The sequence below is a fragment of the Amblyomma maculatum genome, chromosome 5 (genome assembly GCF_055883805.1).
Source record: "Amblyomma maculatum isolate TAMU_Amacu chromosome 5, ASM5588380v1, whole genome shotgun sequence".
Classification (NCBI taxonomy): Eukaryota; Metazoa; Arthropoda; class Arachnida; order Ixodida; family Ixodidae; genus Amblyomma; species Amblyomma maculatum.
In genome coordinates, this window is record NC_139348.1 from 79,293,504 (window position 1) to 79,399,997 (window position 106,494).

A 106,494-nucleotide genomic window follows, 5' to 3' on the forward strand; every position below is an offset into this window, starting at 1 on the left:
CGCTACGCCACCGCTGCCCCCCAATACAAATAATACCACGTGACTAGCGCATTTGTGAGCCGCGATTGTGGTGCTCTCATTTATATATATATATATATATATATATATATATATATATATATATATATATATATATATATATATATACATATATATATATATATATATATGTATATATATATATATATATATATATATATATATATATATATATACATATATATATATATATATATATGTATATATATATATGTATATATATATATATATATATATATATATATATATATATATATATATATATATATATATATATATATATATATATATATATATATATATATATATATATATATATATGTATATATATATATATATATATATATATATATATATATATATATATATATATATATATATATATATATATATATATATATATATATATATATATATATATATATATGTGTGAGCCCAATGACAAGGGGGTTGCATCGCGGTTATGAGCAGAAGTGACTACATCGCGGAAGCCGAACGGCAAGTTGCAGATGGTTCCTTCTACCGCCTCCTAGAAAGCGATTTAAGAATAGTCTAAAACGGTTTTGGTTGAAACCTTATCCCATCTCAGCTTCTGTGAAAAATGGATAGCAGTACAGCAAAGTCAGTTATTCCACTTAGCCCTGTAACAGGCAGATTTTATTTATTGCCCCAAATTCAAAAACCCAACAATCCTGGACGACCCATTACTTCTAGTATAGGAGCCCTAACTAAAAGCATGTCACGCTACATTTACACTCTAATCAATAAGATTTCGGTCACAGACCAGTCCTACATAAACGACACAACTCATTTTCAAACGTCACCATCCCTCAAGGTGTCTTGCTCGTCACCCTAGACGTCTTGTCACTTTATAACAATATTCTCCACCCGATGGCACCGGGTCTTGTATATGCTTTTGGAGATGGAAGCATACGCATTAACAATAACGGTCCTACATTGGCTATGGTTACATTAATCCATGAACTTAACAACTTTGAATTTGATGACATACATTATGTCCAAACTATAGCGGAACATTGATGAGTACACGTAGTGGTCCCAACTATGCAAACATATTCATGGGCTTATTGGAAGACCAGTTTCTCTATTAGTACCCACCAAAACGTTTTTACTACGAAAGATTCATTGAAGACATCTTTCTTTTTTGGTAACAAGGTGAAGCAGAACTTCTATCATTCATCTCTAGTGTAATAACGCGCATGAGGCATTGGCCTTTTCTCACTCTTGTTCTCCAACCACTAATGCTTTTCTAGGCGTGACAATGTCAATAAGGAATGACAACTTCGCACGAATTTATCCCGGAAACCTAGTGCTAGGCCTCATTACTGGCGCTTCAACAGTAGCCATCTTAAACTCTGGAAGACTTGCATCCCATATTGAGAAGCCGTCCGTTTTAAACGAATATGTTCTGACGATCGCGATTTTGCATTTACCTGTGCCAACCTTAGTAACACCCTAATTGAACGCGAATACCCAGTACGCATAAAAAATGAGGCAGTAGAATGAGCGGCAATCTTGATCGCGAGCCTTTCCTCAAAGCAGAAAAAGAACCATCCGGCTAATCACAAATTAATCTTGTTCTAACGCACTCAGCATCGATACCCAACGTTGCAGTCGTTTGGAAGAAACATCATAATTTTCTCATGCAAACTGAGAGGCCAAATATAATCAAGAAGCCCCAGTGTTGTTTATCGCCTTAGCAAGAACCTCAGTGGCGTTTTAACTTCATCTACAACAAGCCCTATTGTAACAATGGGCTGCCATCTTTGCAACAAGTCATGGTGAAAACTTTTCGCACAAATGACTTCATCGGTGAAGGCTTTCAACATCGCAACAAACTTTACTGTGCAAATTCGGGGACACTACTCGTGCGATACTGACAACGTAAATTATATGCTTGAATGTTCCATCTGCAAAATGCAATACATTGGCCAAACTTAAACCGTCAGATACCGCTTTAATAATCATAAAGTTCATTGCAACACGCTGCCTAACCTTCCTATCTTTAAGACTGTAAACATTACCACGTACCGACTTGAAGAATGCATGTAACTTTTTAAATTAAGCCTTCAAAACATATCATGAACGCGAAGTTTGGGAATAGTTCCTAATAAACAAGTCCAACATGGCTTCTTGTGGTCTGAATGAAAATTATTGGCAAGCTAAGTTGCCTCTTGTCATAGTGTTTTGACTTGATAGTTACACCTGTGGCAGCTTCTTACGGGATATCATGTTTAATCGACACCGACTCCCTTTTGCAATGTTTGCCTCTTTGCTTGCTTTGTTACTATCACTGCCCACTGACTCTCACGGGATGCCATGCCTAATGTGCACTGATCTTCATATCTTTATGGCTACCATCATTTTTGCAGTTTGCCAGTTAGTCAAGCATATTGCTTCTCGCTGTAACAACGTCTGAACATTGCGTCTTACCCAACTCCTTGTGCAATCTACACTCGTACTGACAATTAAAGTCTTTTAATGCTTTTCTTTGTCTCCGTCGCAGTTGGCTCGAAACCTGCTTTTCGCGATGTCGCCATTAGGATGACCATTAAAATGTTTTCTTTTTTTTACCGTGCTGAATCATTCAGTGTGTGAATGGCGCCAGGATACTGCACGATTAAAGGCCGCGTGTACTCGTAATATTTTATATATTTTGTGCGATGTAAGTGACTAACATATTTTGACATATCTTTTTTCTTGTGCAACATTTTAAGATGCATGACTTGAGCGCATAATACCCAGAAATGTGGCGCAACAAACACCAACACATGCGAAGAGACAAAACACACGCGCACACCAATCCCTTTCGCAAACAGAAAGTAATGCATCTTGTCCGGCATGTCGGAGAAGCGATCCGAGCGATGAGCACATGTACTTGAGCGTAGGTAGGATGAAAACACATAAAAGGGCCCACAGTACAACAAAGGTATCTCAAAATAACAGCTTGCGGGGCTAGTTGGTGCTGCATAATACCCAGAAATGTGGCGCAACAAACACAAACACATGCGAAGAAACACATGTGTTTGTGTTTGTTGCGCCACATTTCTGGGTATTATGCAGCACCAACTAGCCCCCCAAGCTGTTATTTAGAGTTGAGCACAACACGTGTCGTTTTGTCTGTAATCTGTTCATCTTTCACCGAAAGTGCATCACGCGCGTTTAACCTTAGTTTGATATATTGATGTTGATTAGTGCATAGTGGCTTGTCACGTCTTCTTGAACTGTGCATGTATATAAGTAATGAGCGCCTACTGCTTCTTTCTGCATCCGTTGACAAAGGCCGGACCCCAGCCGGAACATCGAAATGAAGTAAACCATTTTTTATATCGTCTGTCATCTCCTTTACTTTGATGCCCTACCGGAATATTCTACCCCCTACCTATACATATATATATATATATATATATATATATATATATATATATATATATATATATATATATATATATATATATATATATATATACATTCTGGCTCTCAAAGCGAAATTTCTGTCGTAACCGTCAAATGTTTTGTGGTACTTGCAAGTGGCACTCTAACATTTTCTGTAATACATTTCTGTAGTCTCTAGTGCTGTAGTATATGTCTGTTGTATCTGCAGAAATTTCTGTGGTGAAAAGTTCAATGTAAAATACCGCGCACAAATCCTGTCTTGACAACAGAACATTTTCTGAACTATTTTTTTTCTCTAGAGACGGTAAACCTTGAGGCGAGGCAATGCTGAATATAAGCAACATGACAGACTGGACCTGAGCGCCCGTTTGTTCTCGAGGACAGAGTGAAAATTCTGAGCGCGGCTATTTCTTGCCGGTACGAGATCATTCGTCATCTATGTGAAGTGAACTATGCAGTCTTTCTGACGCCGTCGACACGCACGAACCGAAATTGTACATGTGCGGCTTAAGCCCTGCCACAAGCGCTAATGGGCGCTTCGTGTTTGCATTTTAGAGCGCAGCACTTTGGCGCCTGATCCTGTGTTGCGCGTCGTCGCCGCCATCGCCGTCGTCGTCGGCGTTCTCCCTCGTAACCAGCTCCGCAGCCAGGGCAGCGCGCGCTCCTCTCTCCCCTCCCCTCCCTCTTCCTCTGTGGCAGCGACTGCGCGTGTTCTCCAATAGCTGCGCGCGCTCCTGACGCTACCATTCACTGCGGAATGTACGCCCCCCCCCCCCCCCTCTTCCTGCGTGGCTGCGATGGCGTTCTCCGGTTGCCGAAGTGCCGTTATCGCTATCAGCCGATCACGGTGCCTGCATCCCAAGCCTAAACGCAGAAACACGTTTACTTGATTCGCTGGCGGCCTCAGCGGCATCAGTCAGTCGCTGCTATCTCTTCGGCTCGCAACGTTGCTATGGGCCCCCGCGCTGCATCCCGCAACCTCGCGATAACTTAATTGCTTTTTTAATTTTTCCGACCAAAAAATCTTCCTTGATGACAGCCAAGAACTTTTAGGGGAGTGTTTCTTGAAGGAATATATGTGAAAAATAAAACAAAATTGTCCGTAATTGTACATACATGCCTTGCTTGAAATCGTTACCTCAATCGTATCTAAAATGTGAAAGTGCTGAGGAACTGCGCTCAAATTTCGCTTTACGAAGTAACGCAATATTCGGCAAATTTTTAGTGTTTACTCCTTCGTTCTCCATACCTATTTTCCCCATTGTCCTTTGGCAGTACAGCCTCGGGTCAGTGCTTCATTGAGGGGAGTAACGGCACGAAACCACGTTTTGGCTTTCTGCCCGGGCTGATTATTATCGGGCGTGAACTTATCTTGACGCTATATATACGCTAGCCGAGCTTCTCAAACATCTGCTAACTTTCATGTCTTGTCGCGCGATGTCTTCTTTTCCATTATGGGCTGCGGCTGCTCTTTGGAAATGTCCGTACGAAAGAAAAAGTGTCTCCACCTTGAATCGAACCCTATTTTTCCTATCCCCAGCCGAGTGTGCAAACCACTATACTCCACGTAGGGCTCGCGGAAAACCGATCATCATTCTTCTTGTCTAGCGTGAGGCCGATAGTAGCGATGGCAATGACATTGCATTTAGTTGATAACAATTATATTAGCGGTAGTTATAGTAATGACGATGATAGTGAAGATGACAGTGGTGAGGTAGTTAGTGAAAATAATCGTATGAAATGGTTTTCACAATTCACTTCTAAGCAGACTTGTATGCACACTCCTATAATTTTTTTCAAGCTAAGGACACATGCTTGTTTGTTCGCTTTTTTCACCTAGAACGGAGTAATCCTCTGTTGGCAGATGAAACCTTTGTATCGTCGTTCAACACTGCTTTTATAAATTTAAGCAGCGCACGTGTCTCTCAAGGAATATTTCAACTAGTCCCATCTCAAACACTTCTTAATGTCCTTATCACGTCTTTCATTGTAGCGCCGAAATTTACCTCAAATGGTTACAGATATGCAACAAGGATTCTAAATTATTCTATGTTAATCCAGTTGCCTCATAGCGGGTTTACCTCGATGTTACCTAGACGGAGTTTAACTGAGCGTTACCGAGAGCACGTACATATGATAGTTCGACCACCAGTGAGCACTCTTACTGCTATTGCCACCGCATGCTTGCACACTTTTTTTTCGGGTGCACGCGAGGTTAATAATAACTTTCTTTATGTATTCTGCCTTTTAATGTCATGTTGAGTGCTGTAATGCCCTGGCGAAAGAGAGGGCAAGCGCCATCGCCTGCATTTAGGTTTCTATAGTGTTAATATTTATAGAGATGAGGAGGTAGCACAAACAATAGGCCCGATATGAGATAGTGTTAGCTGTTTATTGGCCTATGTTTACCGGTAATCAGCAACGCACTTCTAATATTAGACCGATAATTTTTCCTGCCTAAGGTGCTAACCAGAAAAGTGCCCGTTTGCCTACACTGCACCGGGGAAGAACAATTAGGAGAATAAAAAGGTGAAGAGAAAAGGAATGAGGACATATACAAGGAACCCAGCTCATGTTGTAGTTCGTCTCCCCTCTATCAAAACGTTTCTACCGCGGTAGGTATCTAACATCGGTCTTCAAGCTTAGTAGTCAAGCGCCCATATGCCATCCCCCATAAAGAGAGCGTCCTTCAGCGGTTCCTATTTTGAAAACGTGGGATGTAGGCAGGTAACGGGATGCGCCAGGCTGAACCACAGAGGTGAAAAGTTATGCTTTTCGTCAATATTGTTACGGGTGAAGAAGAAGAAGCGGACAATGGCATGGGCAGGCGCGCTCGCGCTAGGTCCGTCATCATTCATTAAACGTCATCTACCATCGCCATCGGTCATGTTCTGTCTCCTTTCATGATCGGCTTGCTGCCCCGTAACAATATTTACGTTGAACACGATGGCTGAACAAATGGCAGTGCCGTGTACAAGGCACAAACCACCAAGCACTTTTGCCAACTTAAGCTCCTTTCTCTGAATATAAGCCTTGTTGCGAGTGGCATGGGTTGTTATAAAGAATGGGTCCTTTTTCGGAAGGTTGTGCAGTAAGTTTATGAGAAATAAAGTTTTGGTGCCATCTAATTAATTTTAAGGGAACCGGGCTAAACCTAAACTATACGGTCGGGCAGTTATAGCATGCCTGCTTTAGCAGAGAAAACAAAATTGTGCTCATATTCTATTAATGTTGTATGTTTTTGCAGGCATTGGGAAAAGATCACCCGTGGTTTAACGCTTGGAAGCACTTTCTGTGTGAAATGGCCACTGGCTAGAAAAGGCGAGCAAAATGCAAGCGCTGTAATAATGCGCACGAAGTTTCCAATGCGATGCGCGTGACAAGGCACTTTTTTCACCCGGCATCAGGGAAAGTCACGGAAATATACGAAACCCAGGTATCATCATAAGTCATCAGCGAAGTCATCGGGTGATACAAGTGAGTTGGTATTTCACAGAGGCGAAGAACAGCACCCATTACCGAAAAAATCTAGGGGGCGGAGTCGCTTCACGATCACACCGCTCCAGAGCCGCTAAACCTGATGTAGGCTGCCTTAGATCAATCGTTTCGTTACCGACTGAGGGCAGCCTTTGCTCGGACTGGAGACACCGGGAAAGGGTCCAGATCTATGCTTTGTGCCTGACAATGTTGGAAGACGGGTAGACTAATGCTCGTGGCTTAGTCACGTATTAATTTGTTGTGGCTACGCTAAAACGATTATTTTATTGGCTAGTCGAAAATTTAGCTGGGGCTTAGCTTTGGTTAAGCCTGGTAGGTTACGAAAGCAATGCGGCAACCTGGCAAAGTTTTTCTTTCTCCTTGTCCATAATGCCTGTCTAACGAGGAGCAGCGCGCCTCTTTTATACAGTCACTCGGATGGATGGATGGAATATAGGAGCGTCCCCTTTGAAACGGGGTGGTAGCAGTAGCTATCATGTTCATTCCTCCACCTATATCCAAAGTGGAAGCGCAGCGCCTATAGCGGGAGAACTGCAGGACGGCGTGGCACAATCCGGGATCGCCCGATGGCTAGGCCTGATAGCCAATCTCTCGCTAGCTATGTTGCTGTCCAGGTGCGCAAATTGTCTGAGACTCTCGGAAGCGTTGAGGTAAGGGGGTAGGTAACTGTCAACACGTGGCGTTAATTCCGTACATCTTCAGCATACAAGCATCCCTTTGTTCTCTCACAAGTGTTTGTGCATGTCACATGCATTGGACAAGCAACCCATGGCCTAAACTTTCTTATGAATGATCTGATAAAGCTAAAGTTATAATTGATATTCGTGTTTTTAAGAAATCAATTACGCAGTTCTATGAATGTGTTTAATTCAAATGAATAATTGAACCATACGAATCAATATTTTGTCAGATGAGCCCTCCTACCTATGCAAGTTATCTGCTATTAAGACGAAAGCCTTTAATGACTCATGCTGTCGTAAACAAAATGTGTCCCGCTTTTGCGGCGGTTCTGATTGGCCGAGGCGGAATGACGCCATACAGGTCTCGACCAGTCACAGAGCATCACCACATTATTCGCGAATGCGTGCCTTATATAGCCATATGACAATCAATGATCAATTACTAATAAATGACTAAATATTCATTAGTCAATAATTAGTATATAAATAATGAATAGTCAAGTAAGGTAATAATTAAATAAATTTAAATGATTAGTGCCAGTTGAGTAGCGGAATGCGACACGGAGGCTTTCGCCTTTAAATATTTTAGTCTTAAAGTCCCTCGTAATTTTTATTTTAGAACGCAGAATTTAGGCGTGGCAGGATTTCTATGCCACGTCAAACTATCTGATCCTGGAAAACTTCGAAGCAAAGATCGGTACACTTATCGGAAGGTGAAATTATTCCCATCAATTTCTTCGCGGCAGGGAGTCTCAGTATTTCACATGCGCGTCACATATATAAATGATCACCGAAAAAGCTGGACTTGAATATGCGTCGAAAGAGCATCGAAGCTTGCTTACGTCAAATGACCTACGTCAAATGCTTAGGCGCAAAATGCCTGAAAGGGAGAACAGGTGCGGACATAACGAACACAGGCGCCACTGTCTTTTATCCATGTTGCGGCGAGAGCAAAAAAAAAAAATCGTCATCCCGGTGAGCTGTACGTGCTTGAACAGACTAGATATGACACAAATAGAATCTACTTGAGAAAGGGCATGCGTTAATGAACGCGTGAACAAATGACTTAAGATCACGCGTTAAGAGATGCGTTAAGGATACACAGGAGATGGGTGAAGTTTTTATTTTGCGCTTAGTTTACGACCATGGTCTGCCCTACATGGCACCGTCTGTTTAATATCAATATACTGAACTTACTTTTTTCTTCGAACACAGCTGGAGTAATCCAGATGACAGCAAATAGATCGCTTCTTTTGTGTTCTTTTAACGTAAGGTCCGTGCTGGAAAAGTTTAGTATCGGTGAGATTGCCCTTCGTACGAGGCTCAGCTATGAAGGAAAGCACGCAGCGATGTCCTTGGACATGGCGAAGTCGGCAGATGTTTCGAATCGTTTGGTCGCAGTATATTGCAGAGTACGGAAACTTGTGCACTGTTGTGGATTATAGCGAGCTCAGGTGAGCGATTGCCTATTGATGCGAATGACTCGTGGGAAACAAAGAGTCCCAGGGAAGGGTGGGGGGAGAGTAACGAAAAGAAACATCTCTATGGCGGGCCTGGTGCAGTGACCGCTTTAATGAAATCCACGAAGAAGAGCCTGCAGGATCACACACTTTTGCTTTGGCGCCGACAACTCCGGTGACCAACAATAGAATTTCGCTGACTTCAGAAAAAGCTAACAATGAGAATGCTTGCGTCAACGGCTGGGTCGTACTGAAGGCAATTTCTTTACCCCGTCATTATGGAATGGGAAAACAAACGGATTGATTCTACTTTGCGCAGTCGCCGATGTAAGATTCAGCTCGGTTCCAGTTAAAAGCTGACGCTGCTTTGCGTACTTACGAATCTTTTCTTTGACTGCTGGGGTTATTCTAGCGACGTAAGACAGGGCCTCGCATAAATGGCTCTTGTTTTTTTTTTTAATGCATTCGGAACTAATGACAGTGACATATTTTATAAGTGAAACGCTATCTCACGGGATTGTTCGAAGACGGGTGACCCCAGCGTAAATTTGCCGCTCGCAAATGAGTCCGGCTGCCCTGGACGCACTTTTAGGACCAGCTAGCTTGAGTAATCAGGCGCCATCTTAATTCGTAGCATTATTTGAGTCATGTGCGGCATATACAGAATGTGTGCACAGAGTGACTGTGTACCTCATATCGAGCATAACTGTACAAAATGTTATATAGCTTCATAGCGTGTGTCGTGTTCAGTTGCACTAAGCAAATTGTAAGCATTAAATATTTACCGTTGATTTGATAATTATAAATAAACTAATCTTTGCACTACAACATGAAGTTATTTCTTTTTGGTTCCCTTATGTTAATAGAATTGCACTGAACGCATTGTAAATTATAAATATTTAAAATAACTACTGCAATTGGTCTTATTAAATATCAACTTCGAGTTAGGTCACCAAGTAATGCATGGCTGCATAGCTAATGTCAATTATCATTGCATCAACTGTTTGCAGTCATTATAATTATTATGTATTTATTTATTATTTATTTATAAATAATTTATTTATTTATTTATTTATTTATTTATTTATTTATTTATTTATTTATTTATTTATTTATTTATTTATTTATTTATTTATTTATTTATTTATTTATTTATTTATTTATTTATTTATTTATTTATTTATTTATTTATTTATTTATTTATTTATTTATTTATTTATTTATTAACCTCGGCAGTCATACAGGCATTGCTAAATCAGGGTGTATACGAGCCATACATGAAAGTGCTGGAAGATATATATAGAGGGTGCGCAGCAACCATAATTCTGCATAAAGGAAATAACAATATTCCTATTAAGAAAGGTGTTAGGCAAGGAAACACGATCTGCCCAGTACTATTCCCAGCTTGCTTAGAAGTATTCAGACACTTGGAATAGGAACAGTAAGGGATAACAGTAGATGGAGAAAAACTCAGTAATCTGCGATTTGCTGATGACATTGCCTTGCTAAGCAACTCGAAGGATGAACTGCAAATAATGATTGATGACCTAGACAAGAAAATTAGAAAGGTAGACTTGAAAATCAATATGCAGAAGACTAAGGTAATGTTCAACAGCCTCGGGAAGGAACAGTAGTTTGCGTTAAATAGCGAAGCACTGCAAGCAAGTAGTAGGCTAATATATCTATTTAGGATAGGTAGTAGCCGCAGATCCGGACCGTGAAAGGGGAATAACAAGAATAAGATTGCGATGTAGCGCATTTGGCCAGCACTCCCAGGTTATGACTATCAGCTTACCGGTATCACTCAAGAGCAAAGTATACAACAGTTGCATCTTACCTGTACTCACCTATGGGACTGAGACGTGGAGGCTAACCAAGAGAGTTCTACTTAGGTTGAGGACTTCCCAGAGGGCTATGGAAAGGAAAATGGTGCGGATAACGTTAAGAGATAGGAAACGTGCAGTGTGGGTCAGAGAAATAACTCAAGTCAATGATATTCTAATGGAAATTAAGAAGAAATGGGCATGGGCAGGACATGTAGTGCGAAGAAAGGATAATCGATGGTCGCTTAGGGCAACAAAGTGAATTCCAAGTAAAAGAAAGCGTAGCAGGGGGCGGCAGAAATTTAGGTGGGCGGATGATATTAAGAAGTTCGCAGAGGTCAAGGGGATGCAGCTCACACAGGTCCGGGTTAATTGAACGAATATGGAAGAGGCCTTCGCCCTGCAGTGGGTATGTCAGGCTGAGGATGATGATGAATAATTATCATTGATTTATCACTAGTGAATCATTACTGAACTTTACGCTATAGCATCTTCATATACTATTACATTCCTAATATCGAGTGTTATTGCACTACACTCGTTAGCACTGCCTGCTGCGAAAATAACATTCACGTAGATAATTGCGACTGTGGGCGACTCTTCTACACATGGGGGCACACAGATAGACTCGAATTGGGCCTGCTAAACAAAGGAAGGTTTCTATCTCATATGTCGGCGCTGAACGGCGATGTCTGTGGCAGAGGTCAGGGTGGTTCAGGCTGCTAGCAGGATGAAGAGCCCAGAAGATGAGCACGCGAGGAAACGGCGTGGTTTCTGGTTGACGCGGGAGAGGGAAGGGGCATGTTGGATAGTGATGGGGGCGCCCCAGGAAAATGCACGTAGGATTCGAGTACACTTGGCGCAAGTCCCATATGATTGACAACTTCGAGTTGGAGTCATATTTCATTGGAAAGATCTCGAGAAGTAGAATAGAGAATTGAAAACTAAACATGCAACAAAAAAAGTAAATGGATCTAGCGCCCGTCTAACTCAACATAAAAACACGGGAAACATAAGCGAAGTACTATATATTTCTTACTCATTCACAGCAGCTAGGTCCTTACTTGCTAAGCGCCTTAGACTTTAGTGCCCCCTATAGGTTTTCATAGCGCTTGGCATGCATACTCTCATACAAATTATTTTCTTTTCTATGTCTATCTATGTCTGTAAAAAGGAAAAAGAAAGCTTGCGACAGGCCCAAAATTGGACCGTTTGCTTCAGCTTCACTACTAAGCTACTAAGCTGCACAGTGCGAAGTCTTCCCATGTCAGTGGTACCGTGATTCTAACTTCAGCATAAGTAATTTCATAAGATTCCGACAAAGCGCAAAAGTGAGCCTCAAGTGCGTTTCTGTGCAGTCGAGCACCTAATCGTTACAGTGTTTACCAGCACCACCCTTGTGCATAGTGGCAGGCGTAGTACGTCCTTTTTACCCCCAGTGTCCCATGGAATAAGTGACAAGCAGGAAGGGTGGCAGCTATCTGTAATCCTCTTATGCTGCATCTGACCACAAGACTGCAAGAGCATAGACGCTCGTAGGAAACTGAGGGCTTAGATACAATACAGAAGTGAAAAAGCTAAGTCAGTTACACCGAAAAACATATAGGAGATGGTCCCTTTACTTTTAACTTCTGGAGTTGACAAAATATAGTACTATAATGAAACTTCTCACGTCAACGGAATTGCAGTTTTTTACATATGCCGACGATCAGTGTCATATTTCTTTATAAATGATATTTGTCGATCAACCCTTTCACTTTGTGCAATAACCCAACGACTGGCCTGCAAAAAGGATCTGAACCCAACTTTATGCCCATGAATATACGAAACAAATAGCGGCCATAATGTGTCCTAAAAAATAATTGTCTTGCTTTTTGCTTGGATATTGTATTGAATTCTAGACACACTGGTATTGTTGGCCGGGTTAAATACCTGGGCGCAATTTTCTCATCCACTATATCTTGGGAAGCCCGTCTACCTGAAATGATAACATAGCTGACTCAAATGACGGAAAGTGTTGGTCTTATGAGATACGTTTCCATAAAAATCATTAAAGCTACTGCTTTATAATCCGCCCCTGTGCTCTTACTTTAGCTCTTGCCACTTAGTGTCTGGCATAACTACAGTTACCTGTCTTGAGAGCATATGCTTTCTGACAAAAAAAAAAAAAACATCCTGTCTCACGTACTCAATGCACATTGATGAGAATAATGCCGAAGCATATTCTTTCATAGAGTTGTCATGAAAATACTTGCGTAAATACCATGTGAGTGCTCGAATAAAGCTTGACGCGCGTAGAAATATGAGGTACAGTCTTCGTCAAAAGTGTAGAGCCCAGGGGACCTGCTTCTGAGCACTTCGTGCAGTTTGTAATGCATTTCCAGTGTTCCGAATTTTTTGGTGGTAAGAAGAGTTTTTGTCCTACTCTCTACAATCGAAAGCACCCGCACTAATGCAGATCAGCACCACTACATGGCATAAAAGCAGACCTCTTGGGCTCTACACCTTCGACAAAGGTTGTACCTAAGCAAGCTTGGTCAATCATACACTAGGGAAATAGTTTACAATACAATACATGTGGGGATTTGGACTGTACCTACATCTTCCTTGAATTTAGACAGGCAGCATTCGTAATATATTCTTTTATCAGCGTTAAACACACATCTCTATAATAATTTTTAACTATTGGACTCATCCAACAGTCAGCTGCTGATGTAAAAGCGGCTGGAGCGTCGTCAAGCTGCAGAGAAAGCAGCTTTTACTCTAGCCACCTCTGTTCGCTGATTTGTACCAAGTGGCGAAAATAAACTTGATTTTATTATTATTATTATTATAATTGCGTGCTTTGCATGGTATCAACAGCAACAAGTCTTATATATCCCTATATAATGGATGTTTGTGATGCTTTATTGTTTGCTTGCCTTTATAATTTTGCTCATAGCACTGAAGCGCACAAGCTTTAATTGATCATTATGTTCTTCTGTTCATCATTATATCTCATATTACAATGTGTAATTGTCTGCACCTACCATTGTTCTGCTTAGCCGCTACCAAACGAAAAGGGGCTGCGGAAACGCCAATTTCTATCTCAAAGCTTTTTTCTGCAGCTCTTCTGTCTGTACGTTTTCGCAAGGCAGAAAAGAGGTGTATTTGAACATTTTCTAACTAACATGTAGTTATGTAGAAAATAGAAGAAAAACAACACGTCACCAGTGGGTCCCGAGTCCACAATCTCCAAATTTCGCGTTCGGTGCTCTGAACAACTGAGCTACACAGGCGGCCGATCAGTTTTCAACTTTCCTCGGTATTTTGGTGCTTCTAAACTACTTGAAATTGAGTGGCCGAAAGTTCGAATACCACTAGATTCGTGTTGTTGTTTTTTTCTTTCACTTTGCATTTAATTGTATTTCAGCCAGACAAATTCCAGTACTCATTCAACACAACTGAAGAAATGAACATAATTCCTCTGCTTTTTTTGGCCTCGTTGTTTATTGGTACCATTCATTTGCTTAACCCGATACAAGGTAGAAGATGACTACACAGAACAAAAGAGCAGTGAACAGGGATTTAGGGAGAGCCTCAGTTCGTAACCCGGGCCAACGTTTCGACAAGAACGTTGGCGCGGCTTGCGAACCTATACTACCCCTCAACCCTAGTTCAGTGCTCTTTCAAACCCGATGCAAGACACATAAGAACTTATTACAACCTCGTAGTGGCAACGCCTACTATAGACACATCTGCTATAAATACGAAATTCTTCAATAAGTATTACCCTTCTGCTTTAATAAACAGATTTTTTACTGGAATATAGTGCACATAATTTTAACTTTGCTATTTCGCTTTTGCTTTCCTGTAGTCAATTTTTTTTCACTGTATCTTGTAAAACTGCTCTAATGTCAGCAGTCTAGCAGAACATAGCCTTAGCCTTTGGGTGAATGGCAGCATATGCAAATAGTATACACGCTACATTTCCATATTTTATTTGCTGAAAAAGCTGGTCATCACCAGAACTAATTCTTCCGCCTTCACCTGTCGCCCACGGGGCTCATGCTCTTTCCGCCTTTCGCCTTGTACTCTTGTAGGCCTTGTCGATGGAGACGGTCCTCCTGTATCACATGTTGCTCTGTTTTTTTTTTTGCGCTGTTGTAAGTAGCTGATTTTTTTTCGATTTTGCAATTGGTGGATAATGGAAGCCGGGAATGTCAGTATTTGCTACACCGTGCAAGTGTTTATGAGGCTCTAGTGAAATGTCGCCTGCCGCTACAGATATGTGATCTACCTGGGGCATTATTTCGAGCTCATGGGTTTGTCTTCTCTCTATTGCAGAAATGGTCTGCATGAAAAGACATTAATGAAACGTGAGTAGAAGCATTCAAAACACGAATGTATTTGGTCTTTACTAACAAAAACGTCATAGTAAAGGGTTGACTGACGGAATTATTGAACTGTTCAATATCAACCCATAAGCTACGCTTTCTTCAGGTCTCGCATATCTTGTGCATCAAAACTATATTTAGGCTGATAACAGCAAAGAAAGGTGTGTATGACGCAAATAGTGGTAAAGCTAACATGAGCTGCCGTCTGCCTTACCCACATCACTATCAAGCAGCTGGTGTCAGCTACGAACATGTTCTAACTTGACATTTCCCATGATTTTACAATCTTGCATTCATACATTTCTTACAGGATAAATTTATTGCATTTGTAGAGTTGTCATCCCAAATCATAGGTGAAATCGTTGCTAAGCCAGATATTAACAAAGGTTTGTTGCGGAATGGGACTTCAGAGTCAAACCAATGTCCCTGCGTTCAAATCACGAGGGGTAAAATATCTTCCTATATTTTACTTGAATAAATTAAGGTGCCCAATTTTTCATTTAGGGCCGTTTAGCTGTGTGGATTGGCATATCGTTTTATTTGTACAGATTTTAGATGTATAAAATTTGTATTTTTAGCTCGAGACTCGTATTATTGCATGCAAATGAATTTTGATTCTGCTGAAATGGTGGCCGGTGCTTCTTCCGCCAGAAAACAGCGATTATAAGCTTGCCAGGAACCTACCTAGCTTCCAGTGAAAAGTACAGGGCACATAACACTTTGTTTTCTGTGCTGTCTTGACCACCTCCCGCAAACAACCCGACTTGATCTCCATAGTCGGGGAAACAAATAAATATGCTCTATCCAATGCTCATTTTGACTACAGCGATCTAAGGAACAAAGCGCTTGCCGAGTTTGGACGCCTCAATGTTACGTCAGTGCATTTTTTTACCGTTCGAACAATTATCCACGGAAAAGCTATTGTTGGAGATACCCTGAATGATATGTCACAGTTTATTTGCTGCGGATGCTTTTTATGCAACGATGCAAACATCGTGGAGAGAAAAAGTCATGACGCAACTGGTGCTTAGAAACGCACCGCTAGCAGACGACGTTGGCGGCTCTACTTCCGGGTACACTTATCAGTTGCGCCACCAGTGGCGTGACCATCGTTTTTCTTGCCTTTTCGCCACACAAATCCTAACACTCTCTCCTCTGTACATATTCTTGTTTTGTGGTTAATCTGTTGAGCTGAATCAAGAGGTTGTGAATTAGGTATTGCCGCAGGCTCCGCAAAAGAATATGTAACAGAGTCCTACACTACAGTGTGAGCTGTTTTCAAATTTATTTCGACATGGGAAGATCCTCAAATATTCTAGGCTCTCTGCTTGGTTCAAAGACCAAGGGGCAGCACATGCCACTGTAAGAGGTGAGTATGAGCGCGTAGGCATTTTGTCCGATTGCTTTCGTATGTCGTAAAATGAATATTTTCTGTTGTGCGACGTGACGTCACCCAATATAAAGGCGACGATCACGCATTAACGACAGCGCACTGGAAGTTTCCTTGAAGCGCTAAGATACAGCTTTAATGAGATAATTATAGCAACAATCAACTACTAGGGATTTATTCGGAATTTCAGGAAGAGAATAATTGCTTAAAATACAACATGCTGAAGATGTGATGCTAATAACTTCGCTAATGGCATTGTCAGATACATCGTCTATGTGCTTTCGTCCAGTGTTTGTGGCATGAAGTTAAGTGGAGCGTGAGATGACCTGAAAAAAATTTTCCTAGAAAGAATTTTTTGGAATTTCCGACCTCACCCAGGTAGCACAGAATGTGGGGCCTCTGTAGGTCCGATGTAGGCAAGTGGGGCTGCGGCAACCCCCATAAAGCCTGCATCGGTCCCCGATGGGGCAAATGTGGACAAGCCCCATTTGGGCTTGCCCCTGTTCCTTCTGCATGGGTCCCATAGCAGCATTGCTCGGGCTAATGCAGAGCACGTTCCTGGATCCAGACCGCAAGGGTCCTTTGTCGCATATTTAAGGGCAATTCAACCTAAATGTGGGCTCTTTATGGGAAAGCCCTCATAGATTCGAAATGAGACCGCCCTCATAAAATCTTTGTGGGACCTACATCGGCCGTAGTCGGGACAAAAACTGACATGCCCACATGCTGCCCCAATTGGCCCCTTGTAGTTTACTTGAGGGCAGGTGAAATATGAATAAGAGCTCAATTTGGGCAAGCCCTCGTGAAGCCCAAATGAGACAGCCTTAGCTAAACCACTGTAGGTCTCACCTAGGCTTTAATGGGGCTGAAAGGCGGGCATGCCCGCAAGGTACAAATATTGTTCCCTTGTGGGAAATTCGAAGGCATGCACGTGCAATTGCAGGTGGGCTCTAGGTTCAAAAACAACGCCCACCCCAATTGGGGCTGCCCGCACAAAACTGCTTTATACCCCACATGGGCCGTAATGGGGCTGGAAGGCGGGCCGGCCCGCATGATATCAAAATCGGTTCCTTGTGGGGAATTTGGAGGCACGTGCAACAGCAAGTGGGCTTTAGGTTCAAAAACAACACCCAGCCCTATAGGGAACCCAAGCTCAAGTTTCGCCGCGCGATGGCAGCGCCGCATTCCTGGCATGGTGGCGAAATGTGAAACGATATGACGTCGCCGGAGCAGACGCTCCGCTAGCTTCCTGTGCACGTGCGGCGATCGAGTTGCGCCTGGCGGTTATTTGGCGATACAAAAACGCTTCCGCTGATGCGAAACGGAGGTAATAAGTAGCTTTGTGTCATGGGTAGCCACAATAGTAGGCGAAGCACCAAAAGACGAGGCTCACGTGTGGAACTTTGCAGATTTCATTAGAAGCGTTTCCACAAGACCTGGTTTCCAACCGCATGACAGCATTTTCAGAAGTCTCGTGTTCATTGTGGAAACAAAAAGGGCCAATTTTCCCCTTCTCCATAAACTCAGAAATGTTCGACAGTTGACAAACACGTCTTAGAGAGGCATCAAAAGAGCACAATGGTTTAACACCACTTATACGAAGTGAAGGGGGTGGAGGAATATCTTGCTCTTCGCTCCGCGCGTGTCTTGCTTTGCCGATTTTCTGTTCTCTCTGCCTGCTTTGCGAGTGCTCTGAAAGCAACCAAATCAACAGATATTCAGCATGCGACGTGCGCAATCGACAATGAGAGAGAGAGAGAGAGAGAGAGAAAGAGAGAGAGAGAAGGCAGAGAGGTTAACCAGGAAAGCTTCCGGTTTGCTACCCTGCACTGGGAAAGGGGAATGAGGAGTTTAAAGGAGAAAGATAGAAGAGAATGATAGGAAAGGTAAGGCGGCGAGGAGCACAGTCACAGTTTCTCAATCAAGTTCGTGTCTCTCATAAAACACATAACGGCAAAGCCTTCAAGTGCTTTGAAGGCTTTGCCGTTAGACGCCTTCTGTGGCCATGGGCCGAGGATTTTCTCCTCTGTAAAAGGACGGCTGTCAAGATGGTCCAGAGCCGAACGCAGAGCATATCTTTCGCTTGAAAAAGCAGGCCACTCGCAAAGGAGATGCTGTGTGGTCTCTTCGCAGCCGCATCTTTCACAGTTAGGGCTATCCGCCATTCTCATCACATAAGTGCATTTTTTGGTGAATGCAACACCAAGCCACATACGGCACATCAGTGTTGTTTCGCGCCGCCCTTTCTTAGGGGAAACACGAAGGCGCAGCCCAGGATCTAGTTCCCTGAGGCGTCGATTGGAAAATTCTCCTTTGTTCCAGGCTGAAAGCGGTAGCTCTGCCGCTAAGGAACGAAGTCGACAAGCTGCGTCAACTCTAGATATAGGAATGTTCACTGTAGTTCCGTCGTTGTGTGCAGAACGGGCAACTTGGTATGCCTGGTGGTTTCCCTCAATACCGCAATGTCCAGGTAGCCACTGGAAAAAGATATCATGACCATTTGATGTAGCGTCGTGGTATAGCACGCGGATCTCTGCAGTTAGTTGTTCATGTGATCCACGACGTAGCGCAGCTTGAACGCCTTGCAGCGCTGCTTTCGAGTCCGTAAAAATGGACCAGACACCTGGAAGTTCCTGGCCGATGTATTCAATAGCTGCACGTAAGGCAGCCAGTTCCGCACCAGTTGAAGAGGTGGGGTACGTCGTCTTGATTCTCAGCACGATGGACCTCGACGGTATCACTACGGACCCCGCGGAGCTTGTTGAAGCAACTGAGCCATCGGTGTAGACGTGGTCACGATTATTGTGCATAGAATACAGGTGATCCAACGTCATTTGCTTCAAGGCAGGCAATGGTACACCCGTTTTTCTTTTTTACGCCCGGAATAGATAGGTAAACTTTCGGTTCATGTAGGCTCCATATGGGTAAACTCGGTCTTGAAGCTGGAGTGAACTATGAAGGAATATAGGTGCGATGAGCTGCTATGGTTTTGGCAAATAGTTTCCAGGTGGTGACGGGAAACCCGGGTGAGGTGTCGTATATGTGTCCTCATGGCTTCAACAGCAATATATGTAGCTATGGGATGCTCGCGGGAGAGAAGAACCGTTGCTGCCGTTGAGGTGCATTTTGGCAGTCCAAGGCAGATGCGGAGAGCTTGAGCTTGCACGCTTTGGAGGATCTCGATGTTCGTCTTCCTAATATTATTGAATATTGGAAAGCTGTACCGCATGTAACCCAAAAAACGTGAACGGTATAGTTGCAGCATAGAGTGCACTGACGCGCCCCAGGACTTGCCTCCTAGAAAGGAGAGAACATGGGCAATTGCCATCAGTCTTTTCTTCATACCACTGATATGTTGACTCCACGAGAGGTTCCTATCAATGACGATTCCAAAGAAGCGATGACTCTTTTCATAAGGAATAGCTTTGCCATTTATGTATACTGCGTATTGTGACATTGATTTTCGTGTGAAGGCCACCACAGAACACTTCTCTGTTGAGATAGCAAGACCCTGTACACGAAGATATGACGTCACAATCGATGCAGCTTTTTGTAGTCTTGCACGAACTTGGGGTCCAGTCATGCTTGAGACCCAAATGCAAATATCATCCGCATATATGGAGATCTGAGCTGACTGAGGCAGCAGGTCGACTAGACCGATGAGCACAAGATTGAATAGAGTGGGGCTCAGCACCCCACCCTGCGGAACTCCGCGAGAGGTTCTATGTGAGGATATTCGTCCGTCCTCTGTCTGGAGGAACAGTGACCTATCTGACAAATAACTGCGTATCCAGCTATAAGTTCGTCCTCCGATATCAGCAGTTTCTAAAAACAATGTCTAAAAACAATGCCGCAGTCAATCTTTTCAGATTCCTTTGGACATTGACTGACATAACCAGGTCTACGACATTATCTATAGAGGAGCGGCCGCGTCGAAACCCAGACCTGAAATCTGGATATTTTTCGTGTCGTTCCAAGTGCCACTCAATGCGTGTTAATAGCATCCTTTCCATTACTTTGCCGACGCAGCTGGAGAGCGCAATGGGGCGGTAGGAATTAATATTGAGCGGTGATTTTCCGGGTTTTAGAAGTGGAATGATACGACTTGTCTTCCATTCACTAGGAACTTTGCCGTCGCTCCATGACCTGTTGTACGTCTGCAAAAGAGCCTGTCGAGCCTCTTGGCCTAGATTGGCAAGCGCAGAGTCAGTCACACCATCTGGCCCTGGCGAAGATGACCTTTTACAACAAGCGAGAGCAGCGTCAAGTTCTTCCAGTGTGAACAGTAGATCCATCCGTGAATCCCTCGATGGCGGAACATCACTACACTGCTGTGGCGCGAGTGTGTTTGAAGATCCTGTTATTCCTGCGCAGAATTATTCGGCTACGTGGACCTCACTGCATCTCTGGTGCAGCGCGATTGATTTGAAAGGGTGTCTTTGTTGAGGTGATGTACGAAGGCCGCGAATGACAGCCCAGATACGTGACAATGACTTCCGTGGGTCGAGAGTTTCCCAAAATGTCCTCCAGCGTTTCTTCTCCAGGGATTGAATTTTGCGCTGGATCTTTTTCTGTATGCGCCTTGCGTATGTGAGGTCTAGGCGAGACTTTGTGCGCCAGTATCTACGTTCCTCCCTGCGCCGAAGCAATCGTAGTCGCTTAGTTCAAAGTCCAAATCTGTGTAGTTTGCGACAGGGTTAAAGGTACAGGTTGCACTCTCCATAGCGTCCTTAATTTTTTGTTCGAGACTTGTGGACAAGTCTTGGGTGCAAGTATCTTCCATAATAGTTTTAAAAAGTGTTCAATCAATACGCCGCTGTGAGAGATGTCGATTGGCCGGTAATGTTGAGGTAGGTTGGGATATGGTCGCTGCCATGAGTTTCTATATCTGTAAACCACCGGACATGCTTTGTAAGGCAATGTGAAACGAAAGTCAAGTCCAAGAAGCTGCTGTAATTAACACCTCTAATATAGGTCGGCGTTCCATCGTTAAAGCAGAGTAGACTATTGTCAGAGGCGAAGGACACAAGCTTTCTGCCTTTAGAGTTCATCCGAACGCCTCCCCAAACGGGGTGGTTGGTGGCCAAAACATTTCTGGGGCTCCAAGTATCACGTTATCAGGGTGATGGATGTTGTGGGGGGCTGTGGTTGTTGGTGGGCAAGCCACAGTAGCGCTGGAGACCTACTCTTCAGAGGTGGTTACGTTCTTTGACAATCTTTTTCGATTTGAACGACGTCGTCGCACCTTAGCAGTGGCTTCCTTGTGTGTAGAATTGTCTCGAACCATCTGTCGGAGTACTGCCCGCTCAGCCTTTAGCCGAGGGCAGTCCTTCGAAGAAGCGTCGTGGGGGCCATGGCAGTTGGCGCACTTATAGGAAATCTCTTGGCAAGCGTCACCGCTGTGTGCCTCGGAGCATCTTGGGCACACAATGGAGTATTTGCAGACGCTGCTGACGTGACCGATCCTCAGGCATTTCCTGCATTGTAGCGGTTTTGGTACGAAGGGTCGGACTGGGTGTCGGAAGTGCCCGACCTTGACGTGTGATGGAATACAGTCACCCTGAAATATGAGTTTGATGCAGGGAGACTTTCCAAGGCGCTGAATTCGAATTATTGCAGTGCTGTTAGTCGTGGGCCTGATTAGCATGGGTAAATCAGCGTCACTGATTTCGACGTCTACGTTGCAGATTACGCCAGCCCTGGTCCCGCTCTCTTGCACATCAAGAGGACGGACGTTAATGCTGCCGAGTTTGTTGATTTTACCCAAACTGTCGAGTGCTCTTCGGTCCGTAACATCAATTGCAATGATGTTTTTGTTGGGGTTTATCCTCACGTCCTTAACTCGTCCTGGTACGCGGCTGTCAAGATATATTGATGTGACTTGCCTGTTAAGGAGGTTCAGGTTGTCCGTAGGTTGTTGTGGCACAAACAAGGCAGTATGCACCACTGCACGACGCTCCGTGATGACCGTTGCCGAGCATGACGATGACGACTCGGAGGACTGTCTTCGCAATTTGCGCTTGGCCTTCTTGCTGACAACTTGCACGAATCCGTCGTCATCGGCCGAGGATTCATCGCTTGTTGCCGAGAACTCATCACTTGCTGCCGAGGAGACATGTTTGTCCAGGCTGCTCGAGTCGCTCATCTGGTACACCCGCTTTCTCTGGGCGTTCGCTGATGTGGGCCCAGTGGTCTCCACATCCATCGCTGTGGCACAAAAGTGCGAAATCTGAATTTTTATGGCACAAATATCCGAAAAAAATGCAGAGCTGTGAAGCTAGCGTTCTGGTGCAGAACAACTTCTTCCTTTCAAGAATGTGCCCTACGACCAAGAAAATAGCTAGGAACGCGGCCTTTTTTTTTTTGTGGGGGGGGGGGGGGGGGGGACCTTCTTAGCTGAGCCGCTTTTACAGATTTCCGCAAAGTGGCCAACAAATGAACCGACATTATTATTATTATTCATAACAAAAATATGTTGGAAGTGCAATACAAGAGCGATCCTAGTTATGGCTCGATTGACACTACTCGCACGGAGCACCCTATTTGCGTCACAGGTTTCGTAAATGCAAACCAAATATAAATGAAGCACAACCATTTAGTAAGAACCGAAATAAAGCACGATTGTAGTACAACCTTGGATTTCACCTTCCTTCCGAGCCAGCGAGCCGGTTATGTCGCGTGCAGCGCGCGGAGCACGCATGTGCTTTTGAGACTGCTAGCGTTCGTGCCTTTGAAGAAATATCTCCTTCGGACTATAGCTTATTCTTCTACTGCAAGATTTGCTTTAGTAACGTAGTAATAATAAAGACAAAACCGTATATAGATCTCATGCTACAGGCCAAAACGATGATCAACAAGCGAGAAACTTTATTTCAGAGTACTGATAATATTTCCGCAGTTTTTAAACATATTATATACGACAATATAGTTACATAGCTGATTTACCTCGAGATAAACTTCCTACGTTTGCGCTAACGTGGAAAACACATTCAAAATCAGTATTTACTCATCGCCGTTTGTCGTCTGCTCTACAGTGCAGACGTGAATAAAAAAATTTCTCACCTATAATTACGTTTCCTCCATGGAAATACGCAGCAGGTTGTCCAATCATCAAGACGGAATGCAGGCGGCATGTCGCGATGCGCCTGCCGGGGCGCGTCAGGGCGCGTGCTCGTTCGAGAGAAAGCGCGCGGCGCACGTCGCGAAGGCAGCGAGCCGAGCCGGCGGCGTCCCATTGTGTGTTTTTCTGCCACAGATGGCGTTGCCTATCAGAAGCCGCAATCACTGTTCCTGAAGCTCTGGGGTTTAGAGATAACAGTGGCCGGGTGAATAAACCGGCGGTGGAAACTAGCAAAAAACGACTGGAAGATTGGTGGCTTAAAAGCAGAGAAGTGACATAATGTTAGTAATGTAGGAACAAAATTTAATAAACAGAATGATGGTTTAGTTAACCATTCTAAATCAATAATTAAGATATAGGGAGGAAAATGAGCATGATAGCTTCTGTTACCACCCCGTTTCAAAGGGGACGCTTCTATATTCCATCCATCCATCCATCGCAGCGCCGCCCAGCGATGCTTTGGGTGCCTATTGGGGCTCCCCACACAAAACCGCTGTAGGTCCCAGATCGGCTGTTATGGGCTAGAAGGCGTGCGTGGCGGCGGTGTGCGGGAGACAAGTTGGAAGAAAGTCTCCCGAGAGGAGAGGGCTCGACAGCCTCAATGGGGAAAGAGTTTCGCTGTGCTTTGTTGTAATTTGTATTGCTAGTGGGGCCCTGGGTCAGAGGCAAATGCCAACCCAGGGGGCTGTGCCCATCTAGCATATATCCTTATTGGACAGTTGATGTGTGGGGCTGTCCTCTGAAAATGACCGCCCCTATTTCTTTGTTTTGTGAAGGTGTAAAATGAGACGTGGTCCAAGAGAGTTCAGTCCAGTCTGAGCTGGGGCTCCATGCGTAGGTTTGTACGCGGCTGTTCTGCTTAAGCCGCGTTCAGACTACGTGCGCATTCGTCGTAAGTATCGTATTTTTCGCAGTGCGCATAGCGGCTAGAACTCCCGTTTACGTAGCTTGCGACCGCGCATGTTCACACTGGGCCGCTCGGTGAGACGCGTTCTTTACGACCGGCCAATCACCGCTCTCAACATGGCGCCGGTTAGCGAGCAGCTGATAGCGGAGGTCCGGGCTCTTCAAGCTCAAAATGAGTTATGTGAAAGAAAAGACTGGACACACAAATAAAATACGAAAAAGAACAATGGGTATATTAACAATTAACCACTCGATTATAAATATACTTCGTTTCGCACACAGTTTTCAAACATCCGCTCACCCTGTTGATGCACCGCTCACTCCTTCGCACATTTCTTCACGCGCCCGCTCTCATTGTAGACGTATCGCGCATTCCTGCTCGGTGTCCCGTAATCGCACTCTCTCGCACCAAAACAGGCGTACGGTCCGCCTGCATCCCTGCTTGCGATTTTACCAGTGCCCCGGAGCGATCTTGGAGACGGGCCGGGCGGTGACTCAAAGGCCATACTACTGACTCCAAACAATGAGCCGGGGCGCGCGGCAGACACGGAAACGTCCGCGGAACCTCGTCGCCCCTCAGAAAATGCTGTTTTCTTTTTCTCTTTTACGGTGAGCTTCTTTCAAACTTCGACGAGTCCGCACCAGCTCCGTTCTGCAGCCCGACCGCAACGTCGCCCCGCATCGGCCTTTCGCTGCAGGCCAACTCTTGTCAACGGAGTCGATGGGCTGCGAGAATGCACGGGGATGAACCGGGCATCCCCCGGCTCCATAACCTCACTTTTCTAAACTAGAGGGAACATTTGCTTGTTGAGAGCTTGTTCGCACATGAAAAAACGGATTGATAAACCACTTACTACTTTGACTCAGCGCACTGGCAATTTACAACCAGGCATCTTTTTGCACTTCTCTTTGTGCGATTTCAGCTACTCGTAGTAGCTGAAATCGGCCTCTGCCGAACCTTTTTAATGAGAGGCTGATAATTTCACAGCGAAGAAGATTCCGCACTGCACATGATCAAGCTGCGGACAGACACAATCACCGACACAGACACAATCACTGACACAACACCAATAACACTGGCGAGCCGAGGCACTGCAGCAGAGTAGGAGCGTTGGATGATGTCGCCTACTAGCTAGTTTGCGCTCGAAATCTGGGAAGACCGGAAACCCCGTGACCGGAAAGGGAAAACCGAAACGGCTGTGCGCATTGGTCGCGAGTAACAGACGTATCTGTGCTAGTCGTAAAAGTCGCGGGTCCTCCGACATTTACGCCCACGCTGGCTGCGAACGTTACGCATCTTACGCTTAATTCGACAGCAGTCTGAACAGATACATTACGTTTTTTGCGCTTACGCTTGCGATCCTTACGAACGATACGTGCGTAGCGCACGTAGTCTGAACGCGGCTTTATGCTCTAACTAGTTAGGTCGAAGAGTAAAGTAGCGCAGTGTTGTTGTTTTTTTTTTTGTAAATTCATTTCAACTTCCAGTTTTACTCCCTGTATATGTATATATATATATATATATATATATATATATATATATATATATATATATATATATATATATATATATATATATATATATATATGTCATGCTGTAAATATATGCTCTACCGTCATCACCTTCAAGTACGCCTCCTGGTCTTTCCCAAGCCGAACCACACAGCAGGAAGGGTTTAAAGAACCTTCCGAAGAGAAATGAACGACATAAATTCTACTGGCGCAGCTCGACAGGGTTCGGCACGTCTCACCTACAAGGTGAAGCATCGCACCGGCAACCACAGGCCATTCGACACGGAGCAGCGATGAACCGTCAAGGGATGACTCTAGCTCGGCTGTCACCGACGCTGTTCGAGCGGACGCATCATCCGGGCTCTTCGCGGCAGTAAGCAAAAGATCTGCGCCGGGTGAGTGGGATTTCTTGCGTTTTGTTGAAGTTGGCATGGTGGCGTATTGGTGATGCTTATGGTCGCGATGAGGGGAATGCTAGCCGCTTAAGAAAGCGAATCTAATCCTGATAGTGAATCCAGGTCGAATTTTCAACAGAGGCAGCAATCGCTAGAGGGCGGAGTAAAAATGGTTACTGATCACAGTGAGGTAGTGACTATGGAGGGTGATTACAGTGTGGAGACAAGGTTACAGGCTGGTGACCAGAGACCGACACTGTCGGACGCGACAGGAGCCGAGACAGACAGGATGGCTATTCGCCGTATGGAGTTACAAGTGGAAATGGAGCTTCGATTGCGTGAAATTGAATCCCGAGAGAGCGACAAGCCTTAAAGCAGATGATGCTTGGGCTGTCAGATGGTCGACTGTCACCGCTTGGGTCTGGACGAAGCGATCAGCGAGGTATAGGCCAAGATTCACTAACACAGTGTGCGAAAGTCCTTAAGGGCTACAATGCCATGTGATGCTGATGTGCCACTGTGGTTTGAGGAGGTGGAGAAGCTATTCGCTACATTCAGTGTGCCGTAAAGTAGCCTAGTGCATTTATTTATGCCAGCACTGACAGAGCGAGTCCGGTACTTGCTTCGTAACCTCGACGGAGCGGAATGTATGAGGTTGTAAAAGCAGCGGTTCTAAGTGAACTAAAGCTAACCCTGACTGAGTACCTTGAAAGATTTGAAAAAGCTGTGAAAATGAAGGAGGAGACATGGGCTCAGTTTGTATCGCGCGTGAAAACGTACATAGCATACTACATCCAGGCTAGAGAGGTGGACTCAAAAGAGGCGCTGACCAATCTAATGGTGTCCGATCGCATTAAGGCAGATCTCAGCACGGAGGGCATTGAATATGTGCGCCTTCGCGAAGGAGAGAGTTGGCTGAAGCCTAAAGAGCTGTCAAAGGCTCTACAAATCTTTGAGCAGGCAAAAGGTAAAGGCCGGGCTACAAAGCAGGGGACGCTGCCAGTACAGCAAGTGAGCCAAAAACCGATTTTTGCTGAAACGCGCACAGTAAAATGCAACCTATGGCATGGGCAGGGGCACATTGCTAGAAATTGTCCGCAAGCAACGGGAAATGAACCGCTCCAGAAACAAGAAAATGGGCTCAGGCAGAGGGTACAGAAGGTCGAGCTGGTCGATCAGACAGAAGTAAAAGAACCAGTGGCTAACCAAATTACGGGTTTAAGTGCTAGAGTTGAAGTGCCGATGCAAAGTTCGAAGGCAGCCTCATCAATACTTCAGTTTGTAGACTTGGTGTGCGGAGACGATCGCACAGAGGCAGTTCTTGATACGGGTAGTGAAATAACCGTAATACGAGAGAGCATACTACCACAGGAGCTGACGCAACCATCAGGGACAGTGAAGCTAATGTCGGCTTTCGGCAGCTCAATTCAGGCGAAGTTGGCGATGATTCCTGTCAAAATATCTAAGCCAAGAACTGTTGCAAATTATAAAATAGGCATAGTGTGTGCCCTCACTGATGAGCTGACCGATGGGGTGAACTGTTTGCTGTCGTTAGAGGACTAGCAACTGCTAAATGAGACCAGTGAGGCGGCGTGCACAAATACCCGTACTGAAGTCGGTGGTCCGCCGGTTGCAGAAGTTGCAAACGCAAAAAAATCAGAATTCTGAGACACTGGTATGCGAAGTAAGCGAGGCACTGAACGTCGACTATCCACGAGAAGAAGCTGATTCAAGTGAGAGAGAAGATGCAGTTTCGTTGTCTAGCCAGCTTGAAAGGTTTCGAACAGTGCAGGTCGGCAATGAGAGCTCGAGAAATGCATGTGAGAATCTGTCTCTGGGCATGCTAAAATAGCTGGCCCACTGACGGCGCTGACAAAGCGAGGAGTCTCCAACTTGATCCCGCGGTCGGATTATGCGCAGTGCGCATTAGAACAGCCGAAGGACTCGCTCTGCAGAACAGTGGCGTTGAGCACTCCGCAACCTCCCGAGCCATGCTGGCTGCTCACTGATGCATCAGCAACGGTTCCTGGGACTTGGTTGGCACAGGCGACGGAAAAGTGCGATGAGAGGCCTATAGCGTTCGCAAGTCATCATTTCGTCGCGGCTCAGGCGAGGTGGTCGACCAGAGAGAGCGAGGCGATCGCTATTATTTGCGCTCTAAAGAAACTCGATCACGGGCTCTTTGGCGCTGAGGCCAATGTCTTCTCTGACAACCGCCTGATGACGTGCACTCCACACGGGGCTAAATTAGATACGTGGACGCTGGCACTCCATCGTTGCAACATAACGGTGAAACCCAGAAAAGTCATCCGCAATGGAAATGCAGATGGGCTATCCATGGCTCCTCAGATTGATCTGAGACTCAGAACTAGCGATGCCACCATGCCAACCTAGACAAGCGTGAACGTTCCTACTCAGCCGACGCTGGGTGCGGTGGGCTGTGTATGTGATATATCAGACACTTGGATGAGAGTTCTCGCTGATGCTCAGCTGGTGTCGTCAGTGTTGTGTGCGCGCACTTGCAGCCGCGACGAACAATATGACTTCGTGTGTACGCCTGTGTACATGAATGTGGACCCCCTGAAAAGTGATATTGCTGACTGCTTAGCAGACCTGGACAGCAGCATGCACCAATGTTGTGTTTTGTGATTTGCTTACATCGGTGTATGTGTTTTTCTCTGAGTGTCGCGGTGACGTATTCGCAACTTTCACCTCCTATAGGGGGCGGCACTGGGTATTCAATATAGCTGTCGTTGAGGGGATACCGGCTGCCGGATAGTGTACCCGGCGAACGTGTCGCGTCGTTTTGCAGCCACCGCGGCGTTCTTAAAGGTTGCCATGTCTTTATTTAAAACACCGATGACAATGGGATGCATTATGTCCCACATCGGATGTGCAGAAACGCGTGTTCGATGTCTTGTTGAAGGAGAAGAAGTTTTAAACGCAGGGCATATTATTTGCGCCGGTGTGAAGGAATGTACAGCGTCGTCGTATACCGTGCAAGGATTATGCCTACAAACATCACACGTACGGCAAAGTCCGCACGAGCTGTGGTTCGAGTATGGAAGCGACGAATCTCTAAGGGTGGGTGCATGCGCTATTTACTAGCTGAATTTGTTGACCTTGTTTGTTATGTCGCGCCGTTGTTCACCAACGAGGGAATTCCCGTTGACTTGCCTCAACAAAGTAGGCCATTCTTCGCGTCTCCTGTTCAGGTGTAGAAATATCTTTTGGTCAGTGAGCCCAAATACGCCGTGCAAAAGAAGTGCGCCTGAGGTTGCGCAAGGTGTGGGAGCAGGCTAAGCTACGCCAACCTGAACGGCATCCGAACTCTTCCCTCGTGTTGCAAACAAAAACAGGCGCCGTTTATATGCGCTTGTAAAGAAATGCATTTGCTTGCGTGTGATCACTAAAGCGGGATTTGTCGTAAAGTACACGTCGAAAGTTCACTCATGCACGCATTCCAGAAAGCAGATTTTAATGCAGTGCGAGCATTGTTTTGTCTGCTCATCGTTTGATGAACCGTATCTGCAAAACGCCCCTTGGCGCAAGTGTTGCATCCATTACTAATTCGTCGTTTTAATATTGGGTCGCGGGCTTGCCGTCACTTTTGAATACTTTAATAGCGCGTATTGTGGAGATTAGCTATGCTGTTTACTCCGAATATGAAATATATGAATGTTGCTGGAAACATACTGGAGAGTAATGAATCATAACATGAAAATGCTTTTCCTGAAATCCAGTGAGTGAAATTTTTGGTGTTCCTTGCAGGGCCACTGCTCGTGAAAAGCAGGGAATTCTGCCTGTTGCAAGCACATGATTGCACTGTTGCTTTTTACACACAGGTAAGGATGCGTAGCGATGATTCCCGAGCAGAATGGGATCTTTTCACATAAATTTGCCTGTGTTGTTAATTTCCAACATTTTTGCCACAGTTTGGTGGGCTGTATCCTGTCTATGTGTGAATGTAGCAGTTCTCTTTTCTAACAAAATTACAGAGTTGCTGTTGCAAATGCTTTATTACTATGCAATACCATCTATTCACTGCTGCAGAACTGGCATCCAGAACTTGTACGTACTCACATCTACAGACTTGAAGCAAGCATGGGGGAGGCTGAAAGCAAAGAACATTTATCAGCCAAGAAAAGTTAAGGACTTGTGTCATGTGGTCTCAAAAGCAAGGATCCGGTTGGGGCCTCAAAAACTTGCTGACATCCGACAGCGGCTTATCGCTGCTGCTCCACGAAGCGCCCTAGCAAGGCATGTTGAGGGCCGCTGCCTTCAGAGTCGCAATGTTGAAGAAAGTGCTGCGGACATATGTGACACAAACACACGATGTGAGCCCAGTTTATTACTGCAACACATCCTTGCCAGCCAACATGCCCAGAAGTTTGAGGAACTTCAGTTCCACGAAATTGCATTCCAGGATTTTAACAAATGTACAATTTATAGAGCACTAAAGACAGACCTGTGTCCTCGCCTGTCAAAATTTTATGCAGACATGGTTGCTGTGAGTTCAGCACAGGCAATAAACATTTGTGACCAGACAGCTGGCCAGAACAGCACACAATGGCAAAGGGAACGAATGCTCCGGATAACTGGAAGCAAGGCACATACATTTTATAGGTTTGTGCCATCGCCATATCAGAGCTGGGAAGCCAAGGTCAGAAAAATGCTGACACAGAACTTTGCAGGCAACGACGCCACGAGATATGGGAAGGCTTGTGAAAAGCCAGCTATGGAGGAGTACATGTTGAGCACAGGCAATGCAATGACATCAATGGGCCTTGTTGTGAACCCTCTAGTTCCATGGCTCAGCTTCAGCCCAGACGGGATTGTATTTAAAAATCGAAAGCCAGCTATCTTGCTAGAGGTGAAAAGTCCTACTCTAGGCAAAACAGAAAAAAATTTCTGACCTTGTGAGGAAAAAGAAAGTGCCGTATATTTTACCTGAAGGTGAAGATTATGCCTTGAGGCCCACACATTGCTATTACACACAAGTTCAATTGGGACTATTTCTTCTGCATTTGGAAGAAGCCCACCTTATCGTCTACAGCAAGGTGGAGTCCTTGGTAATAACTGTAAGGAAATGTGTGCAGTTTATTGACGCATTAATTCCAAGACTGCAGTATGTATATTTTAAACATTATTTGCCACAGCTCGTAGAAATGCATTGAAAAATAAACACTGTAATCACTGTGTGGAAATATGTGCTGTTATCACTATATCACACTTCATCTTTAACAGAAAGACCATCAAACACATGCAACCATGCAGAAATTCACACCCATCAACCTGAGACAAAGAGGCACCTTTATACATTTTGTTTATTTGTCATCAGACCAACTTGGTCCAAGCAGGACCAAGTTGGCCAGTGCCTCAACACTTGTAGGTGGGCTGGCCCAGAAGATTGACGGCGCCCAGTATTGAACGTTGCAGGCTAACTGACTACCCATGTCATTTCCGACAATACCTTATGGCCAGGAATTCACCTAAGAGTGATGGGTTATGAATGGAGAGCCGACAATGCTTTTTCGAGATCCCCTCTTAAGTCTAGGGTTAACATACTATTTCGATTAGAACGGAGGGCAGCCTGTAATCGCTGTAGAAAACATAAATGAGAGTTTGAGGTGATTGAGGGAACGACTGGAGTTTGATGGTTATGGTACTGCAAGAATGGATGTAGTATCACACTTGCTACCCACACCTAAAGCTGAGGAAGACAGCTAGACATCAGGAATGCAGTCAAAACGGTACTATGACATCCACTTTGCATGCCAATGGACAGGCTCATGTGACTCGGCATTCAAAATATGTTTGAAGAACTTAACGAGGAGTGCAGAATGAACCAAATAATGAGGTTGCCTATGTCAAAACCTTCAAAGGCTCAAGATCACCATATCCTATCGAGTAGTTGGCAAGAGATAACGACCTGTAAGCACCAGCGTATCAAAAAAGGTCCACCCAGTCCTGTGTAAAGGATTGATGGAAAAAGAAAATGTATATTCAGTTGCTAGGATACAGTACACGTAGATGCTGAATTAAATAGCCACAATAAGGATGGCAATGCCCTAAGGCTCTTTCATTAAAAGCGAAGCAATCAGCGTACGGAACGCAATGGAAGTGGGAGAAATAGCCATAGGTAGCCCTTGACATCCATTGCAGCAAAACACAACAGTAATGTCTGTCTCTTAAACAGCAGTGCGGATCTTTTCGGAGGGTGAGTAAGGAAACCCTGCTGGAACACACAAAAGAGTGCACTGGTCCACCGGACCTCTGGGCGTGCAAACACTTCCAGTAATGAGGCAGCTGACTGTATGCAGCCATCATACTCTCCCGTGAACTCGTCGAGCCCACTAATACGCTATGGGGATACCACAGACTATTATAGGGTCAACAGAAGTTTTTCCATACCTAGTAAGAATATAAATAAGGAAGAACACATAATCAGCAAAGTATGAATTCTCACTCTGCCAAATCCAGTAGCTTGAACAAAAAGCATCACACAATGTATAATCTGGCCTACTCCTTAGGTGGGGAACCAAGCACAATGTTACACATGACATGACTTTGCCAAAGAAACTACTTTTGAAGAAACACTTGACACAACTAGGAATGTTGAGAGGGCACCCTACAAAGCAGGGACTGTCCAGACGCACCCGACGGGAAGGGGAAAAGCAGCTGTTTAGGCCATTGGGCTCGCGAACCGAGATATAAATTTTTTCATTCCAAATAAATGTTTTTCCCGCCTCTTACATGTGTGAGATAAGAAAGGGCATGAAGAATAAATTTTGAAAACTATTGAAAACTATCATAAAAACTTAACCTCTGCCTTTAAGGATATGACACAATATTTTTAAATGCTCCAGTGTAAGTCTCTGTTTGCAAATTCTTGTTCGCTTATATGCATTTTATATGCGCTATATGCACTGCGGTGTCTCTCATAGCCTGAGCTGCTTTGGAACGTTAAACTCCACAAACCAAATAGCTGGAACTGTTGACCTGTTACTCACACATACCACTGCCGTGAAACTCGTGTGAATCATAAAACTTGCCTTCTAAAATCTTTTGTCTGCAAGCACTGGTGCTGATAAATTAAAAATGCCAGCAATTATAATCATCGCCTCATCAATAACAGCTAGCATTTCCCAAGGTAATGGGCCCTTTAATATTCTGAACAGCTTCAACCGCTGAATTGCCCGCTCAACATGCACACTTGCTCGTGCAACTTGCAACGTTTTGGCTGCATCCTCTGGTGAAAACTGGGTCTGCTTCCGCAGAAATGGGGGTTGAATAACACCAATCCCCATGGTAGTACATGTGCTATCGATGTTAAATCCCTTGTCCACCATCACATCATCCTTAAAAGGCTCCAGTCTTCCTAATACATCTGAATCTTCCACGCATGCTTTATCAGAGGCACGACCTCCGAAGCAATCACTCAGAAATGTAATTAGTGCACCTGGCGATACACCAATTAAAGCTTTTACAGTGTGAGTACCTTTGTAGTTAGAGTATGTGAGAATGCGGCAAGATGCACAGTGGGATTTTTCTACCTCAACTTCTGTGCAGTCAAGCACTATCCTCACATCACTGTATGCTACAAAGCATCGAGGCTGATTCTGCTGCACTTCTGCCTTGCTTGGCCATGGAATGGCTGCTTCAAGGATAGCTGCCAAGGGGCGAATTGTGCCATAAATATACCTGTTTACAGTTGCCTCAGACACTGCAAATAATGTGGCTAAGCACCTAAATGACAGAAAAGTCTTCAGACGCATAAGCACCATCGTCACTCTTTCCAGTACGCTCCTTTCCGCTTTAAGCTCGTCAACCTCAGCCACACAATCAGCGATAGAGTTCGACAGCTTCAAATCCTCCACACCTGTGAAGGCTTTCACGCAAGTTTCAGTTTGGAACAAGTCAATAAGCGTTCTGCACGTGCTGGGGGCTGTTTCTGAGTTGACCTGAACAGCCTTATGAAGTGATGTCTGGTCGGACTGCAGGAGAGCCTCGATATTGTTATTCTCATCGTCAAATTCCGCCCTGTGCACACCAAGGAGAAGAGCCGCAGCAGTCCAGCTTCTGCTTGTCTCCTCTGTTGCCTCGTTGCCATCGTTTCTGTGTTCTGAGTCTTCCTGATAACAGACAGACAACGGGTAAATTAACTGCAGTGAAAGAGGCAATAGAAACTGCGTTTTTTCACATTGAATACAATACAAAAAATGAACACTGGAAAAGTTTCTGAGTCAACTATCTGGAAACGTGACAATTTCTCATGCAGAAGAGAATTAACTCTTAAAAATGCAGTTGGTCGTTAATCACAATTTGACTCTTGGCACTGAACAAGTTTACTTTATGTAACCACATATAAATTATACTATATCACACTTTCAAAACCTAACTACATGAAGCCCATTTATCACGCTTTCAAAACCTAACTACATGAAGCCCATTTCAAAATTAGACTATAGGCTTGCACTTACTGAATCGTTCTGTAGTGATGAGCAAGGAATAGCTGCTGAGGCATCCCATGGATTGGCAGTGTGAAATCCTGAACAGTGCATACAGAGGAAATGTTGCATTCATTAAACGTAATATCTACACCCGCAAATAACACTGGCTTTAAAGTTTGTTCGATTAACATTTTGTACAAAAATAAGGGACTGAGAAAAAAATGTTTCTCACTTTCCGAAAAATGAAAATGTACAAAACATGGACGCTTTTGGCAACAACACTTAACAAGATATTCCATGCGCTTAATGTGTAACAAGCATGATAGCACATGAGTGTTGAAACAACAGTTAAGATTTCACTTCATAACAATTTCTGATAATATGTAACCTGCAAGATGTACGAAAAAACAACCCACTTGCTACTCTTGCTGATGCTCGCCTGGATCTTTCAGCCGATGCTTGGTCTCTTGCTGGATCCTTGTTATCGAGGCTCCGCACAGGTAGACACTGAGACGGTACTGCTGTCTTCTTTAGTAGCCTTCGGGCTGGCCTCCAAATTTCTGGATCTTGACAATGGGAGGTCATATTTCAGTAACATTTCTACGTTGGCATTTCATAGCACACGTTTTTTTTTACAACCTTTGGAGACAAATAAATGTGGTTAATACAAATATCAGTGAAAGCTGGTAAAGAAAAAAGGAAATATTTTCTCAACACTAAATGTGACTAACAAAATCATAACTCAGCTGCAACGTGTCTGTGGGTTAAGCATTTTAGCCCTTTTATAACAGAACTTTTACTACAAAGCTGTGATTGAATGCTACGAGATCTCAGCTGTCCAAAAATGATGCAATGACCACATGAATGCTACCATCACAGGATGCATTTTGGGGTCAGCAAACACTATGATACTGCTATGCAAGCCAAAATTTGTGCCCTTAATTTTATGCTACATTAAATAATCATAGCCTTGAAAATTTCATTCATTATTAACAGTTTCTAGTCGTTGTGCTTGCAAAATAATATTTGCAACCAGAGATACAATGTGAATAGCTAAAAACATAAAATTAGCCTAATCAGTCGCACAGCCGTTGCCGATATCTAGTAATATTGCGTCTGTCAATCCCAAAGCACAATCGGCGAAAGCAGCACTGCGCGTATTTTGCTCGAAAATAGAAGCTAAGTCCGCGGATGCCCCCGAAAGCATCGCAGTAATACGGCACCCGGAACTTTTGATTTCATCTTTTTAATCCTTCTACAGTTAAGTACTGCTTCTCCCAGCTACGCAGCTCCGAGATTAGAGCGTCGAGCACAACTTAGCGGATTTCATCCCAGTCACGGTGGCCGCATTTTAATACAGGCGAAAGTAGTAGTCGATATATTTAGGCGCATGCTAAAACATTTTGGTGCAGTCAGAACTTATCTGGAGTGTCTACCAAGGTCTGATTGTGCCCTACATGGTTTTCGAACAGATTTTTTTAAAACCTGGTAATCAAAATGATTTCGACGTGCGAGTACTAACCGCGACTATGTTGCAACGCGTCCCTGCCTCACTTGTAAAACAGTACAAAACATGCACTTACCAGTTGTACCCCAGAAGAAATCCTCGGACACAAAGTGTGCGCTGCATACCTTCATCGCTTTTGTGACAGGCTTTCCGATGCGAAGTTTCACTGTCCATTCCTTTCTCGTGCGATCTTCGCGAGGAAAAGAATGGAGGCTTACCTCGCCTTTGACTGCACGGTGTGTGCACTGCGGCACACAGCACATTTTGTGGCTCTTATACTTTTTGCTCATAATGAACAAAATGGAAGTCAAAAGAATACTTGGGACACAAAACACCTGTCCGAGTTGAGAAGAACCACCGCAAAAAGCGATCGCGACAAATCAAAGCAAGAAAGACTAAACGATGTCGCTTGAAGCAAGCAGGGCCGGCAGACTGGGACGCGAGCGAGCAACGGGGTTATCCCCTCATGAAGGGTTACGACGGCTTCCGCATAGCGTCGCCACCGTCTGTGAAAGTTGCGAATAGACATTGGCGTCCCAGCAGGAATGACAATGCTGCCGTGAAGGTAGTGCGGCCCTTGTGAAGAGTTAGTATGAACAAGCTGATAGCAAGCTGGGTTATACTCTTAGAAGGGGCGTGTAGGGCCGCGCCCAAGGATAATCACTTGCAGGTGCGCGTCTCTGCACGGCGCCGTCACCCGACTGTCTGCTTCTGGTAGTGTAAAAGCCGTTCCCCTTCTACAAGCCTGCCGCGGGTGGGGGGGAGCCGACTGGACCGTCAGCGCCGGATTTGCGGGACCGTTTTAGCCCAAAGGTCATTCATGGGAACATGCGTAGCGGAACGTGCTGCCGGGTGCTCGCATGTATGGCACCCTTCGTACTGGCCGGTAGTGAGCACCCAAACGACCCTTCGGCCTTTTTTTTACAGGGCGATTTTGAGCAGTGCGAAAGGAAGTTTATCCTGTCTGCAGATGCGACAAACGAGCGCCCGAAGAAGCCTTCAGGAGTTGACTCGGGTATTGTGCTCAAAGCGGGCAAGCCAGAAGGTCCCCTTCAATCCGGCGCCAGGCCTGCAGAATGGCGGCTGGTTGCTCTTTCCCTTTCCATGTTGTTGCTCGTAGTCGTAAACAAGGGTGGCGCGGGGCAGTGCACTGTGGAAAGGATTCAGCCAGCACCGGCAGCGTAGATGAGGCGGCGGTGTGCGGGAGACAAGTAGGAAGAAAGTCTCCCGAGAGGAGACGGTTCGACATTCTCACTGGGAAAAGAGTTTCACTGTGCTTTGTTTGTTGTAATTTGTATTGTTAGTGGGGCCCTGGGTTAGAGGGTAAGGCCACCCCAGGGGGCTGTGCCCATCTAGCATATTTTCTTATTGAACAGTTGATGTGTGGGGCTGGCCTCTGAAAATGACCACCCCTATTTCTTTGTTTTGTGAAGGTGTAAAATGAAACGTGATCCAAGAGAGTTCAGTCCAGTCTCAGCTGGGGCTCCATGCGTAGGCATGTAACGCGGCTGTTCTGCTTAGGCTCTAACTAATTAGGTCGAAGAGTAAAGTAGCGCAGTGTTTTTTTTTGTAAATTCATTTCAACTTCCAGTTTTACTCTCTGTATATATATATGTCATGCTGTGAATATATGCTCTACCATCATCACCTTCAAGTACGCCTCCTGGTCTTCCGTACGCCGAACTACATAGCAGGAAGGGTTTAAAGAACCTTCCGAAGAGGAACGAACGACATAAATTGTACTGTAGGTTTGAAAACCAATATACAGAAGACTAAGGTAATGTTCAACAGCCTCGGGAGGAAACAGCAGTTTACAATAGATATCGAAGCACTGGAAGTAAGGCCTGCATAATGTCCTAAATATGTCCATTTAGGACATGTAGTAACAGCGGATCCGCACCATAAAAGAGAAATAGCTAGGAGAACGAGATTGGAATGGAGCGCATTTGGCCAAGTACTCGCACAGTATGACTAGTAGCTTGCCGGAATCGCTCAAGTGGAAAGTATACAACAGTTACATATTACCTGTAATTACCAATGTGACTTAAACGTGTAGGGTAATGAAAAGAGTTGTATATAAGTCGAGGGGAACAAAAATAGTAGGTGTAAGGAAAAGAGATAGGAACCGTGCAGAGTAAGATGAATAACTCGAGTTAATGACATCCTAGTGGAAATCAAGAAGAAATGAGCATAGGCAGTGCATGTAGTGCGAAGATAGGATAACCGATGGTCGCGTGTGCTAACAAATTGGATTCTGAGGGAAGGAAAGTGCAGAAGGACGCGGCAGAAAGGGTACGGAAGAGGTGTCCGTTTTCTTAAGTATAGGCGTCCAAGATATGTATTACCTACTCCCTCACTCTTTTGGTAAATACGAGACAGCACCACAACGCAACCCCGTTCTTATCTGTCGACAGTGGTAAATCTCTTGACAAGCTCGTTTCGAATGTGGTCCTAATCACCAATGAAGTTATATATGCCACTTGCCAAGTGCGGAAAATTCCTCGTGGGCTAAACAATACCTTGACACGAAGTGTCAAGAATGGCCAAGTATGGGTTGGGGGGGCTTCTAACGGGGCTCGGGCTCTGCTCTAGGAGCCAAACGCCTCGCCGCTGGCTCCGACCACATCCGTGACAGGGAAGAACGAAAAACCGAGGCGCAGCCAGAGGGGCAAGCTGCTCGTAAAGCGAAAGCATTACTTTGCTATTTTCACAGATTTTTGTCCCCAGACAGTGTCCGCAGACAGCGTCAGCAAAATTGTATACGCAGCAGTTGTGAGTAATTAAGAAGTGGGAGAGGTTAAGGATTGGGGTCAATTGATAGAGGGTGACGTAATGTTGTGTCCAAAAAAATAATTAAGCCATTATGTTTATTAGGTTAATAAATAAAGTCTTATTTTTATATTTAAATTAAAGATTTAAATATAAAAAAAGTCTAAAATGGTCTCAATAGCAAATGGCTTCGCGCCACATGTGAATGTATCAAATACCAAAATAGTTAATTAAATCAGTCAATTTACGTGACGTCAAAAATGTGACGTCACGCAACCTGAAGTCGAGCCAAAAAAGGCATAGGAAGGGATTGGAACGCAATTTGAAAGTACGAAAGAAGAAAGTAGTTAATCAAGGCGGTCTATTAAGGTGGCGTCAAGGATGTGACCTCACGCAACCGAAAGTAGAGCCGAAAAAGGGCATAGGAAGAGATTGGCACGCAATCTGAAAATACCGAATACTAAAATGGGTAAACAAGAAGCGAATTATGTGATGTCAATGATGTGACGTCATGAAATCGGAAGTAGAGCCGAAAAAGGGCAAAGGAAGAGTTTGGTGCGCACTTGTTGAGTATAAAAACACTAAAATGGGTAAACAAAGAAGTGAATTATTGTGACTTAGAGGATGTGACATCATGCAGCCGGAAGTAGACCCGAACAAGGGCATAGGAAGGGATTGGCGCGCAATTTGAATGTACCAAGGACAAAATGGGTAAACAAGAAAGGAACTAAGCAACTAGAAGCAACCAGAAGACACCAACAGCAGCACCCGTGCTTTCACCTTACTCCAATGCATATTCTGTAGTGCTTTTATTTTTGGGAGTGCCCATATCACATCCTCGGTCCGAGCAGCATCCGCGCACTCCGGCGTCGTCTCTCTTGATGCAGATGCTGTTCACCGACATGAGAGGGGATGAGGAAGGAGGTTTCACCCGGCGCGCTATGCCAGTTCACTTACCCCCGCCCTCTCCGCCACAGCTTCGAGGGAAGGAGCCTAGGAGGGGAAAGATGAGGGCTCCCCGTGAGAGAGAGGGGGCATCGCCACGTCGTGCGGGCGAGGAGAATGTTGGAGTTCCACAGGGTTATTACTGAATCTTGATTTGAAGATTTCTTTTGTAGCTTGGCGTGGTCTGAGAAGAGTTCGTCGTCCGGTTCCGCGCCTTCCATGGCTAACTCGGTATCATCATCATCATCCTCAGCCTGACTATACCAACTGCAGGGCGAAAGTCTCTCTCATATTCCTTCAATTAGCCCAGCCCTGTGCGAGCTGCATCCACTTGACCCCTGCGAGCTTCTTAATCTCATCCGCCCACCTAACTTTCTGCCGCCCCCTGCTACGCTTTCCTTCCCTTGGAATCCAGTTTTTTACCTTAAGCGACCATCGGTGATCCTCTCTTCGCACTACATGTCCTGCCCATGCCCATTTCTTCTTCTTAATTTCCACTAGAATGTCGGTAACCTGAGTTATTTCTCTCACCCACTCTGCACGCTTCCTATATCTTAATGTTACCCCTACCATTTTTCGCTCCATAGCCCTCTGGGTTGTGCTCAACTTAAGCAGAACTTTCTTAGTTAGCCTCCACGTTTCAGCCCCATAGGTGAGTACAGGTAAGATGCAACTGTTATACACTTTCCTCTTTAGCGATACCGGTAAGCTGCTAGTCATAATCTGTGAGTGCTTGCCAAATGCGCTCCATATCCCAATCTTATTCTTCTTGTTATTTCCTTTTCATGGTCCGGATCTGCGGTTACTACCTGTTCTAAGTAGACATATTCGCCCACTACTTCCAGTACTTCGCTAACTAATGTAAACTGGTGTTCCTTTCCGAGGCTGTTGAGCATTACCTTAGTCTTCTGCATATTGAGTTTCAAGCCTACCTTTCTACTTTTCCTGTCTAGGCCATCAATCATTATTTGCAGTTCATCCCCCGTGTTGCTTAGCAAGGCAGTGTCATCAGATTACTGAGGTATTCTCCATCTACCCTTATCCCTAAGTGCTCCCATTTCAAGTCTCTGAATACTTCCTCGAAACAAGCTGTGAATAGTACTGGGGAGAGCGTGTCTCCATGCGTAACACCTTTCTTTTGGGAATTTTTTTACTTTCTTTATGAAGAACTATGGTTGCTGTGCAGCCACTATATATATCTTCCAGCAACTCGGTATACTCATCGCATATTTCCAGAGCCGACAAGAAGTAGGCTATTTTCACGGCATGCAATTGCTGTAGGAAGCATGAACACTTTCACCAATTGCATCGGATGATGACAATCGAGCAGAGGGAAAGCATTCCCAAATATATGTTTGGGTTTACCTGCGCCAACAATTAACTAAGATTAGGGGTGGCGATAGCAGAAATAGCATGCACCGTAGACTAGCGGTGACTAATTATTTCTAGTGCGCTGGCAATAGTGCTTGCACTTAGCCAAGGAGTTGCTGCCTGTCCTCCAATTCGTGTGGCCAATAGCTTCTTGAACTGAAATAAAAAGGAAAACTTTTCATGCTCGGGTTAGTTTCAAAGTCAGGCCGAACTGCACAGACCAAATTCTCTGAACACTGTAGCTATTGCCGCATAACAAGGAGCCATAACTCGCCCAGCTCATAGCACCACTTTTTCAATTATTCAAAGAAAACGATCGTCTAATTCCAAAACACCCTGTCATATCAAGTAGTCTTTACCTCATGCCATTATAGCTATGATAAGTCCCCGCTATCGCAGTGATGCACCGTAATGCGCAGCGCTTTTTTTGTCGTATTGCTGTTTTTTCGATTGCGCTCTTTTGTCTCTGTGCTGTTTCTCCTAGTATGTTGTTTGACGCGTGCTGCTTGTTACGCATTCTGTTTGTAACCCTGCTGTTTCTCTCTGTGTTGTTTTGTACCTGCGCTGTATTATTTTTATGTGTTGTTTTGACGCATGTTGTTATTTCCCGCCATCTAAGCCTACTGCAGTGGGCAGCCGTCGAGAGAAAGAATCTGTACGTCTCTAGGTCGAACTTAGTTTAAAGCTAACAACGTAAGGAAGTCACCTGTTGCAACATTAAACCATTAAGGAGCAGCTTGCGCAGCTGAATATCATACTATACCCGGTTTAGCAAACTCTCTAGCACTGCGGAAGATAAGGGCAACCTGGACCAATCAAGATGCCGCGATCTACATTATCGTGTTTCTACGCGCTTATAGACCACAGTTGTTGGAATGTGGTCTGAACGTATACCGCTTTGTGCGCTTCCTGCTTGTTGGCCCACAGCCCGTTTCGTAGTGCCACAAGCAGAGCACAAATTAGTAGGTAGCAGTAGGTAGCTTCTCAACCAGTACGTTAGATGCCGCCGCTGAGTTTGAAGAAACAAATATCATAAAGTTGGTGGCAATACCACCGCTATTCCTGTTCGCCTTTCTTCTCATTTAGTGAAACTTGGTACGACTAAGTGCTAAAGTCTACATCAGATATGAAAGAGAAACATGCTAACATACCAAACAATTAGGACGAGAAAGAAGCGGCGTGAGTGTCAGTAATATATTAAACATGGAAAAGCCAAGACGACTTTGTACACCTTTAAACGATAGAAATGCGTCAATTAAAAATGATTAAAATGAAGGAGAAATCAGTGTTCTTGAAAAATCAATAATTTAATTAAAAATGTTGAAGTTTTGGCAGTCCATGCCTAGCCAGTCCGTTCATTTGGGCATAGTTAGTACCATGTAGTGCATTAGGAACTTACTGAAGCATTTTTGCGTACATTAGCATCTTTATCCAAAGTTTGGTACCGTTAAGTCATTTCTTTTCTTATAATATCCTGACTCCGACAAGGTAAACACTTTAATTTGACATGTACGCGGTAAAACTGTGTTCGTGATATGACTCGCGTAGATTTCTTCGTGACGACCTCTTAGAATAGCTTTCTATTTCTCGATCGTTATTCAGATAGCTTTTAAGGATTCCTTAGTAGAAAAAATTAAAACATGCTACCTTTGTGGCCAGAAAAAACATATACATGCTCGAGGGACAATGGTAACATTGATCATATTGCCCCGGCTACGCGAATAACGTTCATGTTTGTCTACTATAAACAAGTGGGGACCACCTGTATGTACTCCTCGCCAACAGATATAAGGTGGAGCTTGGCTGATGGCGAAAATGTCCGGCGAATTGGTTTAGAGAGCACGCGTCGAGGATGTGGAGGCAGCTGCTTTCGGTAGGCATACGCAATCTTTTTATTTCTCGTAGCAGTTGCGCTTGTTTCCATGACCTTTTAACCTTCATCTGCTGCAATGCTCGGCTCAGCAGACAGTTACGGACAAAACTTGCACTACACTTAACTGGCAAAGGTTTCTTAACTTCTCGCTAAACGACCTGCTAAAAACGATTCCTGGGCAATTTGTTTCTTAGCAACAGAGGGTGTCCAGCATATTTCGGACGCAAAAAGCATCTGGCTTCCTCAGCACTGCTGCATAATAAAGTCTTCTTTCAACTTTTATAACCAGCCTCCATTAAGAAGTTAGAGCAGAAGGTGTCTTCCTCTAAGCTGTGTACTGAGGCTCTAGACTTTCTTTGGGAATCTTTCCCCTCAAAAGGGCAGGAAGAAGTATGTTTTTGCCTTTAAGATGTTTGCAATAACGCCTTGCGAACCATCAGTACTCCTAAGAATGACCCTGTTCGTCAAAGAACGTTTGAAAAGGTTTTAGATATTTCAAAATAAATTAAAAACACGCCTTATTAAAAACACCAAGGTGGCCACTTAAGTTCTGATGCTCAGCCTTATTTTGCACTGAACTCAACGTTTATACTAAAGCAGACAGAAATATTTCATTATTTATGGATATATCATCCATATCTGCGTCCGATTGGTACTGTAAAATTTCTTTATCGAACAGCCCTAAAATTAATTGATTTGGTCGGAAGGGTAACAAACGTCGACCGATTAACTTTCGCGTTCATTTGTGCAGACCACTGTCGCTTTTGCGTGCCTCGATTTATTCAATTTAAAGTGGTTGACGAAACACACCTATCCACTCGTATCCGCAGGCAGGATAAGGAAGGCAGGTCTGCATGACGATCATATTACTGCCAGCTGTGCAGTTCTACTCGATTTTCGCTGTTCAACGACCAACGTATATCACCCATGGTAAGACAATGACCATGTGTATTGTTTTTTTAATGCAATCTCTTCATCGAACAAAGAATTCACTGTCGAAACGTTTATATTTGCGATCAGCGTTTCAATATCATACATACTTCGCAAATCACAGGTTCGTTCGTTGACACATCTGGACGACATGGACTCAGGGTTCTAGTCTTCATATTCAATTTTTCTCATCCTACTCTTCAGTGAAGACTCAGAGTGAGGACGTTTGGATTTGCTGTAAAAGCTTGCTTCACGCTCGCCAGCGAAGATTTGCCAGGTGCAGAGCGTGTTTTCGTGCCAACATTCCTCACAGAGCTTTCCGCAAAGTATTGGTGCATGTCTTGCGTCTTACGATCGTTGCTGGTGCTGCGGTCTGTGATCAAGTTCCTCATAAGCTTCATCTAGGTCTGCAAGTTGTGTCCTGAAAGTAATGAGACGTGGCGCTGAACGCGTATGAATGCGATGGGAAACCTGTTTAGGGTGATGGTGGGATCTTCTTCAGCTTCACAATGTGAGAACATTAGTTGGCTTTCCACAGAAGAACGATCGGACGGGCTTGAGCGTTCACTCATGTTTCTTAGCTGCGTCGAGGAAGCTCAAGCGAATGTCAGAACAGCGAAACGTAGTTAAGGTTTGCAACACTATGGGGAAGTCGCCTACTGTGAAACTCGTAATGATCAAATCAATGATGCAATGTGCTGAACATGAGTGTCCAAATGGAACACAGAGTGAGTTTGCAGATGGTCGTGAAGACGTCCAGCATAGCAATGGTCCAAGCGCCAATTGAAACGGCTACGGACATCGATAATGAACGCGTGCGTGGTTTAGTCTAAACTTATCTGCATTTAAGTGTCCTCATTATTGTAGAATCTCTACCTATTCTGCAATCATAAGGACGCTTAAAACGCCGTTCAGTTCTCTGTAATATACACATACACGATCGTTACCAGCGTCCGTAGCCATTGTCGACATGCGCTCAGAACTTTACTGGACTGGACGTTCACCGCGTATCGCTGTTCCTACATGCGCTCCAGTTTCGAGTTTCCTCAAAGTAGTTAAAAAACACCGGTGTGCGCATGCTCGTCCAATCGCTTCGCTAGTTCGAAGCAACCTGATCGAGAGCTGAAGGGTTCTCCACCAGGCCCTAAACGTGTTTCAGAATTGTGCTTAGACACGTAATGTCACGACTAGTCTCGTTACTTTCAGAGCAGACCCTGTAATTCTCTAGCTATGTGGCATGTTGATGCATAATAAGGCCATAGTGCGTCCATCATGCTCAGCACCATGCAAAACGTCCAGCTATCGCATGCAGCGAACGAAGGAGACATGAAAGTGCTCGTAACACATCAATAATTTTATTAAAAACGTTAGTTTTTAGCAGTCCATTTCTAGCCGGTGAGTTTATTTGGGCATAACTAGTACCATTTAACGGGAATACGAAATCACTGAATCATTTTTACATACATTATTCTCTCACTCCAAAGGTTCGTACCGTTAATTTTTTTTATTCTGGTAAAATCTTGACTGAGGCTAGGTAAACGTTTTAATTTGTCATGCACGTGTTAAAAACGCACTCGCAATACGTGTGGTTGATTTCTGTAACGTCACGCAGATTTCGTCAGTACAACCCCTTAGAATAGCTTCCTATCTCTCGATTGTTATTCATATAGCTTTGAAGGACTCCACAATGAAATACAATAAAACCGGGTGCCTTTGTGACCAGAAACGCATTTACACACTCGTTGGACAATGGTAGCATTGATCATATTGCCTCACCTACGCGAAACGTGTTCAAGCTTGTCGTCTACTAAAGAACCAGGGCATTCTGTATCTTTTTTCTCTGCGACACATATAAGTTGGAGCTTTACTGTGGCTGAAAATGTTCGCCTGCGAATTTGTTTAGAGAGCACTAGACGGGGAAGTGGAGACAGCTGCTTTCGGTGAAGTCATGGTAGGCATACGCATTTTTTTTTTCTTTTTCGTAGCACTTCCGCTTGTTTCTAGTCTTCTTGCGTTTAAGCTTCTGCTGCAATGTTCGGTTTAGCACACAGTCATGGACAAAATTGGTACTACACTCAACTGGCAATGTTAGCTTCACTTCTCGCTAAACGGTATTTTTATAACCATTCCTGAGCATTTTCGTTTTCTTTGAAACAAGGAGTTGCCAGCAGATTTCTGATGCGAAAAGCATCTGGCTTTCCCGACACTGCTTTATGTTGGTCTTTTTTCCATTGTTATATCCACCCTCCGTTAGGCACTTAAAGCCGATTGTGTCTCCCTCTAGGCTGTGTACTCAGTCTCTAGCATTCTCTTGGAAATCCTTTCCCTCAGAAGGGGCAGGAAGACATATGTTTTTACCTTTAGTATATTTGCAACAACGCCTTACGGAGCCACCAGTAGGCCCAAGAATCAATTCTGCTCGGCTACGAACGTTCGACAAGGTTTTAGGTATTCGAGAAGAAATTGAAGGCATGCCTTATTTAAATCACGGTGGGCTCTGAAAACTGTGGTGCTTAGCCTTACTAAGCACGGAACTCAAAGCTTATACAAAACAATATAGAAGCACGTCATTATATTTCCGTCTCACATGTATATACGCGACGCGACTGTTAGCCAAAATGTTTGTATTGAACACCATTAAAATCAATTACATAGATGGCAAGGGCAACCGGCGAAGACCGATTATCTTTCGCGTTCATCTGCCTATGCCAGTGTAGCTTTTGCGTGCCTCGATTTATTCTATTTAAAGTTGTGTGCGGAACTTACACCCTATCCATCGTTTTCGCAGGCAGGATAAGGGAACCAGGTCTCCATGGCGATCATATTACTGGCAGCCGCCGTCTTCATTACGGCACTTCAGGGCAGTGCAACTCAATATTTGCTGGTACACGATCAACATGTCACCGACGGTAAGACAATGACTGTATATTGTTGAATGATGCAATCACTTGAGTGAACAAAGCATTCCCCGTCGAAACGCTTATATTTACCATCGACGTTTCAATACCATAAGTACTTTGCAAAGCATAAATTTTTTCTTGAGACATCTAGACGACATAGACTCAGAGGCCCTGTGTTTATATTTTGTGTAGTCCTACATTTTCTTGAAGACTGTCAGTGCGTCCATGTTTGGACTTTCTGTGAAAGCATGCTTCACACTCGCCAGCGATACACCGTGAGGCGCACAGTCTGTTACCGTGCTAACATTTTTCGCAGAGCTTTCCGAAAAGTATTGGTTAATGTGGTCCGTCCTACGGTCGCCACTGGTGCTGCAGTCTATCATCGCATTCCTCCTACGCTTCATCTCCTTCTGCAGGGTGTGTCCTGAATCAAATGAGACGAGGCATTAAATGCGTGTGAATGCGGTTGGAAACTTGTTTAAGGTGATGATGGGATTCTCTTCAGTTTCAGATGCGAGGACATCAGTTGACTTCGCACAGAAAAAGCGATCGGATGGGCTTGAGCGTTCGCTCACGTTTCTTACCTGCGTCGAGGAAGCTGAAGCGAACGTCAGAGCAGCGAAACGTAGTGAACGATTGCAACAGAGTGGGGAAGTCGGGGAAGTCGCCCACTGAGACACTTGTCATGATGAAGGACATCATGCAGTCTTGTGACCATGACTGTTCATGTGAAACATACAGTTTACAGACGGTCGCGAAAACGTCCAACATAGCAATAATAATCCTGGCGCCCGTCGGTGACGGCTACGGAATCAATAATGAACGTGGGAATGTTTTGGTCACAACGCCTCTGCATTTAAGTGTCCTCAAGACTGTGAATCTCTAAATCATTTGATAACATACGTGCACTCAAAGCTTCATTAGGTTTTAGTAATATAAAAACACACAATCGTTATCAGTGTCTGTAGTCATTGCCGACCTGCGCCCGGGTCTTTACTGGACTGGACGTTATCACTGCAGTCTGTAAATTCTTTGTGCCTTTTTTTAAGAGTCGCATTCAGCGCTTTTAATCGTGCCCTTGATCATGAAGAAAGCCTCGTGGGTGCGTGGGCGTCTTTCACAGTTGTTTTCAAAATTTCAACGCGTATTGCTGTTCCTACATGCTGCGGTTTCCTAAACGCAGCTATGAAACACGTTTGAGCGCTGAAGCCCGTCCACTATCGATTTGCTTGTTCGAAGCCAGCTGATCGAGAGGCTGTACGGTTCCCCACCATCCCCTAAACCGGTTTCCGAAGTGCGCTCATAGGAACGCACGCCACGACTAGTCGCATTACTTCCAGGGCAGACCCTGTTATGCTTTATCTAAGTGGCGCTGTGAATGCGTAATAAAGCCATAGTGCATCCAGCGTGCTCTTTAGAGTACAACAAAACACGTCAAACTATCTCGTGTAGCGTACTTATTCCTTTTTAGCATCCAAGCAGAAACAACTCAGCCGGTGTTCTTATACACTAGGCTTGGGTTCCTCGATGTAACGCGTACCGTCATACGGCGGCATACTGGGTGAGCGCAGATACTGCGTGCTATATAGAGCACCGGCTTCTTGTTTAGCACGCGCTTGTGCTAGCAGACTCAGGTGTAAATCGTTTTAGAGCGTCGCTCTTTCGCGCCTGTTCCCGCTTTTCGCGTCGCCGTCGTGCCTCGTAACCAGCTCCAACCCCCTCTCAGCCCCCCGCTTCGTGCGTGGCGTCGACGGTGTTCTCCAGTTGCCGAAGCGAAGGCTCGCTAACAGCGGATCCCGGTGCGTGCATTCCAAGCCGAAACACAGACCCACGTTGTCTTGACTGGCTAGCGGCGTCAGCGGCATCAGTCAGTCGGTGAAATCTCTTCGCCGCGCGACGTTCCCGTGGGTCCACGTGCTGCCTTTCACAGCCTCCCTACAACTTAATCCACAAAGCTTCCTTCATGAGAGTCAAAAACTTTAGTGGAGTGTAGAGTGAAGTTGAATGTGCCTTAGCCAGCCTTGCTAAGAACAAAGCTAGCGGAATTGATGGCATTCTAGCTGAGTTCCTTCAAAACCTCAACCATGACGCTGTTAACATTCTGCATACATTATGTCAGAAGATTTGGACAACCCTGCAGTGGCCACAGGATTGGAGGAGGTCAGTTTACATCCCCATTCCAAAGAAAGGCAGTGCCAAAGATTGTTGCAACTACCGCACGATCGCGCTTATTTCGCATGCTAGCAAGGTGATGTTGAAAATCCTCCAAGGTAGGCTGCAGCAGTATGTGGATCGGGAGCTTCCGGACGTGCAAGCTGGGTTTCGCAAGGGCAGAGGAACTAGAGGCCAAATTGCTAACCTTCGCTGGATCATGGAAAAAGCAAGAGAGTTCCAGAAACCCACCTACTTCTGCTTTATTGATTATGCGAAAGCGTTTGACTGCGTAGATCACAGCAGATTGTGGCAAGCTCTCCAAGAGATGGGAGTTCCAATTCACCTCATCTGTCTCCTCAGGAACCTGTATGAAGGGCAAGAGGCCACAGTCAGAACTGGGCATGGTCTTACTGATTGGTTTCCGATCGAGAAAGGAGTGAGGCAAGGCTGCATACTGTCGCCCTGCCTATTTAACCTATATGCAGAGTGCATCATGAGGAAGGCCGGTCTGGACGAGTCTTCAGCTGGAGTGAAGATTGCTGGAAAACGTATCAACAACCTTAGGTATGCGGATGATACCACTTTAATTGCAAAAAGTGAAGTGGAACTCAAGAGACTTCTGATGCGCGTACAAGAAGAGAGTGAGAAGTTTGGGCTTAAACTGAACATTAAAAAGACAAAGATCATGGCGCCTTGCCCTATCAAGTCCTGGAGCATCAATGGACAAGAAGTGGAAGCTGTGACAGATTTTCTGTTCTTGGGCTCCAAGATTACCTCGGAAGGAGACTGCAGCCATGAAATTAGGAGACGCCTGCTTCTGGGAAAGAGAGCAATGGTTAGCCTTGACCGCCTAGTAAAAAGCAGAGACATTAGTCTGCCAACCAAGATCCGTATAACTCGTGCTATGGTCTTTCCAGTTGTGATGTATGGATGCGAGAGTTGGACTGTGAAAAAGGCTGACCGCCGAAGAAATGACGCGTTTGAATTGTGGTGCTGGCGAAGACTCTTGAGAGTTCCTTGGACTGCCAGAAGATCAAATCAGTCGATATTGTCGACCATAAACCCTGACTGCTCATTGGAGGGTCAAATTTTAAAGTTAAAGCTCAGCTACTTTGGTCATCTGATGAGAAGAGAGGAGTCGCTGGAGAAAGATTTGATGTTGGGAAAGGTTGAGGGTCGCCGGAGAAGGGGTAGGCAGCGAACGCGATGGTTAGATGGCATCCTCGAGGCACTGCAGATGAAGTTATGTGATGTTAGGAAGATAGTGAGAGACCGGAAAGCGTGGCGTGACATGGTCCATAGGGTCACGAAGAGTCGGACACGACTGAATGACTAAACTGAACTGAACTGAACTTCTTGAAGGAATATATGTGAAAAATAAAATAGTTTTCTGTAATTGTACGAGTACATACATGTCTTGCTCGAATTCTTTGTCTCAATCTATCGAAAAAGGCTCATCAGCTGTTCCACCTTTTTCGATCATGATGATGATGATCATGATCGAAAAAGGTGAAACAGCTAGTGAGCTGCGCTCAAATTTCGCATCAGGAAGTAATGTAATCGTCATCTTTTTGCATATATACTCGCAATCCTGGAAGCTTTTCCTCTCAAAAATAAATGTGAAAACAACTACTTTTTCTACCATGCGTAATTCTCAGAACAAAATGATCATATTACAGTTGGTAAGCACTTTTTCTTTCGCCGTCTTGAATGTTCAATACGGTTATTTTGACGACTGACTTTTTAAAAGCCTTGTAATTGTAAGGTAACGCTAAGGTCGGGCTTTGCGGATCAGGTTTTATTGGAGACCTGAAACCCTGTTCGCACACTGTAGCGAACCACACTTCGCGATGACGAATGGTATCTACAAGAGAGAGCAGGATGAAGACGAAGCAGTACGTTCATCCGTGTGATAGGTGAAGCGCCACGCAGTGTTCACACTATTTCGCCCACGCAGTTGAAGTGGCCAGCCTGGCCGTAATTAGTCCGCAGCATTACGCCGAATAAAAGGCTTCATGCGTGAAACGTGGACAATTTCCGTGCCACGGTAACGACTGTCCGGAGGAGGGTAAACAGGGGAGACGGGATGGTTGGCCGGGGAGGTTTTTGCAAGGGCTGAGTAAGTACCTATGTAACGATGCTAGAACTTGTCACAAAGGCCAGGAGTGTGTAATGGTGTCCAAAGTAGCACTTCGTCGCCGGGACGGAACGAAACATGGCGGTGGGTTGCATCATAGCGGCACTTGCGTTCTTCTTGGCTAGCTTCAGTGTTGAGGCGAGCAAGCCGGCGAGATCTGGCCACTCGGGAAATGAACTGGTCAGGAAGAGAGGATGAGCAAGTGGCTTGGTAGAAGGGAAGAGGCATCAAGAAGGGTAGCGGGAGAACGGTCGTAAACGAGGAAAAACGGGGTGTCGCCTGTGGTCCGTTATACAGTCGTATTGTAGGCGAAAGTAACAAAAGAAAGTATTTATTACGTCCCAGTTTCGGTGGTCCTGGTCGACGTACGTAGACAGCATGTCAGGACGAGTGCGGTGGAACCACTCAGTCAGCCCATTGGTCCGCGGGTGATAGCTGGAGGTCAATTTGTGATGGGTGGTTGAGGTCTCAAAAACTTCGGCTGCAATCGTCGACAGAAATGTCCGACCACGATCGCTGAGAGGCACTTGAGGGGCCCCATGACGCAGTACGAGCGATTCCAAAAAGACGGTCGCGACCTCATGTGCTGAGCCATTAGGCAGGGCAGCGGTCTCAGCGTAGCGTGTTAGGTGGTCGACGGCGGTGACGATCCAGCGATTACCTCGTGCGGACAATGGAAGTGGCCTAACGGGGACAAGGGTGACCCAACGGGTGCTTTCAGGGCAATACATATACCGCGAGAGCACGCTGTTATCAAGTTTGAACTTTTGGAGTTGCCTGCGCATCCTAGCGGTACGAGGGTGAGAAGCATCAGTAAGAAGGTCGATGAGGGAACGCCAGTAAGGATCTGCTCGCTGGTATGAAATAATGGCGTAGCGATCTGGAGCAGCGGCAGGAGGAGCACTGGCGACGTTTGGAGCTCTAGACGACATTGCGACGTCAATTTTGCACGCAGGAAGGCGCGAAGAAGCACTAGGTGGTGGTTCTGGAAGCGGGAAACAGGAAAAAGCATCGGCATCTCGATGTTTGCAACCCGATTTGTATGTGACATCGAAGGTGTATTCCTGCAAACTCAGAATCCAACGGTCCAGGCGTTCAGTCAATTTATTGAGAAGTGATAACCAATGCAGGGTGTGGTGATCGGTAATGATCGTGAAATGACGGCCGTAGAGGTAGGGGCAGAATTTCTGAACTGCCCAAACGACGGCGAGGCACTCTTGCTCAGTAATGGTGTAGTTGCGTTCCGCTGGTGTTACAGTTCGACTGGCAAGCGCAATTACCTTTTCCCGAGAAGTGGTCTCACCAAGATACTTCTTTGAGAAGTTTATATACATTCATTATTAATTTAAACAGCGCGAACACGAAGACAAAGAAGAAGATAAAATAAAGCCACAGGGGTTGTTTCACGTGATTGCTTCGTTTCCGTCATGTTTGTTTTTATCTGGGCCTTGGAGTAAAGGGCTTAGGCATAGTTGTAAGTCAGCACTTGTACGGTGGCGTTCTTTTATATTGTCCTTTGTCTTCGTGTTCGCGCTGTTTAAATTAATAATGAATCGAGAAGCGGTATCACGTTGCAGACGTACGGCGCCGATACCGAGGCTGCTGGCATCGGTGTGGAGATGGACGCAGCAGTGTCTTCGAAGTGAGCGAGAACAGGGTCCGAAGTGAGGGCAGTCTTCAGGGTTTGAAAAGCTTTTTCGCATTCTTCGGACCAATTTAAAGTAGTACGGTCGGTAAGAAGGTGGTGTAGTGGTGCAGCAGTGGTAACAAAATTGCGAATGAAACGGCGAAAGTATAAATATACGCCGAGGAAACTGCGTAAATCCTTAGTCCGCTGAGGGCATGCAAAGTTCAAAACTGCAGCAAGCTTGTCAGGGTCGGGGCGAATGCCATCGCGGTTGACGAGGTGGCCCAGGATCTTGATTTCTTCTTGGCGAAATTACACTTTTTTGTGTTAAGCTGGAGACGGGCGGATGCCAGGCACCTTAATACTTGACCAAGGCGGCATAAATGATCACAAAAAGTAGCAGAGAAAATACCTACGTCATCCAGGTAGCACAAGCATGTTTTCCACTTAAGTCCTCTAAGAACAGTGTCAATCATGCGCTCAAACGTAGCGGGGGCATTACAAAGTCCAAAAGGCATGACATTGAATTCGTAAAGCCCATCGGGAGCAGCGAATGCGGTTTTTTCTTTGTCGGCTTCGTGCATCAAAATCTGCCAGTAGCCGGAACGCAAATCCAAAGTGGAGAAATATTCGGCGCCCTGAAGGCAGTCGAGGGAGTTGTCAATTCGTGGCGTAGGGTGAACATCTTTGGAGTGACTTTGTTAAGTGCGCGGTAATCAACGCAAAAACGCACGGATCCCTCCTTTTTTTTTTACCAAGACGACCGGAGATGACCAGGAGCTAGCTGAGGGCCGAATAATGTCTCGTCGGACCATATCATTCACATTATCTTTTATGATTTTACGTTCTGATAAGGAAACACTAAGGGCGGCGGCTAACAATGGAAGTATCTTCTCTAATGATGCGGTGCTGTGCAGCAGAAGTTCAGCCCAAAGTCGGAGAAGTGACGTCAAAGGAGGCTTAGTGTTTTTGAAGTAATTCCTGCAAAGCTTGGCGGTGAGCCACAGGAAGGTCAGGATTGATGGTGCCAAAGAGAACACAGAGAGAGGCATTGGAAGAAGCCGCTGGTGAGGAAAAAGGGGCGTCAATGGTGCCGAGGGACACCGAATGATTGTCCAGAGCACAAGGAAAACATGTCCCTTTAGTCAGCACAATGGGCACTGGGGAAGGTTTAAAAGCAGCGAGAAGCGCTGTGCCGTGCTCAAACCGAACAAGACTTGCTGGTAACGCGATTCCACGGGTTAGATGGTGATCAGAGGCACGATCACCGTTATCAATGTCAGTAAAAGTAAGCGCGACAAGTTGTTCGCATCCAGGGGGCAACACTGAGTCAGTAGCGCCAATCAGGCGATGACCGGGCTCGGGAGGTTCAGAAGACGGATCGCTCTCGTTCATGTGAATGACCCTGTCACGACACGAAATGTTGGCTGATGCGGCAGACAAAAAATCTCAGCCTAAAATAACTGGATGAGTGCACGGCGACATCACGGCAAATTGTGCGTGGTGGTGAACTCCGTCCACAAAAACTCTCACAATACATTTAGCAGAAGGCCCAATGATTGCACCATTAGCTCCATGGAGTTCAGGTCCATCGTAAGGCGTTTTCACTTTTCGCAAGCGGGAGCAGAACTCAGTGTGTATTACAGAACAGCGGCGCCCGTGCCAAACAAATTCTCAATAGGTAAACCTTCAACTCAAACTAAAATCATATGGGAGAAACATTCTGGGGGATTTTTGGGATGGCGGAAGACTGCAGTTTCCCCCTAAAACTGCAGAGGTCAGTTTTCCGATAGGAAGGGAGTCGTCAGAGAAGCTTGGCGTAGCGGCGAGGTTGAGCGGCGAAAAGGCGAAGGAGAACGGCGTCTTGAAGGTCTGTAACCACCAGGCGGAGCCGAACTTTTTGGCGGGGGTGGTGAACGTCAGGGATATCAGGGAATGAATGGTGGTTAGAGCCGGAGAAGTGAGGAAAGTAGTCTGCTTCAAATGAGTCGTAGCTGCGGCGTTCATTTTGGAGCCTGCGACGCAAGAAACGGGAAATATGGTCTCGGTACCCGCAGTAATAACAAACAGGGCGGGCTGGGTGCCATGTGAGGTAGTATGTCGGTGCCGCAGCAGGTGGTGACAATGCAGCGACATGAGCAGTGATAGACGTCGGTGGCGTAGGCGCTCCAACTGCAGGCGTCAAGGACGTGACCTGGGTGTAATTTGGCACATGACAGGTGGTAGGAGCGACCGGCGTTGGGGGGAAGAAGTCATTGAGGCCAGCTCTCCTTTGGCAATGCTACGCGGGCCGGCACTTGAAGGATGTGGCTCAGATGCAGGGTGGCACAAATTACATTGAGCAGAGAGCTCTTCACGAATTAATCCGCGAATAAGCGCGCGGAGGTCAGAGTCGGTAGTGGAGCCAAAGAAAGTTGGATCAGGCTGCAGGCGTATTTACTGTAGTTCGTCGAGGCGTGGACAAGTCGATATGATGGCCTCGATGGTGGTAGGACGTTCTGCGCGGCCATTGCGTTAAAGGCGAGTGGCCCAATACCTTTAAGCACGTGCCGAACTCGGTCGGCCTCTGGCATGGTGTCATTTATGCTCCAGCAAAGTGCAAGAACGTCTTCTATATAAGAAGTATAGGTCTTATTGGACAACTGAAGTCTGACTTCTAACTCCTACTTGGCGAATCCCGTGCGAACAGTAGGAGCGCAGAAAATCTGGCGCAACTTTAGTTCAAAGGTTGCCCAGTCCGGTATCGTCGATTATTGGTTTAGGAAGCATGTTTTGTCCACATCCGTCAAATAAAAGGTCCCATTAATTAGTTTAAGAGAATCGTCGAATCGGTTGAAAGCACGGACCTGGTTGTAGCTGTCGAGCCAGTCATAAGCGTCGTCGCTGCGGAGACAAGCGAACATCTGCGGGTAGCGCTGACGGCTGCTTACAGTCCAAGTGGCAAGAGGAGCTCGGGTAGACTTGGAAGAACCCAGAACAGCGAAGTGGCCCTCTTGGGTCATCACGAAGGTGGTCGGGGTCAAACGGCGGCTAGAACGAAGCCCCAGGTAGATGCTGGTGACGAAGCAGCGGGTAAATCAAGGCGCGACTTCGCCACGTGTAAGGTAACGCGAAGGTCGGGCTTGGCGAATCAGATTTTATTGGAGACCTGAAGCCCTGGTCGCACACTGTAGCGAACCACAGTTCGCGATGACGATGGGTATCTACAAGAGCGAGCAGGATGAAGACGAAGCAGTACGTTCACCCGTGTGAAAGATGAAGCGCCACGCAGTTCTCACACTATTTATATACATGTTTTGTGTCTTCGCAAAATATTGCAGTAGCGAAAGGCCCACTTGCCAAATTCCAGCACGGCCGATTCACTTGGAGGTTTTTTTTGCAACCGAAATAATTGTTCACAAACTGCGTTTCACTTTCTACTCTGTCGCCAAACTGATGACCGCGAGGTGACATGCCATCTGTCACCCTTCATTTTATTATTTTCCGAAAAGGAGAGAGGGAATTGTCTTAATCTGCGTGAATCTGAAACCCCGGTGGTTGCAGCCAGCTTTCAAGATTGAGTGTAAAGGGAATGGTCGAAAGGGCGTAATGGCGCAGTCCTTTGAGAAATGCCCGGCGCGACATTCTCAACGTGTTCGTGGCGCGGCTGTAAACAAATAAGGTTAGATCCTGTCAACAGATTATTGTGTGACGCTGCGCGAATAATCCTAAAGTCGAGAGGTACACTAAATTTTCTCGAGTGAATAGAGTACAGAAGATGCAATTGTTCATATATTTAGCTTATAAGCCTTCATGAACGCTGAAAATTCATATATCATGCCTAAAAAACACAGAGCGCTACTCCCGATGCCAGGCAATGCGATGCGACCCGCGCGATATTCATGTTCAAAACGATTATTACACCTGCTTCAAGGTTTAAGAAAGTAGACCAAACTCTCTGTTGCGCACATGCTAGATTGGTGAAGCCAAGACACTCACAAAACTCGTGCTTACAACCAAATGGGCGAAGCGGCGTGAGATAGCGTCACTTGAAACGGAAATGGGTACCAACGTTGGACAAGTAAAAAATATATTGTAAAGCGTTTTAGTATTAACAGGTACTGACCGCTAGAAAGACGACACGCTCAAATACGCAAGAGCTTGTGTGTGTGCGTGTGTGTGTGTGTGTGTGTGTGTGTGTTCTATCTTTCTAGTGGTGTGTGTCTGCGCTAGACCTTTTACATAATCTATATGCACTTAATCGATATGCATAATCGATATGCACGATATGCAGGAACAGGGTGCGGCAAGAGGGCAGAAGCATCCTCCGTATGGTGTGCGACAACTTAGGGGGGCCAATAGACCGGTTTACATGGACCCGACAGTGGGAGTCAAGTTAAGGAGTTGAGTGGACTCGACCCCACCGAGTTTACATGAACCCGACCTGACGAGCGCAGAACCGGCTCTGGACGAGCGACTATTACGGCAGCACCTCGTGTCGAGACAAGGAACTAGCACAGGACTCATAAGATTCTGGTTTCTCCCCTGCGCATCTCCAGGTTTTTCCGCGCCGTTCTCCTCTCCCACTGTGCCACGACTCAATTTGACAGCGTTTACATGCTTCTTGAAGTGGGCTCAAGTCCAGTCAACTCCCCTCTCCCCCCCCCCCTGCGCCGGAGTTGACTCGACTCGACACCTCGACTTCTCGACCCAACCCGGCAGCGTTCACATGAACCCTGACACCGGTTTTTGACCCAATCACTCAACTCAACCCGCTCCTGTCGGGTACATGTAAATGCCGCTAATGCCGGAATAGCTGCTGTAAAGGGTGTGCTTTCAACTCGCAGCACGGAGGCATGCTGCCGGTAACGACACCGTGGTCACTGTGGATGACCTCAGGCGCCTCGGTCTTCCCAAGCTGAGCAAGTCCGTGCGGGACTATTACGAAAGCGGCGCCGACCAGGAGCAGACGCTGAGGGAGAACGTGGCGGCATTCAAGAGGTACGATAAGAGCATTTGGAGCCCTAGCCCTACTCAGGGCAAAGGCCCAGCACTGCTCCATGCTTCGGTTTGTCCTTCAGGTAACCTTAAGAGCAGCTTTGTAACACAGTAGCCCTAAGTTGCACTATGATGTTTCTCTCCGAATTTGACAATGACATGTATTGTCTAAAATCTTCCCAATTAGAAAAATGAACTAGATTAACCAAATAATTCATCAATCAGTCAATACTCAGCTCAGGCTTTATTGTCACCAAAGAAAGGGTACATTGTGAGAAGGGATGCATGGCGGGCTCCGACCACCCAGGCAACAGTGACACAAAGATCGTTGAGAATTTTTCCTTGTAAAATTCATATAACACTTTTATATACAAAATTCATTGTAGAAATATGACATGATTTTGGGGAACATACCCCCTATACATTACAAAATGGGCAAAAAATATTGCACGCTGATTCGCAATGAAATATACAACACCAATATAAGACAGGACAGGAACACCATGTTGTAATAATTGAGGCACGTCGTTTAGAGAAATATTTCTGAGAGTTCCTTTTTCCTTAGATCCATTACAAATATGTGGTATTTTATGAAGTCGTTTAATATTTCCCAAGGACTGTGCGAGCAATTTCTCGGCGTGCATAGTTAGCACACGGGAAAGGAATTTCCCGTGGTGGTTGACGGTGATTATCGTAAGCAAGTACCTGTTTCTCTATATTTGCGAGTGTGAGAACAGAATATAGCTATCTGTGTACCACTGTGGAGCAAATTCTTATGAGTTTGGACTTGTATATTTATCAGCTTTTAATATTTTAATTTAGCGAGAATGATTTTAGTATATTTATAAAACAGAGTGCTTTCAATTTCTCTGTTCTCTTTTGCAGCGAGATCAGACTATGATATTATTGTGAAATGGTCTCTCTCGATATCAGCGAGCAGTAGCTAGGCTAGGAGTGAAACAAAGCGTTACATAATGTTTTTTTGTGTATTTCATCTGGAAATTAATGGCAATTTTTTTGTGAGATTGCTACAGTTATAGCACTTTAGAATAAATGTGGTAAATATGCACGTCCAGGAACGTGTGTTCGGAGCGAAAAAGCGCCAACTATTTTCACACATTGCGCTTCATTAACTACATATGGAACAATGATAACGCTTATGTTGAATTTCAAATGATTTACTTGGTGCAAGACATAGCACGCATTTCGTTTTCGACTAATTTAATAGTATCTCATTATTCTGAAGCAAACTGAGTTTGCATGGGGTGAAATACTTCCCACATATCTTCCGGTATGAACATATTAGTGTCGTCAGCATAAATAACAAATCGGCAAAATTTATCAGTTAGTACTAGATCGTTAACGTAAAACAAAAAGGGGACAGGGCTCAAATTCCGTCTTGCGGTAACCCAGATTTTAAGAACGGTAATTGTGTTCCTTAATCTTAAAAAAATTGAAAGCGTGAGGAATATGATCGAATAAGTTACACAATGTTCTGCGCAAGCCATATCATTCTTGATTATCTGTTAATAGGGCGTGATTAACACGATAAAATGCCTTACTAATATCTACGTAGACTCTAAATTAACGGCAAAACAAAAAAAAAATGCCACTGCTAAGCAACACGGCTGGCAGCTGTATACGACTGGATAAAGTCCTAGGACACATGGAATATGTTCATTGTACCAAAACTCTGTGTGCTTCTCATTGCCACTGACAGCACACCAAGGTAAGCGTGAGGGAACGAAGGTTAAGAAGCCATCCCTGGCGCATTTATGCCGTTGCCATCCTCAGAAACTCCAGCCGGGAAACCTTCACGTGACTTACTGCTGTAATTTTTTGTTCACAACGCCGGTGACAGATTTCGTGGTGAACGGGGCATTTAGCGTTATCTCGTTAATGGCAACTGAGCTAAACGCTCCCGCCCAACTAGTCTGTCGGTAAAAGTTGCGATCGTTTAAAGCTATGAAATGAAAGGGCTTTGTTAGAGACTCCATGCTGACCACCAAACAAAACAGCGTGATGTAAATCTGGCAAATCTGGCATGGGCCAATAAATCAATGAAAACATAGCGCCAAAGTTATGTCACAAGTCGAAACAACACCATGTTTCGGGAATAAGTAAAACAAACTTGTATTTGTAAAAGGCTGTCGGAGCAAACCAGGATAGCACTGTAAGAAGAGGAGTATGTTGTCGTGTGGCCAGGAACATATAATTCCCCGTGGCTCAGACTTGCCTACAATGTTCTGCCGAAATTGCAGGGTTGCATAGCAATTTTCACAATAAATAATGTTTGCTGCTATGAGTGGTAAGGTGAGGTGATAGCGATCGAGCTGTTGCAACCACCATTCTTAAGTGTCTCTCCGATTCGCGCTAAGCGACCCTAGGAATAGATATACCTCTAAAAATGGATACGTAATAAAGTTCATTCTACTCATTTTCGCAGACTGTTCGCACCTTTGCCATGGAAAAGAATTTACAAAAGTATTTTTCTTCTCCGTTCGGGCAGGTTGCGGCTTCGCTACCGGGTCTTAAACACCGCACGACGCAGGGTTCTGGCGACAACGCTGCTCGGATATCCGGTATCCATGCCAGTCGGCATTGCACCGTCGGCCATGCAGAAGATGGCGCACTCAGATGGAGAAATTGGCACGGCCAGAGGTAAGATGCATCCGGCTTACTTCAAGAGCAAAATGAAATTAAACACTAAAATCTGCAACCAATGGCTGGTAGATTTTGCGCCTAATACTGTGGGGCAAACGCACGATCTGGAACACACCCTTTCATCAGGGAGGTATTCTAAACAAAAGTGGCACGCATTTCTTGATTAGGTCTGCTGTAATGCAAGCTAGCCATAAAAGTGCGAGAACTCGGCAAATAAATTTCGTTCGGAACTAGCTAAGAGCCATGTCGTTTTCTGCACCTTTACTGTACATGTTGCTGTTCGCGCAGTAGTTATTCGATGCTTGCTTTTAAGTCGACAACCTTACCCGGCAGTGCCTTCAGTCGCTCCTCTACTTTTTCGCGATACTCTTCCCGACGCTTTTCGTAATACTTACCACTTTATCGAAACAAAACTAGCGAAAAACAACTAAACTAAAGAAAATACAAAATAAGACATCCGATGAAAAACGTCTTGCCCTGTCTAAGGGATTCGGTACGTCGTGCAGCTTCGCAAGCATTTGGCACGGTGATGATCCTGAGCACGCTGTGCTCGCAATCCATCGAGAACGTCCGGAGAGGAGCACCGCATGCGCTGCTGTGGCTGCAGCTGTACGTCTTCAAGAACCGCTCGGTCACTATCGAATTGATCCGGCGGGCGGAACACGCTGGCTACGCGGCACTGGTGCTGACTGTGGACACGCCCACCTGGGGACAGAGAATAGTGGACGTCCGCAACGCATTCAACATACCCAAGGGAATTACGTGAGTAAAGAAAAACTACGAGATGTTTCTCTTTTTCTTTTCTGGGAGGCGAATACGTTGCAGCGTACAGAAATTCTCACTTTAGGTGGATGATTAATCGCAAGCCTAATTGTGTTATCCTAATGTATAATACACAACAAGAGAAGGCACAGGAACAAAGGAACCCATAAGGATTAAACCCCCGCTTTAGTCTTCATGTGTCCTTAATTTCAGAAAGCAAGCGATATATTCGTAAATCAACAAACGTGAAAGCCATTAATGCGGTGCAGGCGACGTGTTATCTGCTTCACGCTCCTTTTAAGCTACACCGCATGAACACGTGCCGGAACAAAGTAGGTTTAAACTGATAATGGAGCTCTCTTAGACGCCTGTCCGGCCATAACAGGGCTCATCGGCTCACCAACGCTCTTTGGCGTTGATGCAGCAATTTCTTTTTGTTTATTGTGATGAGCGACATCGCGCTTATGTTCTTCGCGCAAATTATAAAGTACTATTCTGAATTCGCCCTGTCAAATTTACGAGCCCGTCCTTCATAGATATAGCCTTTCAACGCGCACCAACACCTTCTATCAAAATGCACATGACTTCTTGCTGTTTGTTTGCAGTTGGCAGCAGAGCTAAAGTGGATGGTAGAGAAGTGAACTTCAGAAACACTATTGTTTACTGACTGAGAAGCTCCGAATATTTTTTGGTGTTAATTCTTGCGCAAGTTCAGCCGCCCAGAGACTTCCCATGAAATATGCAAAGCGTTGCTTGACCTGCTGCCAGTGCCTCCGAGCGATAGTCCTCGGTTGCAAAATAATTAGAAATGCTCTCGTTATGTTTATGGTGCCTGCCGGAAGCTGGTACGCAGATCACTTTGACTGCTCTTTCGGCTGTGCCCAATCGTCGCGTAGAAAGCATACTCGTTGCATAGACGTTTTTTGCTTGTTACGCGGCTTCGCATGGCCGGTCAACGCGTTGCAGCCTCTTACCCTGGATAGGCACATTACCCTGGGAACCCGAAATTGTGCGCTAAGCTGCCGTAGCTCACGCACGTCCCGGAAAATATTAGGCAAAATTTCATGCGACAAATTCATTAAGGCGAAACCTTCAGTGGCTCATGCTGTCGTGGAATAAATGTCCCGCATTCGCGGCGGCTCTAATTGGCCGAGGCGCGATGACGTAAAAGAGGTCGACCAATCAGAGAACCACAACAGTATGCACGAATGAGTGCCTTATATGGCCATATGCCAATCAATCAATTACCAAATAACTGAATAATTATTTAAGTAATTAATTGTTAGCGAATTATAAGGAATTACAAATTATGGGTAATGAAGTAATTCAGTAAATAAGCAATCGATCAATAAATAGCTATATAAAGTAAATTAGCAATTACCTGCTTAATGTCTAATTAATTACTTAATGATTAGTTCGAGTTGCGTAGCCGAATACGATACTCAGGCTTTTCGCCTTTCACTACTGTAGTCGCTAATGTCTCTCGTAATGTTTTTTTATCAACCACTTACCGGCTTGGCGCTGCCTTAGCTCGCTTTTGTCTTGCTGCTTATTTTTTATTCCTTGATTACGGCGCAATACTTACAGCCTAATATTGAATTGGAAGTGTAAACACTTGACCACATCTTTTATCTCGTCAGGATCCGCAGACTTCGCAAGAGACACGCGATATGCGTGAGCTGCAAAGCCTGACGCTCAATATTACGTTCCCAAACTAAACACTTCAACGCATGTTGTCTGTTACGCGTATGGCCCACCGGCCACAGCGTCAAGAAACAACCAACGCAGTCAGCGTCGCCCGGCGAATGACCGCACGTTTATTCTCGGCTTGCGAATATATAGAAAAGCATTGGAAAGAAAGAAAGGATAAAACGATAGGGGGAAAAGGCGCGATGCATGCGCCGGTAGCCAGGGCCGGTTATGAATGCCAGCCTTCGACGAGTAGAACTTGACTATCAGCATTCCTTCCCCTAGTAACCGTAACGTAGCACTGGTTTCCTTACACGGGTGGACCGACGCGACACGAGCTCTGGGGGTGTGTCATCTTCGTGAACTTCCGACTCTGGTGCGCTGTGACTTGGACCAGGTGACAACCCAGATGTTCCGGCTTCTGACGCAGCCGGTTCTTCTGTGTAGCGTTTGCGTACTTTGTCAACTTGTCGGCGAACCATCTGATGATCTTCACTCTCGACGGATCCTAGTCGTGCGCCTGCAGTGGACTTCACCTTTCCTGGTGTCCATTTATCACCAACACCATAGTTCCTAAAGAAAACGTTATCTCCCGGGGCGAAACCCCAGCTTTCATCCGTAGATCGTTCGTGCTGTGGGGGCTGTTTCCTGGGAGGAAAAGACATGTCAATTCTCGTGCGCAGCTGATACCCTATAAAAGTAGCTCTGAAGGAGACAATCCGGACTGCTTCGGAGCATTTCTGTACTTGCACAGTACCCTAGCGAGGGCGGTTGCTAGATTTACGCCAGACATCTTCTTTAGACCATCCTTAATTGTCCTGACTGCGCGTTCTGCAAGCCCATTGCTTTGAGGATGATATGGTATGCAATGATATGCAAATATGCACTATGCCGTTCCGTTCCATAAATCGAGCAAACTCGGAACTAGTAAAAGGTGTGCCATTGTCTGAAAGAACCGTACGAGACAGGCCGAACTGGCTGAATAAAATACCCACCGCTTCTACCGTGCTGCTCGACGTGGCTTGAGGCTGACGCTTTTTGTAGTAACGGTTCATTTCCGAGCCTTCGATGCGAGCGGGTGCTGGCCAACCCTCAATGACATACCTGCATACACTGGACAGCACGTAGTCTTTTGCAGTGAGCTCCTACAACTCCTTTTGGGAAACCGCCGGGTCGTCCCATTCGTTGATGGCCAGGATAAATTCGGAGGCTCCTTCAGGGTCGGCCTCCGTTTGCTTGCAAAATTTTGGAATCGCTCCACTTCTCAGATGTATCCGTGCCGGTGGACCTTTAATGAGTCCTGTAGGGGCGCGTGCTGCTGCAGTAGTGTCGAAACAGTTGGCGAGACCGTTTGGGGCCCCACGCTTTCCATTTCAGCTTGCGCCTTCACGTGTAGGACAGCTCGGCCTCTGTCCTTCAGCTTCTGTAATAAATCTGGGCCACAAAGAGTTTGACCTTTACAGTCCAACACGATCAGATTACACTGCACTGCCACAGCCTGATAAGAAACTGCCATACTGAGGACACCCAGTGCCGGCAATGGGCCAAGGTAACAAGATAACTTTATCGCTGCCTTCTCAAGAGGCGGCCAGCACTGACGATGGTTTTCAAAGATTGCTTTTGGAATCACGCAGACCGGCGAACCAGTATCAATATCCATATTTAAGTTCACGCCATTCCACGCGAAGTTCTGCTTAATGGGTGGCACAAGCGACGGCGCTGTACTCAAGGACCGAATCTGGGATGCGCTGGTATCGCTGTCTTTGTCGTCAAAGGTTTGAGCCTTTACTGTCAGTGTTTTGTTAACCCGGTCGTTTGACACATTTTTGCCAGATGGCCTTGTTGACCACACTGAAAGCACCGGCGCTTTTTAAAGCGGCAAGCTGTGGACTTGTGTCCGTAGTTTCCACAACATCGGCATTGTTTCTGTGCGCCAAGGGTCTGCTTCTTTATATTAGGCTCACTGCGTTGAACGATCCTATTTACTTTCCCTTCTTCGGGGTTGCCAGTCATGCATTAGGCGTCGACTTCCGCACTTTCTGCAGCTAACGCAAGAGCCTCTGCTTCTTGTAAAGTAAAGTCTTTCTTCGCCAGCAGCTGCTTTTGTACGTTCTTCGACCTGACGCCGCATACAATACGGTCTCTGATCATTATGTCCAACATTGATGAGAAATTGCAATTTTGCGCTCTTTGTGTTATGGCAATTATAATTCCTGCACTGACTCCTCCGCCTTCTGAGAACGGTTGAAGAACTTGAAACTCTCAGAGATTTCATGGGGCGCTGGGTCGTAGTAGCTGTTTAATGTATTTACTACGTCCTTATAGCTCAGGGAATTTGGCTTCAATGGTGAAACTTTTCCGCATAGCACTGCCACGGTCTTTGTGCCTAGGGATGCGATGAGCAACGCCCTTTTCTGTTTATCGTCACTGATGCGGTTGGCCTCAAATTAAGCTTCCACTTTGACCAGGCAATGTTGCCACTTATCTTTCTCATCGTCGAACTCCGGTAGCTTGTGGCTCATTGTTGGGGCCGGGCTTGTATCCTTCCCGCTGTCATTTGCTGGGTCCTCCTTCAGGTCCGTCCTCGTCGCCACTGTTACCCGTATGGCCCACCGGCCACAGCGTCAAGAAACAACCACCGCAGACAGCGTCGCCCGGCGTATGACCGCACGTTTATTCTCGGCTTGCGAATATATAGAAAAGAATTGGAAAGAAAGAAAGGATAAAACGAGATGGGGGAAAAGGCGCGACGCATGCGCTGTAGCCAGGGCCGGTTATCAATGCCAGCCTTCGACGAGTCGAACTTGACTATCAGCAGTATCTAACGCCGCCTCCGCGATCAAAACGCAAAGGAACGCCTATACGTAACGAGGACTCTGTCTAACGATGATGTGATCGAGTACAATCGAAGAAAGCAGCCGATGCGATCTGCACATCATTTATCGTGACTCGCCGTAAACGTATATCGAGAGCTTTATCAAACCCCCCCCCCCCCCCCATGACTTGTTTCACAGCACTGACGGCTGTCCAGGCCACGCTTATCGTCATTCGAATTATGTCTGTGAGCGGCTCTACTTCGGTTCACACAACACAGAGTATGCACACTACCAAAATCCCCCACTCAAGGTACTAAGCTGGCCTCCTTCCTTAATTAAAACGCATCGGAAACGGTCATGTTTTATAGACCGCAGGCATACGTAATTTATAGCGACAATGCGAAAAAATCAACCTATCTGTAATTTAAAAATAACGGGTAAAACACAAAATAAGGGGTTTAATTAAGCTTAGTTTGTCGCATTCTCTCCTTAATTTTACGTTGTCACTGCGCTTTAGCACGCATTCTCATTTTTTTTTTAACTCGAACGCGTTTTCTCCGATCTTTTTCTGATTACACAAGGTATGAACTGACTTATAGGTATCCGCTTCCTATTCTGCATTGCCTAGGAGGCATAGCACCAGAGTGTGGCCCAGTATGACGGACATGCCATCCGAGCTCACTTTTCACCCTCCAAAGTGTGGGCAATATTCTACCAACATGCAAGCAAAATAAACATATAACCTGATTGCCTAAAGCTAGAGATTCATCATGATCATCATCATCAGTCGGACTATGCCCAGTGAAGGTTGAAGGCCTCTACCATTTTCTTACAATTAACTAGGTCCTGTGCTAGCTGCATCCACTTGGCCCCGGCGAATTTCTTAATCGCCTGCACGCATCTAGGTTTCTGCTGCTCCCTGCTATGCTTACCTTCCTTTGGAATCCAATTGTCTGCTTTTAGAGACCATCGGTCATCCTCTCTTCAAACTACATGCCCTGCCCATGCACATTCCTTCTTAATTTCGACAAGAATATCTCTAACTTCAGTTATTTCTCTGATACACTCTGCACGCTTCCACTCTCTTAACGTTACACCTACCATTTTACTTTCCATGGCCCTGTACGCTGTCCTAACTTAATTAGAACCTTTTTCGTTAACCTCCATGCTTCATCCCCATAGGCCAGTACCGGTTGGAAGCAACTGTTATACACTTTCGTCTTGAGTGAAACCGGTATGCTGCTAGCCATAATGTTTGAGCGCCTTTAAAATGCGCTCCATCCCAATGTTATTCTCCTAGTTATTTCCCTTTCCTGATCCGGATCTGCGGTGACTGCCTGTTCTAAGTCAACATATTCGCCTATCACTTCCAAGGCTTCGCTACCTATACTAAACTGCGGTTCCTTTCCCAGGCTGTTGAGTATTGTCTTTGTCTTCTACATAATAATTTTAGACCTACCTTTCTGCTTTTCCTGTGTAGATCCTTTATCATTGGTTCCAGTTGGTTCCTTGAGTTACTTAACAAGGCTATGTCATCAGCGAATCGCAGATTACTAAGATATTCTTCCTTTACTCTGATGCCTAACTGCTCCCGTTCCGTGCCTTTGAATACACTCTCTAAGTAAGCTGTGAAGAGCACTGAGGAGATCGCGTCTCGTTGCCTAACACCTTCAAATTAGAATTTATCACACCAAAGTATTTGCCAAGGTAATTGCTAATAGGATCAGCACAACTTCAGACTTTATTCAACCAAAGGATTATGCAGGATGTCGGAAAGCGTGCTCTACCATCGATCATATCCATACTATAAAACAGATGATAGAAAAGTGCTCTGAATATAACCAGCCCCTATACAATACATATTATTTATAATATAATTCATTGACCACGAAAAAGCATGACTCGGTCGAAACTTAAGCGGTCACGTAGGCATTGCGAGATTAGGGTGTAGACGAGCCATATGAGGTACGTTAAGATATTTATAGTAGATGCACAGCAACAATAGTTCTGCATAAAGATAGCGAACTCAACAATGCGCTTGAAAAATAAATTAAAGTTATTAGAAATGATTTTTTTGTTCAAGAATAAAACGACGACATTTCTGAATGGATAGTTTCTGCATAGCATCGCCTTGCAGCGTACTCAAAAACAGGGTCTGAATGTGCTATCTGCGACTTTGCTAACCTGCGAAGCCACTCGTTCGATGGCAAGGGGGTCGGGTATATGTGAGCTGAATTTACCACCCCATCTCTCTTCTACATCATGCAAAAAAGCGAGCGCAGTTCGATAATGTGCACATGAAGCTGTGCAATAAGCTTACAGGAGAGTGCTTCGAAAATTTGGATATGGGGTTCGAGACTCATCATGAGAAAATATGCGCAAGCGAAAACTTCTCAGAAGTGACTGGTCAAGGTGACTACGTGCATTGCGGGTATCACACTGTGCGCAATATGTAATTAACTGTCATTGAAAACTGTTCCGTCATATTTCTCACCTCTTGTTTTGGTTTTAAAATATGGCTTTTTAAGGCTACGGCATAGTTCAACAGTAAACTTAAGCTAGCGCCTGGGCGGCGGTTGCTTAGCGGGGACGCCCCCTGCACTTCGTATGCCCTTTCTCTTTAGCATGGCCTCTGATAATGGACTTGGTTATGTTTGGCTGAGTTTAGTTTAACGTCGAAAACTGACTTATGCATTGATAGATGCCGTACTGGAGACGTCCTGAAATTTCAAACACTCGCAATTGCATAACGTGTGCTGGCATCCAACAGCGCACTGTGATATTGGTTTGCGCCTTAACTTAAAGGCCCACTGTCCACCTTCCGGTCGAAAATATTTTCTTCCCCGGTGACTCTGAGACATCGCCCCCAAAACGCAAGGCCGCAAAACGTTTTTGAAAAGAGTAACTAATAAGACAGTTAGAGCCACCACAATCACCTGATTCTTTCGTGCTTCTCTCTTTCCGTTCCCTCGCAAAGGTTTTTCACTCTCCTGCCGGAGGTCGTCTCGCCTCCGCAAGACAAATTCCCCTTCCTCCTCTGCGTTTGGCGGGAGTTAGGGCTTGGCACTCCGTGTTCGCGAAAAAAAAACAAACAAAAACGAGCGAGAGAGCGCGCGCCGTTGGATTCAGTCTGGCCGTGGCGAGGGAAAAGCGCGCAGCGAGTGGTAGACACCCATCCTTCTCCCGTCAGTCAGCGAGACGAACCAATGGACGTCGTTCCCGAAAAATACGTCATTGCTGCGGCTCGACGGGCCAGCGCAGGGAACGGAAAAGCTGGCTTCCCGAAGGAGAGCATGAGAGAGCTTTGATTTGTATTTTCGTTGCTTTGCGGCGCGCATGTCACTGTAGCATTTTGCACAGACTATCTCCGGTACCTGATCGAAACACTGAGCTCCTTCGCCTAAAAGGTCCTTCCCTGGACAGTGGCTCTTTAAAACGGAACGCCGCGGTGGATCCGAGATGGCACCGACACCAATGAGACCAGCTGTCCAGTCCACATACCATTGAGCCGCTGCAGCGGGGCTTTTCTGGAAACATGGTGTAGCAGACGCCACCTAGGGAAGGCCAAGTTCACTTTGTAACAAGTCTGGCTGAAAAGATAATTAATAAGAAGTAGGAGTAAATAAAACCGTGAAATACATAAAGGGTGCAAGTCGGCTTCTGGATAGCTGCCCCGATGAAGATGATGTCTTTGTTCACTTTGGAAAAAAAAAAAGGGGACGGACAAGTCGAACTTCACTTCTACCCATGATACTCTGTTTATGCCGGTAAAGTTCGTGTTTTGTGCTAAACCGCACTAGCGCGGGTAGGCATATATCGAGAAACCCTGGCTAATGTCCGATTGAGATGCCGGAGAGTGCCGCTTGGCAGAAATCCTGATATCATCTGCTGGTCGCCTGGCTGATCACTGCAAACGGTTCCCTAGCAAATCATAGAAACACGTCTTCGGGCATGCGTTTAGCCAGCGTGACTCCATGCCACAGTTCGCACCAATGTGTACGAATTTATATAATAGCACGTCAGAACACCACACTAATACATGGAGGCTATCTGGACACTTGACAGTTTGATGGTAGCCATTACCGCTATTCTAGATATTCTGAATTCGTTCCAAAACCCGTCAGTATCGAAGGACAAAAATCACTGAATTTCTGCATTTCAGCCATAATTGGCGCTGTGCTACAACGTTGAGCACTCCATGAGGATGGAGGACCAGTGTGAAATAGAAAAGTAGTCATCTGAACCAAATGGAGGACGAAGCAAAGCAACTTGGTTTTCTTTCGAGCGGCTATAAGCTCTTCATGTATATTTAGTATAAAGCACAAATAGAAAATCCCCAATGCAGAGACATAAAGCACGTCCCGAATTCCCAGGAGGTCATGGGACTATTTATTGCTACACTAGCTAAATCTGGCAGGCTTCAGAAGCCTTGAGCGCCTTAGCATACATACGCGTCATAAGTATACTCCTTGCTCTCCTCGTGCTATGTTGTACACCTTCATTCTTTTTCTCCCAGAAGGCTGTCAAATGGACGCACGGCTAGCCACCGAATCTGCATTTCCTCTCTCTTTCTCTGTCTCTCTATTACGCACACATAAGCCCATGCTCACGCGTTAGTTAAAGGTGCAATTCAGCACAGAAGCATTCCCAGTTATGCTGCCAAAGTAATACCAAACTCGAAGGTCTTCGCCATAGGTCGATTTACAAACAGGCGGCTATATTATAGCCCTCTTATTTATCAACATAGGCAGAGCTAAGGCGCACGCTAAGTTACAAGATATCGATCTCTTTTCTAAAGGCCTTCTTGTGCTAACAGTCATACTTCTTTCTCATATTTAGGATCGCAAATTTTCAGAACACACTTTACGACCACTTCGACATCACCCAAGGCTCCGGACTCACCAAGTACACGAACGACTTCTTCGATCAGTCGCTTACGTGGGAGGATGTAACTTGGCTTAAGCATATTACACGTCTTCCAATTGTTCTCAAGGGAATCATAACAGGTGAGCTGCAGAGTTCTCGCCTTGCATGACCTGCATGCAGCAGGAGCTCTAATATTCACACGAATTAAATTTCTGTGCCTAAGTGTATATTTCTGAAATTTGCCTCGTATGAGATCCATCAGTACGATGCCAATTTCATTCCGTTGTAGCACGTTAAAAAAGAAAGAACAAGTAATGCCGTTTCTGAAAGATTGCAGGGAGAGTAGCTGAGATGCACCCCGAGAACAACATTTGTAAAATATTATTCTAATGTTTTGTTACACATCCAACAAAGCTTTTGTAATTGAATACGACTATCTACAAAACACAGATATAAGAAACTAAAGCACGTGCCGCCAAGAATCCAAGAAAGCCGCCAAAACTGCAAAAAATATAACAAAATTAATTCAGCGCCAATACCAGAGAATAAAAAGTGCATAGCGTTACAGTGGTTGCTTTGAGAGAAGAAACAGCAGCTTTAATTATACAAACCTAAAGAGAGTCACTAACTCTGTCCTCTACACATTTGTAGTCTACGGCAGCATGGGGTATAGAACTGGTATGACTGATCTATTAACCTGAAATACCGAAAATCTAGAGCTTAATACAAAAAATGCTCAGGCAGTGTGTAAAGTACATCTATTATTGCATGAAATGCTGCATAAGCTAAAAGGTGTTGCGATGGATAACGAAACTGTATCTCTACACAAAACGTGCAAGAAGAAATAATTATGTTGAACCAAAATGTTGGACCACTACGTTTTAGCTAGAATTATGTCAGGTGACAATTTTTCAACGCCAGTAACTTTTTATTACCGGTACAAAAAGTTACGTAGGTGACATTGCTGTATTGTATACTGAGATTTATGTGCATTGGTTCTACCAATGCATACCCGCGGGCCAAAATAGTAATTTGTGATGTCGCAGTATCTTATTTGTACATGACTCCCAGTTGCATTCTGCTAAGCATAGATTTCAGAAAATGTATTTTTGTGACAGATACTTTTAGAAAAATTATATGAAAGAAATTATATTTATATTCACGCTTAAGCCCAAGCCAAATGACACTTTTAGAAATGTAAAAATAATAATAAAAAGGAAATTTTCGTTGTAATAACGCGCTTCTGCTTTCTTTAATAATCCTACCTGCGCTCGTAATTGTTCTTTTATTTTCAGTAATATTTATGAATGTGTCCTTAATGCGAGGAAATGTCTGATACATACTCTCTGTATGTTTTTCTGTGATATTATTCAACTTGCGAAGGGAGATCAATCATCGTGTTACAATGCGAAAATAACGAAGCGGCACTTTTCCTGTGATGGAATCATGGGTATGCAAAATGAAATAATACGTAGCGAAGTAACGCGCCCTGAAACACATCTTGAGATTTCTCGCATGCTCTGGCCGTGCGCAGCGGAAGACGCTCTGATTGCTGTAGCCCGTGGAGCAAACGCCATTCTTGTGTCCAACCACGGAGGCCGGCAGCTGGATGGATCACCGTCCACGGTAATAACATCTCTTGGTAGAACTTTTCTGATATCCTGTAGTCATGGCTCTAGTGCTGTCCAAATGACGCTTTCGGTTGAAATAGACGCCAGAAGATTCGAAAAGTAAAAATAAATAAATGTAGCAGCTTTTCTGAAATTCTTCATGTATCAGCCAATAAACAAACTTTAGATCCTGAATGTAAGAATACAAAATATTGTCTAATTGTCAGAATTTTATGGCTGTTTTTAAGCTTTGTGTATCTTAAAAGTTGCAGAGTAACACGGTACAACCCCAGATGATTTTCCTGTGCAGCACTTTCCCGGTGATGTATTTATTTTCGCAGATATCTTAGCCGCTAAACGACCTGTACAATTAGCGTGACTTAGACGGTTGTTTATTTGCTACAATAAAGAAAAAAACCCTATTTTATTGTTTTGCAGAATTTTGAGCTCGCAACCTTTATTATCTAAGAAACAGCATATTTAATATCTTATTTCACTGGGTAACTGATAATAAAACATGAAATGAAATAATTCGTAAAATAAAAATATATATATACATTTATTTAAGAAACAAACATTACAAATTTCATGAAACTGGAAGCCAAAATTTGAATGTTCCTTGACACACTTACATTGACGGCACGGTTGTTCGAGTAAAAGCTAGGAAAGCGAATACTAAGCAATGCAATGCAATCAAGGTCCTAAGTACTTTATATCAAGGAAATAAAAAAGAAGCGATCTCATTATTCGCTTAACAGGTCTTCCAGCTAATTGCTCAAGCCAACACAGAACAAAGTCGCCCTTCTCGACTTTCTCCCCAGCTGTCTCTCCTTACAATTATAATTTTCCGTGGCTGTCATTTAAACTCTTTGTTATGAGCACTTATGTTCTTCTGTGTAAATCTCTTTTATTCGGGGCGAAATTGGGCAAAAAAAGGACCCTTCAGAACTAGCAGGGCACTATAAAGGGCGAAAGTTTTCACTCTATGTGTGTTTCTTGCTTTTCCAGGCTGCAGCAGAGAGAAAGGGCTTAATGGGGAAGATTTCAGTTACGGCACCGAATATTGTTAATGTTCAGTACTCCTCCTATGCTCCCCCTCCCCCTTTTCTTTGTCGTGGCCACAGCCGAACTCGTGGTTAAATTTCTGTGGCTCTGCAGCCATCACTAGGCAGGAAAGGGAAGAAAACGGGCCTTGATCTGACGGCAACTAGAGGATCGAGGAGCAATTCCGCAGCAGTTCTGAGACGACGGTGACGAGGACGCCTAGCCCACACATTAAATCTACTCCTCTATCATCCTACCCATCACCCCAATACAATTTGTGCTTCCTAACACAACACTGCTGACGCCCAACATACAAACAAGTGAAAAACAAGCGCGCTTTGAATGTGCCTCTGTGATTCTCGGTGGGCAATTGTGCAGTGCAGTATTGCGTAGTAACCAAGACGCAGAACGAATTTCCCCTAGCAACAATGGAAATTTTCCCCCGACAACTCACTTTCCTGTCCACTCCCCTAACAGGGATAGATGACTGCGTAGAAACGTGGGTGAAATGAGGCACTGCAGGTTCAAAGACTACTTTTCTTTTTCTTTTTCTTGAAAATAACTGGCAGAATATTTATACTACTTCTGATTTACTGACCGAACTGCTTGCCACAATGACACAGGACAATCATTAGTGACTACCTTCTTTTCCTCCTGTCTAGACTCCCAGCTAAAGTCATAGGAAGTTGTCTGGGAGTATAGTAATAAGTATATTTTACTTTATGTGACCAAACCGTGTCTTGTCAGAATTAACTTCCACTCGTCATACTGGGCGCTGTATTGCCTGCGCATGCGTACTGAGCCGTAAATTCTTGTATTGTTAGATCCAAAATTACCTGTTTTCCGTAGTTATCCTACTTTGCACTCTTGTTTGGGATATTAAAGAAAATTCATGCAAAACAATAAGTTGGAACATTTCATTTTAAAGAACGTTCTCGGTGTTAGCCAGTCCGTCGCGTGGAACAACAATACCACAGATTCAGAAGGCGTGCCGGTAAACAAGACTAGCGCGGACTAACAAATAACTATTCCCTTCTTCATGGGTGCCAACGTGAGCCTTATCAGAGACCGTAAATGACAATATGCAAAAACAGTTATAATCCATTCACATCGTCACCTACAAAGCGTGCTTACAGTTCAGTGAAATACAAAAAATATATTCCGAAGGCAAAAATTCAAAGAGCAAAATGCGAGAAATTCCTGTTATATTTCGAGACTAAAAAACGCACGTTTATATTGTCGGCCTAAATATTATGTGACGTCATAACAAGCCTTGGTAGATTCAACTAGGTGTACCGAGCCTTAGCTTTTATTAAGATAGAATTTGGCAAATAATGCATAATTTTCAAGACAACTGCCACGTAGAAGGCATTCGAAGCACTAAGAGGAGAAGGTTCAAGAATTAGAAAATGAATTTTCGGTGAATATTATGAAATAGAGCATGACAGACACTCCAGAAGCGCTCTTTGAGTACCTGAGTACCACAGAGTTAGTAGACTGGCTTTTAATGAAGCTTTCTCAACTTGCTGCACCTAACGCAGACAACCGATAACGACTGGGGAAGCGAAGTCTATTTTTCTCTAAACATATTTTCAGGCTTTGTTCAAGCCATCCATAACGCTCAGTGACACAGACGCTGTTTTTCTCATAGCAGTGTGAGCTTATGGGCGAGTTGGCTTACAACTGAAAGAAAAACAGCATAGGAGACAAACACAAAAGCACAAAACCCAGGACGAGCGCTGACGCACGACTGAAAGTTCATTCAAAGACGAACATAATATATTTAAAAAAGTGACCACCCTATCAAGAATTGTACAAGCCAAAAACCCGTGTTTCTACGTAGGATGAAGGCGCGCAATCCCACTTTTATAGAAAAAACTGGATGGCTTACTAAGGCACAACTTTGTTTTCTCTTCATGTGGTTAGCCTCCATTATCTCACGTGTTAAGCGGGCCGGCCGCTTGCACAAAATATCCCAATAGTACAATGAAGGATAACATGGATTCGCAGTCACGGACTTGGTCAACGAGATTAAAGCGACATGCTCACCGCATGTGCAAGATCTTGTCATTCCAGTGGTGGCCTCAAAGTCGGTTTTCAAGGACCGCCTTCATGTTGCTTGTGAGCAATATAGAGGACTCACGGCCACCCACGTATGTTCCGGGACTGGTGAGCAACTTCAGAAAAATGTAAGAAATTCCTGTGGGCCACAGTGAAACCAGAACTATCAACAAGGAAGAGAACAGCACCGTGGCAAGGGACCCAAGCAGCACACCAGCATTGGTCCAACAATGGTTCATCACTGGAAAAGAATGGCATCAATATTGGACTGATATTGGCATTTGGGCATTTTACTACATTCTCCATTCTTGGCCCATCTTTCATTCCAAGATTGGTCCAGTGTTCAACCAAGCTGGAGCCACCAATGTAGGCACAATATTAGACTTTCCATTCATGCACCATGATTCTTGCCAATACTGTCCAGCATTATACCATCATTGTATTACCAATATTTGTTTAATACCAGCTATTCCATTGATGGCCCATTGTCAATGCCAGTATCATACCAATGGTTAGCCATTGCAGGTGCACTGGCTACTCCATTCATGCCGCATATTGTCGATACCAATATTAATCCAATGGTTTGAGTACACCGGCTACTCCATTCATGTGCCATTGATGATGTCAAGATTACACATTTTGTGGCACTGCCTGTGCAGGCCATAAAATGCAGCCTTTTTCATTCTAGCCATATTCGTGACAGCACATCGAACTTGCTGGGACAATGTTGGCCTTTCAAATAGGAGTGGCCATATAAATTCAAATTGTTGCTCATGAGCAACCAGTAGATATTCACAAAACAAGGGCATGGTTCACAAAAAGATAATATTTATTTCAATTGTTACTATAGACGGCAGTTGTTACTAGCCAGCGCTGAGGGCACACACAGCAGCAGTTATCGGGGCAGTGGCAGGGTTGGTCAGGGCAGGGCGGGCTCTCGGGAAGTGGAAGGGGCCAGGGAGCTGGAGGGCACACTCATAGGCATAGTGAGGAGGCTGACCCTGCAATTGCATTCACAGGTGGCATGCCTGGTTCGCCAGGGGAGGGATCAGCATAACACCTTTTTCTTCCACTCCCCCTGTCACAGGAACCAGGCAGCCACCTGCGAATAAATGCGTGTGCCTCCAAATCGTCGACCCCAACTTTTTCGCAAATGGCACCTGCACAAAAACAATGAGGAAACAAAATTTACAACACTATTACGAGGCATATAAAATCGCGCGCATTATTTTAGGAAGATGTAGAAAATTCCAGGATTCATGTACCGAAATTTATGGTCAATGAGAAACACTATACTGATGAGTTCCAGACTAGTTTCAGCTGCCTTAGGTTTATTAGGATGAAAGACGCACATACATTGCATAGCATGTGCCCTGTTGCATTTTGATCGCCTCCACAGCAATACGGCTGAGACAGCCAGTGTTTCATCCCACACTAGGAATTAGTGCTTGATTATCGGCTGTCTCCGCATATGACTGGCGCGCTAGTTTTTTGCCGCTCCTATGCTTTCTGCGATGTGCAAACAGTTTATACTAATAATCGTTACCAAGAGAATGTTCGTCGACCATTTTCATTTTTTTTAAATGGCTAGATATAATATACACAAGCGATCTAAGCCCACGACTGCTGCACTGGCCGCTGGTTAGCTGATATACGCTTTTGACTGGTTTTGTGGGTAGTTCACTTAAACGGGAGCTCACTTAAACGGGTAGCTCACAGGTGCATCATTTTTACACATATACTGCTTGTCCAAGCAAATTTGATCCAAGGGATAAAAAAAAAAACATTTCGGAGGCAGGCAAAGGAAACCAGATATATATTGCTGGAAGCTACCTTGAGCGCCACAGAAAAGGTTTTGTTTGGAATCCTTATTGACATTATTTACCTAAATTCCAGATTAATGCCTTACACAATAAATGGTGTTGCTACTTTGAAGAGTACCGGCACAATCCACGTTTGAATATTTGTGATAAAGAACCCTCACGTCTGCATTTTGAACGCCAGATACAATAGAAAACCACGAAAATACAGAAATCTGATTCCCGGACAATACAATTGAGGACTTGGCTTGGCTCGACAGCCCTGTGTAGCGTTAGAACTACAAGTTGCCTATGGTTTCTTCGTCCGCGCCAGCACATCGTCCAACAAGACTGTATTTGTATTTTACAGCTGAAAAATACTGTTAAACTCATTTATATCCTTACCGCTTTGTAGTCATTAGCCGCATTGCAAAGTTCGGCGCGCTCATTGTAACTCGAGCCTTCATGTATGCCAAAGGGCCGACGCGAAGCAACCATCGCCAGCATATCACCCTTACTCATGCATGGGGCTAGCAATCTTAGCGGCAGGTTGTTTTGTCCGCTCAAAATCATGTTGTGAGCAGCAGAGTTGAGGTGCGCGGATGGGCTGGTAACGGTTTCGGTATCTACATAACCCGGAATTTATCGACAGCTGGAAAAAAAGGTACACATGAGGTTTCTAACCACAAATATTGAAACAGGGGTTCCCGAACGTGCTCACCCACTCTGTAAGTCCTATTTATTGTCTAAAGTGAATATTTAGTACTTGAAGCGAATAACCTCACTTCCCCACGTACAAAATAAAAATTTTCTGCGCTGTCCTAAGTGGCTGCCAGCAATGCACCACCGGTTTCCATCGTCTGTTTCTAATGGTTTATTTATAACCCTTGGCTCAAGCTATGGGGCGCAGCAGGTGTAATGTAGCTTGAATAAAACCCGCAAGAGATCATATATATGGGTAAATTTGTAAGGTTTACAGATTTCACTTACAAATTCTACAGGAATCGCGTCACTGCGGCCTTTCTTTAAAATTGACACGTAATAGCGCTATATTCGTGGCTAAAATAAAGTAATCAACGGCATTAATTCAGCTTAGCAAATGCAGCTGTAACAGAAAGTGAGGGCTGGCTACACCTAAGGTGTGCCTAGCTTTCTAATTTTCTTAGATGGCACAACCGTTCGAAATATGGCATATTAAAAAAATGCCCTTGATATTGGCTTTCTCACAGCGTATTATGGGTGCCTTAGATAAGAAACATAATCGAGGTCCCATGGCCATCTTTCGTTTCCAATGAAATTCTTATATGTGGTGGGCAAGTATCTAGACACAAAAGAATTAACCTTAGTTTTTCAAGATACGCGTAGTTTCCTCGAAAAAAAACAATTGTATGGTATATCTCTAGAGGTAGAAAACGCTGTTTTTGCCATTTCAAAATGTTTCAAGTTTGGATACCATGATTTTGTCATCTGCTCTTTTTTACTCACTAAATATATGCAGGTTTTATATTTACAAACACTATTAGAAACCTATTTTGTTTTTGCAGTTGTGTTATTAAAAAATCGCAAACTTTTCTTCAGGAGTGATACGCTGCAAAAATATTCATTTTTAACCTTATGTACTGGCATATGATGCATTAGGTTGGTTGCACTAAATATGTTTTCACTTCCTGACGCATGTTTTTAATTCCAGGCAGTATCTGGAGCTCCAGACCACTAGGTGTGTTCTCCACAACGCATCAAAATTGCTCAGAATTCGAAAAGAGCAGTAAAGGGCAAATTTGCTGCAATTAAAAAAAGATCATCTTCGATTTTCATTCAAATCCCTCTCAAAAATCTTCAGTACCTCAAAAATATCACGGACTAAAAAGTGTTGCGTTATACTGTTTAAAAATATAACATTAAATATTAAACCAAGTGCTTGTGCTGATAATGGCCAAACTAAGCCTGCATTCTTGCAAGATCCAATAATATCTTGGCACAGAAACTATTTTTCTACATTATCTAGGTTCCATTCTTTATTTCTGAAAAAATTTGAAGCTCTAGATTTGTGTGTGTATCTGCATATTATTTTGAAATTGGACAAAAGTAAGAAAATGGTAAAATAAGGAAAACTGATTAGAATTGAAGAAACGGCCGCAACATCAATTTTTATCAAAATCTGTGGAAACAATGCAAAGTACTTTGTTAATTTGAGTCACTAAATATATTGAATTCTGCAAAATGTAATATTAGAAATATAAAAATGCTTGTTTTTGTTCTATAGATGTGCTTATATCGCTCTCCCTTTAGGAATAGGCATCAAAACTTCAATTTAGTATTTGCTTAATTTAGTAACATTTTACCTTAAGTAAAAGTTAAAACATTGTCAGCGCTTAACACCGTTCTTCTGCTTCTGGGACAAATACTTAATATAGCTTAAAATGGTATTAATTCACTATTTCTGTCAATTTCATGGCAGAACGCAAGTGAAGGCTGAACTTTTTCTCTTTCCTGCATTCTTTTTATTGCTAGGTGCAATAGTATTCAATCTAGGTTATTAATATATTATTCCATTTGTCAGCTTTGACCACCACTAACAATACTATATTTTTGAAGATGATTTTTCAATGTGTAGTTTTTATAATTACAATCTTAAGCAAATCGCTTTCCAGCATAATACTTTTGGTGGCGTTACAGAGAACACACATAGCAGCTTAGAGCTCCAAATTCTGCCTTAAATTAACAATATGACCTGCGTAATAAACACAGAATATTTTAGTGCAAACAACGCAATGCGTCACGCCAGTATGTAAGGTTGAACATTAACATTTTTGTAGCGCGTTGTTCTTGAAGCAAAGTTTGCGATTTTTTACTAAATCAACTGCATTAATGAAACACACTTTTAATACTTCTTATACAAGTAAACGTTACCCAAATGCGGTGAGTAAAAAACAGTGGATGACAAAATTTTACGCAACCAGCCGGCCTCCAAACGTGCAACTTTTTGAAACGACAAAAACGGCGTTTTCCAGCTTTAGTGATAGGCGTTTTTTTTTTCGAGAATACTACGCCGCATCTGGCAAACCTAAGGGTCATTCCTTTGTGTCGAGACATTAGCCCACGACATATGAAAATTTAATTAAAAAAATGGTCATGGCACCACGATTACTGTTCCTGTCCGAAGACATCCATATTTGTTTTCATTTCGTCTCTTCAACAGGCTGGTTTAGCCAATGCGGTGAATAAAAATATCATCGCATATATTAAAGATTTTCGCGCTATATGTTATACCTAAAGCTCCCTATATTGTCACAACTGTCATACATTATTTGTAGCTGAAACATTACAAAAGGGATTCGATTGCAAATTGTTCGCTAATTAAATAGACGTACGAGATGACACACGTATACTTTGTAGAATACAATTTAGGAAAGAGCAGATACAAACTGCAGGCGAATAATGCTATGATATGGAGCATATGTATTACTCCGGTTAACAGTAAAAAAATCAACTTTTAACATATTAATATATTCGACAAACTATTGCATGCTCACATAGGAACACAATTAATGAGCTCATCCACGCATCTAATGTCTATGGGCATTAGACGTGTGGATGACTTCGTTTTATTCTAATTCGTGCGTCACTCAAAATAATTGAACGAGAAAAAAGTTAATGTCTACACAATTTTCAGTGAGTATACCACAAATTATACTAAGGTGCTGGTGCTTCATATATGTCACATCACCTAGCAAGTGAAATGGGATAACAGAAGTAATCAGACTCTAACCCTGATCAGCATTTCGCTTTTGCACCATCTTTGTAAGTTTTTAGGCAGGCTTATCCACTGATCAGCCTCTTCTTTATACCCCTGCCACCCACAAGACACAAATCTTCTGGGGGTATACCGAACAGTTGGTTTTCGCACCAGTGATACAACTTAATCGATCCATTTATACGTAGAAAACACTCTCGATGCGCACCTAAAAAAAATGAAAGCATGTATGTGTAGGTGAATTCATTCACCGGCGATTTAATAATATGATTTGAACAATAAAATCAAAGGATCACACTCGAAGTAACAAAAAAGTGGTGGAGAGATAGAAATTGAAGCAATGAAAGGCGGTTGCTTTCTCCAAAAAGCCAATAGCAAGAGGTCCACCGTCTATAAGAATAGGCAATAAAAATAAAGCATATTTAAAGGTGCATGCAGCAGTTACAGTGATGCAGTGCTACCTTTTTTTAGGCAGGCGTTTCCGCTGATTTTCTTCTTCTTTATTGCCCTTTCAACCACAGGACACATATCTTCTGGGGGTTGTCGGTTTTCGCACCAGTGATACAACTCAATCGATCCACTTCTACGTAAAAAACGCTCCCGATGCGCATCTAAAAAAATGAAAGCATGTATGTGCAGGCTAAATCATTCACACATGATAAAACAATATGATTTGAACAATGAAATCAAATGATCACACCCAGAGAAACAAGAAAGTGGTGGAGAGATAGAAATTGAAGCAATGAAAGACGGTTGCTTACTGAACAAAGCCTATAGTAAGAGGTCCTGCGTCTATAAGAACAGGCAATAAATTAAGGCTCGTTTATAGGTGCATGCAGCAGTTAAAGTGATGCAGTTTTACCTTTCTGTTTCACTGCAGTGATTGGTATAAATATTACAGCAATTGCTAGGCATCTCAGGTAACCCCTCATCCAAGGTACCGAGGAGCAGTGGCGTGTTATTTGCAGCTGTTAACGGAAAGACAGGCTATCCTTTGAGTGCATGCGCATTTCCTCCTTTTTGTATACTTGAATAAAAGCGACTGAACAGTGAGTGTTGTAAGAGGTGCAGCGTCCCTAGGAATGGGGAACAAAATTAAGTTTTAGTAAACAGAGGTACAAAAAGAAGCAAATATGCCTGCAATAATAGCATGATGGCCTACCTTTTGATCAACAGCTGTAAACAACCTGTCACTGCCAGTCGGTTCTTTAGATAGGCTTATCAATGCCAGAGCTTAAAGCTAAGAGCAATATGAGTAATGTTTATTGCGGTCACGGCCGTAAACAATTCTAGCGGAACACTCCATTACTGTAACTATTCAACCGTCCATTTGTACATATCGTTCATTAAAGAACCATGCACATCATATTAAGTTGCTCTTTTCTACTCCCAAATGATTTCCTATAGAATTAGAATACGTGGATCGCTGCTTCGGTTTCAACATTCTTGCACGATGGCTATGGCGTGCACTTCATGCATACGGTACGGCACGTGAGGTACAAAGAGCTGTAATTGCCGAACAGGCGGACCTGACGTCCTGTCCCATTTCGCCTGAAAGTGCGCGCCGTCATCGAGCGCTTCGCGAGCAATATATTTCGGACGATATGGTTGCCTCATACCGGCCGTCAATGTTTTGTACATTGTGTCCCGCGTGCACGTTGTTTACTTTGCAGTGACAGGGACGCAGTGCACACACGGCTGATGTGCCTTTTTGCTTGTATTGTTATTTTCCCCCGCCCTCGAAGGGCGTCTGCGAAATCGCTCTCCTATTGTCGCCGCTTTCTGATAACGCCCTCACCTGAAGGCACGTGCTCAGAAGGGGGGCGTCGATTAAGAAAATTTTGAAAAGGGACTCACTTGCGCTGTTCACGGCTTTCAATTCCTCAATATGATATTAACCATTATAAAAGTGGAGGTTCATTATGACTTAATTATAGCCTAGTCATCAAGCGGCATCACGCACATGTCTGCCCCACTGTAAAATTCGCTTGCACAGACGGCACGAACAGTTTTCAAAACTTCGTCTATACATCTGAAAACAAAAAACTGCCCTTAACTCTTAACAAAATCCAAAAACTGTGTGAACATGGCTTCCTGCGCGCAGAAGAGAGGCTGTCCAAAATATATGTACAAAGCCGGGCGCATAGTATCTGGTTACTAATTGATTGCGGCGCGCTGCACAGTCAAAAAACTGCGCAAATGGCTGCCTGCAGTGTTCTGTCACGTGTTGGTGGCATACACACCTGTTACGCACGGCTCCTCTATTTTCGGCGCAAATGCTATTCATATCGCAGCCAGCAAATAAGTCCACGCACTTGCTTGCATGTAACCCGGACGAAAATTCGCTTAGTTCTTGAAGTCATGCTTCGCGCAGTTGTTTCGAGGAGAATAAGGAAAGAGAACATTTGGGACTGGTAGGAGATTATATAGAACCAATTATGAAGCAATGGCATGCTGCAAAGATATATACTCACGGTCTAAGATGACGGCGTTCACTGAGTCCAATAATGCCGATGGTATTCCGCCATTGCTGTAATCCGTACTCCGGCGACATTTCACAGCTCAGCTATTCACTGATATGTAGCAAGCACCAACCGGAGCACATGGACATGTATAGGCGCAAGAGAAAATTATGCACAGCACAATGAAAAAGAAAATTAATGAGGGAAGAAATTAAAGAAAGGTTTAAGAAGCTGTCACAAGTCTTGTAGCGTCTCCAACAAGCTCTGAAATGAACGCTTCGGGAGGAGGCCGCACAGCAGCGCAGCTGGGGATGCTGTCTGTTGTGTCTTGCACGTAGACGCGTAGGCGAGGGGGAACAGCGACCCGCTCAAACAGCGCGTGATTCCCGCCGCGGTGTTGTGTTCGCAAGGGCTGCGCGTGGGAACGAAGGACCAACGACCCTCTCAACATTCCATTCGTCCTTTACCCAGCCCTCTTCTGCTTGCGCCGGCCAGCCGTGACTTCGGACCATGCCGATGAGCGGCCGCCAGCGCGCACCGCTCGAGTCGAGTTCTAATAAATAGTTTTGTTTTGTGTGTTCGCAAACGCATTGTTTCTTCAAGCCAACCACGGACAAACATTTTCTAAAAAAATAGAAAGCCTCCCCATCTACCATCCACATTCTTGCGTAAATCCATACAGCTGGTGCATCGACAAATGCGCGCGTCCCCTCCCTTTCGCCACCTATGATCGAACAAAGGATGGTCGTTCGACCTTTTATATCTACTTCAAAATATTATATACTGTTGCGTGATGACTGATTAATAATGTCAAAGAGGCGGAGTTCCGAGCTTCTCTTCTATTCTGGCCAACTTTGGTTATAGATTATACAAATTATGCTCAAGTTAGATAGCTGAAAGTTATCCGACTAAATATATACATGTTTTTATTTGTATTCAGTTAATGTTCGCTTTTCGGGTATGAGTAGATGTTTTTATAAAAATTCTAAACATCGGCCCAGGAAACGAAAATTTTCCTTATTTGGAGGCCTTTATTTCAGAAAAGGTTCATGGTAGAGCAGCAATAATTCCACAATATGTTCTCAGCATAATTATCCGCAAACAGCTAAAGCTCATATTTTTATGACATTTGGATACAGAGATACGATCGCGCTAATTTACAGAAAACAGCGAACAGTGAAAATTTTTAGGAAAACAAGAACAGTTTTCACATTGTTTAAACTTTTTCCACCTATTCTACACTACCTCAGCTTTCAAAACCATTAATACACCTTGCATAATTTTGTTGCGCAAGTAATTATGGCCACATCGATAAAGCCTTTGTCCAATTATAGCGCACCGCGCTGTTCTCAACATTCTACGGAATTTGTGAATTGTTCAAGGTTTTTAAATTTTGGCATATAATTTTGTAACAGGGAGAAATATATTTACAAAAGAGGATTAAAGATATATACATTGAGGAACAGCCAAGGAGCCAGGCTACGAGGGCCGCCCATTCGACGCACTTCTTTTTCTTAATCTTCCACAAACGAGAGCGCCACTTCGTCCTCATCATTCTCCAGCTGTAACAATATTTATTCGCTCATGTTTTGTCTCGACTTCGCAAATCGACGGTGACAGACACAGCAATGAATGATTCAGAATCAATTTTGTGCGCGTCGAGGTCCTGAAGCGCTGTGGCATCAGGCAATACACAGACGTTTTTCGCAATCACCTTCACCTTAACGCGGGTTGCACAAAAAGACGATAACGTTCAATGAGCAAGCAACGTATTCCAAATCATTTTAGTAGAATGAAAGAATTGGAAAGGGCATGGAAAACTGCCTCATTAAAACAGTGTTTGTAGGCTGCATTCGTTTTTTCGAATGACTCGACAGCGCACAATATTTTCATTCCTGTACAGTTTTTTTTTATTCCTTTGCCACCGCCTAGCGCGGTTGGAATGGTCAAACTCTAAACTAATAGACGGAAAAAACTATTTTTTTTTGTTTATTGGCGATATATATGTTGTGCGCCATATAAATGTACCGGGGCCTTCATGCTCGCAGTCTGCACGAAAAACTGTCATTTTTTTTTACCACCGTGTGAATGCCCAAAACTAAAATGGTAACCTCGCGAGTCTTCCGGCTTTTCATTTTCCAGTGATTGCGTCTAGAAAGTACACACATCGTATTCGGTCCTTTCTCCAGGTAAACAGACGATGCTGCGCGTAGTTCCTTATGGATAATACAAAAGCACTAGAACAAAAACATCGCTGAGAAAATGGTCATTTGTTCCTTCAACGTGAGGCAACGTTTTCCTTCTCGGCAATGAAAAAGCTACCTTCTAATCACTAATTTAATGTCACATGAACATGCTATGGCGACACGATTTCGTTTTTATGCGCGTTCTCCCTGACAACTGGATTTGTACTATAGGTTACGTATAGATGCAGGGATGTAATCGGCATCCAATACAGGCATATTGGGTCGTGAGTGCTAGCCGGTCTGGGGTATACATATGTGGTCGCACGGTCGTGCTATCATTAGATATAATTGTGCGACAAGCGTATGCGCCTGCGACGAAATCTGCATGCATGCCAATAGGCTAAAACCATAAACACATATAGCTGACCCCCAAAAATGCGCCGCATATGAGCGCACCGAAACGACGAATCCAGACAGTTGGCGCGGTACGTGCTTGAATGCGTTATATTAATTGTCGTCCCGTACGTGGTACTTGGTGAGGTCCGAACGATCGGCTGAAATGTTGTCGGAATTAAATGCCGCGGTTTGGCGTCCAGCGCACGTGTATTCAACCATAAAAATGGAGAATTTGTTTTGATCGAATGGTCAACGGAAAATATTCACTTCGGCAGCCCATTAAAGCTGCGTTTTTAGGATGGCAATGACAATTGCGAGATCAGGGGAAAAAGTGGTCCATCGTGGGCAGTTTTCATACAGGGATAGCTAGTACTGGAAAAACACAAGACAAATTGCAATGGTCCATTACAGCCAGTTTAAAACAACGGAACGGTCAACGTCGGAAGAACACAGGACACCTTGGTCCATTGTAGCCAGTTTTAAAAACTGAACGGGCAACGCCGGAAGAACACTGGACAACATGGTCCATTGTAGCCAGTTTTAAAAAGGAACGGCCAACGACGGCGGAACACAGGACAACTTGGTCCATTGTAGCCATCTTTAAAAAACTGAACATCCAATACTGGAAGAACAGAGGATAACATTGTCCATTGTAGCCATGTTTAAAAACCGGAACATCCAATGCCGGAAGAACACAGGACAACTTGGTCCATTGTAGCCAGTTTTAAAAAACGGAAAACCCAATGACGGAGGAAGGCAGGACAGCTTGGCCCATTATAGCCAGTTTTAAAACCCGTGCGACCATTATTGGAGGAACAACGGCAATCTCGGTCCAACATAGACATTCTGTATGTACGGCAGTGCCAATATCGGGAACTCACTGTACATCTTGGCCCAAGCTAACCAGTGTTGGCTACTGGCAGCGCCAACACTGGGAGAGCACTGGCTAGACTGGGCCATTGTTGGACATTGTGTTGACTGGCATGTCCTATGTTGGGAGCATGCTGGTTAGGCTGGCCCAATGTAGGGCCACTGCTTGCCGTCGTACTTACAACATTGGCCCAATGCTTTGTGCTGCCTGGGGAAGGTCATCATTTTGAGTGAAACGCCTATTACAAAACGACAAGAAGTGTTTTCGAAATGGGATAGAAGGAAGGTGAAAGAAGAAAAGGTGACGCTCGCCTGGTCGATTTCTCGTCTTGCACGCGCCCTCTTTTAACCGAGATGCTTTGAGGAGTGTAATACAGTTTTGTCAAGCACTGAGACTGATAAATATAGGAAGGGTTCGGTTCACTAGATATATATCTACATTTGAGAAATTCGAGGATCCTGAAAGCTGATAAAGAGGGTTGTCTCGTTGTCCTTCCAAAAACCATGTTTTCTTCAAAGGAGATGGAACCAGTGCAGAAGAATTTCGTCCCTGTTTCGACAAAACCAGGGAAGTAAAAAGCCAGAGCTCTGCGCGTGTTGGAACGTTTGAACCTGGCACGGCTAAAAGCAGGTTTGCATAAGGCGAGAGGCCTGAGTTTGAAAACATTTTCTGAGCAAAGGCGCACGAAGGAGGCATGCCGTTTCGAGCTGTTGTTACGGAGACGAGTACATGGCAGTATGATGTTTCAGGTAATTTGCAAGCACATTTAGCTTCCTTGGCTATTAATGACTCATTCAGAGTTCGGAACTCTGCGGGTGTCGTAAATTTCCTTCGGCATGAAAATCGTGGGTGGTGCACGGTGTTCAAGGTAGATGTGGTAGATATATTTTATTCCGTACCTTTTTATGAATTTATGAATGCTAGCTGTTTCAAAATGTGTAACACTGGATAATAATGAAGAACCATTTATTAGAGGGTGTGGTATTTCTGTAGCGAGCTTCCTCGAGCTGCTCTCTTTTTACCTGAAGACTTAGTTTGTTGAGTGGGAAGGAAAATTGTACACCCAAAGAGCGGGTGCTTGCATTGGATCTAGAGTAGGGCCTGTGTTAAGTGATCTTTTGTCCTTCGTTGATTGTGGCATTTAAAACAAACGTCGGTTAGGGTGCCACGCATTTCTCGTTATGTCTGTGAGTTAATTTTTGTCGGAAAAATTACCTTCCCTAGGCGCATGAATGGCGTGCTAAAATTGTTTAAAGAAAATTCTCTTGGTCCACATTTCAACATTGAGGTCACGAATGAAAGTAAGCTACTGTTTTTTGATCGGAGTTTTTATGTTGAGACGGGCCCTTATTTGCTGGGAATACCCACCTATGGCAGAAAAACCGTTAAATTTTAAATCGCATCACTCTAAGAAAGCAAAAACAGGACTTTTGGACTCATCTACGATGTTTGCTTTATCGAAATCTTGGAAACATTTGGTAATCGGCAGTTTCAATGATCAAATTGGAAGACTCAGGGCATCTGGTTACCCGGATGATGTTCTATCATTGGGCTGTAACAAGATAGGCAAAAAGCTTAAAACTCCATCTTTGGGGCCTAGTGCGGAAAAAGGGAATGAAAGAAGAATGCTTGTCATTATCTGTTATGTACTCCGCCTGTCGCACAATCTTAAACATGTGGCAAAAAGATATGACATAGGGGTTGTTTTTCCTGCACCTTTATTCTTTATTTTCTTTATTCAAGTGTTACCCGGCACTGCCCGAAGGCGTTATAGCAGGGGGAGTTAAATATTGGCAAAAAATACATCTTCACTTGCAGAACACACTTGCATTTAGGAAAGCGGGTTCCACTGTTGCACTGTTTTACCAAAAAAAAATGAATTTGCAAAGAGGTTCGTCTTGGTACGGTACTCTCTAATTTTGAGAGAGTGGTCATGTCGTTTACAAATGTAAAACGGCTGTTTTTGAAAAACTTTCAAAATTAATCCCCATTTTTCCGTGAATTATTAGGTACAGCAATTTTAGCCTCAGCTTTCCTCTACGGGAAGCGAGTGGTTCCCACTGCAATTCTTCTTTCATTGCTGTACAACTATCTCTTCGCCCGTACCTCCCCAAGACAAACCTTGCTGCTCTATTATAAATTTTCTCGAGTTTTTCAAATAATACCTGCTGTGCCGAGTCCCATACAATACACGCATATTCCATGATGGGTAGAAACACAAGAGAGAAAAGCAGTTTTCTTGAGGTTTGGCGGCGTACATTTTAAACTTCGCTGTATAAAATTTAGTGCCCTACCGCCTTTGGTAACCACATGGTCTACATGAGCATTCCAGGAACAGTCATTTGTCAGTATAACACCTGAGTATCTGTATGTAAATGTCTGGCTGATCAATTCATTGCTTATGCGATATTGTGCTTGGACTTTGATTTTTTTCCGTGAAAAACAAAGATGAGCGCATTTCTCCGTATTCAAAGACATTTTCCATTTAAGACACCAATTGTGGATAAGTGTTGAGTCAGTTTCGAGTTGAGCAATATCATTGGCATTGTTAATTTATCCTGTAGAAACGTTTCTTGAGAAACTTTAAAGCGTTTATGCTGTTTTAAAAAGAAACCTGAAATGACATGTGGGGTTAAGCATGAAACTAAGTATATGCCATGCACTGGAGGTGTAGTTTTAAAATTCTAATGTCATGTGGACAAGGGTACATCGGGCAGATGGGGCGATGCATTAATATGCGTTTGAAAGGGCACGCAAATAAGTTGGACGCTAACAAATGTTCCAATCTCGTTGACACCGTCCGTGACTGCGAATCTTGCTATGCTGTACTAGCACCCGGCTCGGGTAACACGTGAGACAATGGAGGCCTACCACATGAAGAAAAAATAAGGTTGTACGTTAGCAAACAATCGATGTTTCTACATGAAAGAGACATTTCCTGCCTTCATCCTATACGCAGCAAAACACGTTTTTTGGCTTGTCCACGTCTTGATAGGGTGGTAATTTTTTGTTCCATATATTGTGTTGCGTCTTTGAATATATTTGGTTAGGTTAGGCTAGGTTAGGTTAGGTTAGGTTAGGTTAGGTTAGGTTAGGTTAGGTTAGGTTAGGTTAGGTTAGGTTAGGTTAGGTTAGGTTAGGTTAGGTTAGGTTAGGTTAGGTTGTGAGTCAGCGCTCGTCCTTTGGTTCTGTGCTTGGATGTTTGTCTCTTGCGCTGTTTTTCTTTCAGTATATTTCAACGACTCGCCCGTTTAGCTATATTGTTGGCTTACAATCCTCCTATGGAGAGCAGCGCCGGCATACGATCAACGTACAGCATAAAGAAAGCATAGTTGTGCATTCTCTTTCTACGTAGTTCGTCTGCCAACGCTGCTTTTCCTATGGCTGTTTTAATTATGGGTTTCTCCAGTTGTTTCCTTATGTTCCGAATTGTTTCCGCGTGCCTGTCAGCCACCCTTTTCTCACTGAGAGTTTACAATAAGGAGGTCCTTTTGTTTACCTTTGTTCCATCCTTTCTGTGCTTTTGATTAGAAGTTCACCGCATTCTGAAGCCTGACACAGAACAACAATAATTACAAAGTCTTCACTCTTCTCTCTAATGGATGACTAGTATCTCTAAATGTTCATTTTTTACTGGTTGGTTTGTGGGGTTTAACGTCCCAAAGCAACTCAGTTCATTTTTTACTCTCTCTTAATATTCTGTGCTGCATTTTTACGTAGCACAGCTGTGCCGGTAGTTCAGAATCGTGAATAATCTTTAACAATGAAAGCTTGTTCACCAAAATATTTTTGTATTCTGTGTTTTCATGTTTGTATCGCTAAAAGATGCGTAAAAAAGGAGTCATGCCAAATATAGAAACATTTATTACAAAAAATGCAGGTTTTCTCTGCCCCGTGTCTTCCCTGTCCTTGTTTTATTTATGAATACGCTTTGTTCTACAACTGGCGTAGTGAGCCACAGTCTCAGCCGCAAATTATAACCGGAATTACGCATGTTAAAGGGGACAAACGTTTTGACGTGTGTGTTGGCCACATGCTGACTGCGTGTCATTCAATGGCTTTGCGCAGCTTACTTCAGTCATAGTTAATCTTGAATGCTGTACCAGTTCAACAGCTCATCATCCCCAAAGATAAGCAGGGGTGGCCGCGAGTATTATCACGTGTAAAGCTATATTAGCGAGCGTAACGATGGGGCTACGTATAATTGTGTCTCTAGCGTATTCCCTTCCTGGGACGAAAGGAAGGCGTAAAGCTTGTTTCGATTATGAAAGGTTAGGACCTATGTAAGACCGGTGTGAGACCTATGTTGTACCTCGTTCGTCAAATTTTTCTGAAAGCCCTGTAACGTAGCAATGTGGGAACGTCAGCCGCGACTCATTTATATGGCTCTGAAAAAAAAGCAAACATTATGACTGCAGTTGTGTGAAGCGGCATAAATATTGATATGTCTCCTACCCAAAAGTGCAGTCTTGGGCAATAGTTGAGGTGATGCAGTTTCAAAGAAGCCGAATAAGTAATTTTTGCGTTACCACGCTACCAATTTATCAAGGGCTTCTTGCAATAGACGGAGCAAGCATTTTCTTCAATGAAACAGTGTTGTGCATAGACCTTATTGAAACCTAAGCGAAAAGCAGACTAGACACGATCGAGTGTATCTTTATCAAATTTGTTTTGTCAGTACGTTTTTTTTTTTCATCTCGTCTGTTTTGCTCTCAATTTCGTCAACTATTCCAAAGTTCCGACTACTCCTTTACTGGCCCATCCTGAAATAAATCAGTTCCTTGCCATGAAGCCACACCTAAGAAAACAGAAGATTTTCAGAGCAGCGCGTAACTGGCTGTAGCTTCCACAAGGTGCAGAGCGGCAGCGAAGTAGTATAAGAAGTGTGGGTGTATTTCACGCTGCTTATATCTAGTGTCATTTTACCTGAGGCATACAACATAATGCTCTCAAGACTCTTCCGTGACTAAGAAAGTTCACATCGGTTATAGTGTGAATAGCCCTATTAGAATGTGTCAACTTCATCTTATCGCAATCCTATTGTTGTGCCATGAAATGCACAAGATTTTGAAGTGCTGTCCTTGACTAATCTCGCGGCTCGTTTAATTTGTCTTACCTGCCAATTTGATGGTAGCCATACCTAAGATACTGTCTTGAATGCATGCATGAATTTGTTGTCGGGTGCAATGTTCGCGTGCTCTATCCAGAAGAAGAGCGTTCTCTTTTGTTTTCACTGCTGACATATCTGCGCTAGTTTAAAAATAGCCACCTATGTGAAAATACCTCAGAGAGAAACAAAAACGTTGGAACTTTGATTAAAAGCAACGAAGTGAATTTTGACAACACAAATAATTGGTATACAGGAAAAAGCAGCGTTCAAGACCAAATTAGGATCAATCGAGAATTTTAAAGTGAAATTAATATGGCACTGGTACAAGCACAACCATTCATAGGCTGAATTTATAGCATTGTGACAGACTGGGTACAAAGAGGAAATTGTCCAGAGTGAAGGAGGTGCGAATGAAGTGCCTAACTCCGTACACATTTTCTTCCTTAGTCAAGTTGCAGGATAGGTGCAGTCTGATTCTGGCTGGAGGAGGCAGGGTTGTTTGTACTAACCACATGATGGAGATTGTGATACAGATGTACATTCGTGGGTGTGCAGATCGAGGCATTGCCGGAAATCGTAGCAGCTGTGAGGGGACACATTGAGGTATACCTGGACAGCGGAGTACGAACCGGAACGGACGTCATCAAAGCTCTTGCTCTGGGAGCGAGAGCGGTATTCGTTGGCCGACCTGCCTTATGGGGACTCGCCTACAACGTACGTACTGCCTAAAATTCAAGTATGCGTTTATGGACAAAGTGTTGGGAGAGAGTACACAATGCTCTGCCCCGTAAAACTCCACAGCTTCGTATTATTCTGCGCGTAGGTTCTTTTTTTCACTGACGCGGTTCCTTTTGTTCTTTTTGCTGTTCTAACTTGTAAAGTGCTCGATGAAAAACATGCAATATATTTCTCGTTTACTATAGCACCGCGTTTGCTTAAGTATTACTTAAGGTACAGCGATAGAAACAAGCATTGAGATGTTCTGATATATTTTTGCGGTCGCGGATATTATTGGTAATGTTGAACACTGTGGCATTACAGAATTGATAATTTGTTAAGGCCTAATTGTTTATTAAAGAAAAACAGTTTGCAGCACTCTCATTCGACAACGCTCGCTCCCCAATGGCTTCCCCCCTACATTGTAAAACAAATCGTATTGTTTAAGGGGTATTTCGTGTCCCTAAATTACACCCTCCAGAATGCTAAAAAAAAGGTGCATTGAGGCAGTAATAACGCCTTTAATGGGTGCAGTGCTGCTCGCTGCACTCAACAAAATTGTCTATCAGTACCTCATAACAGCCTTTATGGGGGGTGTACTCGACAAGGGTGCGCAGTATACAAGTATGCAAGTATAGCAGTGTACACAGGTGTTACATATATAGGATTTGAATAACTGGTTTCATGGAAAACAAACCTGAACACGATTGAACCTAGAATGTAGGAAGGTAATGCATGAGGAAGTTAGCAAAATCTACAATCACGCTTTGGTCTATGTTCTCTGATGAGTGCTTTAAAATTAGTTTTCTTTAACGGAATCGCTGGCCGTAACTCTATATAGTTGGGATCCCTACAGTATCAGAGATAATCTCCAATTTACTATGATCGCTGCGGTACTAGGTGAGACGTAGCAGCATACAAATACGGATTGTGTTTGGATGTAAACTGATAAAAGACGAAATGAGTGCGCTAAACTCTTTGTTGAAGAATTTGGTTTCAGTCAAAAGGTCTTCAGGCATGCGACAACTGTAGAATTGAAGCCTTCGTCCTGGCAAAGACTAGTCCCCTTGTCGAAACGTTGGCTCGGCTTGCGAACTGAGGCGCCCCCTTAACCCTTGTTCAATGCTCTTTCATATCTTCTAGCAAGAGAAACAACGCCAATCTACTGTTTTCGCATGTTATGATATATTTAGCCACTTTAAATCATTTCACTTTTTTTGCGTCTGTCAACTTTCTCGTTTCACTTGCGGTACTTATATTATATAGCGATAGAAACACCATCTACATGCACCGATTCTTAGACCGCCATATCCACTGTAGTCAGTGGAAAAAGGGCTGTTCATGCTGAATAGAACGCAAAGATATGTAAGGCGTTAGAGCGCAGGATTTTTTCATTAAATCACTGAAAACAAATCAGTAATTCACTGTTCAGAAATTTTATTCACGTAAGAAACGAACATGTCTCGTCCAATACATACTAAAAAAAGACCCCCCCCCCCCCCCCCCCATCCGTCTGTTTCTAAAAATAAAAACAGCAACAGGAACGCCCCTATAAGTAACCTGCAGCGCTGGAAGCAGGGATCCTTTACTTTTAGGAAGCCCTATAGAGCTCACAGGTTGTCTCAACAGCATAAGTAGTGGGTGCAGTCTGAGTGTTTGCTTTCTCAAGGAGTGACGCCGCAGCCTTACTAGCTCATTTAATGCAGACTGCTATGCGTCTGAACTGGGATGATGAAAGCCATCAGCAGGACCGTATGTCTCGGCTAGATGCAGGCTGGCGACTTCACGTACCATGAAAAGTTATGCGACGTCAAGCAAATCTGATCCATCGGTTATGGCTTGGAGTTGCGTAAACCAAAGGCTACCTCCACAAATTCGGAGTTGAAGCAAACCCGGATTGCGTTAACTGCAACATTCCAGAGACAATTTTTCATATTACTTGCAATTGTGGCGGTGTCTGTTCAGTGATAAGAGGTGTTGTACAAGACACGTACGGCATGTCGTGTTTCACGAGTTCGTTAAGTGTGTGCTTGGGCTCCTAAGTAACTCGCACCACAAGTGAAATTTCACTGTACATGACATCACCCTTCATTCAAACCCTGACTCTCCTTTATCATCCTGTTCCCCCTTCCCCAGTGTGTCGTAGCGGCTAGGGTCTCTTTACCGCCAGCCGACCTCTCCGCTTTTTTTCTCATTAAATTACACACTTACTATCTCTGAATCCTTTACACATTCTTATGTGCTAGATGAAAATGAGGGTAGCGAATTTTCATATACAACCGGCCATCCAGAAATAAAACATGTCCTAAACTTCGAGCAATCAATCTTTATAAAACGTAGTTCTACAATAGAGGTATGCTTGAATATATGCTGGCATTTATATTTCTTTTTAAGAACCTTCAACATTAGTTTCAGCTTCGCTTATACCTGTTTTTCTTTTTTAATTGCTCCTTTTTGTGTCTGAAAGTTCTCGGCAGCTTTTCGATGCAGGCGAAAAGGAAGGCGCCCGTGTGCTGTGCGATGTCAGTGCAATTTAAAGAACCCCGGGTGGTCGAAATTTCCAAAGACCCCCACTATGGCGTCTTTCATAGCCTGAGCCGCTTTGGGACGTTAAGCCATACAAAACAAACCAAACCTATTTACAGGTGATTGGAGCTAATGACCAACTATGCCAGCCAGGACTGTTAAGTGGATTTTCACGGACGATGCACTTTTTGTGCGCGGATTTTTTTTTTTTTTCGTTTCGTTTCTAGGGTCAGTCGGGTGTGATGAAGATGCTGGACATATTCAGGACAGAAACAGACCGAGCTCTGACGCTGATGGGTAAGCTCTGAAATATTCTTATACTAACAATGTTTGAAAAAAGTAATTCATGAGCCAATAATGCTCTATTTCTGTTCGTTCTTGTCAGTGAATCATTCTTTTTTTAACGGCGTTTCGGGGAAAAACAAGCGAAAACAATATATAAAGATATGCCGACCAAAACTACTACTATATGTGCAATTTTATAATTCAGACTCAATGGCGTCTGTCTTGGCTGTGTTTTTATGTATGGTGAGTTAACGCGTGAATAGGATAAAACGTTTTCGCTGCAAAATCTGCAGTTTAGAAATGCGCAAGCCTAAGCGTTGCTTTATTGTCCGCGAGATATGTCAGCGGAATTGAGCGAGTGAGAGATATTGCGCCTTTCCTTTCATGTAAGCCAACTATAGAAGGCCGGTGATCTTTGATGCATTCAACGGAACGCAGGCTATATTTCACAAGAGGCACGCGATGTATCTTGTGCAGCAGCACAAGATATATCTAAGTACAGGCTTTCGCATTTCTGCACTTAGACACGTAACCGGAAGCTGAGAACTGAAACCGGAAGTTTACTGGCGGCCATCTTGGCTCCCAAGCACACACAAAATTGGCCCTAATTAATTAAGTGATTAACCCACATAAACCATTTTGTCACTTACACACCTTCCCTTGGCGCTCTGTCCGATGGTTTCTTTTTTTTTCGATATACCAACTAGTTCCTCTTTTACAGCTCGGACAATGTCAAGTCCATGCGAAATCAGCCTACATAGCCATACAATCCTTCCGCTATAATAACACCCATGAAGCTTTACGGGTTGCGTTATGTGGCTTCACTAAGGATTTCTTGTGGTGCAGCAAATGCACTACAAGAGGCCTCTGAAAAGGTTAAAAAATGTTCAATTTTCGCAAGGCATGATACGAAAGAAAATCAGTTGTCAAGTACGGAATATTTTTTTTTTCCTGGACGTGTCTATCCATCTATGCAGATTTTTTTTTTTTTTGAAATTATGCTCTTCGCTTTGATCAGCTGGGCAGCGTTGCAGAAGCTAAATGACAATACGAGAGCCATGTGACCGTCCGACAGAAAAAAAAAGTTCCTTCGAGTAAATTCTTTGAGGGAGGAATCAATTCCCCAGCCTGTAGCAGATTTAGGTAGATTAGCTCGCCGCTGACGTTACGCCATTTCACACGAAATAATATGTACAGGCGTGGTGTATCAAATGTGCGCGTATGCAGAAAATCCTCATTTGCATAAAGCTCTGCCTTCGGTGGGATCGCATCCCACGAACGGCATGTGGCCATTTCGCTCTTACTTTCAATTATCTCCACAATTACTTGGTTACTACACATACACTAACACCAAAGTAATTCGTTGTGTTTTCCTTTATATCACTGGCTGTAGGCTCCCTTCTTGTGTATCTCGTAATGCAGACACTAATTTTTCCTCTAATTGCTTATTGAACACTGCCCAGGACGTAATGCTAAACCAGGCAGCTTGGCAAGTGATAACAGCCTTTTACGGGTATCGCGGCTGCAAGACCAAGTGCAGTTTCTTGTGAAAAATATTGCTGAACACCACAGGTACCTAAATGCATCCGGTGCAGTACCAGCCTGCGAACTCCGAAAGCGAAACCTGACACGTGGCCCCAAGTAAATGCACATGCGAGACATATTTCGACGCTATGCACGACATATAGGCTCGCCCCGCTGTCATTTTCGTCAATGTAACAAGTATCGAACCATTGCGGGCGTAAAGTAAATGGCACGCAGGTGCACAAACAGGTTCAAGAGGCTTTTTGTTCATGAAAGTACTCATCGCGCGCTGATTAGAATGAAATTTGGCGAAGTGCGTTAAAGGCGTTCTCTACTGCCGTTTCAGTCACCTTTGGTGGAAGGAAGGAAAAACTTTATTTAACCCTATATTACTTGGCGGTTTTTGGGACGTCTTCAGAGATGTCTGCTTGTTGAATCCACAAATCTTCTCCGTCGACCTCGTTCACGTCTGCACAATGGTCGGTTGCCCTCAGTCCAGGGTTCCGCTGGCTGCTGCCGCCCGTTGGGCTGGCTGTACCAGACCTTGCTGGTCTTCGCAGCGGTCGCTGGACAGCAGAGTCTCCCATTGCTCCGCACTCGGCTTTCGAATTTTTGGGACCACATCTATGTTTTGACATGCCCATGTGATGTGATATAGTGCTGGTTTTTCATCGCACCACGGACATCTGTCCGCGTATATGGTAGGGTGCATTTTGTTTAGTATGTGTAGGTTACTAATAGCTTCAGAATGCATTTTACCGGAATGTCAGTCCTAGACAGACGGCAGTTAGTCTGAGTGTGACATTTTGCGACATTTTTATAAGAGCTGACAGGAAAGTTAGATATACATTTTGTAGTGAATTTTTGACATGTTGCAATCCCGTCACGACCTCACTGCATCACGAGTATGTGCGAGATCCCCCGAATACACCGTGTAAAGCATCGGTAGGTGAAGCCTTCTCCCTTCAGACACGTCATTTACCCCCCCCCCCCCCCCCTGTGCCAGCACAAAGCCAACGCAGCTGTAAACTAAAAGAATGTGGCCATAATCAAATTCATAGCGGCTCATATAAAATTGAAACATATAGCTACCATTGGCAATGTCGATTTGACGCTTCATATCGTATAGACGCTTGCTATTTTTTATTTTTTATTTTCTTCATCACAATTTTCAGCGCCAAAGTAACTGGCCCTAAAATTTGTTGTTTTTGAGCCGTTAATACAATCATTGGATGGGTATTGCAGGCCGGCGATCTGTGCACGACTTGCAGCGGCGAGATGTTGTTCGCCGGGAGTACTACGGGATGCTCTGAGTACTGCGAAGATCCAAGCTCCGGCGGCAATCGTCCGACGTGTAGACATATCAGTGTGTTTTGTATGATGAGGGCCAACACAGGAGAGTCATTATTATTTAAATAAGCACAAATAGATGACAAAAGAAATAAGACAAATAAAATTAATTATTTGAAATGAAATGTTTGCTGTCTCACCTGAAATATTATGTACGCATGAATATTTAGACGAAAGACTAAGAAAGGAGACGCATAAATGACGATTGATAAATGGTATATGGTGACAGGTCAGTGACACACACTGGTTTGAATCATTTGCCACTTCACCCCTCATCCCTAAGCCTCAAAAAAATGTCGGTAAAAAGAAGCAGTAAGCCGATTGGCTTTGTGAATTTGCCCACCAGTGGAAGTTACTTTACCGGCCAATATCTACATTTTAACAGGTCAAATACGCTATAAACGCAAAAAATACGCAAAAGAAATACACTGTATGAGCGAATTTATATATAGAGAGTTAAAGGACTGCTGAAAAGCTATTTTCCCAAGCTTACACTTTGGTCCTTGGGAGGCTTTCTCCTCTCAAAACAGAAATAACAATATGACCCAGAACTGGATCATTTCTTGTGGCTTGTGCCACAGCAGCAGGTGACAGGAATTGCGGATGTGCCTCCTAAAGCAAGGGGATATCAGCAGGGCGAGGTGGTGTAGTATACTGTCGTTGGGCTGTGGCAGTCTACTGAGAGCATCAGCAATACTGAACTCTCTGGCAAGTTTGTAGACAAGTTTGTACTTGTAAGAGGAGAGCTTCGGGGTCAGCCTCACCACTCGAGGTGAAGTTTGTACTTGGAATAGGCTTGTTGGCACCCAACAGTCAAAACGGTGGGTTGTGGTCAGTGTACCTCAAACGATATGCACAGCAAGTACTGGTAGAACCGATCCACAGCAAACATTAAAGCAAGTGCCTCCTTGTCAAGCTGACTGCAGTTTTCTTCTTTTTTTGACGAGTTCCATTAAGCAAAAGCAATGGCATGTTTTTGGCCATCATCATCTTTGTGAGTCAGAACTGCACCTATGCCATTAGGCGATGCATCAAAGCTGAGGCATACGGCCTATCAGGGAGGAAATGAGTAAGACCAGCAGCTAATATCATCATTGTCATTTTCAATAATTGCAGCGTCATCGTCTTCGTTACTATCATCCTCACGGTAGACAATGAGAATTATGATGTGCGTTTCACGGTGAAAACGTACCTTGAGGCACGCAGCGTTTGCTCTGCAAAAAGAGGAGAACGTAGAACACGTCATTATTCACTGCAATGATGTCGTGGTCTTCTAGAATGTGCGGCAACGCACACTGAAGAAACATCTTCCGCTCACACCGCACCGGATTAGGTATTTACGTGTAATGGAGGCAGATATGTCATACGACACGATTTTCCTGCTAGGTTTGCTGCAGTGCGGCTCAGTATGATGGCTTCCCGGCGATGTGACCCTGAGGCTCGATCTTTATATGAGTATTCTGTGGAGAGCGTCACGAACATTCATGAAGTCCTGATCGACAGACACTCCAGCGAAGAAACTGCGATCCTGTTTGAAAAACTCAAGCAAATAAAAAAGTTAGATTACACACTGCCTGTTAAGAGTGCTATAGGTGGGAGAAAAAAAGGGCATGTATATATAGCAATCTATTATACACGTATTGTATAATATTGCATTGAATTTATTGTATTGCATTGTATAATGCATTGTGTATTATTGTATTGTAGTGTTTTGTTATATTGTGCCCCACTGCCTTAAAGGCAATAAAGAAAAAATACCGGGTGGGGCTTAACGGTTTTTGAAATTGTGTGACGCCTTACTTTTTGCTAGCGCTGTTTGTGATATTATACCTTGAGGCTTTTGCTCGACTGTATTTTTTATTGCTAAGAGAAAATAAACAAAAAAGCGTGACAGAATTGCTTAAAGCGCTCGGATAGTGGTCCAAGGGATGAGGATTTATTCCCGGTGAGACAGGGTTTACTGAATATATATTTATTTATTTATTTTGTAAAACAGGTATTGGGCTCTGATATGTTCAGCGCCTGTTGCTGAAGACAACGACAACAAGCATGTTCAACGCGCGTGACGGGCAGGAAATAAAACGACAACGAAGCTCGCTTCGACGCTCGTACGTGTGCTGACACGTCTCACGACTGATCGCAGAACGTTCTATGACTGTTGACGACGCATCGCCCTGTTTAAGGTCTTCTACAACAAGTGGTGGAGGTGCCAGCAATCCCCTCAACCTGGAGCTTCGCAGCCGAGTTTTGCCTACCACTTCCGCGATGCCTGAGACCGCCACCGAACTGCCAACCCCATCGCCTGTCATCTGTCCCGGTGCAGCGCATCAGCGCGACCAAGCCATCTTCAGCGGCACCGATGACACAGATGTAGAAGACTGGTTGGCGTCGTATGAATGCGTAAGTGCGTACAACACGTGGGACGACAACGTGAAGCTCACAAACGTCATTTTTTATTTGAGCGACGTGGCCAATTTATGGTTTCGCAACCATGAGAGTGACATCCCTACCTGGGCGGCTCTCAAGACCAGCCTGACCGAAGTTTTTGGCCGTCCCGCTATACGTATGTTTCGTGCCGAGCAACGCTTGCAAAGTCGGGCACAACAAACCGGCGAGAACTTCACCAGTTTCAAAGAAGAAGTCGGCGACCTCTGCAAGCGCGTCAACCCTACCATGAGCGACGCCGAGAAGATCGGGCACATTATGCAAGGCATTGACGATGACGCCTTCCACATGCTCGTCGCCAAAAATCCCCAAACTGTGTCCGACGTTACCAGCTTCTGCCAAAGCTTCGATGAGCTGCGCAAAAGGCGGCTTTCCACACGACGTGCTGGCCTTCAGCAGGCCACCCTTTCCAGCTTGGCTCTCTCTGGGGATGGTGCCCAGGACCAGCAGTCGCTAATTCAGCACATTCAACAGTTTGTTCGTGAGGAAGTCGCATGCCAGCTTTCCTTGTCCACCTTCACTTGCCCGCCAGCACCTGCGCCGCCGCTCACTCCCACTCTTCAGTGTGTCATACAAGAGCAGGTCGCTGAGGTTCTGCCTTCACCTCCTCAGCAGCCGTTGGTGGCGGCTTCTCTCACGTACGCTGATGTTTTGGTGCGGCCACCACCCCCTGTCACCCCTGTGTACAGCCGGCCTCCCCTCCTATACAAGCCTCAGGGACGTCAGCAAACTGAGCAACCTACTATCCCCCCTTATCGTCAGGTTCTCCGCCGTCGACCACAGCCACACCCTTCCAACCCTTGGCGCACACAAGACAACCGACCTATTTGCTACGCCTGTGGAGTTGCCGGCCATGTGGCTCGTTTGTGCCGCAATCGTGGCCCTCGTCCCTACCACTATACATGTGAGCCGATGTACAATCTTCCTCCGTCCCCCTCGCCTGTGTTCCCTGAGCCTCCTCTGCAGTCCTCTTCGAGTTACGATCGCCGCTCCCACCGCTCGCCTTCTCCTGGCCGTCGTTCCCGTTCTCCGATGCTCCGCCGCCAACGAGCCGTGAACACGGAAAACTAACGGCCGCAGTTCCGGAGGCAAGAACTGCACCATCAGAGACCAACTCAAGACCTGTTCACGTACCAGCCAACATTATATTCATCATTCATATTATATTCATATTCACCGAGGGAGTTCCTGTCTAAGCCCTTGTAGACACTGGCGCAGCCGTTTCTGTTCTTAATTACGCACTCTGTCGCAAACTCAAAACGGTGATGACCCCGCTTCCTGATATTTCTCTTCGCACAGCCAGCGCTCAGGACATTCGACCATTAGCCACCTGCACCGCCCGCCTTGTCATCGACGACGTTCAATACACAATAGAATTCCTCGTCCTCGCCCGCTCATCACACGACGTTATCCTTGGTTGGGACTTCCTCTCTAATCCTAACGCCGTAATAGACTGCGCCCGTGCTCAACTTGAGTTACCACCCCTCAGTGACACTTTTTTCGACACACCCGCTGCTGCTGCCACTACCGTGCACGTCGCAGAGGACACCTACATTCCGCCTTTCTCCTCAGAGCTTGTGCCTCTTTATTGTGCTGCTCTTTCCGACGCCACTGTTATCTACACACCTTCGTTACGATGCGCTGACCTAAAGTCCGTGTTGGTGCCCCATGCTGTGCTGACAATTTTTTCGCAACTCAAGTGCTATTTTTGTTTGTAACCCGTGCCGCTGTCCTACCACTTTACTTCGTGGCCAGTCACTGGGTAGTGTTGCTTTGCTCGATTCCACGCCCACCTATCCTTTCGGCAATACCATCGCCGGCCTTCACATCAGCGCCATAACACCTATTCCTGTCGACACTCCATCATACCTCAAAATTTTACACCGGTCCATCGACGCTGGCCTGACGCCCTTACAACGAGCCCAGCCTGTCGCCATCCTACAACGTTTCGCGGCTTCTTTCGACTCCCAGCAACATTCGTTGTGGCGCACAACTACCGTTACTCACCGTATTGATACCGGCACCCATTCCCCTTTGCGCCAGCGTCCGGGTTTCAGCCGCCGAGCGCCGCATTATTGACGAACAGGTGACCGACATGCTCCAGCGCAACGTGATCCAACCGTCGCACAGCCCTTGGGCGTCTCCGGTCGTCCTGGTCAAGAAAAAAGACGGTTCCTTCCGATTCTGTATAGATTACCGCCGACTGAACAAGATCACGTGCAAGGTCGTTCATCCTCTCCCTCGTATCGACGACGCCCTTGACTGACTGCAGGGAGCTGAGTTCTTTTTTTCAATAGACCTGCGTTCCGGCTACTGGCAGGTGCCGATGGCAGAGGCCGATCGCCAAAAAACCGCTTTCGTCACAGCCGATGGGCTCTATGAGTTTAATTCATGCCATTCGGACTGTGCAGTGCCCCTGCCACATTCGAACGCATGATGGACAACCTACTCAGAGGGCTCCAATGGCACACTTGCCTTTGTTACCTTGACGACGTTGTCATCTTTTCCCCAGATCTTCCATCTCACCTCCAGTGCCTTGAAACAGGTCTGCGATGCCTGACCGACGCTGGCCTCCAATTAAATTTAAAGAAGAGCCATTTCGGAGCACGGCAGCTAACCATACTCGGACATGTCGTCTCCAAGGATGGCGTTCTTCCCGATCCCGCAAAATTACGCGCTGTGGCAGAATTTCCCAAGCCAACTAATGTGAAAGAACTCCGCAGCTTCGTCGGCCTCTGCTCGTACTTCCGCCGCTTCGTTCGTAATTTCGCCACAATCATCAACCCTCTCACCAAGCTTCTGTCCAGCCACGATCTTTCAGCCTGGTCTCCGCAATGTGATGATGCCTTCGCGACACCTTCTGACGACTCCGCCAATCCTGGGTCATTTCGATCCTTCTCCCACGGAAATCCACACTGATGCCAGCGGCGTCGGCCTCGGCGCAATACTCGCTCAGCGGAAGTCTGGCTTTGATGAGTACGTTGTCGCTTACGCAAGTCGGACCCTAACAAAAGCTGAAGCAAACTATTCCGTCACCAAGAAAGAGTGTCTCGCTATTCTCTGGGCAATAGCAAAATTTCGCCCCTACTTGTATGGCCGTTCTTTTGATGTCGTCACCGATCATCACTCCCTCTGCTGGCTGTCTTCTTTGAAAGATCCTTCTGGTCGACTGGCCCGTAGGGCTCTGAGGCTCCAGGAATACGGCATTAACGTCATCTATCGCTCTGGCCGTAAACATGCCGATGCTGATGCTCCCTCACGTTCTCCCTTGCCGTCTGAAGCCACTCCTGCTATATCCGTTCTACATCCCACCGACATGCCCACCGATATGACTTCCGAGCAGCGCAAAGACGCATGAATCGCTTCACTCCTGGAATTTTTATCTGGTCGCGCTTCACGACCTCCTTGCCGCGCTCTCCGTCGCCAGTCTCGCCATTTCGCCATCAGAGACGAGGTCATCTACCGTAGGAATTACCTTCCGGATGGTAGAAAGTGGCTGCTTGTAATTCAGACCCATCTACGCTCTGTGATTTGCTCCCATTACCCTGAGGATCCCCAGTGTGCCCACGCCGGCTTATTGGAAACCTTCACTCGCCTGCGACAGCGGTACTACTGGCGTGGGATGTACCGTTATGTTCGTCAGTTCGTCCAGTCCTGCCAAGAGTTTCAGCGCCGAAACACCCACCTCGCCAGCCCGCCGCTCCTCTGCAGCCGCTGACCTGCCCAGCTCAGCCCTTTGAGCGTGTTGGAATAGACCTATACGGCCCGCTTCCTAGCACATCAACAGGCAATCGCTGGATCATCGTTGCAATCGATCATCTCACACGCTACGCCGAAACGGTGCCTTTAACATCTGCTACAGCCCAAGACATTGCCTCATTCATCCTCCATCACATAATTCTTCGCCACGGGGCTCCCAAAGAATTGCTGAGTGACAGAAGTCCCGTTTTCCTTATTGAAGTTGTCGAAGCTGTTCTTAGAGAAATTAAAATCGTTCACCGCGCCACCTCCGCGTACCATCCGCAAACAAATGGAAAGGTTGAGCGTTTTAACGGAACCATGGGCGACATGCTAGCAATGTATGTCGCTTTCGACCACTCCAACTGGGACCGCGTCCTTCCATTTGTCACATTCGCTTATAACTCTGCCACACAAGCAACCACCGGTTTCTCGCCACACTTCCTCCTGTACGGTCGTGAGCCCTCTTGTACCATGGACACCATTCTCCCTTACCGACCGGATTCTTCCGAATTCACGACTGTTTCGCAAGCTGCCACTTATGCCGAAGAATGCCGCCAGCTTTCCTGGTCCTTCACTTCTCACGCCGAGCAACAGCAGAAAACCACCCGAGATCAATCTGCCCTTCTTCCTACTTACCGTACAGACTCTTTGGTCTGGCTATGGGTGCCTTCCTCCAGTCCCGACCTTTCATCCAAACTTCTGAGCAAGGATCAGGGCCCCTATCGTATTGTCAAACAAATCTCCCCGTCAACTACCTCATCGAACCACTTACGCCATCCAATGACCACCGTCGCCGAAATTGTGAAATAGTACACAGTAACCGCCTGAAACCTTACTACGATTCGGCCATCGTCACATCGCCATGAGCCGCCAGGATGGCGTCTTTTAGCCAGGGGGACGTTTTAAAACAGGTATTGGGCTCTAATATGTTCAGCGCCTGTTGTTGAAGAGAACGACAACAAGCATGTTCAACGCGCGTGATGGGCAGGAAAGAAAACGACAACGAAGCTCACTTCGACGCTCGTCCGTGTGCTGACACGTCTCACGACTGATCGCAGAACGTTCCATTGACTATTGACGACGTATTGCCCTGTTTAAGGTCTTCTACAACAATTTATTTATCCCCCGCCGGGGTGGCGCAGTGGTTACAGCGCTCGACTACTGTTCCCAAGGACGCGGGATCGAATCCCGGCCTCGGCGGCAGCTTTTCGATGGAGGCGAAAAGCAAGGCGCCTGTGTGCTGTGCGATGTCAGTGCACGTTAAAGAACCCCAGGTGGTCGAAATTTCCGGAGTCCTCCACTACGGCGTCTCTCATAGCCTGAGTTGCTTTGGGACGTTAAACCCCACAAACCAACCAACCAATTTATTTATTTTTTATGGAACTCGGTGTGGAGAGAACGCCTACAGCGACGCCGCGAAATGCAGGAATGGGCGCCAAAAAGCTGCGCTCTAAAAGACAGAAAAAAGACGTGTGTCGCAACAACAATCGTCCGCCTTTGAAGCGGTGGCGAGTGCAGTTAAGGCATGCACAACAGGTACACATACACCAAGTGTTG

At 44.8% G+C, this 106,494-nt stretch overlaps 2 protein-coding genes and 1 pseudogene across 3 annotated transcripts; 2 read left to right on the plus strand and 1 right to left on the minus strand.

The window, feature by feature from the left end:
- The first annotated feature begins 29,493 nt into the window (after nt 1-29,493).
- LOC146188559 (uncharacterized) lies at nt 29,494-31,793 on the plus strand (annotated as a pseudogene).
- A 1,881-nt stretch (nt 31,794-33,674) lies between these two features.
- LOC146188560 (uncharacterized) lies at nt 33,675-36,947 on the minus strand. Its single transcript, XM_084603142.1, has 4 exons — nt 36,653-36,947; nt 35,486-35,635; nt 35,087-35,167; nt 33,675-34,765 (listed from the first exon to the last, which is right to left on the minus strand). Exons 1-4 carry the CDS (start codon nt 36,864-36,866, stop codon nt 33,675-33,677), a joined length of 1,536 nt encoding a protein of 511 aa, XP_084459268.1. The 5' UTR covers nt 36,867-36,947.
- Nucleotides 36,948-46,298: 9,351 nt separating this feature from the next.
- Nucleotides 46,299-98,867, plus strand: LOC146188561 (uncharacterized). Of its 2 annotated transcripts, XM_084603838.1 has the most exons (11): nt 46,299-46,415; nt 47,253-47,373; nt 58,109-58,262; nt 60,769-60,920; nt 61,430-61,685; nt 71,030-71,196; nt 72,591-72,682; nt 72,939-72,986; nt 92,905-93,063; nt 95,820-95,889; nt 98,647-98,867. In XM_084603838.1, exons 2-11 carry the CDS (start codon nt 47,277-47,279, stop codon nt 98,712-98,714), a joined length of 1,263 nt encoding a protein of 420 aa, XP_084459964.1. In that variant the 5' UTR covers nt 46,299-46,415; nt 47,253-47,276; the 3' UTR covers nt 98,715-98,867. The 2 variants fall into 2 exon arrangements, with proteins under 2 accessions (XP_084459964.1, XP_084459965.1); XM_084603839.1 differs by lacking the exon at nt 72,939-72,986.
- The last annotated feature ends 7,627 nt before the right edge of the window (nt 98,868-106,494 follow it).

Excerpts from the sequence above, each read along its gene's own strand:
- LOC146188560 (XM_084603142.1), bottom strand. The coding sequence starts at position 36,866 with ATGAGCAAAAAGTATAAGAGCCACAAAATGTGCTGTGTGCCGCAGTGC. Across the intron at positions 35,636-36,652 it reads TTTCTTCTGGGGTACAACTG|ATCCAGAAATTTGGAGGCCA; the intron begins GTAAGTGCATGT and ends CCCATTGTCAAG. Across the intron at positions 34,766-35,086 it reads CGATTCAGTAAGTGCAAGCC|CTGTCTGTTATCAGGAAGAC; the intron begins TATAGTCTAATT and ends TTTACCCGTTGT.
- LOC146188561 (XM_084603838.1), top strand. The coding sequence starts at position 47,277 with ATGGCGATCATATTACTGGCAGCCGCCGTCTTCATTACGGCACTTCAG. Across the intron at positions 72,683-72,938 it reads TGGATGGATCACCGTCCACG|AGTAACACGGTACAACCCCA; the intron begins GTAATAACATCT and ends TAAAAGTTGCAG. Across the intron at positions 93,064-95,819 it reads TATGGGGACTCGCCTACAAC|GGTCAGTCGGGTGTGATGAA; the intron begins GTACGTACTGCC and ends TTTCGTTTCTAG.